We start from the raw sequence: 130,128 nt of genomic DNA, 5'->3' as shown, positions 1-130,128 counted from the left end.
CCTTGATCACAATATTCTAATTTTCTGAGACAGTCCTGTACGTCCGCGGAGATTTCCGTTTTCACAAAGTGTCATTGAACGCAGCAGCAGCCTCTCTCTCCATCCTCTCATCCTTTTGTGTCCGCGGTCCAATCAGCATCCAGACAGGCCTGGCTCGCTGCTCATTGGTCGCGAAGGAGGAAGATGCGACAGCAGATTGAGGACTTCCCAAATCGTAGCACAAATGTGAGCGATAAACACAAATGTCATGCTTTGACACGTCGCGTTGTGTCGCGTTAGCGGTCCGTTTCCTGCGGCGGGTTTGATGTCAGCATCACTCCCTCCATCACACTCACCTGGCCTGCTCTGCTCTCTGTTTTCCTCTCGTTTGAGCCGTCACATCGCCTGATGTTCCGTCGGCCCTTCTCGCGGCCGTAGGTCAAGTGACTCCATAGGAAAATGTAGCTTTGGGTTGTTACCCCACAAAATCCATACATCCAGATACAGGTGAGTAAATGTTACAAGCTGGGTTTAAATGCAATACAATGTATTCATGGTTCCATAGGAATTACATATAGGACTGTCTCAGAAAATTAGAATGTTGTGATTTTCTGAAATGCAATTACAAAAACAAAAATGTCATACATTCTGGATTCATTACAAATCAACTGAAATATTGCAAGCCTTTTATTATTTTAATATTGCTGATCATGGCTTACAGCTTAAGAAAACTCAAATATCCTATCTCAAAAAATTTGAATATTCTGGGAATCTTAATCTTAAACTGTAAGCCATAATCAGCAATATTAAAATAATAAAAGGCTTGCAATATTTCAGTTGATTTGTAATGAATCCAGAATTTTAGTTTTTTTAATTGCATTACAGAAAATAAAGAACTTTATCACAATATTCTAATTTTCTGAGACAGTCCTGTATATATATTGTATCCCTGCTTTATTCCTGATGATCCATTAACTTGTGGGCTTGTTATGGCTATACACATGATCAACTAACTGTTAACTGTTAATGTAATCTTGTCACAGCCTTCTTGTGTTGTTTTTTCTAAACCAGATGAATTGTTTGTAGAGTAAGGTGATAACACCCTGGTGAATATGACAGGCCAGCTCAGCCCAATAGTGTAGAAGGTGCTACACAGATTCATCAGACATTTAAACATCTTAGAGTTTATGATTTAATCATAACTTTCCCAATTTCACGTGGAAACAAAGCACATGAATAAATGATGAAGGAACATAAAATTATAAAATGAACCATAATGACATGTTGTCTGGCAGCACAACCTTATCTCAAACCCATACAGAGTTGAAAAGCCAACTGATTATTTACAGGACTGAATATTTTCCTGTGTTTAAGTCAAGATTGTGAAGTACTGACGCTAAAAGTGAAGTCTAATGTGCAAAAGGAATGAAGGGAACAGCTGATCTCCTTACAGGTGTTGCTTTGTGAACAATGCACGAGTGATGTCTGATGTCGAGGCCACGTATGCAGACTTCATCGCCTCTGGCAGGTCGGGACGCAGGAACGCCCTGCACGACATCCTGCAGAGTCCCAGCGACCCGGACGGGCGAGAGCTGTCCCTCACCCTCTCTCTGTCCCAGCTTCACATCAACACGGGAGGGGGAGGTGAGACGCAACACTCGGCCCATGGCAATACATCCTGGAGTTAATGTTTGTGTACGCTAAAGGTTTGACTCCTTTGACTTTAATGAGGTATGCTATTCCGCATGAGTGAAACATCATCCGTCTAGTATTTACAGAACCTTTGAGCCGCAAAAGTTGTTGAACCTGTAGGTTTAGCTAGGGCTGGGCGATATGGACTAAAAGTCATATCTCGATATTTTCTAGCTAAATGACGATACTCGATATATATCGATATTTTTTCTGTGCCATAATTGTCAGTTTTAATACAAAGCCAAGTGCCAAATGTCACACAGGTACCTTTATTAACAGAGGTCTGCACAATATCAAAATGTATAAAACAAATGAAATAAAAATAAACTGCCTGCATATATAGAATAAAAATGCTTCTTGAATAAAATAAAACAAATATCTCTTTCCTGCATAACAATTAAATTAAAATACACTGTGCAATTAATACAATGTAGACAGTAACAGGCAGACTTTTCCACTGAGGTTGACAGTTGTGCAAATAACAAAACATTTGTGCAAATCTCAAATAAAACATGTAAACAAATATTGCATCTCTTTGAGCAAATCTCAAATAATAACAAGTCAACTACTGTACATTTTACTGATTTTGTGCCAGGAAAACTAACCTGTCAACACTGTCAGGTTTCAGCACACAAAGGTACTTTTTTGCCAGCACGAGGGGTCAGCGTTGATGTACAGTCAATTTGTCACAAAATAAGCTATATATAATATATAAAATATATCGATATATATTAAAATCTCGATATATCGCCCAGCCCTGCCTGATATTCATGATTGTCACCTGAAGTGATGCATTCAAGTGATGAAACCCACCAAAAAACCTGAAGCTGGAGCTGAAGCTGCTCTACGTAGAAGAATGACCTAAGATTTCCCTCAATAAATAAATAAATCTGATATGTCAAACTTTTATTCTGTGACTAATTTTGGTCTTCATATACAAGTATTCACATAAATGATGTAGAACCATTTATTTTGCACCCAGCCATAAGGCAAATACGCTCGCCAGCCCTTTTACTTATTACACCTGGTATAGGTTTGCTTTTAGGGATAGGAGAATTACAAGGCGCAGCTATGCTTTATTGTGAACTAAAGCATAGTTACCATCAACACCTTACATTTGATAAAATAATGGACACAGAAGCCGGCATAGGTCCTGCTCCTCCAGCCTGATCTTTCTCTAAATATATCCATGATAAATAATTTGTATGGTTGTTGAAGTTAGAGAAGTTGCTGACTTCAGAAGAAAGTAGAAGGCAAGTGTCACGAACAGAAGCCTGCCGCTCCCAGAGATGTTGAGAAAATGTAATCTGTGTTGGAAAAGTTAGGCATATAGATTTGCAACAGGAGGGAAAAACTATTTAGCTCCACTCCTTTTTTCTGCAGATGGAGACGATGCCGAGGACAGCCAGAGCTCCTCCGGCTCAGCCCAGAGGGAGGCGGCGCAGAGGAACAGCTAACTGGCCTCACGCTGCTGCCGGCAGACGCAGGGCTGCAGGACGGATCGCAGGCTCTGCCGTGATGGATGGATCCGTCCTAAGAGGACTGGCCGGTGGAGGGTAGAGGCGTTACTGCTGAAGGATTCCTAAAATGCACTGAAGAGGCGCTGCGACGCGATCACTCAGTGCTCCTTGTGGCTGTGCTGCACTCTGGCATCACTAGGGTGCTTCTCAGAACCGGTGCTACGCAGAATGACGAATTTTTATCTCTTCTCAAGCTGATTTTACTTTCAACTGTCTGTAACACACAGACCGACTGGGTGAAATAGAAAAAATAGTGAACTTTTGTAGCGATTTTTAGTAAAAACCACTGAGAGCTGATAGGATGGGTCACAGTAGAAGTAGCATGTATGTAGAAGTGGTGACGCTTGTTAAAGACTGTTGCCGGTTAATGGCTTGTGCTTCCTTTGAATTGACGCCACGGTGGAGGGATGTGGCAGAACCAAAGCACTGAGGCCTTATCTGTGCACGTGTGCTGAAGTGTGTTCGGTTTTGTATCGTAGAGAGCAGCAGGTCCCAGCAGTAGCGGGCTGGTAACATCATCAGCAATATCTCATTTGCTTGCTGGTTAATGAAGAGACGGTGGTTTACTATCCTTCCAAAAGGTTTCTACTTCTTTTTTTAAATTATTTTTAAAACTTTTCTAACAACGACATAATCATCAAAACCTTATCAGAAGTGTGTCGGGTTCATGCTGAGAGTTGGACGAGAGCTGGAGGTGTCAGAGGGGTGACCTGGTTGAAGAAGCAGTGAAGCACTTGGCTTTGCTGTAACAAAATCCACTTAAACATGGTTATGTTGTTATAAAAATTTGAAAAAAAAAGAAGTAAAAGTCATTATAATACAAATTTGAGCACACTCGGATGAAGAGCTAAACCATGCTGCTTTATTTCTAAGTCGAATAGTCTAGTTTGGTCTGAACAGTTCAGTCTTTCTGTTCTGCATTTACATGCCTCCCAACCTGCGATCACCGGCGCAGCAGTCAGATTAGATGTGATAGTTTATCAGATTCCAGGACACCTGTGATTTTATTTCCATCTGCTTTGGTGCACATAAAAATGATCCACGAACAAAGACGTCTCAGTTTGCAATCGTCTGCAATTCTCAGCATGTTTGTATTGAAAACATTCACCAGAGAAACTGTAAAAGAGGGTATCGGATAACTATTAGCTCTAACTTATACACAAGTAAAATGAAGTGGTATTAAAAAAAACTGTGCTCACTTTTGTTGCAGGATGTTTGGGCTGAACTGGTTCAAGCAGGAAGCAGCTTCCTGCCTGCCAGTTTATACTCCACGGATAAAGTAGGCGTGCACAGTAATCAAAGAACATAGTTAGACGAGTGTTAGTTTGTGAGCTTTGTAGGTGTTTGCACTGTTTTTTCCCCTCAGATTTGTCATTTAACTTATGCTCACTGCTGTCAGCTACTGTATATGGAAATGGGTTAAAAGTTTGACCAGCAGGTAAAAGTTGGAGGTAACCACTGTGACATCACTCACTGGTTTGTGGATTTTGAATACTCGTGTTTTGGATTTTGCTTTCCCATCCTCAGATTAAATGTGATTAGAGAGCAGTGGGTCTGAGGGGGAACGTTTGAAGCCCTTAAATCACTAGAAAGTTTAAAAGTTAAAAGGGACCAGTTCACCAACACAGGGCTGCACACGGAGACCCCAGGAGGGAAGTTTCCTCACCGACATTTGTGCATTCTGATCATTTTTTTCTATTTTTCTTTTGCAACCTTTAAAAATAGTGCCAACTCTTTTTTAATATATCAATTGTACTCGCCACGTAATAATTTATCAAAGCACCGTCTCACATATGCACTCACTGTGTTGCAATACATCAGTGATGTGTCGGTCACTCATGCTGAACATATCAGTGCAAGGATAGATATTATTACCGCAGACACTTAAAGATTAACAGTGACACGATTAGCCCTTAAACCAGGGGTGTCAAATGTGCGGCCCGTGGGCCGCATGCAGCCAGGGAGAGATTTTCATGCGGCCCGCGAGAAGTTTCCAACGCAAAAAAACTAAATGTTAATTTACTAAAAAGGAAGACATTAATAATTGCCATGAATCGCAGCATATCCGATAATATATTTCTTCTACAAATCCATCGTTATTCCACAAAGAGAGCAGTTTTCGACATTTTTTTCGTTTTCTAGAATGCATTTGCCAATTTTATTTCTTTGTAGACGGTCGTTTATTTTTATTAACTGACTACCATTATATATTTTCGCAGGAAAGATATCACTGCTAAAAAAGATGATAGAAGATATTTATTCGGAGAATTTCAGTTTTGAATACGAGGATAATGACAAAGTAAAACAGTTAAAAGACAAGTGCTGACTTTTTCGGCACACTGGCGTAAATATCCGCGCCAATTTTTAAAAATAAATACACTTAATTGTACTGGAAAAATCTCTAAATCACAAAGAATCACTCTCGGATGTAATAAGAAAGATTTTGCTTTTAATAAAATTTCCTATAAAAAAGCGAAATATAAAAAAAACACACTTGTTAAAAGTATCTTACATAATTTGAAAAAAAAACGAGAAATTTCAAGAAAATATATTAAAAGAAAGAAATATATTTTACATAATTAGAGTGTAAACAAAGTGATATTCCCTTTAAAATTAACTAAACTGATATTGGATTAGATAACAATAGTAAAAAAAAGAGAAAAAAAGATTTCGCACCGTTTTTGTTATTTTGAGCGTGCGGCCCGCGAGAAAAAAATTGGTCAAATCCGGCCCGCCAAGCAAAATGAGTTTGACACCCCTGCCTTAAACCTTATTTCCCTTTATTAACACACAGTTTTATCCAGTGATGTCAGAGGGAGTGCCATACTGGTGTGTAGATAGTAGGAAAAAGTCTCTTTTTCATCCTTGACACCCAACATTGCAAAGTCTGGAGTATCGCGTTAGGATGCTGTTGTCGCACACAGGGTCAACTGGAAACTGCTCAACTTTATTTACTTCTTGCCAAATCACAATAGTTGCCATCTTAACGGCAGTTTATGCGCCTATTTTGTCTCTCCACCTTCATGACCTTACATTACAGGAGTAGCGAGAGTCCTGCATATTTTCTTGCCACTTCTTAGATTAATTCTGCCTGATCGGTCTCTATGTGGCAACAAGTGTTACCATGGCCACCGATTCTGTGAACCTGTTACTGTAACGCTACACTCGCGGAGCCAGAAATGAAACCCTGACCACAACAGAAGAACCACCAGTGTCTCTTATTTGTCTTATTTCCTCTGATGTCTGGGTTCATCTGCAGCCTCCGTGTGGTTTCAAGTCTAGAAATGTGATGCATCACAAAAATCAGCAGCAATAATCTAAGCAAGAAAGTTGAAAATATCTGAGGAAAAATAAAAATGGAAGTTAGTGTAATGGATCTACAAACACGGGCCAAAAAGGGAAGAATTCAGACTCCCTCCTTGTTTTGGAAATCCACAAAATCAATGTGTCCCATGATTCCTTGTGACCTTTGGTACGTAGTCTTATTTATATCTCTGTTTGGGTAGATGTCCAGTTATGGCAGATTATTGGACTGTGATCCTGTTTTTCCTGTTGTGTCCACTGGATTCCCGGTGGAGGAGCAATACTGCCATTTTTATTGTTTTACTGCTTTACAGTCAGCCGGAGATGAGCTCCTGGAGCTCAGGTGGTGATTTGCTCTGTGGAACTACATATTTAACATATATGCATGAGAGGACTGTGACTATCTCCCAGCAGTAATACCGATAAGTGCATTTCCCAAAATGTCCCACTGCTCCTAATGTGGTTATGCAACAGTCAGCAAAGCCTCCAGGAACTGTAACATTTCTTTGACACTGAGGCTGAACTACATCCCCGACCAACAGCCCAAACACGATCTTCCCTTGTGCAGACTCTCACGTATGCAAACCGTGTCATTTCCCCCACTTTTCTCGAGTCGTCCCATTTACAACTCATTCCCACGACAACAATATAAAAGGATCTCTGTTTGTAACCTTTGTTCAGTCAGGTGCTGTTGTCGTACACCGACACGAGACTCTTTAGTGACTCACTCCTGCTTAAAGAAGTAAACCCAGCTGTTCATTGTTCAGCATGCAGACGTACGGCAGGTGCATGACTCTGCTGAATGTTGTTGTTTCTCCCACTGTCTGTAGCCACTTGTTTTGGGTTTATTTTTAACTCCTGCTGTCAAACCAATAAATACCAGATGAGAGAAAAAGGGGAAGTCTCTTTTGTCGTTGCACCTCTGGAGCTTGACCAGCAGCTGGCACTGTGGGGAACTAATGAAGCTGAACTGTAACATCAACCTGAAAAAGTTACATTTTATATGTTTGGAAAATATATAAATCAATAATTCAGCATTAATAAATCAAATAAATTATATAATATCCATTATATATATATATATATATATATATATATATATATATATATATATATATATATATATATATATATTTTAAGAGCAGAGGTGGGTAGTAATGAGTTACATTTACTCAGTTACATTTACTTGAGTAACTTTTGGGACATTTTTTACTTTTAGGAGTAGTTTTGAATCACTATACTTTTTGCTTTTACTTGAGTAGATTTGTGAAGAAGAAACTGTTACTCTTACTCGGCTACATTAGGCTACGTTGAGCTGTTACTTTTCTTTTATCCCTTTTATCCGCGTACGTGTCAATCTCATGACATCACTGGGGGATTCTTTGGGAAAAAATGTGTGTTTTTGCATGTTTTGTCACATTTACACAGACTCAAACACACAGAGTTTCTATGAGTTCATGGGCTTGTTCTAGTTCTGCCTGGTTAAAAATGAAAAGTACAAAGGCTTGAAATGCTACTTGTGCTTAATTATTTTTTTTATTCTATTATTTTATTTATTTTATTATTTATTAAAGTACTTGAATTTACTTTAAGATTATTTTAATTTAAGTTATTTTTTATTTTCTATTAATTTTAATTTATTTTATTGATTTAATTTGCCTGAAGATGATTATTTTGTACTTTTGTCTGTTTGAATGGTTGTGTTAAAAAAATAAATCAGACGTTACTCAACAGTTACTCAGTACTTGAGTAGTTTTTTCACCAAGTACTTTTTTACTTTTACTCAAGTAATTATTTGGATGACTACTTTTTACTTCTACTTGAGTCATATTATTCTGAAGTAACAGTACTTTTACTTGAGTACAATTTTTGGCTCCTCTACCCACCTCTGATTAAGAGTAACTGTTTTGGAAAAAAAAAAGAGATAAATTGAATCCACCACAATAAAAATAATATAAATACTGACAAAGGTTAATTGTGTAAACTTACTAACCTTAACAAATGTAGTATTGTAGTACTAGTAGTGTCCTGTGTGTGTGTGTGTGTGTGTGTGTGTGTGTGTGTGGGGGTGTGTGTGTCTGCGTGTGTGCGTGTGTGTGCGCGCGTGTGCGTGTTTGTGATTATGCAAATGATTAGACAATTGTACCAGGAAGTTTTGGTAAGAAAGGAGCAAAATCCCCGTCCAGATCCTCCAAGTTCCTCATTCTGGCGGGCGTGCGGGCCATAGTCAGGCCGATGAGTCCGTGCTGTCTGTTTGTGAACATATCTGAGGACCAGGGGACTGTTTCTACACTGGATTAACTGATCACTGGGTTCTACAGCCAGAGAGGTAAGAGCCCCTCCAGGGGCATCAAGGGACGGAAAACACGCACTTGCAGACTTAAAGCATTTTTCATTTTCCAACCACCTCGGGGAAATATAGTCTTTAGATGTTGAAGAGAGACTGATTTAAACTCAGTTTAACCCTCATAAAACTGGTCACGTTTACAGTTTTAAAGAGCGCTTTTAATTGTGCTTTCCGTATCTGTCATTTATTTGCATTTAAATTCCACAGCCGCTTATCTTGTCTTCCCTACTTCCTTTTGTCGCTGCTCCCGGAGGGGGAAGTGTGAGCTGGTCGGGTCGCGGCCCCCGAGGCTGCGCGGACTCCTAAAGGCTGATTTATGGTTCCGCGTCACAGCCTACGGCGTAGGGTGCGCGGCGACGCACACCGCAGAACCATAATTCAATTATTCACCTAATTTTTATTTTTTTATTTTTTATTTTTATTTAACATTTGCAAAAAGTACAACATATAAAGAGTATAACTCAAATAAAAAAACAAAACAAAGAGCACAACACATTATAACCAGCCAGGGGGGATAAAATTGTAACAGAAAGCCAAAATATTTACATACATTTATGGTTTTGGTTGCTTTTGAATCAGTAAAAACACTTAATAGAGTCCAGATACTGATTTAATTAACAATGAAAAGTAAAAAAAGAGGATTTTTTGTGTAAGAATTTGGATTTGTGGATGTGGAATTTTGCAAGGATAATCAACAAATTAATAATAAATGTTTCTTTTGGCTTTGTTCTAATCAAAAACACCAAACAACACACCCTTCCAAAATAATTTGAAATCAGTTTCAATTCTTTCAGACACAAAACTACACATATCACTCCAAAAAGTTTGAACAATGTGACAAGTGAGTCATCGTTTCTGAATTTGCAGAACAAAAAGTGCATTTTGAGTCGATATTTCTTTTGAATCTTTTTACAATGTGATCATTTGTAGGATAGCTTTATTCACCTAATTCATCCACAGCCTCCATTTCCGTCCGTCTGCTAGCTGCCGGGTTCAAAACACAGCCATAAGCCCCAGGACCAGCCTGCGGATGGACAGACAGACTCCACCTGGACCCCCAGTCTTAGTTCACAAACTTGTATGGAGACAAGTAATTGTTAGTTTGTTGTTGGTTTGTTGTGTATCTCAAGTTTCAAGTTTCAAGTTTCAAGTTTAGTTTATTCATATAAGCCATTGCAAATTTCCCCTCTGTGGGACTACCGGTATTAAAGGATTATCTTATCTGATCTTATCTTAAAATAAACGTATAAAATTGAGAACAATCAGACATCTATAATAGTCCTTTGGCATGTATGAATGGGTTCCCCAAAGTAAGCTATTGAAAGCTTTTGGGAGGGAGCCCAAAGTTCATGAAGGAAAAATGAAATTTACAGTGTAATGTGGTACCGTTGGGAATATGAAAAACAGTAGACATTACAATACAGACAATCAAACATACAAATACATACAATCATTCATACAGTCGTCCCAATATCTCCGTCATGTAGCCAGGGTATTTTATAAATAGTTAGACAGTAAATTTACTTTTAGATTTCTTTTACAAATGGAGAGAGAACACAGCATCTTCAGATCGTCATCAAGTCTGTTCCAGATCTGAGGCTCTGCAGACAACACTCATACCAGTGCAATGTAAACGCAGTTGTTTGCCTGTTATGAGGTGTTTGTTCCTGGTTTGGTGTTGGTGCTGGGGGCGGCAGATAGGGAGCAGGCCCATCAGTCTGGGGTTTAGACCATTTACAACTTCAAACATTATGCAAGCATTATGGAAGAGATTGAATTCAGTAAGTCTTAGAAGACCGTGGGGATGGAAAAGTGGGTGAGTGGGAGTATCTATAGCAGTCCAAGACATGGCACGTATGACTTTCTTTTGTAGGTTCTCAAGTTTTAGAAGGTAACTGGGAAAAGTGTTTGACCATATGACATTACAGTAACTCAAATGAGGTTCAAAAAGAGTTTTGTACATAGTAATTAAAGCAGATAATGGAAGAGAATGTCTGAGCTTGTAGAATAGACCAACATATTTTGATAACTTCTTTGTCAGATGATTAGTTTGGCATTTAAAGTTGACAAATTCATCAATATGGACCCCCAGAAATTTAGTGGAGTTAACTCTTTTGATCTCCTGACCGTCAATATTGATATGTGTATGTGTGTGAGTATGATATTGATCCTGCTGAACACAGAGGACTAAAATGAGGAGAAACACCTTCAGTGGGGTCTGTGCTTGCATCAGCTGGTGCTTATGGAAGGAAAAAGTTTGAGTTTTAACTTCATTGTCCCACATATAATAACTTTGCGGTAGTGATGTTCGATACCACCGATTTCTTTTTCGATCTGATATTGAGTAAAATTCAGGCTGGTATCGGCGATATCGATACTGATACATTGGGTAAATACACCTAATGTGCCCGGTACGTCTAAAAAAAATTGGTGTATTTTAGCTTAAGAATACAAGACATCAGGGTCACTTATTTAGCTATTTAATTTAGAGTCAGAAGTATACTGAGGTGGCGGCCTCATTCATAATATAGCCGAGCTGTTACAACAACAGAAAAACCAGTGTTTGAAAAATGTGTTTCCATCACTAAAAATACATCTTAAGTATTAAGTAAAATAATAAAAACATAAAAATAAATAAGAGAATAATAAACCAAAATAACTACTATAAAAATGAAAATGAAAAAAAGTAGTTCCTACCAGCAGCAAAATCTGAATAGTTTAGTCACTTACCACCGTATTCCTGTTAATGTTATACATTACCACAGATGATGGAGTATCAAAAGTATTGATATTTTCATTTGAGAATCAATTTTAGAGCATACAGATCTGGTATCGGAAGTATCGATATTTCAGTATTGATCCGCACATCACTACTTTGCAGTATATTACTGGTTAACTGGTCAACTTCAGCATGTTCACACTATAGCTTGTTTCATTGTTCAGTTTGAAAAAAGTTTTAAAAAAAATGCACAGAAAGTAATTAAAAATAATCAAAGAAATATATCTTTTACATATTAAATAAATAAAACTACCTAAAGTAATCACAGAGATACTAAAACTATTAATTAGAAAACATTTAAAGAGAAAATTGAGCGTGCTTTAGATGTCAATATACCCTTTAAATACAACAAATGTATAATTTTCGGTGTATTTTTTCACATATTAAGCATTAAAGAGCAAATTATGATAGAGGTGTTTCTCCAGGGTGGTGCTGCATGATGTGTGTGCTATGTTTTCACACGAAACCTGTAAATATGCTGACGAAGAAACACTGCTCTATATCTATGTCTCACGGCAGCTGTGAAGGCTTTATTACCTATGATAAGACTGTTTCCCTGGTACTACTGGCCTGTCCTCTAGAGCAGAGCAGGGGGTCAAGAGTCTTACTCATACACATTAACATAGATGTGCATGGGCAAAAGCAGGACAATAAAATCAAATAAATAGTCTACAAGTTAATCTATCACTTGCTATTAACTGCTCCAATCACAGTTTCAGTTTCTTGACCCCTTCCAGTTCTTAAAGGGGACCTATTATGAAAAACACGTTTTATCTTGCTTTAACATATATAAAGTGGTCTCCCCTCAGCCTGCCAACTCAGAGAAGGAGGAAAGCAACCAAATTCTGCAGTGTCTGTACATCCGCCCGGATGAGCCGTCCAGTGTGATGTGGCTTCTACGAGCCGTTCAGATTCTGCTCCCGTCGTTACGTAACGATGGACACGATTTACATAGGTTGGCCTCCGATACGTGAAACCACGCCCACAACTAACTCCGCCGGCCGGAGCTTCCGCCATTTTTTCGTAGCGGTGTATCGTGTCATTCAGGCAGCCAATCAGCACAGAGCCTCATTATCATAGCCCCGCCCACTCAGAATCCTGCATAGATAATGAGGTAAAGATATAATAAAGATAAAGACATGGCTCAGAAGCTGAATTTCTAATTTATTTAGCAAAAACAATCAAAAGCTTGTTTTTAAGACATTCAAGGCCTGTTTAAAATATACATTAAATGCCATAATAGGTCCCCTTTAAGGGAATTCACCGACCTACAGAAAAAGCAGAATCTGTGTCCTTTTTCCTCGATGTTGAACAAATGCACGTATCCTTCCATGAGCAGCGCAGTGGGGGTTTTCCTGGTTTGATAAACTAATGTTGACTCTGTTTTATCCAGTGTGTATTGTTATACACATGTTATGTGTTTCAAATGTTTCAATCCATCCCAGACAGTCAGTGTTTGCACAGTCAAGAGCATTCCACATTTAGCACATAGAAACTGGTAGTGATAACAGTCTCCCTCAGCATCAGGAAAGATTCACCAGATAACAAGGACAAAACTTCTTATCACTAAAATAACATGCTACAGTATATACTTAAGTAACGTTTCACGCTAGTGCATTTCCTTGTTCATGAAACTGCACCATGGTACACGCATCCTTGTGGGCACATAGACTTGTGTGCATATATCCTGCATGCAAGGATTCATGCCAACACGTGAGTCTGTGCCTTCATCCTCTTTCGCGTTCTTTGCTTTAAAAGAAATCTGGTGGGACTTGACTGTGTCTGTGTCACGTCTGAATGACCCACTGGTGTTTTTCCTAAATGACGAAGTGACCAGGTCAGAACAACTCACACATGACAAGTCTGAACCGTTGCAGTGGCGTAATCAGAGAGATGGAAAACAGAGATGGGTGGATGAGGCTGATCAGCTGAGGTGAAGGGTTGTCCTCACCCGGAGGAAAAGATCACTTCTTTTCTTAAACTGATAACATCATTACAGAAGTCCAGTTAATCCTTCATGACTACAACTCTGACTGTTCAATAAGCTTGAAAATTAAGACATTTTCACCTGCTTCTGTACGCATAACTACGTTTAGATGCAGTCAAAATTCGGGTTATTGCTAATATTCTGGTTACTGAAACATTCGGAATATTCCGTTTACATGCGTCAGCAAACAGGGTTATCCCTGTATACAGTACATGGTGATTAATCATTTGGGATATCTCGATCAAACCAGCGACGCACGGAGAACGTGATGACGTAATTAGTGTCATTTCCGCTTCTTCTTCCTGTATCCAAATTCAAAACAAATTCTGCTTCGCGCAACATTTCGCTCACCTTCTTGTAAATCTGGCTATCCCGGTACTTTCTACCGTCTACAAATGCCAAAATGTTCATATCTTTCATTACATTTATGAAGTGATTAGTCTCCTCCTCACTCCAAAAGTGTGGCGTGGTCTTGTGTTTCTCCGTGTTTATAAGAACAACCTGGACTCAAAAGACCAGGATTCCTTGTGAACAGAGCATGCGCAGAAAACAAATTCATGTTCCGTTTGATCGGGATATTCCGTTTGGCGTTTATATGACCGAATATTCGGGTTTTTAAAAACCGGAATATGAGCAAATTCGGGTTATTCAAAGGGGTTATTGGTGTTTACATGGCCGTGCAAATTCGGGTTATTGCCAATATTCGGGTTTTAAAAGGGTTATTGACTGCATGTAAACGCAGTCAGAACTACACTAATATGACATGTTTTGAGACAACTTTGGTTTTATGAGAACTTACGTTGTATTAATGCACTCATCCAATCTCGTTCTGATAGCAAGAATCGGATCTGTCACGTCAGAGGTTCTCTGCTTCACTTTCATAGACTTGTCTGTAACATCGGGAACGATAAACCAGCGACGTCGGAGGCGAATACTGTAGTACACCAGTGGACATGACAGAGAAGCTAATCCAGCCATGAACAACCTTACAGATATCTATAGTCTGGATAAACATTCATTCGTATCCCAAACTTGGATTAGTTATATTTAAATACAGCCCATGCCTGCATTCATTACCAGCTGTATCTCTGTCTTTAGCACATTTCCTTCTGGTGTCCTTTTATTATTCTCAGTGTCACTCTTTTATCTTCACATGGCTGTGACTTGAGTCACATGGTGGTTTGAAAAATACAGATTTTTGACAGATTTTTACGACTTGCATTCTATGAGTCATAAAACAAATTAAATTTAATAGTTTTATATATAACTGAACTGAACTTGAACTGGCCTAGTTTACCTTCTCTGTATAGTGTATTAAGATGACCTTTGTTTGGAATTGATGTTGTAAAGTTAAACTCAATAGTACTGAACTATATACCATGTAAACTGATATAAAAAGTGATTAAATCATTAACCTGCATGACGCAGACACATTTGTTGGACTATGCCTTTATGTTTTGAACTTTTTACAAAGCTTCTGTGAGCATGCCACTCGTCTGGTTCTGTTATTTCTACATGTGAGTTGTCACAGGTGTTTGGTGCTATTTTTTTCCCTTGGCAGCTGTTAATGTGCTAAACTAAAGTTCACTCTTCCTTTTTTCTTCTCACTTCCTCCCGCAGACAAGATGGGCTGTCAGAAGTCCAAGCTGAGCGGAAGCCTGAGCAGTGGTGTGGAGGGGAAAGTCAACCCGCAGACTGTACGTACCGACCAAACCCATTATGTCAGAGACCCCACCTCCAATACAAAACACAACATAGTAAGTAGCAAAACAGCTTAACCATGCAAAAGCAGAATGTTACGCTGTGGATTTAGCACAAACTGGTAGATGACAGTTAAAAATCTGGGCGTGATTTTTGACTCTGAGCTCACTTTTATTCCACATATTAAAAACATAACAAAGATAGGTTTTTACCATCTTAAGAACATAGCCAGAGTCCGCCCGTTTCTCTCTCAGGCTAGTACGGAGGTGCTGATGCATGCTTTTATCTCATGTCGTTTAGATTATTGTAACGCCCTGCTCTCTGGTCTTCCCAAAAAGAACATGTACAATCTACAATTATTACAGAATTCAGCCGCACGCGTGCTGACGAGGACCAGAGGGCGGGAGCACATTACACCTGTTTTAAAATCGCTGCATTGGCTCCCCGTGCGCTTCAGGGTTGATTTTAAGGTTCTTTTACTGGTTTTTAAGTGTCTTAATGGTCTTGGGCCTTCTTATTTGTCTGCACTACTTTTACCCTATCAACCCTCACGGACCCTGAGGTCCTCCGGTGCTGGCCTTTTAACCATACCAAAAGTTAGAACCAGGACACACGGGGAGGCGGCATTCAGTTTTTATGGTCCCCGATTGTGGAACAGCCTCCCGGAGAACCTCAGGGCCGCAGAGACTGTTGATGTTTTTAAAAAGAGGCTCAAGACCCATCTCTTTAATAAGGCTTTTAACTGACTCATTTAACTCTTTTAAATTTCTTATGCTCACCCTTATTTTTATTGGATCTTACTGCTCTGTTTTATATTTAGTTTATCCTTTTTTATCATATTTTATTTTCATTGTTTTATCTTAATGTTCTATCTAAATATTTTAGTCATTATTTATGGTCTATTTTATACATTTTACTGTCTTATTCCTTTAGTTTTTAATGTCTTGCTTTTTAGACATACTTTTAGGATTTTATGTTATGTTATACTTTTTAAACTCTTTTAGTGTATCTTATCCTGTTTTCTTGTAGCTTTTAGCTCCAGTGTTTCCTCATGGGGAGCCTCCATGCTGGGAGTGACTCTGGCCTGCAGGGGGTCGTCCTGGGGGTGGTTCTGGCCTGGATGGTTGTAGAGCTCTGTACCACGGCTTCACCGCTGTGGTGTGGACTCCTCTATCCATCCGGGCCGGGATGGTCTCTGTGGGCCCCCCCCCTTGTAGCTGCGGGCTATGGGACCTCCTGGCCTGGACGGCTCCCTGTTACCGTTTCCTCACCTGGATCCTCTGTGCCTAGCCATGTCTGCACCGTGTGTCTGTGTGTGTGTCTGTGTGTGTGCGGGGAGGGGGGAGGGGGGAGGGGGAGGGGACGGGCATTAATACATTTTATGTTTATGTTTTATGGAAAGCACTTTGTGTTACATTTTTTTTTGTATGAAAGGTGCTTTATAAATAAAGTTTGATTTGATTTGATTTGATTTGACAGTAAAATGATTCTGTAGAAATCTAGCGTGTACTAGTTTATGAATCCCCAACTCCAAAGGCCGTGGTGAAAAATGCTCACAAGCGTTGAAAATGAAATTGTCGAGAAGTGTTGTCAGCTATTTTGTTGTTTTGAGTTTGGAAAATCGAACAAACCAAAAACCTTCCGTTCTCAAGGCAAAGCATTTTATAATCCTTCCTCCTAATTCTCATGAAACTATTTCCTAATAAGCGAAATACCCTTCCTGAAAAGATGACGATGTCCGTCTGGATGAAATGAGATGATTGTGAAAGTCTGTATCCTGAAAAGAAACTGATTCTATTTATTGGAATTAGAAACACTGTGTGACACATATTTTGTTTGCCTTTGCAGAATAGCAACCTGTTACCTGGTCAGGTGTTCCAAAAGATGGAGGGTATTTCATTTTATTCTATTTCCTTTAGTCTAATTTACATTTTTTTCTTTGTTTTGAACAAATATTCCACTGGGGGTCCAGGGGAGCATTTATGTGAAGCATTCAAGCCTTAAAATGAGGTCTTCATGTAGATATTTTACAATTCGGACCTGAAATCCAAGTTGGTGATCAATGGGAAGTGGATTGTTGCAGCAACATTTTCTATTGCGATTCGCCGTATAAACTAACTATAACAACATGCATGCGTTATATTACAATGGGGAACTTTAACCGAAGCTCTGCAGGCACCATTTGTTTGCCTCTTGCTAAGCATCACAGTAATGTAAAGAATGCTTGAAAAGGACGGTCAGTGTATTTTGTGACACTTTTTTTTTTTACATGTCAGCATTTTCTTTTTCTGTCCTAGAGCAAAGTAAAATAGTTATCACCCTCTACCCATATCAAGCCACGCATCCTGATGACTTGGGATTCAGGAAAGGAGAAAAGATGATGATCTTGGAGGAGTAAGTGACTGCATTTTTTAAATTATTTCTTTTAAGTTAAGTTCGGGAAGTTTTAGTCATCTCATTGACTTCTGTTGCAAAGGGCGAGAGCCATTTTTGAACACAAGTTATGAAACACAGACTAGATTTTCCAAAAGGAAAAACTAGTAGTTGTCTGAAAGACTCTTCAGTTCCTTTTGAACTTGACAAATTCATTGAAAAAAAAGAAAGAAAGAAAGAAAACTACCGTGTAATAGTGTTTCACTTCTTTGAATGTGAGCAATCCAATATGAGAAGAAGACTTGCAATAAAATGTGCTCATTTGCAGACATGGTGATTGGTGGAAAGCAAAGTCCCTGGAAACCGACAAAGAAGGATTCATCCCATCCAATTACGTCGCTCAAGTTGACACCATGGAAACAGAGGAGTGCGTAGCGACTTCCTAATGAATTATTACATCGCTCCCAAGTCACTGTTTAGTTTTCAGCTTTATCTTTTCTTAATCGCACACATTTGGCCAGGTAATGCGTTCATCATCGAAGTTACACATTGTGTTTCCAAATCCATCCAGGTGGTTTTTCAAAGACATCACGAGGAAGGATGCAGAGCGGCAGCTGTTAGCTCCGGCTAACAAAGCAGGCTCTTTTCTAATCAGAGAAAGTGAAACATCAAAAGGTACAAAATTCACAACACACCTATACCAAACAGAGATGCATTCACAAGTAGAACAGACAGCATGAACGTCACTCTGCATCATTTGACTATTTGAAATCACCAGTGAGTCTCTTTGACTATGATTTCCTCCCTCAGGAAGTTTCTCGTTGTCAATCAGAGATCTGGACGCCAAAGGCTTTGAGTTGGTGAAACATTATAAGATACGGATGCTGGACAATGGCGGCTGCTACGTCTCCCCTAAAATCTCCTTTAACGACATCGGCGCCATGATCAAACACTACCACAGTGAGTATGGTCGTAAAACAGAGGAGGCCGGCCTGTTTCACACTTGACAGGGACGTGATGACGGACAGGACTCAGAAAAGCAAAACGAAACTGTGCGGGGTCTTTCTAGAAAGTACCCTGAAAAACACTTTAGCCCACTTCAAATCCTACTAAATTAAGAACCTACAATCTTGGTAGCCAAATCATTTTGACTGTCTGAACTCATTAAGAATGAAAGTGGGTATTATAGCTTACATACATTTTCATTAACTGTCTTGCCCAGACCAGACTGCAGACACTCAAATGCCACATTTATAAATAAAGTGGGAGTTTGAAGTATTTGAGCAGCAGCCAGACATAGTCCGCATTTTTCTTAGAAACAATCATCTGACATGTTTAAAATGAAAGGAAACAGCTGAATGACTCGCTCGTTTGTGCTCTACGCTTAGATCACGGTATCAATCTTCTTTATTTAAAGTTTAATTATCTACAGTTGTAATCATCAGCAGAGAATTTCAAACACTCCAACCAAGGATTTGTCTTCCAGACAAAGCAGACGGTCTGTGTCGTAAACTGGACCGCCCATGCGTTAAACCAAAAGCTCAGAAGCCATGGGATAAAGATGCCTGGGAGATTTCCAAAAACTCCATTAAGATGGTGAAGAAGCTGGGGGCGGGACAGTTCGGTGAAGTTTGGATGGGTGAGTAAAACATATTGTTTTTTACAAAAGTAATCTTGTTGTTATATCACTTCGGTGGTTTTGCTTTCGCTTCGTTCTTCTGTGGAAAATGTGTTTTTCTCTCAACAAAACCAAGAAAGCGCTCTTGTACAAAACTTTGCACCGACTCTTCAATTCCTTTTCATTATTTTAAATTTGTATTTTGATCATAATGGGTCTCATTATAAAGTTACTGCAAATCCATATGACCAACAGCATATATTCATTTTCACTGGGCCATTATTCATTTCACAACAGGAAGCCATAATGAAAAAAAAACACACCCTGTGTGCAATACTTTGTTCCCCTTTATTGCTCCCAGGCTCCAAGAGGGTAAGTTCCATCCAAGACAGCTGCCAAACCTTCCTTGCAGCAAATTTACCTTTGGTCAGACTGTGTCATCCTCAGGAAAAAACAAACAAACCAAGAACTGAATTTCAAATTGACAAGTCTTATTCAATGACCATGTTCTGTTACATTTAACTTGTAAACAAAGACTATTGGAAATTTTCGCGTTTTCAAAAAGCGTGCTGATGTTCAATGAGAGCACAGAGTGGCTTCTCAGCAGGTACCGCTTCCCCAAAAACATTCTGATGGATCTATGCCGTGATTTACAACCTATGTTGGAGCGGGAATGTTCTTACGCACACATTACGCACACATATCTTTCCAATTTGTGTGCTGCAATTTCTCCAACACCTATCTGAATGTGCTTGGCCCATTTTAGATACTACTGTATCTCTGGTGTTCGAAAAAATCTTTTAATTAACTTCCATTTAAACTCCCTCCACATATTTGATTTGGTTACTAAGTGAGCTTCAATACATATTTCTTCCCATGTGTCCTCCGGTATAACTAGTTTCATTTCAGTTTCCCATCTCCCCTTCATTTGCAGTGTGTTGTTCGTGTCCAAGTCTAAAAATATCTGATATAGATAGATAGATAGTTCTTTATTGTCATTATAACTTATGTACAACGAAATTAAAAGTGCTCTCCAGTCAGCGCATCATATATAAAAAATAAAATAACTGAAAAATAATCCAATAAAATGTCATTTAAAATATAAACAAATAAAATAAATATGTATATCTCTAGACACATTCGCCCTTCCACATCAACACACGGACCCCACAAGAACCTTCATCAGCATACAATCATTTTTGTTATTGTTATTGCACATTAGCTTCTGTTTTTGTTAAGGGTGGTTATTGCTGTTGGATAAAAGCTGTGTTTGAGTCTGTTTGTCCTCGTTTTCACGAGTCTGTATCTCCTCCCAGATGGCAGCAGTTCAAACAGTGAGTGTCCGGGGTGTGAAGTGTCTTTTATTATATTTTGGGCCTTTTTCTGGCAACGGGAGTGGTGGAGGTGTTCCAGTGTGGGGAGAGGGCAGCCGGTGGTGATGACCCTCTGGAGGTCTTTCCTCTGAGCTGCTGTAGCAGATGCAGATACAGTAGGTCAGAATACTCTCGATGGAGGCTCGGTAGAAGGACACCAGCAGCCTCTGTGTGATGTTCTCCCTCCTGAGGATCCTGAGGAAGTACAGTCTCTGCTGGGCTGGGTCTGCGGTCAGAGAGGAAGCTGCTGATCCAGGTGCAGGTGTCGGCTGGAATCCCCAGGTCCCCCAGCTTGACCACCAGTTTGTGAGGTGTGATGGTGTTGAAGGCAGAGCTGTAATCCACAAAGAGCATCCGCACGTAGCTCCCCTGCTGCTCCAGGTGGTCTAGTGCAGCATGGAGTGCCGTGGCCACTGCATCCTCCGTGGATTGGTTCGGTCTGTAGGCAAACTGTTGGGGGTCAAGGGTGCGGGGCAGGGCTGCTGTGGTGTGACTGCGGACCAGCCTTTCAAAGCATTTCATCACCACTGGGGTGAGTGCAACTGGTCTGTAGTCGTTGAGGCTGGAGATGTGAGCCTTTTTGGGCAAGGGAAGTATAGTGGAGGACTTCAGGCAGGATGGGACAGTGGACTGTGCCAGGGATTGGTTGAAGATCTTAGTGAAGACTCCAGCCAGCTGGTCTGCACAATCTCTCAGCACCCGTCCCGGGACGCTGTCCGGACACATTGCTTTCCTTGGGTTGATGGACCGCAAGGTGCGCCTCACTTGATGTTTGTAGCAAGGGCTAGTGCTACGGGGGTCACCCGACAGGACAGAGGACACAGGGTTTAGTGCAGGAACTCCTTTATTTCCCCCAGACACACATGCACCAGCAGAACCTTCAGCAGAGCTCTCTCCCAGCAGCCCTCTTGCTGGTGTGCAGCTGCTCTTTATGAAGGCAGGCAGGGTGGAGAGGCTGATTGGGCACACATGTGCCCAATCAGCTGAGTGGCTGTTCCTCCACCCTGCCACAATGTTCCTCCAGGGTGAGGGTGGTGCTGCTGTGGGCCTGGTGTGAGTTGGCCCTATCAGGTGAAGTGACCTCAAAGCGGGCAAAGAAAATGTTGAGCTCCTCTGCCAGTGCAAGATCACCCACCGCAGCTCCCGGGCTGGTCCGGTAGTTGGTCAGGTGCTGGATACCCTGCCACACCTTCCGGCTGTTGTTGCTGTCCAGGTGGTCCTCAATCCTCCTCCTGTAGTACGCCTTTGCCTCTCTGATACCTCTCTTCAGGTTGGCTCGAGCTGTGCTGTAAAGTTCGCTGTCACCAGACCTGAAGGCGGTGTTTCTCTGCTGCAGCAGCTGCTGCACCTCCCGGTTCATCCAGGGTTTCTGGTTAGGGTAGATGCGGATGTTGGTCTTGTCAAAACAGTCCTGCAGCTGCTGGGAGGCATCCTCCGGCCATGTGGCAACAGTCTTAGACAGGATGGGAGCAGTTTTCCTGATGGCGCTGTATCGTGTAACCCGCTAGCTCGATAGCCGATCCGGGATGGATGGTTGAAGCTAAGGTCTCGGTGATGAGAAGAATGCATGTATCCTTAGCACAGTTCTTTGCCTTGATCTGTAGCCTCAGTTCATCCATCTTACTCGCGAGGGATCTGGCGTTAGAGAGGAAAAGGCTGGGAAGCGGTGGTTTGAATGGCTTCCTCCGTAGCCTTTTACTAGCGCCCCGGCTCTGCAGCCCCGCTTCTGCTTCCTCTCCCTCCGCCGCCTGCGCCTCTTCCCCACCGGGATGATAATCCACGGAGAGCCGGGGCTCCTCGCTACTTCCACCGGGATCTTGTGTGAGCTGAGAAACTCACGCGTTACTTTCCCTTCGGAAATGAATCCGATCCTCAGGATATCATGCCGGCTGAAGGTGATGTTCGCTCGGCAAAATGTGCACAAAACAAACAAATGTACACAAAACAATATCCAAAAAAAAATGCTCCGACTGGTGAACCACTGAGCTGCTGCAACTGTGTGCGCCGCCATCTTCCACACCTGATATAGGTTACTTATAATTTTCTTATCATTGTCTTTAATCCTATCATAAAATTCTCAATTGGAGTAGGTGCCACTACCTTATTCCAGTCCAGTGTTTAGTTTGAAGAGCAGTTTTGAAGCCAGTTTTTCTTCGTACGGAGCGCAGCCATGTTGCTTGAGAAGCCGTCGGGATCACGCCTACTACATGTTAATCAAAGATAGCTTGGCTCCCAGCTCTTTCAGCTGATCCCCGCCGAAACATCTGCAGGGCTGCCATTTACAGCAGAATAAACACTTTCAAATATTGACTAGACGGCAAAATCAACAATGACAGTTGCGTTTAGCCGATTATGGGTTAATACAAATGGGTTAATGCTTTATATAAACTCTCCTTGCTTGGTACAAAAAAAAACTCCCCCCTTAGAGTTTTCATGAGTGTGAAGTCAAACGATTGAGACCAAAACAGTTTTTTGAGTCATACTATAAATAGGTTTATTTCTGCTCTAAGGTTGGACATTTTAACATGGAAGTCAGTGGAGACTGACTCGCTTTTGCAGCCAGCCTCTAGCGGCCAGTCGAGGAACTGCAACTAATTTTAGCTCCGCATGAGCCTCGATACACAAGTTAGATGGTTGGCTTTGTGGTCGATGCAGCGCTACTTCCCTGCTAGCTAGTTTGCAAACTTTATTTTGAGTACTCATCAGAAATTAGGATATATTCTTGCCTGGCCATACTATTAGAGCTTTTACCTCTATTTTTTGATCCGCATCAGACTTTGACATTCACACACCTTCCTAGATAAGCCAGACGTTCTGAGCTCTTGGACTCTGGTCCAAACAGGGCTGGTGTGGATGCCCCATTAATACCCTACTATTGGCACTTGTACTCTGGTATCCTGTTCTCATTTACGATGATTCTAAAGCTGCCGGAGTGAACCGTACAGGGAAGTACAATTTCCCTATAATTAAAACACTTCCCATTTGAGGTGTTACTTCTATTCTGACTGCTTTCTATGATTAAAAGAGAAGCTCAAATGTGTCCACACCTGGCTTTGAGCTGACGATTGAATTCACGTGTAAATCTGTCAAAGTATAGAAGCATACAGTATGTAAGTGGGGGTCAGCACCCACACCTCACAGCGCTCACGATGCCTTGACTGGTGTGTGATTGGGTGTATGATAGAGGAAATCAATGTGTAGCTTTAAAATAAATCCCTGTAGGTCAGTTAAGATTTAGATAAATGTGTATTTGGACAGATGAATGTGGCTTGTTGTGTAAAAACTTATTGGCTTCTCAGCAAGACCAGAATACCACTAACCAATGTTGTCCATTTGGCATTTTAGCATATGATATCTAGTGTATACTTAAACTGAACAGTTTTTGATCAAATCTCTCTGTTTCTCCTGACGGCACCAAAAGCTGTTGCAGTTCTGTAAAGCAGTAGGGAAGTTCAGTTTGGTAGAGCATTGAATAGTTTGTTGTCAGGGGAAGTGGCTCCAGGTAGGAAGATTGACAATGAAATGGGCAAGAGGTTCACATTGTTTTGTCTTCATGGTGACAAAATGATTTAAATAGAATGGTGATTTACTTTGAGGATTGTGATGAGTAAGTGGTGCCATCAGGATGTGCACATCTCTTGAATGCAGCTCTTTAAGCTTCTCTGTTGGAGCTGAGTTCAAATGATTTTGTTAAATTTAGCGGTTAACAGTCAATGTATTGAGTGAGAATAACCATTAAAATTGTACTTACCACGTAAAATTTGTGTTCTCACATTTTCTGCTAACATTTGCTGCACTGCGGGTGTTGGCACCTCATATGGTGTGACATCCATAGTCGATGGAGGGGAAAAAGCACTGAGTGTTGTGAAGCGGTTGTTGTCGGACCCAGATGTAGGAGAGCAGGAGGCAGGAGTTCTCAAAAACAATGATTTATTTAACAAAAAGCACTGCTGAGCAGGAATACAAAAAGCCAGAACTCAAACAAGAACCAAAAAACTACAAAAACCTTGGAAGACTCAGAAAAACACGGAGGGAGGAAACAGTACGGACCAGCAGGGAGCAAGGGAAAGACAAGACCAGATACACAAGGGTTAACGAGACACAGGTGCAGACGATCAGGGCCGATGAGAAACAGGAAGGTCAAACCAGAACTTAAACACAAGGACACTTCAAAATAAAACAGGAAGGGTCAAACCCTGACACTGAGCCCAGAAAAAAGTCACGTTTATAAAAAGTCTGTGCAAAAATGTAATGAATCCAGGAAAAACAGGGTGAAGTCACAGCAACATTGCAGCTGTGTCTTTGTTGACCAAACAAGCATATTTTTAAAGTTAAAGTTTAACAAAGAATTGCTGGAAATCTTGCACGTGGGAACCATAGACATATACGTAGACGCCCCCTCGAGCGCTGAGCCAACATCAACGTCGCCATATTGGATGTGGCAAGACTGCGCTGTAAACTAATAAAAGTAAATGGACTTATTTTCATAAAGCGCCTTTTCATAAAGAAATGTATGTTTTACGTCTCATTTATTCATTCACACACGCACTAATATACTTGGGAACCTGTGTTATTTTGTTATTTGAAAAATTTGAAATATGCTTTGTTGATGAGAGAATATGTTTCTCTATTTTTCTTATTTTTGTAAGGGGGGATATATATTGTTTTTCGGCACTACCTTGTTCTCTATAGCTGATATAACATGAATTACTCCTATGTGGGATCAATAAAGTTCTTATTTTTGCCATCTGAGAAAATTAAATATATTATATTTGGTGCCTAACTGTTTCCCAAGTATATTAGTGCGTGTGTGAATGAATAAATGAGACGTAAAACGTACATTTCTTTGTAGAAAGGCGCTTTATGAAAATAAGTCAATTTACTTGTATTAGTTTACAGTGCAGTCTTGCCACATCCAATATGGCGGCGACTTTGACGTATCGCAGCAGCGGACAAAACCACTCGATGCGGCGTCTATGTCTATGCGTGGGAACTTGGAATTTGCATTTACAACCAGAAGAAAAACATTTATAAAATCAAATAAAACAACAGATAGAAGTCAGCTTGTATGCACTGGCATAAAATATCAGTCAATGTGCATAATACATCATATAAACAAGCATAATATCAGAGTTCTGGTTCTCCACCTGTGAAATATGTCAAAACCAAAATGAACGGCATCGGCTCTGCATTGATGTGTGTCGCAAGGGCACGTTGGCATGCTATACAGCACACGGCTGCCACTGGAGGACAGTCTGAGTGGAGCAAGGCTGTGGTTTATACATTTGTGTAATTTATTGCTGTCAGCCCAGACCCAACTCATGCTAACAGTGGGTTAACATGCAACCATCACTTGGCGTAATCTCTGAGATCTATGTGCCTTACCTTTTCAGAGGATGGTGCATAACCCCTTCTTTGTTAGTTAAATGCCCCAAATCTTTCATTCTGAGACTGACCAGACTGAGACGGCCCCCACATTACGTGCTACAGTTGTGTGTTTGAGTATGCACTTTTTTAAAAACAAAACTACTTGTCAAAGACTATTACTCAACTGGAAAACTTTGTGCAATATATTTCATGGAAGTGAGGTGAGGTTTCTAAAATTAAAATAAGCCGGATGAAGCCACTTGTGGTGAGACTTATGTCTGACTTATAAGACTTATGTCATAAACTTCTGAGCATTTACCAGACAGGATGAGAAGATACACGTACAGATAATACTGTGATAATATGGAGTTCCATGATGGGAAAATATTGTTATACACCTTTGTCTGGCTTGTGGTTGTTTATAGGCCCACTATGTTTAATCTCTCGACTCATGCACGGTTGATATTATGGGACATTTTTCTCATATTCATTTTAAGTTGAAGCATTGTATCCTGTTATTTGCATCTCCAGAAAACCTAACAAGAATAGCAACCAGGCAGCCACCCAGCATTGAGGAGCGTGCTGTGTCATGCTTTGATGGATATGAAGGTCACATTTACACAGGAATGATTCAATATTTCCTTGCAAGAGTGTCCTTTAAATGTCCCGCTACATTTTTCTGTGAAGCGACCTGTACCCAAAAATGTCGTAGCAGCCCGGAATCAGTACTTGCAGTCTTGAAAAGGCTTTGAGTGTGTCTTAAGTTAAGACGTCACTTTTTTTTGTTATCTACGAAAATGGCTCCTTTTATTGTAGACTGAGGCTGTGATACCCTAACGCGGGGTTTTTTTGTTGTTTGTTTGTTTTGTTTCGGCACAATCAGCGTACTACAACAACGCCACCAAGGTGGCAGTGAAGACCCTGAAGCCTGGCACCATGACGGTGCAGGCCTTCTTGGAGGAGGCCAACGTCATGAAGACGCTGCAGCACGAGAGGCTGGTGCGCCTGTACGCCGTCGTCACCAAGACAGACCCCATCTACATCATCACTGAATACATGGCCAATGGTAGCTACACTCTTTGTTATAGAGCTCACAATCCCAAAAGTATGTACTATTACTCACTCTGACACACATACAGAACCTGATGCAGTTTCTTATTCTGTTTGGTACTCAGGGAGTCTTTTGGACTTCTTAAAGACTGACATGGGATGCGATCAGCAAATACCCAAGCTCATTGATTTCTCTGCACAGGTGATTTTTATTTTTTTGACTGTATGCTTCCTCCTTTTCACTTCTCTATCCTCATACTTCTCACTCTCATTGTTGTTAAATAGAAATAATGCACCTGCTTCATTCAGCTGGAAAGTTAAATCCTTCTGTCAAGCATTTTCCTGCCTGTAACTTATGAAGGTTGAGTTAAATCATGATAAAATTATGGAAAATCTTTTTTTTTCCTGCTTTCCTGCTCTATCATGCAGTTTTTTTTCCTTCCTTGCTCATGTTAAAAGTAGTTATTATACGCAGCCCTCTGGTTTTCTGTTGTGTTTCAGATAGCAGAGGGCATGGCATACATAGAGAGGAAGAATTACATCCACAGGGATCTGAGGGCCGCTAACGTCCTGGTGTCCGAGAGTCTGCTGTGCAAAATAGCTGACTTTGGTTTGGCAAGAGTCATAGAGGATGACGAGTACTCCGCCAGAGAGGGTAAGTGTGTGTGTGTGTGTGTGTGTGTGTGTGTGTGTGTGTGTGTGTGTGTGTGTGTGTGTGTGTGTGTGTGTGTATGGGAATCATGAGTGTAGTTCAATCTTAAATTCCACCACAAATGAGCCACCTCCCTGAATGTGGGTAATACATTGCTGAATCTTTAAAAATCCCCTGTGATAGTTTGAAGTCTGCAGAGATACCACTGTGCTGGCTGAAACAGACACTTTTGGTTTCAAATGAAGTTGCACCACCTTCTTCTGATTCAGCACCACAGCAACCGATGCCCCCGAGGCACAAGTCGCACTTCCTTTTATTCTTACACGCGGCAAGCGTGTGAGGCGTTTTCTCACATTACCAAAGCGGAAGGTTCACATGAGAAAGTATTCAAATCTTTTCATGTTTTTTAAACTGAATTGTTTTCAAATTTAATCTGAAGAGGAAACATTAAAAAAAAAAACAACGACAAACAGCTTGATGCTTCCAACTATCTAACCTAAAAATGCAGCATCAATTTGACCACAATTAGGAATAACAAACATCTGAGTGTCAGATCAAAACATACCCACAGTAATTCAGGACAAAGCACAGATCGGGGCAACAGAATGAAGCTACTTCTAAAACCCTGAAGGGAGGGGCACAGTGACTTCAGTCACTGGACGGATGAATGGAAAAAGCTTGAAACCAGCTGGAATCTTCCTGGAACTATTTATCCGGGCAACTGTGAGTCGCTGTGTGAAAAAGGGATCCCTCCTCAGAGATTTAGAAGTGTAGCAAGGTGTAGCAGCAGGGATGAATGTCACAGCAGGACTCCACCAGTCAGGCAGCAGTTAGAGGAAAGTCACTCTGAGTGAAACATAACAGTTTTGCTGGAGACTGTAGAAAGGTGTTTTAAAGACCGCCCTGGCCTTGAGAAACGACCACCTAGTTGAGGGGTTGGGGTGCAGAGTGTACCGGTATAGTGTGTTCTGAAATTAAGATCTTCCTTCTGTTTGTGAGGACTTCCGTATACAGTATGTATTTCAACAAACTTACAAACGTTTTATAGAATATAGTTCAAATTTTCCATTGTGGATTTCTGGATGTACATAGAAAGCTGTGTTTTTATCATTTTATGTTAAATCTATGAAAAAAAATAGGCACAAAACTGTTAAAAATGGTATTTAAGCCTCTGTGTCACATGTATTCCTCCTCTGGACTCTGATCTGTAACAAGGATATACATAAAAGCAGAGGTGGTTAGAGTAGCCAAAAATTGTACTCAAGTAAAAGTAATGTTACTTCAGAATAATATGACTCAAGTAGAAGTAAAAAGTAGTCATCCAAATAATTACTTGAGTAAAAGTAAAAAAGTACTTGGTGAAAAAACTACTCAAGTACTGAGTAACTGTTGAGTAACGTCTGATTAATGTTTTTAACACAACCATTCAAACAGACAAAAGAACAAAATAATCATCTTCAGGAAAATTAAATCAATAAAATAATAAAATTAATTAAAATTAATAAAAAATAAAAAATAGCTTAAATTAAAATAATCTTAAAGTAAATTCAAGTACTTTAATAAATAATAAAATAAATAAAATAATAACAGAATAAAAAAATAAATTAAGCACAAGTAGCACAAAATTTCAAGCCTTGTACTTTTCTTTTTTAACCAGGCAGAACTAGAACAAACATGAACTCATAGAAACTCTGTGTGTGTGTGTGTGTGTGTGTGTGTGTGTGTGTGTGTGTGTGTGTGTAAATGTGACAAAACGTGCAAAAACAAACATTTTTCCCAAAGAATCACCCAGTGATGTCATGAGATTGACCCGTACGCGGATAAAAGGGATAAAAGAAAAGTAACAGCTCAATGTAGCCTAATGTAGCGGAGTAAGAGTAACAGTTTCTTCTTCACAAATCTACTCAAGTAAAAGTAAAAAGTATAGTGATTCAAAATTACTCTTAAAAGTACAAAATTTCCCAAAACGTACTCAAGTAAATGTAACGGAGTAAATGTAACTCGTTACTACCCACCTCTGCATAAAAGTAAATGTCAGCACATAGATGCATAAATAGAATTCTTGTAAAGCCTCCATGAAACACCGTGCATGTGAGATGTGTAGGTGAATGGACCATTTAAACCCTTGTTACAATTAATAGATCTTATTAATGGTGTGTGTGTGTGTGTGTGTGTGTGTGTGTGTGTGTGTGTGTGTGTGTGTGTGTGTGTGTGTGTGTGTGTGTGTGTGTGTGTGTGTGTGTGTGTGTGTGTGTGCACCCCCCCAGGAGCCAAATTCCCCATCAAGTGGACCGCCCCAGAGGCCATCAACTACGGCATCTTCACCATTAAATCAGACATGTGGTCGTTTGGCGTTCTGCTCTATGAGATCATCACCTACGGGAAGATTCCTTATCCAGGTAAATCTGTGGTGGGCTGTCAGTGACCAGGATGTGACATTATTCATGTCGCCACAAACGGTACTATTGATTATTTTATTCATTTAAAAGGGACAATGCACATTAATGAACATAACAATGGAAATATAGCAGATATACGGTACATTTTCATCTGTAGTCCCTAGCAGATCAAGAAAAGAAATTCGAAACACAATAGTAACAGACTATTACAAAGATCATCCACACAACATGGAAGTCAAAACAGAAAAATAAGTTAACAAACACTGTCAACAGTCAAAAAATATTAAAAACTGTCAACACAAGTTGGTACTTGAAACATAAGAAAGGAAGAATCGTCTGTGGTCACATGACTGGTTCCTCTTTAGCCAACATTTAAGTTACAACATTTCAGCCATGAAAGTGTCAGTCTCTAATATCTGCTGGCATGCTGTTCCAAAGAATTGTATGTTTTTCAAGTATTAGGCAGTGATGAAAAGAACATGGTTTTCTATCAAATACTTTTAACGATTTTTTATATAGGCTCTGTATTGGTTTTAAAATAGCCATGTTAGTCAGCGACCAATCAGTAATGCAATATTCAATATGTGAAAATATCATACAATGTAGAAACATCTTAGCAGCATTATCTGGAAGTGATGATCGAATTTGCCTGAAATTAACGCAATTAAAATTTACAATTTTGCACACCGGTTTTAGAAAATATAAAGTTGAGTCCAAGTTAACACCCAGGTATTTGAATTAATCTACCATATGTAGTTTTAGAAATTCATTTTGAATTTGACCTTAATGTAAGGCGTTTTGAAAACATCATGCAGACTGTTTTCTTAGTATTACTAAAAAAAAATACATTGACGTAACTATGCATTTTCTTACTTCAATGTATGAATAGTGGCATTTCAAGGGATAGCAGAGATGCATTAATGCACCCTCTTCCGTATATCATATAATTTAGTGCAGGGGTCGGCAACCGTAAATGTTGAAAGAGCCGTATTGGACCAAAAACACAAAAAACAAATATGTTTGGAGCCGCAAAAAATGAAAAGTCTTGTATAAGCCTTAGAATGAAGGCAAATGGCGAAAGGCGAAATGTCGAGAAAAAAAGTTGAAATGTCGAGAAAAAAGTCGAAATGTAAGATTAAAAAGGAAAGGAAAAAGGAAGAAAAAAAGAAAAAAGGAAGAAGAAAAAAAGAGAAAAAAAGAAGAAAAAAAGAAAAAAAAGGAAAAAAAAGGTCAAACATTTTTGAAAAAGCTCCAGGAGCCACTAGGGTGGCGCTAAAGAGCCGCATGCGGCTCTAGAGCCGCGGGTTGCCGATCCTTGATTTAGTGGATGTGGTAATGTTTTATTTGTCTTGGGCATGTACATTATCCACTTCACAACTATGGGGATGTTTTACTTATGAAACAGGTTCCTGAGTTTACAGTATCCTGATATATACCGCCCCCTGCTGGTCAATTTAATATACTACTCAACATTGACGCCCACTCTCACTTTTGCAGCGTTATTCACCTTTCTTTTCTACCCTCTGCTGCTCATTTGTTACTATGAAGTTGCTGTTCATTGCTCTATGTGCTTGTGTCATCTTCAGGTATGACTAAAGGAGAGGTGATGAGCTCCATCCAGCATGGCTACAGGATGCCGCGGCCTGACAGCTGTCCCCTTGAGCTTTATGATGTCATGATGTCCTGCTGGAAAGACAAGCCTGAGGACAGGCCCACCTTCGAGTACCTGCAGAGCGTCCTGGATGACTTCTGCACGGCCACAGAGGGCCAGTACGAGCACCAGCCGTAGCCACAACATCACACAGACTTTTAACACACAAAGACTTGACACGCTCACTCCACATTTCCCTGAAGGTACTTGTTGTGTTTTATATTTCATGCACATGTTGTGTGTGCTACAGTACACTGTAATTTCATTTGCTGTTCAGAAAAAAAATAGTAATTTTAAGTTTCTGTCATATTTTATTATTGCCACTTAAAGGGGACATATTTTTAGGGCTCTGGAGAGACTGAACTTTTTTACTTCATCCCATGTTTTGGGTATTTTGACCAAAACATGTCACAGATGTTTTTTTAAGATCTCAGGACGTAAATAATAAATGTAATAATATGTCTCCTTTAAAGTGTTGTTTGTGAATGTGAAAACTGTTGTGTTCATGCATATTCTGAGGTACGCAGGAGATGAATTATGCACAAAAAAAAAATCAAATGAAACTTTATTTTTCAATCATTTGACACTAGATCCTTGTAGATAAGGCTTTTTAATATTTGTACAGTCAAGGTTAAGCTTAGTTAGATGTTGTTATGTCAAAATGACCTTCGCACTCAGTGTGAGTGTGCATGGTTGTTTGTTCTCTGCGTGTTCTTGTGATGGATTGCAGTCCCGTCCTGAAGGATCCATCAGCCTCGCCCAGTGTCGGCTGAGTTAGGCTGCAGCCCCAGAAATATATGTATAATAGAATGAATGAATGAATGAATGAATGAATGAATGAATGAATGAATGAATGAATGAATGAACAGAGTATTTGATGCGTTTAATTGTTTGTGGAACTGACTGAACTAACAGTAAAGAGTATACAATGGTAGGAGAGGATCTCTGATCCATCCATCCATCCATCCATCCATCCATCCATCCATCCATCCATCCATCCATCCATCCATCCATCCATCCATCCATCCATCCATCCATCCATTCATCCATTCATCCATCCATCCATCCATCCATACATCCATACATCCATCCATACATCTGGAACCTATCCCAGCTCGGATCTCCGATCATTTACTGAAAATTAACAGATCAGATTGCTTTGTGTTATTTAAATGACTGAGTTCCTCTCTGATCATAAATGTACATAAATGTTCAACTTGAAATGTTAAATCTTCTGTCTATATATGATGTCATATGCATTTCCAGATACCTGAAATGAAGTGAAATTATCTTGTAATTACCTTGTATTATCTTGTAATTACCTGTTAAACATTTCACAAGTCAGTGTTTTATAATCTGCTTGAATAATGAGACCCTCACCTGCTGGTGCTGTAAGTTCTCTCAGTTTTCATCTTTTGCTTTTCTATTTCATCAGCCTGAAGCTTCAGTCACCTCTAAGCTCTAAGTCCACTTCATATTGAAGTGCGGTCATCTTGGTTTTTTTCTTTTGCTCATTTTACTCTCACGGATCGATATGGAAGCTTTTTTTTGTATCGTATTATCATTTCAAATTGTCTTTCACAATCAAAGCTGACGGCCCTTCGTCAGATGGCCAGGATTACCTTACATCCAGAAGGTATTTCATCATAATGGACACTTTATCATGTGTGTGTTACGTGGAACAAATACGTGTTTTTCATTCTATAATCATTTATGTTTGGTATATGAATGAGAAAATTTGTGTCAAGCAAAAAGTGAACGCAATAAATTTTACACTGTCTTGGATGACTTATGTTTACACACACAATATTTATGACATAAGTGGGAAGGACCAAACCATCTCTTGGACATCAGTTTACACCTGTTTCAGCAGCATCTCTGAGACGTTTCAGATCTATGGACAACAGATCTATGGATCTCATGACATGAGAACAAGAGACCTTTCTCTGGAATAAGCTTCCAGAAGACATCTAAAGAGACCCAATGCAGATGTAAGGCACATTGGTTTCCAGCTGCTCTTTACTCTTGCCTGATTTATCATTATTATCATCATTATCAGTTGTTGTGGTGGTAGTATTATAGTTATTATTATCAGTATGTGCATTATTCAATCTTCATCCTAAAGGAAATTGATTTTTAAAATTTCTAATGTCTGGTAATAAATTAATGTACTTTCTGCTGAAGTGATTAATGTGATTAATTATACATTTTTTATTTCATTATCACATCTTAAAGGAACATTCCAGAGTTAAAACAACCATACGTTTAATGTACAGGCCTAGTTTAGTTTAGCCAGTGATGCAACGTAGTTTCATACACATAAAAACAGGCCCGTCGAGGCATTTTTGCACACCTGACACCATAAGGCTCACACAAGCCTTATGATCCAGGTCCTGCTCAAGGTTTCTTCCCTCCTAAAGGGGAGTTTTTTTACTTGCCATTGTTTATGTTATGTTTATGTAATATAATTCAAACTGAATTGAATTATATATATATTATAAATATAATTTATATAATTATGAATATATATATATATATATATATATATATATATATATATATATATATATATATATATATATTATATATATATATATATATATATATATATATATATATATATATATATATATATATATATATATATAATATATATTTTATATTTAAAAATTTTATATGTATAATAAAATAATGTATGTATAATGTTATAATGTTATAATGTATATGGTGGTTCTGAAAACTACAGACACATAAACAGTCCTGAATGTTGTTAAACATATAAGTAATATTAGAAAACAGTTTTATTTTATGGTACAAAAAGCGAGAAGCTTTTATTTTGTTTTATTTTATTTTGAAGGGGCGCATTGTTCCTGTTGTGGTCACGTGATCTTCCAAGATGGCCTCGCCCCCTGGTCACGTGAGGACTGTCAGTGCGTGGTTTCAGGGGTCGAGGCTTCACGTATACAGGCTTACAGGCTTTCAGGTTTTCATCTGGAGAGTTTGGCGCTGCAGATTGTGACTGACATCCTAAGACAGAGCCGGAGGAGTTATAACGGCAGCCTGTGCCCTTTTCAAACCAGCCGATATGAGCAAGAATGATTTAATCATGTAAGTACTGGTGGACCGTATTACTGTTTAGGGTTCAGTTTGGCGGCTAACTGAACAAACAGAATGAGGTTATGAAAGCCAGCGTTGTCATTATTATAAAAGCCTTTTTTTCACGTAATACTTGAGTGCATATCCTTTGCACTCTAACATACAAACAAGGAAATCTACAAATGCAATTTCTCTGCAATGCAATGTGTTAATTGGCACAGCTTCCTCCTGCTCAGAACTACCGCTTGAAACACAGCAGTTTTATGATTATCATCCTCAAACTAAAGACGACCTATCTTGAGAACATATATTGTTAAATTAAAATGATCTCGAAGACCTCCTGATACATTCGGCATACACAGAAGAGTTTTGATCGTTTTGAAACTCTTAAATTAGTTTATATATGTTGACTCTTCAATGAGTATGTGAGACCTCTACCGAATGAAAGATGGTGATTATATAAATAACAATACAATGAATAAAACTAGACTAGTCTTACTTAAATCTTCTCAGGTAAAAAAAAGAAAAGAGACTGATAATTTATCAGTAGTTTATGCATGTACATATGTGAATATTGTGCCACATCTTGATTCACATTACTCTGAATATGACTTTTGAAGTTGAAACCAGTGTAATTATTTGACTGGAACATTTTTGGCCATCGAGCAATGACCTTTGCCGGATTTTGAGAAGGTTGTGATGCCCCAGTGACTGATCCGCACCATCCCTTGATTCAACCGTTGTCCTCCTGCTGGGAGATGATAAGAGAGGAGAGGAGTGTCATCTCTCATAATCACTGAGGGAAAGAGAGGGAGGGCCACGCCAGCATTTCAGATAACACAAGCCCATCTGTATTGTCTAGAGGTTACAGCACTTCCAGGAGAACAATTTTTACAATTTTGTAAAATATATTTTTTATAGTTTGGAGTTCACATAAGAATTTACAACTACAATCTGTATAATTTTGTATTAGCTTGTTTGAGGGTTAACTATTTAAAATCAAAGCAATGATTATAATTTACACACCAGAACAACTTTCACTACATGCAACACCTGCTTTTTGGTGCTGATTTTTATTATAGGAGAAATGTCTTTTACATGACATTATTTTTTTCGTGTGCATAGATAAAACACTGTTGCTCATCTGCAGTATTTTGCTATTCTTCTTCTTCTATCCAGCCCCAAGGACTTTCCTGAGCTAAAGAATGATGCATTCCTTCGAGCAGCACGAGGAGAAGAGACTGAGCATGTCCCAGTCTGGTGCATGAGGCAGGCAGGACGGTATCTACCAGGTACGGACCGGGGACTAGGGTTGTGCCACTGATTATACTTTAATCAATCATGATTCTAACTTTGGCCCCCAGTGATTTCATAAACACTGTAATGTGATCTGAATGACATGCACATTGGAGCGCAGACTCGGCTCATGCGCAAGTGGACTGTCCCATCCTGATTTGTGTGTGTAACATAAACGTATTCATTGAAGTTATGTCAAGGTCACGCTGGCGTTTGTGGTCAAAATGTTCAAGGGATTGTTTGAGCAACTCTAACAGTATTTACTTTGAATAATTTGAATGATTGTTTTGTTTTAAATTGTATTTATTATGAAATTTAGTTTTTTTTTCTGTGAATTTCCCCCTTTTTTTTCTTTTTTTCCTCTCCTTTTTGATGTAGACGATAACTGTGCAGCCACATCATTTAATTACTGCAAAAGAATTTTCACACAGTCGGATCTTATCGTGTTTGGACTTCATGGAGACTAAAAACAACGTCTCATTATTTAAAATACCAGCAGAAATGTTTAGTCTTTTTCTTAAATGTTGTCTTCAGAGTTCCGTAAGTCAAGAGAAGGGAAGGACTTCTTTGAAACGTGTCAGTCGCCAGCGGCCTGCTGTGAGCTCACCCTGCAGGTAAAGCCTCAGCAGAAAACCCTGCAAACCAGCAATTAATATGTAAAATCAATCTAAAGATTAATAATGTATCCATACAAGTCCCGTTATTGATTATTCTGTTTTTCTTCTCCATTTTCCTAAAACTCCTGTTTTTTTTTCTTCTCCACATTCAGCCTCTGAGACGTTTTCCTTTCGATGCCGCTATAATCTTCTCTGACATCCTCGTTGTCCCCCAGGTAAGGCCAACTAGGCTGGGCTCGGTCCCTGAGAAGCAAACCGCGTGGAAAGCCAGCGGCTGAAAATAACGAGGTGTGAGTCGCAAAGTAGATCCGCGGCAGTGCACAAATTCAATTGAGTCACTGCCTAAACTGAATCCATCCCAGAAGAAAATGTGGACGCAAGCGTCCCAGATAGAGTAATAGACTGTTTATTCTAACAATGTAATTTCTTTGGATGGAAAATACTTTATTTTTGGATTTTCTAGCAGCATATTTGTTATTTAAACTGTTTGTGTGCTTGTTTTTAGTTTCTCAGAGGGTCAATGCACCTTTTTGAAAAGAGAGTCAGAAAGGAAACTGTTCATGAAGCTCTTTACACAACAAAGACTACCGTATTTTCTGGACTATACGCCGCTACTTTTTTCATAGGTTTTGAACCATGCGGCTTATACAAAGGTGCGGCTATTCTGTGGATTTTTCTTCCACCACTCGGGGCGCTTTAACCGGAATTAGAATCAAAACTATGACAAAATAAATGCAAAGAAGAATACCCTACTTCTTCTTTAGCAGATAGAAGTAGGTAGAAGCAGATTTCAAACAGATAAATAGATAAATAAATACCGGTTATTTTCTCTTGGTTCTGTCCCGTTTTAATCAGCAAAGTTGCTGCCGTGTTAAAAGACACTGTTAGGAAAGGATCTATTTAGGTACAAACATGTACATCATTTACACTTCAAAATCCTTCTGTACATGTAGTAAATATCTAATCTAACAACATAAATATCTGCTGCTTGCATATCTTTTTTTTTTTTTTAAATAGAGCGGATGTGGCTTATAGTCCAGAAAATACGGTATATATGATTTTATTTGGCCTTACCTGAAAAATGTTGCCATCTTGCAAGCATTTATTATTTGTAATCAGATGTTTTAGTATCTCACATAAAAGAAATGAAATGAGCGAGCTTCTGCTCCAGGAACTTGGTGCCATGTGTTTGTTTCTTGTTGCAGGCGATGGGCATGGATGTCCAGATGGTGCCGGGTAAAGGTCCAACATTCCCGGAGCCCCTGAAGGAGCCGGAGGACCTGCAGCGCCTGCGGGCCAAAGTGGACGTTAAACAGGAGCTGGACTATGTTTTCAAAGCCATCACGCTGACCCGGCACAAGATAGAAGGCAAAGTGCCGCTCATAGGATTCACAGGAGCGCCGGTTAGAGATCCTCACACTCACTGTTTAATGATGTGTAGAAAAGCATTGTAGGTAGGGGTGTAACGATACACTAATCTCACGATACGGTACGATACACGATATTGAGGTCACGATAACGATACGATACGATATTATAGCAGTTTTTTTTTAACAACCTTGAATGAGGAACATATGACTGGAAAAAATGGTCTTTTATTTGAAAGACACAAAATACAAAACAATGCTGTGCGTTTGCCTTATTGTTACAGTTTGTAATGCTGTTTAAGTTTTTAAGAGAAAGCCAGGCCAACCATTTTCCACAAACTGAACTGAAAGTAAATGTCAGGTTTGCATTATGCATCTTCAGTTTCATACAAGTACAAATATTTTGCCACAAACTGAATAGTTTCTCTTTTTTCTTTTCCAGAAATTTAACAACTAAAATTAAATAAATAAATAAAAGTAAATAAAAACATACAATTTTACATCATAAAAAAGATTGATTCATGCTCACCTTATAAGTGTAAGAGGAGATTTATTTTTGTTAAGGTTATTTTGGTAATTCAGGGTTCATTATTTTATAAATATATTCTTTATATTCTGATGTAAATCAGGGACTATAATGACACTAGTCAGTTTATCTGTAGTGATTAGTCTGTTTTAGATTGGGCGGAGTGATACGCCACAGTACGGCACTAGGTGCTGTTGATGTTCTAAAAACCTACACTGTTGAGGGACATTAAAGTACACTCCAACTCAGCAGAAGTTGTCCCCGTGTTTATCCTACTCACGACCCCAAAAAGGTTTAATTTAATAAGGTAAGGCTTAACTCTACACCAGACTTAAAAGTTCAGAGCTCAAAACCCCCCCAGAGTCCCGTGATCGGGACCTCAAAACGGTACTAGTTTCTTCTGAGCGGAGTAAGATTTTGGTCCGCGGGTCGAGGCGCGGTCGGCACAAATACGCTGCGCGTTACTAGTCAACACAATGGATTAATATTAATAACCCAATATCGCGATACAGTTTGTCACCTCCACGACACGTATCGTGACGTTTTTGTATCGCGAAATTTTGTGGGACGATATATTGTTACACCCCTATATTGATGTGTAGAAATGCATTGTAGGTCGAAGTTGTACTGAATTATCTGAATGTTATTTTTCCTTTCACACTCCATAACGCGTCTGTCCACAGTGGACACTCATGTCCTACATGATCGAGGGCGGCGGCTCCCCCACCCACTCCAAAGCAAAGCGCTGGCTTTACCGGCACCCCGAGGCCAGTCACATCCTCCTGGGCCGGCTGACCGACGTGATCGTGGAGTATCTGCTGGGTCAGGTGGCAGCGGGAGCTCAGGTCAGACCCTCCGCCTGCAACTCTCATCTGCAACTCAAACTAATCTCTCAAGATAAACTCTTTTTTTCTGTAGCTTTTAGTTAAAGGGAAGAATATATCACTGACTTTTGTGAAAATTGCTGAAACAAAAACATAAATCAACTTCAGTCACACCACATGATACAATCCACTTGAGACTCGGACAGATTGTGGCAGTGACAGCGTGCACTATTTATGGAAACAAGGATTCTGCTTCTCGGCGTCATCACAAATTACAGCCGAGGCAGCGTTTTTGTTTTCCTCTCGTTTCCCAAAAATGTGCCACAGCCCGACAGCAAAAACCTGGTTTTGTGAGTTTCGTTTCTATTTCAGAGTAAATGTGACAGATAATACACGTAACAGAAAAATAATCAGTTTCTGGGAAAATGGACCCCTCATTTCAAGCACTGAAAGGAGTCAAATACTTTTAATTGTAACATTTTGTTTAGTTCTTCGGTAACGACATCCGTGGTGTCATCTGAGGAAGCTTTAGTTTGTGGAAACTGTTGGATGTAACTACATCCAGTTGTTAATATGCTACTAATATACAAACTCTTCTTCATTGTAATTTAACGGAGACATCAGATCTACAAACGTATTCTTTTCGGTCACTTTACATAAAAACTCCTGTATTCCATCAGCTGACACACACTGTGTAGTTGAAGGCACTAACAGGTATGCACCAAAAAAGACTGATATATAAAATAAGGAAGTCCTTAACTAGTGAGGAAGCTTGTGGAGTTAGAGCAGCAGGAAGTGGAGAGATCGTAGAAGGTAAAAGAAGCGAGGTTGGCTCAGTGGAAGAAGTATCAGATCAGATGTCTAGTGTTTGGTTAGTGGGCGTAATATAATGAGAAAATGTGGATGAATGTGTCAAAAATGAATCAGTTGGAGTTCAGGGAGGTGCAAATAAACACGATAAGTTCAGTAGTTAAAATACCTGAGTCATATTGGTGCACAACGTAAATAATAAACTCAATATGAGCTGATATTTACTCTGCAACATACTGGACATTGGACATTATTAGTGCTCATAAGTTGTGTGGTTGTTCATAAAGTTAATTAATTCTGTTATATTATAAAAGGATACACATTACAGAGTCAAAATATGACTTAAACACTAATTGGAGAATGTAAAATGAGCCTGCTTCACAGATGGTAAAGAGATGTATACCACTGTCGTGAGTCTAATGTTTCCTCGTGTGGCTGTGGGGAACTAAACCTCTTCATTTCCTCCTCTCCCGCGGGTCGTCCAGGCGCTGCAGGTGTTCGAGTCTCATGCCGGCATCCTGGGACCAACAGAGTTTAAGGACTTCTCTCTGCCGTACCTCCGAGACATCGCCCGCCGCGTCAAAGACAAACTCAAGGAGAACGGACAGGATGTTCCCATGGTGAGACAGACAGTCAGAAAGCATACAAGCATGTTTAAAACAACAATCAATCTTATCTGCGTCTCAGCTCCCAAGCTGATAGCAGGTTTATTTTCTGAATTATCTTTTGCATTATCTGGTTAATTTTCTGGTTTTTAGTACTTGCTGTAGATTAGGTTCTCCTGTCTGCTCTTATTAGAACAGTTTTTCCTTGAATACTTGAGTTGGTGCCAACTGGACTGTTGTTCTTGATTCTTAAAGACGGTCTACTTCTCATCTGAAACACTTATTAATGTCTGACCAAAGAAAAACATGTGCTTCCTGTCATTTAAAACTTAAGTGTTTGGGATGAGAGATGAAATACCTTTAAGAACCAACATGACTATGTATACTAGTAAAATGCAGTTCTCCTTAATGACCTGCAGATGGCAGCATTTCACCACAAAACATTCAGTGTGTACTTTATTTACATTTTACTGTCGTGTGTTTGTTTCAGATTGTCTTTGCTAAGGATGCTCACTACGGTCTGGAAGATCTTTCACGGTCTGGTTATGAGGTGGTCGGGCTGGACTGGACCTTAGACCCGCGATCAGCACGGTAATACTCACACACACACGCATGCTGTTTGATATTTGTCTTCATACTGAAGTGTGTTTGTGGTAAATGTCTGCCATCATCCCATACTGGTATGTATAACTGTATCTGTTAGTCTGTGAAATGGGAGGCAGCTGAAACTCTTTTTTTGATCCGGGTTAGGGCTGGGGATCGATTCAAATGTCAAGAATCGATTCGATTCTGATTCTTAAGATTCAGAATCGATTATCAAGATTCGATTCGATTCCGGTATTGATTTGGGTTAGTGTTATTAAAACAGTTTTTTCAGCTGTTGCATGAATTACATGACTGTACTTATGCAAAATATTACTACTAGTATTATATTGAGATTAAACAGCAAGTATTGCAGCTAATGATGCTGTAAGGACCAATCAGCTCCCAGAATGCTGATAGAACTGCTTTCAGAAACATCATGTGGGTCAGAATTACCAAACAGATCCAGGGAGGAAACAGAGACGGATGAAATCGGTTTTATTTTTTTCCCATATTCTGTTTTTATTTGTTCCTTTTTCGGTCTATTTTGGTTTTTAATTTTTGAGCATTTGGTTTTTAGCATTTTTTGCAAATGTAACCCCAAGACAGTATATAAAGTAATGAAATATAGACAATTTATGCAATTATAACCTAACACTTTAATGTTTTCATACCTTTAAACATATTTAAAGGCAAAAACATGACACCAGTTATTCTAGTGTCCAACAAAACATTCCTTTTTTGGGCATAAACAAACAGACATATGACATATGAATCGATTTTTAGGAATGAATATGAGAATCGATTTAGAATAGGGAAATTGATTTTTTTCAACACAGGCCTAATCCGGGTGTAGTTTCCGTGGCAGGACGGGCCGTTTTACCTTCCTGAGCAACAGGTTAACCATTGCTGACCCTGTTCTGGTGTGTCACTGGGTGCAGATTTAAATCTACAAACATCTGTGTTTCCTGCTTTACTCATCAAATACTTAACTGGCTGGTTAAAGGATTAACTGGTGTGTCCTGTTATGTGTGTGTGTGTGTGTGTGTGTGTGTGTGTGTGATTTGGTGTCCAGGGAGCGGACGGGAGGGAAGGTCAGCCTGCAAGGAAACATGGACCCTTGTGCTCTCTATGCTCCCAAGGTAACCTCTGCTCTTGCTTTTTTAGACTTGTTTTTGGACAGAAATTGATTATTTTTTCTTCCTTTGGTTTAACTTGTTTACTCAAAAAAACATACTCCACGTAGGTATTGTAGAGAGATTACCAACTTTTACTGAACAGAAGAGGTGCAGCTACAAAGGGAAAATAGTCTTTTAGTCTTTTATTTCCTCAGTAATAGGTTAAGATTTCTTGTTTGTTGCCATTTTGTCAGCAAGTTCATGAAGTCGCCACTTTCATAATTGTATGGAACTTGGTGCAGACATGGATCGTAGTTGCGTGTGCTGTAAATGCAAAGTTCTTCTTTCTGTTCCTCTGTTCGTTTCCTCTACCGCATTTTTCCGCAGCCCAACTTGTGACATGAATCCTTGAATTTCTCTTTTACGGCAAACAGCTCTGATGTTTGCTCACAGTTCAGAGATGTGTTTGTTTAATCTCGGACCGGTTTAACTCCGTGATCCTCTCTCCTCCTGATCCTCCTCCTCCTCCAGGAGCGCATTTCAGAAATCGTGAAGAAGATGTTGGAGGGTTTTGGAACCAAGGGCTACATCGCTAACCTGGGCCACGGCCTTTACCCCGACATGGACCCGGAGAGCGTCGGCGCCTTCGTCGACGCCGTGCACCAACACTCAAAACTTTTAAACAAACAAATATGAAGAGCCGTGCTCTGTTGGACGACACCAAAGAAGAAGTGTGCTTAATTTAATTATGAGAGAATTATGACTGAGTTGGAATTATTTGTTTTTTTGAATAGAGAATAACAGATGACTCGTCCTGCTTTGCTCACTGAATTCAATAAATCAACTTTCTATCATTTGTAGTTTTTTTTTTATTTAAATTCTTTTTGTTTTCTTATAGCCTGTGTGAGATGAAAAACAAGAAAACAATGTCCCGTGATTAAAAACATCCAGATCAGCATTTACAACATCATCAGTTCAGTACATTCCCATCTCGCGCAGCTTTTTAGGATAAACATGTTGCTTTTCTAAGATTAGATGTTTTTTTTTCATCCGACCAAGAGTGGATTATGTTTGAAATGAAAGGAGATGACATGATTTTTATCAAGCATGTGTTCATGGACGGCACATCATGTTAAGAGATCATACTTATGTTTACAATTGATCTATTGGAAAAAGCTCTTAACAGATAAAGTATTTTATTTTTTTTATTTTTATTGTTTGAAACCATCCAATCACAGCAATGTTACTCTGGTACTTTGAGAGGGGAAAAAAACCCAACACAAAGCAAAGCTTGTGAAGTTGTTTCTCTGTCACAGGCTGCTGAAGTGGGCGAAAAGATGAAAACAAAAGAGACACAAGAAGCTCCAAGTGCTTTGAAAAACAAAAGCTGGAAGTTTGTTTAAAAGGGTTGTATCAAGAGACACTCTGCCAGAGTCACAAAATCAACATTTTAAGAAAAAAATGTCAGCATGCAGCAGCTGAATCATTTTGTTGCCTAACAGCTGAATACATCCCAGATGGTGCTCCACATGAAGAGCTCTTTATGTCTCCGATAGAAAATGTTTCAAGAAATCAACAACGTACAGAATGATGCCTTACAATGTCGTCTCTTTCTTTTTTCCTCCCCCCACTTGTACACGGATTAAGGGCCAATCCCAATACACCCCCCACTTTCTACCACTAGCCCTAAAAAAGAAGCCACAGATTTTAGGGCACTTGAAATCTTCCCAGGGCCCTGTCCCAATACTCCCACTACCCCCACTTTTCAGCACCACCCTTAAATTTTGCGTGCTACGTCACTGCGTGGTTTACGTTCGGGTACGTAAGCGACTGCGTAGTTACGTTTGCACATACGTCACACCATATCAGGGAGCCGAAAGCCAAAAGCAAGTTTTAATTTCAGCTGTAGCGCTGTTAATATGCCACTTTATTAAGTTTTAATATTTTTTCAGGCGTAAAAGTAACCGTTAAGATCCCCAACCTGGGCTCAGTTTATCCAAATAAGCTCACAGATCACAGACGTGATCGCCAGGTCAACCTGCGCCGTCATCCCGGGGAGAAACCTGCAGCTCTGTGGAGAATTACCGCTGGCTGAAATAAATCATTTAGGAAGATAAATGTTGGTTTAATAGATGAAATCTAACAGTTGTAGCTATGCCTGTTAAGAAATTTGCTCCGAAAATTTCGGGATTTCTGCCTGCCGGCTCCGGAGCTGATTTATGGTTCCGCGTTAAATCGGCGTACGGCGCGCGTCGCCGCGTAACCTACGCCGTAGGCTCTGGTGTAACGCGGAACCATAAATCAGCCTTTATTCTGGCGAGGTTTGAAAAAGACTTCGCAACAACAGGCAAACAAGTGATTATTTACATTCACGGAGTGAATATTATGAAAGTAAAATATATATTTCTCGTTAGAAATGTAATCAAAACGCATTTTTATGCAGAAACTAACTCAAAATATTGATTTTATTCACTAAAAAATAAGAAATGTCCGCCATGTTTTTTTTTTATTCAGTCCGCAAATGACGACGAAAAGCATTCTGGGAAATTTTTCTGGCCCTAGTTCATCTAGGGTGCATTCGAAATCCCTCGCTCCGTAGGGCCAGATTCATATCCACTACCCCTCGTTTAAGCCACTACTACTAGGTGAAGAGAGGAATTGGGACACCACTACCCTCACGGGAACGCACAAAATTTAGGGGTAGGGCTGAAAAGTAGGGGTAGTGGGAGTATTGGGACAGGGCCTAAACCAAGACTTCAACAGCATTGTACTTGGGATGAAAAGTCTTGTCCACAGTCTCCTGCTGCAGGATGAAACGCTGGCAGAGATGCCACTGAAGCTTTGGCTCGGCCGTCTCACTTGCAGAAAAGAAAAAGAAAATATTGCTGACATCACTTCTGCATGGGCTCAAGATGAGACCAGCCATGAGGTCAATCCCGTCACTGTCCTGCTACTTTTATAAAAGTGAAGAATATCTGTAAAACCTCTCCAAGTACTTGTTATGATGGATGATCATAGTGGTTCAAGACTGAGGCCGGGTTAGGAAAATGGGGCAGAGATGTGACGGTGATTGGGGAAAAAACTGGGACAGGAGTGAGACGGTGTCCTGCCTAAAAAGTGCAGGGATCTGTTTTTATCAGCTAGTTTGAAGTCCTTTGGGTAATGCTTTATTCTGCCAGGGTTTATAAATAAATAAACAGCTTGTCCAGAACAGGGCCGAGTGCCCTCTGGATCAGGTGAGTGTTTCTGAATGACTCAGTTTACAAAAAAAGAGCCCAAAAGTTACACAGCATCTCTTAAAAAGCACACTGAACACATCACTGGTTTCTATCTGCATGGTCTTGTTATAAATCTGTACGAGTCAGCCTGTCTCTGCCTGTCTCTGCTGCCTGTACAGCTTTTGAGTGTGTGCAATATTCTGACATGTCCAGTGGGGCCCGTGGATGATTTAGACTTGATTTCAAAATAAATAAAAAAAGAGCTTCTGTCATTTGTGAAGTTAAATCCGAGGAATGGCCAACATCTGTTCATTCGTTTCTGTCTTTTCTTTGCTTTTCCTCCTCAATTTAGTGAAGAAAAGTTACATTTCAAATGGGACCAAAGTAGAAGAGGAGGATTTTAAGTTATTAAAAGCAAAAAAAAGAAAAACTATGTTCTTCTGAGATTAAAAAGAACAAACCGTAACTAGTTCATCACCAGAAATAAAAACTATAAATTCACGTGATCTGTTGTGGCTGAAAACTAGAGTGCCAATAAACATCACACCATCTAAGTTAGATGGCATTTATTGGTTTATTGTTAGATTGTTACATGCTGCCAGACTGTATTCAAAATATGTTCAATTTAAGACAAAGCCATTCCAACCTCAGAGGGGAGAGCATATACAGGAAATCAACAATCAGAACCAACACCAAACTGAGATGCTACAGTGGCAGCGGTAGATGTATGGAATAAATTAGATAGGGATTTGAAATTATGTAGAACCTTAACCTTATTTAAAAAACATTGGAAAGAAGAAAGATTTCTTTATATCAAATTAATGAGTGGTGATGCTGCTATGTTGAGTTGGGTATTTATTTAATTGGTGATTTTCTTTGAGTTTTTAAGGATGAAGGTAACATGTAGACTGCACCTTTATTTTAATTTTTTTTTATTTCTTGAGGAAATTTTGCTATCCCCATGGAGGCAATTTGTTTTACTGTCAGTCTTTTCTCTTACCTCTTGCTTTAATTCCATTACTTTAATTACTCTTTTTGAGGGTAGGCAAATAATAAGCTTTGCTTCAGCCTACACCTTTTTCGGTCTAGATGTTATTTGTATATTGGAAATTTTTTGTAATGTTTTCTTTGAACAGGGTATTCGTTTTTTTGTTGTCATTTTTATTCTTTTGACCGAAATAAACTAAACTAAACTAAACTAAAATGATCTAATGACCATGCCTAAAATGTAAAAAAAGAAAATAAAAGTAACTAACACTCAACATCTTGCGGCTGAAACTGTCTGATACATGTTTTCCAGGCAGGACAGACTCAGGTTAAAACTCAAGGCTGATTTATGGTTCCGCGTTACACCAACGCAGAGACTACGCCGTACGGTGCGCGCAGCAGCGTATCCTACGGCATAGGCACTGCGTCGATTTAACGCGGAACCATAAATCAGCCTTCACGCACTTCCAAGAACATCCCTGGGCGTGACGCAGAGCGCAGCAGCCAATTACAAGCCTCCTTTTGTCTCCACGTGGATTTGACAAATTAGTAAATGGATGGTATTTACAAAGCGACATGTTATTACATAGGAACGATCTGCATCATTACTGTAATCGTAATAGAGGCTCAAAGAAGAGATGAGTTAATCCCAAACTCTGTTTTTCTCCGCGAAGCAGCTCAGAACAGCAGATAAGCAGATTCGCGTAAATCCGTTTGTTGTTGCTGCTGATGCTGCTGATGCTGATGATGTTGTTGTTGTTGTCACTAGGAATCCAGCAAACATCACGTGACCAGGCTGCAGCAGGGCATGGACACCCAGCTGGTAACACTGCAAAAACTCAACATCTTAACAAGAATATTTGTCTTATTTCTAGTTAAAATGTCTCATTTTTAGTTAAATTTTTTTTTAATTACACTTAAAACAAGACTCATCACTGGAAAAAAACAACAATTTTCACCTGTTTCAAGTAGATCTTCACTTAAAATAAGTAGAAAAATCTGCCAGTGGAACAAGATTTTTTTACAAGATAAAGATAAATCTTGTCCCACTAGCAGATTTTTCTACTTATTTCAAGTGAAAATTTACTTGAAACAGGTGAAAATTGTCAAATAACAAGTTATTTTTCTGGTAATTACTTGTTTTAAGTGTAATGAGATTTTTTTTAACTAAAAATGAGACATTTTAACTAGAAATAAGACAAATATTCCTGGTAAGATTTTGAGTTTTTGCAGTGTAGAAGATCTACTAAAATCTACTTGCTGCAAAGAAACAAACAAACGAGAAAACGGAGACGGTCCAAGACCCTGGTCACATTCAGTCAGGGTTCCTACGGGTGCTTGACATCCTTGAAAGTGCTTGAATTTCAATGCTGTGTTTTCAACACTGCAAAAACTCACAATCTTAACAAGAATATTTGTCTTATTTCTAGTTAAAATGTCTCATTTTTAGTCAAAAAAAATTTCATTACACTTAAAACAAAACTCATCACTGGAAAAAACAACAATTTTCACCTGTTTCAAGTAGATTTTTACTTAAAATAAGTAGAAAAATCTGCCAGTGGAACAAGATTTTTTTTGCTTGTAATGAGAAGATAAATCATGTCCCCCTGCCAGATTTTTCTACTTATTTCAAGTGAAAATTTACTTGAAACAGGTGAAAATTGTCAAATAACAAGTTATTTTTCTGGTAATGACTCTTGTTTTAAGTGTAAGGAGATTTTTTTGACTAAAAAATTAGACATTTTAACTAGAAATAAGACAAATATTCCTGGTAAGATTTTGAGTTTATGGACCACAGTATTTCAAACTAAGTTTATTGTTTTTGTTTTTCTGATGATGATGTTGGCCTAACAAGGATTTTCCACAGAGCCTCAGTTCAGTTGATAAGTTATGATGATCATTTATGAAAGGTTTAGAGACTATTCTCAAATACAAAGATACTTTACAAAGATGTACTGTGGCCCGCTGGTTTGTAGGAGGCTCTACGTTATTATCTTTACAATGTTGATGCATGGGTCTTGTTTACTGCAGACGAAGGCTTTTACTGTATTTGCAATTACTTCAGTAAGTTTATTTACTTATTCATTCATTTATATCTCTACGAGTTAAACAAAATCACAGGATAAAGTTGTTTTTTGGGGGGTTTTATCCCAGTTTGTATCTCTTTTTATCCTCTAGCTGGACAGGGATGCGTGTGGGCCTGGATCAATCACGGCCACCCATGCAGGAGCACTGGGGATCCTTTGTTGGTTTGTTTGCTGAACACACTTCAGCTTTAAAATGGAAATGCGTTAAATCGAGTCTCCAAATAATAAAGACCGTACGACCGTGAGTGCTATTAATATTTACAAAAATACACACAGCTCAAAGCAGCCGATGAGGAGAAAAGAAATCAGCGGCTTTTATTCATCTCCGTCCCTTTGTGTTGCTGTCGTAGCATAAACACTCACAAACGCACACACACACACACACACACACACACACCAGAACACACAGCAAGCACACAGTCTTTTGTTGTGCCACACTCCCACCCATAAATAGTGAAGGCAAATGAACAAAAATGATTGCTGATTGGGGACAGGTAAGACTGAAGAGACGGGGACTGTGTGTGTCAGTGGGCCATCTGGGAATACAGTGATGTGTGTGTGTGTGTGTGTGTGTGTGTGTGTGTGTGTGTGTGTGTGTGTGTGTGTGTGTGTGTGTGTGTGTGTGTGTGTGTGTGTGTGTGTGTGTGTGTGTGTGTGTGTGTATGAAAGAGAGAGGGAGAGTGAGTGAAGGTTGTAACAATGAATCTGTGCTCTTTAGAAATGGAGATCAATTTCCACATGGCTGCCTTTAAAGGCTTTGGCAGGAGAATAATATTTAAGTGAGTGTGTGTGTGTGCGTGTGTGTGTGTGTGTGTGTGGTGTGTTGCTTGTTTATGTGCATGAATGTTTACATGTTCACAAATTATTCCATTGTGAGTACGAGTGTCTTTCTGTGAGCACTTTTATGTGCTTATTTTGCGGGCAGCGATTGAACAGGTGGATGTGTGCCCGTGTGAGTGTGTGTGTGTGTGTGTGTGTGTGAGTGTGTGTATGAGTGTGTGAGTGGGTGTCTTTGAAGGAGGTCCAGCCTCCATCTCTCAGCAAATCAGCAGGCCTGAAAATCCAATCTGCCTGCAGAGACAGCAAGCTGTACATCATCTGTCATGGATGGACACTATCAGCGGTTTATCAGTGACCGCCTCCCTCCAAACACACACGCACACACAAACACAGCACATCTCTCAGTGACCACATGCATGAACGAACACCCACAGCCCACTGTGACAGAGACTGATAGGCATTATTACCATGGTGGCTGTGTGGAGGGGGGGGCGGAGGAGGGAGGGAATGAAACTCTGGCTTCATTCTGAGGACCTTGAGATGCCTCACGCTAATGCAGACGCTGACAGCTGTGACGACTCTTGTTTGCTGATGACGCCGCCTTATCCCAGTCCGTCCTCCATGTTGCTGCAAACCTCATCGGCCACCTGCACGCTTGCAAATGGTTGCCGTCTTAAATAATGGATTCAAAGTCTCCTGCACGGGTTGTCGGGCAAAGCAGCTGGTGGAGGAAAAGCCCTCGATGTGGGAAAGACATCCTTCCATCCCTCTCTCCACGTCGCTCTAATACATACGTGATTAAGGTCAATGAAACCAAGCTCATTTTCCTGCTTGTTGCAGTTTGTTGTAAATAAAGTAATCACAATCTGATGTGCACCAAAACAACCAAACCGAAACCCCCCAAAAGAGCTGGTCTCGATCCAAAAGCACCGGCACCTTCCTGTTGGTGAGAGGGAAAACCAAGACAGGATCAAAAGCAGAGAATTGAATGATTTGGGTCATCGAATCAACCCAATACAAGACCTTTGTAATGTTCATATTTTTTGTTTTTTTGCGATCGACACATGTGGCTAATGAATGGTGAGGACGTTTACCGTATGTTTTGAAGAAACCTTTTGAAGAAAGCTTGGATTTATTCTCACATTTTGGTGCTTAGATCCTAACACAACAGAGACATGAAGGCTTTTTCCAACTTCGACTAAGCTTCGGCTCAGCCAAGTCAAAGGGTGAAACAGCATTTGTTGTGAGTGGACTGACAGCAAAGGTGACAGATACATGATACTTATATAAAATGATACAAAAAAAAACTAATTCATACAAAATTGGGGGTGTGATCTTGACGGAGCATGTAGGCGATGGCTTACTGTCCATCACTTTAGTATCATGAAGTATCATGACGTGTGAGCTGTGAAGGAACACCTAGCAGTGCATAGTCATTCTCATTTGAAAATAAACCTGTATTGTTGTGTTGTTATTTGTAACAGTCTGCTGTGACTGGGTGTGGGTCGGCCTGGGAGGGTCCAAAGATGACGTTTAGCGAAGCCTTGCAGTGGCTGAAGGATCACAGCCTCGCAGTCCCCCGGGGCTTCATCACAGTTGGGCCCCGGCTCCTCCGAGCCAGCAATTTATTTTATTCTCCTTTATTTCATAAACTCCAGATTCTTACTATTTATGATATCAATATTTTTCAGATATGCATTTTTATTTAAAAGCTAAATTCAAGTGAAGGGAATATTCCTTGACAGTTCAAGACTTACTTTAAATTAAATTCACAGGTTCATTCTTATTCAACTCGACAATCCTCAGATCTTCATCCTCCTAAATTTCTCACTTGCAGAGGTTAATTTTCGGTGAGATTTAGGGACTAAATTGTGAAATGATTTTTCCCACCTGGCAAAGAGCTCTTCCTCTTTGAAATGTTACAAAAGACATTTGAAGGACCACTTGACTGCTGTTTTGTAACTGTTTTCCCAATGTATTGTTGTACATGTATCCATGTTCTTTTTTTTTTGTGTGTGTTTCACTCATAGTGACATGTACCGTCTTATTTGCTCAGGAGTCAATATAAGTTATATAATATCTCATGCACACTCACACACACTTATTTTTTGTCTTTATTCTTTATTATTTATATATTGCATTATTAGTTTGCCATCACTTTTGTGTAGTTACCGGTATACATTTTGTTTTTGTATGTTAATCTTGTGTTCTTTATAACACATGAAATTCTAATATCTTCTGTGGAGGCTTCAAATAAACCCATTGGGTTTTTTGCCTCTTCCTGCACCTATAGTATTTATATTTGATATTTCCTGTATATTTTTAAAACTGTGCAAAACAATAAAATAAACTAAACCAAACTAATTTGCAGGGAGGCCACCCTTTTGGATTGATTGCCTGGACCACCACCATGCTGGGACAGCTGTGATGAAGTCTCAGTTCTGATGGTGCCCCTGAAACACTGGAAATGGTAGATGTGTTGGAGCTCTGCAGCTCCTCCATCGTGCCCTGGCCTGCAGGGCGGGGAAGCAACTGTGATGGAGCACGAGGCGACAGCAAGATTGCCGTGACTCAGCAGCTCAAGGGTCTGCTCAATCGGGCCAATCCTTCTCACTCCAACACCGGCCCTTTCAAATGTCACGTCGGTGGTGACACCAGAAATGAGGATGCATGCAATGATAATCAGGAACAAATGATTTTGAGGTCAGGAGTGATCAATCGATCGGGAATAGATGATGAACAACTTAGATTTAGTGCTTGGTCCACAAGTACTTACCAAGACAGCAATGAAGATTAAAGTATATATTTATCCTGCAGTTCTAGCTCTTCATCATCTTTCCACCAACGATGGGATTCCAACAAAGTATTTTATCACCATTTTCTTAGCACATTTGCATTAATGTTGCACATTTGCTTTTTTCTTATTTCTAGTTAAAATGTCTCCTTTTTTAGTCAAAAATTTTTTCATTACACTTAAAACAAGACTCATCACTGGAAAAAACAACAATTTTCACCTGTTTCAAGTAGATTTTCACTTGAAATAAGTAGAAAAATCTGCCAGTGGAACAAGATTTTTTTGCTTGTAATGAGAAGATAAATCTTGTCCCACTGGCAGATTTTTCTACTTATTTCAAGTGAAAATTTACTTGAAACAAGTGAAAATGGTCAAATAACAAGTTATTTTTCTGGTAATGACTCTTGTTTTAAGTGTAATGAGATTTTTTTGACTAAAAATGAGACATTTTCACTAGAAATAAGACACATATTCCTGGTAAGATTTTGATTTTTTAGACCCCTTTTTAGAAATGCAGACCTAACCTATAGTGTGTGTGACATGCATTGGTGATCACACCACAGGGATACGAGACAGAAGCTCCCCTTTTGCATCATGTCTTCACATGTCTGCTCAGGGCCACTGGCTTCAGGGCCTGGAGTTACACACTCCACTTCAACCCCGTCTTTGAGGATTTGTTTCTCTCTGAAAACTAAAGATGTGCTCTACCCTCTGAGGTAATACAAGTGCAGGATGATGTAAAGTTGAGTGGAGCTAGACACGGCAGGCTGAAATGATTCTGCTCTGAATTAGATCTGTGGCGTCACCGGACGCTGGATGACTGACCGAGACACTTTCAAACACTGGCCCAGACAAATGAGACAGGATCCGGCGATGTCAAGACTTTGTCAAAGTCGGGATTCAACTTAGAGACTCAAATATACCCCATCAGAGAGCAATGTACAGGACTGTCTCAGAAAATTAGAATATTGTGATAAAGTTCTTTATTTTCTGTAATGCAATTAAAAAAACAAAAATGTCATACATTCTGGATTCATTACAAATCAACTGAAATATTGCAAGCCTTTTATTATTTTAATATTGTTGATTATGGCTTACAGTTTAAGATTAAGATTCCCAGAATATTCACATTTTTTGAGATAGGATATTTGAGTTTTCTTAAGCTGTAAGCCATGATCAGCAATATTAAAATAATAAAAGGCTTGCAATATTTCAGTTGATTTGTAATTAATCCAGAATGTATGACATTTTTGCATTACAGAAAATAAAGGACTTTATCACAATATTCTATTTTTCTGAGACAGTCCTGTATATGTTCATAGTATCTCCTCTTTTATATCGGTTTGTGCGTCATTACATCGCAAATAAAATGTTGTATCAGTTTAAATAAGGACACAATCAACACAGTTTTTTGAGCTTTTGGATGTTACAAAATGTTTAAACTTTCAAATATTATTTTATTTCAGGCAGCAGAAACATCATACTGTCAATACCCTTATCCATCCATCCATCCATCCATACATCCATCATTCACAGTACACTTGTTTATTCCTATTCAGGGTCATGGGGACCTAAAAAAAGTAGTAGCTACATATGAGTACCGGGTATGCACAGAGAAGATATGCAAGATTGGCAGTGAATGTTGCATCTTCTGCAACAAAACAAATGACTCATAAATAACATGCTGGTTAAAAAGTTCTTTAGGGAAATGTCTCAGTCGGGGTTCTGCTGCACTTAAAACACAAAGAGCATTTCGTTTTGTCTTATGTTTTGGCAAAAGAGTGGTTGATGGAAGCGTCTCACGTCTTTGCTGGACCATGTGGTTTGCAGGTGTGTGTGTGTGTGTGTGTGTGTGTGTGTGTGTGTGAGAGCCTTAAGGGTTTTTGAGGGAGTTTAAGTGGGAGGGAGTTAGAGACATGCTGAGGGAGAAATAAAAAACCCCAGCATAGAGCAATCACTCCTCCATCTATCCGTCTGGGTAATTAATATAAATCTGCGCGTTTATCATCAGCCAATCAATCTAGATTTACAATCTCTCTCACACACACAGTTACAGACACACTCATCACTTCTTGATAGCCTGATTGTCTGGTTCTGTGGCGCTGCAGAAATCCGTAATGAATGAGAATGAGCTCGTGAAGGGGGGGATGGAGGAAAAAAATATTCTGATTAGAGACAAATGAGAGAAAGATTGATGGAGCTATATCGGCCTCTACTTGCTTCATTTATCTTTAATTCGGATTGGTTGGAAGGGTGAAAATGCAAGGATTGGACCACACCAGCTCAGTAGTGTTGCAGTCTTTTGTGTTTTTTTCCAAAGTCTTCTCAAAAGTTTTTGAAACCTTTGACTACTATTGTTTCAGACAGTCCTACTTCAGCGTTTGCAGACGACACAACTCTGCTTTATGATTATTTAAGCTTTAAATCACTGGTTACCAACTAACATTTCAATTCACTGAGACGTATCATTTTAATCAGTTAAAATTTGAGCAAAAGATTGTCACAATAAATATTTGGTATAAAAAATTTTTTTTTAATAACATAACCAGAAGAAGCTGAATGAAACCCTCACAAGGAGTTTTGTAAGATTTAGTGACATCAAGTGAAAAAGCTGCAGATTGCAACCAACCATTTTTTTTTACTTTTTAATCAAAAGTCATCTTTAAAGTTATCGTGTACTTTTTTTTTTCATCGTAAAATATCAATTTACTTTTAGTAAATGTTCTAGCTCGTGTAGTCTCCTGTTCCTTTGCGCTGCTTTAACTGTACCGTCCACAAACATTTAAAACGTGACATCTCTTTTAACGTGTTTCACACTTTATTCATAGAAAAGCACTGAGATTCCAACACAAATCAATATAAAATGGTAGTAGCGTTACATAAATAGTAATAAATTCTTGCTTTATAGACAGTAGCTCAAGAAGTTGCACAAAAAAAAGAAAGAAAATGAAAAAAAAAAAAAACTGTTGATGATAAGCTATGATACTTCTGTGGCAACAAATACTGGAAATATCTTTTTCATAATCAGTAGCACAAAGAGGCAACAAACACTTTTCATTTTCCCTTAAGTTAAGAAAAAATTCCAAACAAAAACAAAGAGGGAAACAGTAGGTGAACTACATCTCTACCAGCAAATAGTACTCTCCTACAAACAAAAGAAATACAGGGACGACCTCAGGGACTGGCTGATTTGGTCAACACAGAGGAAGAAGCTTCTGTGTTTTACTGCTGTCAGTGAACGCATCACATAAAGGCAGCAGACTGTAGGTTCTGAGTTAAGCAAACGGTAAAATTATGTTTTCTTTCCCGATATATTACACAAGGAAATCTATTTATTGTTGTTCATTCAAATGACGCAAAATTCTTGCAGCTTTTTAAAAAAAATGTCCTTTGTACATGTTGACTATGTAGATACAAGGCTGCTGCAGTGCACTTATGTCACTGTGCTTTAAGACAACGATGAAGCGGCTACACCTGAACACACCGTGATGCATCGCTTCAAATTCAGAGCTGTCCCTGTGTGAGAGTAACCGAGGCAACAAGTAACGTCAGACCGGGAAAGGAATCTATGGCAATGAGATATAAAAACGGAACATGAGGTAACAAAACAATTAAAAAAACAAAAGAAAGTGTAAAAGGAATGAACAGGCCGTCTGTTTTGTTCAAACATTTTTCTGACACTGGCATTTATGGATTCTGTTTCACTGCAGTGTAACAGCATAACACGACTCCTCTGAGAAGACACTAAAGGCTTGAGTCCTGTTTGGAAAAAAAGAAAAGAAAAAGACAGAAATAAAGCAGAAATAAACTTTGTACATTGGTTGGTCTGAAAGGCATTTTTTCCACCGTTTTAATTTTTCGTCTCCTCTAGAAGTTGCAGACGATGGAGGCTGACGACTGCACGTTGTCCAAATAGCGGCATGCAGGGTGGTTGTCTCCGTCTGCCCCTCCTTCTTATCTCTATAGTGGTTCAGCCCACCGCCTCCCGTCCTCCACACCTCTACGGTTTTTCTAAGTGGACAAGATCATCATCCAAGTGGTTCTGCATAGTCACGTTTAGTACAAATCCGTCCAGAAATGAATTCTTCCCTCATTTCCCTCAACTCTCAATAACATGCTTCCTCAAGAAAAAGAACATTTCTTTTCTTTGCAAATCGAAAAAAAACAAACAAAACGAGAAAAAAAAAAAATTGTACATGAGCACCTGAGAAATGCCTTGAAGTCTTTGCTCTTTCACAAAAAAAATGCTGTCAAAATTCCCCCTTCCAAAATAATTCAAGTACACCCCGCCAGAACACAAAAAAAAACAAACACATAACATACTTATCATAAATAATTATAACTTTACAATTTTCTGAATTGAAACTTTAATATTTACAATATCTTAAATGCTTAATGCTACTACTTTTTGTTTTGTTTCTTTAAGTGATGTCCCTGAGAACTGAGTTTAGCCTCTTTTCTCTCTCTTTTGCTCAGTTTTCCTTTTTTCCATTTGTCTGTCTGCATTTCCTCTGATCCAAAAAAGGCCCAGAGTTATGACTTACTACCCAGCCCGTGAGTAAAGTAGCTCTCGTGGAATGTAAAGCAGATAAGAAAAATGTTCCTCTGCTCAAAACCCCTTCTTTTCTTGTCTTTGCCTCTTGTTTTCAAATGCAGTCCTGTTTCTATCAGTGTGTGTCTGCGATTCCGAGTCAGTAACGCCAACAATCAAACAAACGCTGAAGCAGGGAGGAACGTACTGAGGAGGTATCTGTGTCAAGTGCTTGTACAATGACATTTAGTCTAATCAGTGATGATTTGAGCTCTTGTCGTACTGTGTACTGCCATTAACGACGACAATTTGCAACTGGGAAAGAAAAACAAGCCGGTGAGGAGAAGATAATAACCTCCAGTGCCGAGGCGTGTGGTCTCAAATACTTCGCATGAAGTCATCAAGTCAGAATGGTGTACAGTATTTTGTGTGCGCGCTGCGTGTGTTTGATAAAGACAAGGCCACTCTTCTTCACAGTCCGTTATGATAACAAACAGTAGCGTTCACAGATGACTTCACAACCTTTTCCATCACAAGACCAAAGAAACTGAGTTTAAAGCCAAGATGATGAAGATGAGGGCGACCGATGCTGTAGCTGTGAATATTTATTTCAATTATTGGCCTTTATCTTTTTTTTGTAACAGTATTTTATTAATTGATTTACTGCCAGTAGTGGGCAGCATAATTATTAACCCGTTAAGTTACTTTAACTTATGTTAGCCAATATATACTAATTTACATATCTTTCAAAAAGGCAGTTATTTTAAGCATAATATGATAAATAATTTTAATTTTGTCCTGTTTTGATCCCCAATGACTCCGCGGGAAAATATTTGGCTCCAAAGAAGCCAAGTTTTCCACCAGCGTCAACCTTTCTACTGAAAACCTGCAGTTAACAGAGAAAAAGCTGAAGGCTCTGAAAACCAAATATGTCTTCTCTTATTTTATCCTTTTGTCCACTTGGTGGCATTTTTAGCTAAAGAAAAAGGTCATTTCTCCAGCTGGCAGAGATGGAGCCACATCGGCACGTATTTGTAAATGTTTAATTGGCCCCCTAAAATAATTTGTCAAACGGAGTTAAAACCCTCATTATGTTTACAAGCAAACAGCTGTAATTTGGGAGGGGTGCATGCATGTTGCTTTCTGAAGCTAGATCAATCAGGAGAGGGCCATAAAAACAAATACAAATCCTTGCCCACAGGCACAAAGGTGGAGTCTGCTATGGAGTCGGTTTTGCTTTTAAAAGAGAGTTTCTCTTTCTCATAAAAGTTTCTTGTGAGAGAAAAGGGACTTATGTTTCAGGCAGAATTAAGAACCAGCAATTACGGGAAAGAGTTTCCAAAGCCACCTAACAGAAAAACACAAACGTGAACCTGATGTTGTGAGTGATAAAAAAACAAAATCACAGGGGGAGAAATATATTGCTTCTCGAGAGTAAATAAGTGATCGCTGAAGTTTTTTACGTGCGGGTTTTGGCCGTTAACAGCCGAGCAGCAGCGCAGCGGCATATCTGGACGTGGGAACGTTGTTTCCTCACCATCCCTGTCATTTTTAATTCTGTCACTTGTAATAATGAGCTACTAGGACATTAAAGATATACTGTATACACAAATATTCTGTATACATGTTTAAACTCAGCCACTATCCAGAGAATCCTGAATAATCCCTCTCTCTCTCTCTTTCTCTCTCAGGTTTTGAGATTTGAAAAATGCGCACTGTGAAGCAACATGGGTCCTTTTCTTCAGCTATTTCTCAGAAACCAGCAGCTTAAGGTTTTAGAATCTGCAGCGAGTGACATTTTGTGAAGCGAGAACACACACGAGCAGCTCTGTATTCTGCCTCGGCTCCTCTCAGGAGCCCTGAATGAAACAAATAGAGAAGTTAAAGCTGACATGTAACACAGTTGAGGTATGACAGTATATGTGTTTTTTAACTGCTGTGTGTTTTTATCTAATGATGTTGTTTTCTCCACATTGAAAACCACTTCCTTCTTATTTATCGCAGCTTAAAGCATCTTCTGGCTGAAAGTAAAAAAAACCCCGTCCAGCAAGATCATTTGGTTTTCATATCCTATCACGCTGCCCAAAAAACTTTGCTTTTGTCATCACATTCTTTCGATTTTTTCTTCCTAGATTTATCATCAGTCGAAGGGCGAGGGGGCTTTTTTTATTTTGTTGCTTCTTTGACGTTTGACTCAACCTTTTGCAGTGACAGTCAAGTAGAGCAATGTACTGCGAACACTTCCTAGTTCACATTCAAGAAAGAAAAAAAAACAGAACAAAATCTTGAGACTTAGTCAACAATTGGCTCGACATGAGTAAAAACACAAAAGACTCAAAACAAAATGAAACTTAAATAGAAACCACTGTGTTTAACTTCTTCCCAAGAAGAGAGTCTCTGTGAGGGGGGGGGGGGGGTTCGGTCAGCCGAAGCGCTCCCTGACCAACATCATCAGTTTCTTCTTGCCCTTATAGATCTGTTTCAGGTTGTCTATGAACTGAGCGAACTGAATGTGGCCGTCCTGCGCCAACAGGAAAGTCTCCCGCGCTTTGCTCAGGAACTCGATGAACTCGCCGTAGTGCCGTGGACTGATGTGCGTCAGTCGAGAGTGCGTGGTGTTGATGTACGCCGAGATCGTGGCGTCCAGGAGCTGCCGCAGCGGCGCCTTGTCCGTCGACATCAGCTTCCCAGAGTTCCGTCTCCCGGGGATCCCGGCGAGACCCGGCGCCGTCATGGTGCAGCGCCGCAGGATGTCGGACAGCACCGTGGCGCAGTGCACGCTCTTCACCACCAGGGGGATGATGGCCGCCAGCTCGTTCTTGCCCAGAGAGTGGCTGAGCGCGCAGGCCCACAGCACGTCGTTGATGGCCGGGTGCGTGTCCTGGTTGTAGGCCAGGTTGAGGTGCGTCATGGCCAGGGAGGCCAGCTTGAAGGAGCGCAGCGGGTATCCCCGGTGCTCCATGTACCTGGCGATGGTGAACAGCTGCGAGTAGGTCATGCCGGTCGACGCCGCGTCGATCACGATCTGGTACGCCGTCTCGAAGGCGATGTGGTCCTTCTCGCAGAGCGTCAGCGCCGACAGGGCGCAGTTCTGGGGGTCCTTCATGGCGCACTGCAGGGCCAGGGTCCGCGCGCAGCTCGCCAGCTCCTCCCGCTGGGCGTAGTCCAGGCTGAGGCGCAGGATGGTGTTGTGGGACATGACGGTGGCCGCCACGATGCTGGTGGCCTCGGTGGGGGTGAAGAGGGTGTACCAGCTCTGCAGGATGCTCACTAACGCCCGCAAACCTGCCCGGTGACAGAACGGAGAGTGATGGCGCGTTAGTGACAAAGACAACAGGAGAGGCGGACATGCACTCAGTTTCTGTGTGTAACTGCATGGAAAATCTAGTTTTAGCAGTTGTTTTTATCAGTTACTCTTAGGCCCAATCCCAATACTCCCCCTACTTTTCTTCACTCGCCCTTCTTTTCTTCACTACCCCCTAAAAAAGAAGGGGCAGATTTAGGGCACTTGAAATCTAGGGCACTTGGCCCAGGGGCCTGTCCCATTTCTCCCCCTACCCCCCTTTTTTATCCCTTCCCTGATCAGGAAGCTGAGAGCCAAAAGCTGTTTTAATTTCAGCTGTAGCGCTGTTAATATGGCACTTTATTAAGTTATAATATTTTTTCAGGCGTAAAAGTAACCGTTAAGATCCCCAACCTGGGCTCAGTTTATCCAAATAACGCCTGTTAAGAAATTTGCTCAGAAAATTTTGGGATTTCTGCCTGACTGCCGGCTCCGGGGCTGACGGCGTAGGTTACATAACCTAACAGCCTTTATTCTGGCGCGATCTTTGCGAACAACGGACAAACAAGTGATTATGTACATTCACTGAGTGAATATTATGAAAGTAAAATATATATTTCTCGCTAGAAATGTAATCAAAACGCATCTTTATGCAGAAATTAACTCAAAATATTGATTTTATTCACTAAAAAATAAGAAATGTCCGCCATGTTTTTTTTTTTTTTGGAGTCCGCAAATGACGACGAAAAGCATTCTGGGAAATTTTATGGTCCCTAGATCAGCTAGTGAGCATCTGAAATCCCTCGCTGTGAAGGGACAATTCATAGACACTACCCCTCGTTTTCTTCACTCCCCTTAGGTGAAAAGAGGAATTGGGACACCACTACCCTCACGGGAACGCGCAAAATTTAGGGGTAGTGATGAAAACGAGGGAGAGGGGGAGTATTGGGACAGGGCCTTAATCTAAAGAAGAAGTCCAACCGACTTGCCCTGTTTCATCCTGTTAGACAGCTTTCACACAACAGGATGATTGTGGTGTTCACACTATGTGACTGATGAACGGTGATGCACAGCATGATCTGATAGTGGCCTCATCACCCAACTGGTTTCCACATCAAATTTTGTCAGCAAAAAACATGCAAACATGTGCAAAGCAAGAGCTGTTGGTTCTGAAATGGTCCCTTCCTCAAGGGGACCTCACCTCATACTCTGGTCTCTTAACAGACGCAGCTTAAACGGGGAATCCCCCGACAGCTCCGGGTACTTGGTTGGCCCTATATCTGCCAGCTGTTGGTAATGGTTTGGGGACACGTGTGTGGGTGATGAGTCTTTGAGTTTTCACAAATAACAAACGAGTGTCTGCTCACAGGTTTGTCTCCATCCAGGCAGCAAGTCCAGTTGGACTTAAACTCATGTAGGGTAGGATGGACATTGAGGCCTAAAGCTCACTCAGAGATCATCAAATTCATAGTTTTTCTTCATCAACCGTGACTTGTCTACATATTTACAGGCAGGATTTCAGTGGGGTGTATTGGGGGGGGGGGGTCACGTACCGACTTCCGTGGCGCAGGTTACCAGCCAGCGAACCATCTCTCTCCTCCTCCAGTTCAGAGTGGACAGCGTCATCCTCATCACCTGCAAAACACACACAACTTGATCGTTTCTGATCCAGCTTTGTACAATGAAAAAACAAAAAAAAGTTTTGAGAGTTTCAAGAACTTCTTGGAAGCTTTGATCACGTGTTAGTTTGTGTAAAATGTGGCACAGCAGCGTTGTGTGATATTTTCAGGATTCATGTGTTTCCTCTGGTGGGGAAAGTGCTGCAAACCGCACAAATGATTCCCTGTGAACCTTCCCATTCTGAGCTGTTTACCAGTTTGTTCCTGATTTAGATTGTGTTGATATTCCCTATCACAGAGTCCAGAGGTGGGAAGGAGCCACAGCAGCTCTGCTGGTTTGGGTTTTTCTGGGCGGAAACCCTGATCCTTAATTATGTGGTTTCTTCTCATCAACAATAGTAAGACTGTGTGTGATGTTTTCTCTGTTAATTTGTAGTGGGGCTGTGGAGGCCTGCAGAAATTACATGTTAAAGGAAACTCGCGTGTTTTGACTGGTGACCAGCGCTGGTTTGGTTAACAAAAAAAAAGAAAAGACAAGACACAAGACACACAAACACACGGTACCTGAAGTCCCAACTCTAGTGCTACGTTGAGCAGGGTGATGTCAGGCGGGCTGTCTGCTGGTGTGGCTATCTTAAAGGCATCCTGGGCTAGTTTGAAGATGAGGGAAGAGGAGTGGATGTTTTTCTGGATGGCCTCCAGCACGGTTCGCAATCTCAACATGTCTCCTGAAGGCAACAAAAGAGGGCAAAAGTGAGGCCTTGAGGACATACATTCAGTGATATTGAAACAGTAAATGAAATCAGATTTCTTGGAGTAATAATGGATGATCAAATTAGCTGGAAATCTCATATTAAGTACCGGTATGTACAAAACAAAGTTTCAAAGAGCACTGCAGTACTTAACAGAGCAAAACAGGTTTTGGATAACAGGGCCCTTCATATTCTTTACTGCTCACTAGTTCTTTCATATTTCACTTACTGTGGAGAAATTTGGGGCAATAACTATAAAACCAGGTTACACTCATTACTCAAACTTCAAAAGAGAGAAATACGATACATTCATAAGGCTGGATATCGAGATCACACTAACTCACTATTCTTACAGTCTAAAGTATTAAAACTTATGGATTTAGTGACATTTCAATCTGCACAAGTAATGTTTAAAGTAAAAAATCATTCGCTACCGCATAACATTCAGAAATTATTTATTGGGAGGGAAGGGGGTTAGAATTTAAGGGGAAACCTAAACTTCAAATCTTTATTTGTGCGTACAACAAAAATAAGTTTTTGTGTATCAGTTTTTGGAATCAAACTGTGGAATGATTTGAATTTGGAGTTAAAAGAATGTACAAACATAAAACAATTTAAAAAGAAATATAAAGACATAGTTTATTTGAGGTATAAAAGTGAAGACTGTGTTTAAAGATCAGCAGCTGTGTGTGTTTTGCTATTTTGTCATGTTGTCTTTGTATGTTTGTATAGATATACGTATTATATTTATATCATAGTTATATTATATTTATATCATAGTTATATTATATTTATATCATAGTTATATTTATATCATAGTCATATTATATTTATATCATAGTTACTGTATATTATATTTATGATAGAGCTTACATTTTGTATTAAACAGGTTATTTTTGTAAAAATGATATATATTTATTTATTTATACAACTTAGTGTATAGTATAAAACATAAATACAGGCATATAATTTATGTTTAGTTGTGGAAAGGGGGTGGGATTAAATAAGTTTATACTTCTTCCCACTCCTTTTCGAACATGTAACTGAAATATGTTTTTTGATGTGGTTTTTTTTTTCTTTATGTGGTGGAATGCACACCTGTATTTGTTTCTCTCATCTTTTTTTCTTGTTTTTTTTTTTATACATGTTCGAAATAAATAAAAACGAACAAACAAATACAACCTCCTCTTGAACAACCTTTGCATATGAAACGAGTGGCTACCTTTAGCTGCAGTGAGCATGGTGGAGGCCAGCTCACACTGCTGCGACTCCAGGTGTCCCAGCGTGAACCAGCGGGGATATCTGCTCGGGACTATAGAGATGCCGTGATTAGGGTGGCTGATGTCCCCGGAGCCCGCCGACGACTCCAGCACCGGCAACCTAGAGGACACAGAGAGCAACGTCTCTGTTAAGCATTAGGTGGTAACATCATGATTCACTCAACACTCTCACACTTTTCACTTTCTGTCATTTGACATCGAAAATAAACCTAGTTCTTACCAGATGTTAAAAGTAGGCAAATACAACCTCAGATAAGCAACAGCACATGATGTGTTACAACATGCCCTCATTTATTGAGTAAAAGCAAAGCCAAAATGCAGAAGTGGCGTAAACAGCGTGTCATGAATGTTATAAGCAGCATTAATAATGGCAAGACATGAGAGAGCGGCTGTTATTTATGTTTACATGGGCCTTGTTTGTATAAAGTAATGTGTTTTCATGTTGTGGGGAGTGGGGGTCTGACCTCATGGCACGAAGAGCCACCTTGTAAGCCAGGTCTGCGTCGTGTGGCAGCAGAGCAGAGAAGAGGTACTTGGCAAAGGTGTGCATGGGAACACTCTCCCTGTGGATGACCTCCCCAAGACCGCTGAACGGACCGGCTGGACCAAGACAAAGACAGGATCATTACTGATTCATCTTTCCTTCTCATTCATTAACAAAATGGGCTGCATTTTAAAAACCGTGCTCTGGGCGATGGTTCTGGTCGTCATACCTTCTAGTAACTGCACAGCCTGTTTCCGAAGCGTCTGAACGAGGAGATCGTCCAGGTCCAGCTCTTGCAGCTTTGCAACAATCTGTTCTTCGTTACGACACACCTGCATCGCGTTGGAGACACAAAGGGCAATCCTTGTTACTACCATGTTACATTTTTCATTGAGGATTATACAAAACAAAACACAAAAGCAAAAGAGAAATATGCTCAGAAGAAGCTTGAGAAAAGGTTCACCGGACTGTGTGTGTGTGTGTGTGTGTGTGTGTGTGTGTGTGTGTGTGTGTGTGTGTGTGTGTGTGTGTGTGTGTGTGTGTGTGTGTGTGTGTGTGTGTGTGATGAAACGTTTGTGTCTTTTCAGAAAAGCTGACTTGATTTCATAAATATGTGTCATTTACACAACTTCAAACAGGAAATATTTATCTACATATAGATTTGTCACTTTCATTTGCTTTGTTTCGCTTATGTTTTTTTTTGTTTTTTCGGTATATACATTTTATGTATTCTGATTATTTTTTTGTTTTTGTTTTAACCTGTTAAACCTGAATAAATAATTAAATGAAATGAACTTGACTAAAACATGCAATCCTTTTTTCACAGAATATACATGCAACCTTCTTTATACATGAAATACAGGTAAAAAAAAAAGAAAAGAGAAAAAAAAACTTACATTTCAATAAATTTTTAAGAATGGATTTAATATTAGTTGCATCATTATATTAAAGGATGAACAATGTACTTTAACGGGGTTATACTATGAAAAGAAAATTATTTTGTGTGTCTGAAATATGAACCTAGTGAGGAGAGGAGAGGAGAGGAGAGGAGAGGAGAGGAGAGGAGAGGCTTCATCCTGTTAGACCAGCTGCTATAACCAGATGTGGAAAGAAATACTTAAAGCAGCTGATTCTGTATTGTGTCTCTGTGGTATTTCGATCAAAGCATACCATAAACATTTAATTAAAACCTCAGGAAATGGTGTGAACTTCTAAAAGACAAAGAAAAAGAAAGGCATACGTGTCTTCTAGCTCTCATCACTCCGGCATCGGTGTATAACTCTCGTAACAGTGCACATGACATTAATTGATTTCCTTCCAAAGATCGAGTACAAGGACCTTTCCCGCATGTGATTGGTCTTAAAAGAAATTCCTGCAATATTGTTGCTAATTTCGGTGACATTAAGAAAGGTCTGTGGCAGCCGTGCTAAGCTCTCTAAAGCAGATTAGCATTTACACAAAGAAACGCTCCGAGGATTTGTGTTTCTTCAGAGTGAGCTTAAGTATTGTGACTTTCTGCTTGTTTTTCAGGAAACAAAATTACTTTGACCTTTTTTCTGAGTTTGGCATTTACCTCCAACAAGTTCTAAATTGTTATGAGTTTTCCATCATGGCAAAACTGTCTCCAAAAGGTAGAATCAAACAACTGCAGTCGAGCAGCAACATATTTGAGTGAAGCATCACTACCAATGAGCAAAGAGAAGTAATCCCAACTCTACTCCGTTCTTCATGAGATCAGTTTACTTTCTGAGAAACTGACTATTACATTTGAAATTGAAAAACGTATTACCTTATCCTGTGCGTACAGTCCTTCAGGCATGATCCTCTGCTGGCCCATTCCCATCAGAGCCACCTCTAAGGCCAGAGTCAGGTAGGACTCTCCCCCTTCTGGACTCCCCCACACCGGCACGTGGTGGTAAACCGGAGGTCTGGGCTCACCCTCTGACAAGAAAAAGGAAAGAAAGTAAATAAATGAATAAAATATCAGTGGAAAACGCAGATTGCATTCACAAATGGAAGTACAAAAGAAAAGAAAGTGACGCTTCAGTTCAAACTCTTCCACTCGTGTCCTATTTATCTAACTTTCCACCAGGAAAGAATCTAAATTTAAAATGTCTTTTTTTTCCCATTGTGTTTTTATAAACTAAAATAACAGTAGCATTCATGGATCAAACAGAGCCGCGTCGAAGGCTTTAAACTTTTTCAAGCAGAAAAAATATGAAAGAAGAAACTGGAAAACAAATCCATAAAAAATACTCGATATAAACATTTTATCCCCAATATAAAAAAAGTATTTTGGCACCATTTATTCAATAAAATCGTTCCTTTCTGCTTTTTTATTTTACTTCATTTCTCTCATTGATTTCTTTATGCATGTATTTATCATCATATTTAATTCTCCAGTTTGTTGTTTCCTTGAGTACCAGGTCAATCTGACATAAACATTATCCTCTCACTGGTCACCAGAACCCTCTACAGCTGTCAGAGTACAGCCCAAAAAACTGCAACCATGCCCACTGAGTAATCTGATTACACTAGTGATGGATCAATCTCCCATTCACGGAAAATATACATAACAGACGAGAGAAGAAGAGGGGAAGAACAACATGAACGCTTGTTTTCAAGAGATTTTGAGGCAGAATCAGATGTTATTAAAACCTCTAAAAAGGGAAAACTTTATTAAGACCAGTGCTCACATGTGGAGGGCATAAAACCATCAGAAAAAAAAAAAAGTATTTGGAAAAATTTATAGTATAACATCCAATCCAATAATTAGACGTTACATGGAAACTATGTGTAACGTTAAATCAATGTGTCACTCATTTTGGCTTGTTTTCCTAAATCTGAGATGGATGAATACACAAGTATAAGTGGGAACAGATGCCAAGAGAGTCTCAGCTGTTGATTGGTGCCCATTTGCTCTCCTTTGGCCCCCCCTCCCATCATCATCATTCTTCTTAAATCCCCTCTGAGCTATAGATCCCTCCAAATCCTGTTTATCTCGGGGATATATGTGCAGTGGGTGAGTGTTTGCATGTGTTGAGGTCGAGGGAAAAGTGGAAATTCGCCTCACAGAATTAACCCCACCACCATCTAACCATCGCTCTCTCTCTTATCCTCTAAAGGAGGTCCAGAGATGTATTGATACGATGAGAACAAAGAGAAAGTAAGTGCATTTCGGTTGGATGAAGCCCAGCCCGATTCCACCCACATAACAGATTTTTCCAGCGGTTTCAACAAGGAAATATGTAAATAAATAAAAAAAAAGGTGACTAGTTTAAAAATGGGAAGAAAAAAATCATGCTAAGGTATAATTCCCCAATATATGTGCATAATTCACTCGCTCCGGCTCAGACAGACACACACACGGGTGACTTGTTAGTGGTCAGCATTGTTTAAACTGACAATCGTTCCTCTATGGCCTGGTGACGATGAGAAAACGCTATTCTGATCCGTCGCAGAGGGCACTGGTGCAAAAGAGATGGACAAGTGGAGATGCGCGCACACACACACACACACAACAGGAGTGTGTAAATGAGCAGGATGTTTCAGCCTGATCCATTCATCCCCTGGTAGTTTAAGGCCGAGCAGGCCTTGTGTGACAACACGAGCGTCTGCTGTGAGATGAGTCACTGCTGGTGAGGCTGGTTACCTCTGCTCTGCTTTTACACGGCACCGAGTGAGGATTTAAAACCTTTTGTTTTGTAAATAAGTCCTCATACTTGTGCAGGGTTGTGCAGGAGGCCTGCGAGCAGACTCATGACTGAGTATGAGCTGTTGCTGAGGTGCATGTTAAGACAATGATTTGCTGGGGGAAATTTATGAGACGCAGTAATAGTCTGGCAATGCTGCAGACGAGCCGTGTGTGCGCAGTAGGTGCATCATTTCAATTTCAATATATTCATTAGTCTGGCTACAGCTGAAGCTCATTTTCATTATGAAAGCCACATGCAAGCAAATCTTACGGGAAGAGAGATCCAGCAAATGTTTGAGTGTCTGCTCAGGTCTGTGTTTGCTACTAACCATCCAAGGCTACGTTTTACCATGCTGGACAATGTCAGGGTTAGTTTGTGGAGGTAACGAATAAAGCCCTGCCTCCTTTTTGTTATAAAAGGTTGTTTAAAAAAAAAAAAGAAAAAGAAGTATTTGATTCATAGCTTATTGTTTGGAGTACTAGACTTAACCCTTGTGCTGTCTTCGGGATCAAGGGAGGGTGAAGGGAGAAAAGATGGAAGGAAAGAAAGAAGGAAGTAAGGAAGAAAGGAGGAAAGAAGGAAGGAAGTAGGAAAGGGAGTAAGGAAGGGAGAAAAGATGGAAGGAAGGGAGAAAGGAGAAAAGAAGGAATGAAGTAGGAAAGGGACTAAGGAAGGGAGAAAAGATGGAAGGAAGGGAGAAAGGAAGGAAAGAAGGGAGAAAATGAAAGAAGGGAGGGAGGAAGGAATGGAGAGAAGGAAAAAAGAAGGGAGGGAAGAAGGAAGGAATGGAGAAAATAAGGAAAGAAGGAAGGAAAAGCAAAGAAGGTAATAAAGGAACGAATGACGAAAGGGAGGTAGGACGAAAAAGGAGTAAAGGAGGGTAAAAAAGGAGGAAAAGAGGAAAGGAAGAAGGACGGAGAGAGCATGGCAGGAGGAAAGAAGGATAGAAGAATTGGGTCATTTTGACCCAAAGACAGCACAAGGGTTAAACAGAGTTTTATTATTCCGGATTTGCATCAGAAATTAAATTTCGATGTAGCAGCAATGTGGCACAGCAGTGAATATGTTATATTTACTAGGAGACAATACTATGTTTTAACTGTCATACCTCCTGTGTCCATGCTGTTGTCGTCATCCATGCGGCACGCCTCTGTGAGCGTGACAAACAGACACCCGATGGGGTCTAAGGGGTGACCCACCCAGCCCTCCAGGTTGGTGGTGGAGGTGACGCCTCTCTGGAGAAGCTCTGCCAGGGGAAGAGGACAGAGAGCGGGCGATGTTAAAATGAGTGAGGTGCTACACTCCGTCCACAGCGCTAGCGCTGCAAACTCATCACGGTTTATGTTTCTATGAACATACCTTTCTTTTGGTGTTTGTAAATGTCCATCTGTCTCTGCTGTTGCAGGCGGAGCGTGTTGATGATGGCGACAGCCAATCGCAGGGCTTCCCTGGAGTAGCCGTGGGAACGCAGGGCGTCGACGCGGGCGCACGCTGTCGGGACGTGGTCTGTTTGGGGGAGAGGAAGGCGAGGTGAGATTACAGAAATGCTTTACTTGCTCAATCCCACGTGCGATGCTCTTCCTACTCGTGATTCGAGTCTTACTCTGACAGAAACAACACATGCATGCTTTTCTCGGAAGGGTGGGGGGGTTGACTATGCAGTGTGCAATGGTACACAGATTCCTACACACACACACACACACACACACGATGCAGCCTCAGCAGAAAGCCGGTGTGTGTCGGATAGCTGGCTTAAGTTGCAGAATCTGACAGATCTTAGCTGGAAGCTGCTTACTGCAGATGCACGCTTCAATATCAGCAGATTTACTGCATGTGTGCGAGTGTGTGTTGGGGCAGTTTCCACAGGAGACTGTGTGTGTGAAACTGTTGCAGAAACACCGTCATTCTTCTTGGAAATGAGTTCTAGTAAAGCAGAAAGTATGGGAAACTACCAGCACATGTTTGTAACTTAAATAAATATGCATGTTATAGAATTAAATACATTATAATAAATGTACACACTTAGGCCCTGTCCCAATACTCCCCCTACCCCTAGTTTTCATCCCTACCCCTAAATTTTGCGCGTTCCCGTGAGGGTAGTGGTGTCCCAATTCCTCTTTTCACCTAGGGGTAGTGGAGAAAACGAGTGTAGTGGCTATGAATTTCTCCCTACGGAGTGAGTGTTTTCGGATCCTCACTAGCTGATCTAGGGACAGAAAAATCTCCCAGAATGCTTTTCGTCGTCATTTGCGGACTGAATAAAAAAAAAACAAACATGGCGGACATTTCTTATTTTTTAGTGAATAAAATCAATATTTTGAGTTAGTTTCTGCATAAAAATGCGTTTTGATTACATTTCTAGCGAGAAATATATATTTTACTTTCATAATATTCACTCAGTGAATGTACATAATCACTTGCTTAACCGTTTGCCGAAGATCACGCCAGAATAAAGGCTGATTTATGGTTCCGCGTTACACCAACGCAGAGCCTACGCCGTTTATTTGGATAAACTGAGCCCAGGTTGGGGATCTTAACGGTTACTTTTACGCCTGAAAAAATATTAAAACTTAATAAAGTGGCATATTAACAGCGCTACAGCTGAAATTAAAACAGCTTTTGACTCTCAGCTTCCTGATTTTAGGGGTGGTGCTGAAAGTAGGAGTATTGGGACAGGCCCCTGGGAAGATTTCAAGTGCCCTGTGCCTTCTCTTTTAGGGGTAGTGGTAGTGAGGGAGGGCTAGTGGTAGAAAGTAGGGGGTGTATTGGGATTGGGCCTTAGTGTAAAAGGGAAAAAAGGCATTTTTGTGAAAGTAGGTGATAAAACTGATACCTAGCCACAGCGGCAGGCCCTGTGGGTTGAACAGCAGGCTCTCCCCCTCCCTCTGGTAGGACGGAGACATGTAGTAGTCGCTGCTGATGATCCTCTGCAGGTGGCTGTCCTGCCAGTGCAGGTCGCAGGCCTCGACGGCGCGGCTGAACACCGTCCTCTTCGGCCTGGACAGGGAGTCTGACGCCACACATAGATGCCGTTTAGTTCAGACACGTCCCCGTTTGCACTTGTAGCGTGTTCTAATCAAAATGTGGGTAACATTGTTTTACTGTGGGTTGTTTTTTGTTTGCTAACCTTGTGCGAGGTTACTCTGCGGCAGTGCGTTGGTGATGTTGGGCAGCTCGCTGCCGTAGTTGCCGTCCTCCAGCGGGCAGACGTCCGTGTCTCCCCACTTCTTCAGCTGCTTCAGCCAGCCGCTCTTCTCTTCGCTCTTGCAATGGGGATTCAGAACCACGCACACCCACAATGCACCTGGGGAGGATTGTAATTAGACATCAGCTTAGATCTCATTTGCTATCTCAAAAAGACACTGGTGACTTAGTTTTTATTTTTCCTGACAGAATCAGGAGCAGGTTCATGGATCAGTGTTTACTACAGAAAATAACACAAAACCATCCCTTTTTATCACAACCTTTTTTGTAATGGAACTTCTGTTAACCCCTTGATGCCTGATCGCATGTTTGATACATACAGTACCCCACTGAGACCTCTGCAACAACCCCCCAGATTAAAAACAAGAAGAAGAATAAAAGAAAATAAAGATTTATACCATTTAAAAATAAAATAAAAATTACAAAAAATAAAATTACCCACTGTATTTATAGATAAAAAAATAATATTACTCAGAAAACTGCTAAAGATAAAATTTGGGGTGCTTTTAATTTCAATATAAACACCTCAAATAATAATAATAATAAAAAAAAAAACATGTGTGTGTGTGTGTATATATATATATATATATATATATATATATACATACAATTTACTGTGCATCATTTCATACATCAGGCATCATAGTAGTATTATAGGATGTGTTTATTCTTGGTAAAATCATTCCAATAACACATTATTACTCAATCCTCTTTTTAATAAAAAAAAGTTTTATGGCCAAAGCATTTTCAGGGACACTTTAAAACCTCTAAAACCTTTTTTCTCTTTCTGTCTCTGTCACGTTGAAACTACGGCATCGATTTTTGTTGGAAATTGTAAAATGATTGCCATGACTCAACAAAAAAAGTGACAATTTATAACGATTCTTGAGACTGAATGCTTTTAATTTATCTCGTCTTTTGCCTCCACTTCACTCAAACTGAATGAAATATTATACATAACTAACCAGACAACCCATCCTAAGTCTTTTCCTTCTTGATACAAAGATTTACTCTGGTCTCTCTGACAGAACCAACAGATGCAGCACCAACGGAGCCAGAAAAAATGCCTGGATACAAGCGCTCAGAGACATGAAACATGTGACGTAGGTCCGGCAACAACTAGACAAGCATCAACAAATGGCATCTGAAGATAAGAGGAAACCTAAATATAATAACTATATGAAGCCGTACATCAGGGGAGGACAATCCCGGTCCTCTCGTGCCGCTGTCCTGCAGGTTTTAGATGTTTCCCTGCATCAACACACCCGACTTAAATTAAAGGAGCATCATAAACATGTCATCAAGTCTGTTAATGACACAGTCATTCGTACCAGGGTGTGTTGAAGCAGGGAAACATCTCAAACATGCAGGGCATTGGCATGCGAGGACCAGAACTGCCTACGCCTGCCCTACATTCATCTACTGACTTGGTGAAGTTTATTACATATGTATCCTGAAATACTAACTACTTTAAATCCAGTTTCTTTCTTGGGCTTATCTTTTATTTTTCTTTAATTCATTGATTATTAAATGAACAGATCTTCTGAAATATACTGAAAATCTCTCAAAAAGTGGCCTCATTTTCGGCCCGGTAGCTTCTAAAATCTCCTCGGCTATGTGCATAAACCTCCAACTGCAGCAGCTGTCAGACGTCTGCATCCCTGAGAAAAATGATCCGAGTGTCTGGCTGTTATTTCTGTCTGTGTCATGATCTCACCCGCTCACCCGGGAAGCATTCTTATTGACCTCCTAAATGCTGAGATTGATTGCAGAGAAGTTGAGCAGCCGTATTGATCGGCAGCCTTTATCATTCACTCCGTGCAGAGAGCGAGAGGCGAAGCAGGGGGAGGACGGGCGGCGGCTGACTGGATAACCTGAACATTTACTCAACCAGATGCCCGGATGCTTAATTGTGCAACTGACACCTTGGCGTTCTCTGCAGACCTCGCCTTCTCCCCTGAAGTGTATCTTTCCCCTGCATCTTTCAAGCTGACCGTCTATAATGGAAAATTACTACTCAAATACATCTTGACGGTAGCTTGATTTTTCAGAAACATTTCTTACCCAGCTCATCCCAAAGCTGCCGGCACTTGTCCGTCATGCCCGTGCCTTGCTGCCTCCACAGCGACAGCCGCGGGTCCGCCATGAACTGCTCTGTGATGAGCGTCAGCATTCTGGCACCGTTGGAGTCTCGCATTCGTAGCATCTCCCGCACCTGGAAATAGTGACAGGTTTAGTGACTGTGAGCAATCAGCAGAAGTATGACTTGTTTCTGTGTTGTCCTGGTTTCAAAAGACATAAAAAAAACCAACCTGATTGTGTTTTTAATATAATCAAAAAGTATGGTGAGAACTAATAATAAAAATATAACATTACAGTATTCCTAATTGACAGATTTTGTGAGTTTGGCTAAACCAACGCACTTCTTCCTCAATACTGTGGCTTCCCAGCACCATGTATGACATCTGATCACACGTCAACTGATGATTCACCCATCTTTGCAAGACCGAGGTGGGAGTACAGTGATCTTTTTTTTTTTTGATTAACTAAACTAAAAGTATTGGAGACTTTTTCTTGAAACATGGTTTTACTAAATAATAAATAAGACAGCTAAGCTTACTTTTAAGCAAAAGGTCCGCAAAAAAACATTTCCCAAAATTATGAGGTAAAGGATTTTTGGTCTTATCCAACCACAATGAAAGGAAAATATTGAACATCCCTTCTCTAAATACACTTTTCAAGCGATGTGAATAGAAAAGTTTGCATTTAAGAATGCTTAAAACCGTCTGAATGGCCCTTGAAGATAAAAAAGAAACGGCTGAGCATTGAGATGAAAAGCTCAGGTTTACTGGAATGATGAAGTTGTTTCACACAGATAAGAAGCACGGAGAAAGAGCATAGATAACCTCTGCAGTCCTAAAGGATTTGCAAAGCTTTATTCAACCATATTTTGCTTCTATTGATGCCTTAAGTTTGGAAAATCTGAGGTTTTTGAGATATTTGAGCTGTAGAGACGAGATGTCACCGTGGGTTCAAACTGATCATCGGTACGGTTCAATGGATCATTCTGGTATTTACTCAGTCTTCTTACGTGGGCGAGTGATCAGTAATGAATGACACAGGGAATCTCAAAGGTTGGAACTGATAAAAGCGAACCTTGGCAAACATGGAGTTGAGCTGCTTCCCGGAGCCGTAGTATCCTCCCTGGGATAAAAACTGTTTGACCTGCTCCCGGACTTGATCCTCGTCCAGATGCCAGCAGTTGTCATCGTCAATGCTGGCGCCCGCCGTCGGGTCTGGAGCACCTGAGAACACGCAAACACGCGCGGACGTTAAAGGACAGGCCACACTGCCTTTCTAGAAAATGTGTGCAGACTGCATCGCAGGAAGTCTGTATATTCACTTGGACGCTTCCTGTTTTCAATTCCAACCCCAAGGAAAAGAAAAGAAAAGAAAAAAAAAAAACACGACAATGGCCACAGGAAATGGAGCTCACTTATAGACAGCCTAATCCTCTAAAGTGCAACTCCTATTTCTTGAGGTCAATACTGACATTTCATCCGAGACATAATCTCTCGTTTCAGATGGATAGTTTGAAATCTCATCCAGAAAACAAACCTGACTTAAATTAAAAGCTCTGCTACATTGCTCCGAAACCCGCTTTACATTCAGCTAACTGTGCGCCCTCGTGACGCATTAGAGCGTCACGCAACTTGGGTTACTCATGCGCAGACAGGACAGCACTTTAGGCCGACAGTTTTTTTTGGACTTCGTGACTCCATGTGTGTCTGGCTGATACTGCTGAGAAATGTAGATATACTCTGGAGGGGGAAGCGGCTTTGATCTCGCAGGAAGCGAGCTGAGGAAAGCCCAGAGATGGGTTTCCAACTGGTTTGGAGAGCGCCACAGTAAACAGCAACATTCCTGCATCAAAGACAGCCTTGCTCCTGGCTTGATTGAACTTCAACCCCCATGATCCCTCTCTTGCAAACATCGACAGGAAGCACAGCACGGGGCTTCCTGAATGCAAGTGGTGAAATATGTCTACGTTGAGCAAGGAGGATGAAATAGGAAGGAATTGTTTGGTGAAAGGATAGTTTGTTTTTTCCCCTGATGCAGGGCTCTTCTGGTTCTCCTCCTCTTTTATCCTTCTCCTCCTCCTTCGGTACTTTCTCAGGTCTTTTCATCTCTTCGCCATCTCCATCTCCTGTCTCTCCCCCTTAGCATCCCCTCTTCACACATCTCTCCCTATGCCTACTCTTACATCCGTTTCATCAATCAACTCTTTTTTTTTCCCTCTCTCTTTGCTTTTTCCAACTCGCCCCTGTCAGTGGGAGGAGGTACTGGCTGTAGAGGGGAAACTAAGAAATCAAACGAGCCATTTGAAGCCCGGCTTGCAGCTTCGGCGGGGTAATCAGGAGCTGTAATGTGTGACAGACTGTGAGCTGGCGTGCAGCATGTTTCAAGTCTGACGGGTTTTAAGACTGGCCTGTTGCTGTGAAGATATCACTGCGGAGGGATGGATCGCACCTCTGCAGAGCATCAACTTCTCAAGAATTAAGAAAAGCTCTTTCCCCTCCCTGTTGACTGTTGTAAATGTATAGTATTAGGGGGAAAAAAATTATTACAGGTGGGATTTGGCGAATGAGCAAAATACTGAAGCTGGTATTTATTAAGTCTCAATCAGAGGATGAAATAAAAAGGTTGTGATCTCACCATGAACCTGGTTGATCTCGGAGTTGGAGGACAGGATCTCATCAGCCAGTTTCTGAGCAGTGGGAAGCACCTCAGTGTGGTGGGCTGTGATAAGATACTGGACCAGCTTCTGCAGCTGATCTCTATTCATCTGGAACAACGTCTCTGATATGGGCAGCCGTAGCTTCACCTGCACCAGACAGAAATGTTGGAGTTAGTTAGTTAGTTAATATTTATTTTGGTCAATCACAAACATAAAAATTAACAAACAGGATAACACAGGTTTTTCCCTGGTCAACATTGTGATTATTTTGACCAAAAAGGTCTGGGCTTGAAGCATAAAGCTTATCTTGCTCACCTTTTAACTGAATAGAATATACAAAAAGAACAAATAAAGTATCATAAGTCTACACAAAATAATAATAATAATAATAATAATAATAATAATGATAGCTCTGAAAACAGAAAGTGAAAAGATGCTAAAGAGAGCATCTTTAGCTATTGTTTTAGATAACTTTCTTTTTAAGGTATTAATATATGGCTTCCATATGAGTTTTTCATCAATAGTTATTCCTAAAAATTTAGTAGTGTTTGTTTGTTCTAGTTTTATGTTATTAATGATTAGGTTTATTGGAGCATTTATCATTTTGTTGCTTTGTTTGCTTGAGTTAGGCTTTTGGAAAGATTTTCAAATAGAAAACCATATTGCGCCGTAGATCTTTCGGATATTACCTGCTCAGGTTTTCGGATTCGATAAAGAGACAGCGCCACCACGTGTGCGCAGTAGAAGATGTCCCGGTTTCCGCAGCCGCAGGTGACGGAGGTGATCTTGCAGCGGTCGAAGCTGATGGCTACCTTGTGGGTTATCTCCGGTTCTGATGAGGTGGCCGGCTCCGTTACCGTACCGCTGAGATGAAATCCTGCAGAGAGGGAGACAAAGAAATGGCAGAGCCGTGAGATGAAAGTGATACTCTGATAGGATGACACTATGTGGATGGCAGCGGTTGAGAAGATAAAAAGCACCAGAGAAGAAGAAAAGAAAGCAAGAGCACAGGCTCCATGGTAATCTGAGCCTCTACAAACAGACCTGAGTAAACGCTGAGAACAAAACACACACATCTTAATGAGACTTCACCAACTGTGCCATCAGATATTCTCTGCTCCTATCTCTTCGTTTCACAATGCAGTTGTCTGTGTGCGGCAGGGAAGGGAGTTGCTAGGGAAGGGATCATTTCCTGCCACGCACTCACACAGACACGCATGCACTACCCCCCAGGATACTGAGGATAGGTGACTAAGTAAATAAACTTTAACTTTGTTTTGCACAGTTAATCTTTAGAGCACCAGCGCACACCACGCTGACCATTAACTGCTGCCCTTTAATGGAGTTGGAGCAGCAGTGGAAAACTATTTCCTGTACTTTTACGTAGTAAATCGAGTATAGTTGGTTGTACCTGGCCGAGCCGTTTGGCCGGTTTCACAAACGGTCCATTGGCTCGAGAGATTTTGAACATTGAGCTCCAAGTCGATGTTTTCTCTTAAGCTTATGCATGCTAATCATCATAATTGTAGTCTTTGCATATTTAACAACAATAATAATCACTTAAATTACTTTTAAAATCACTTTTAGTAAAATGATTCAGTCTGAGGTAGTGCTGTATCCCCTGTCCCCACTTGCGTGTCATTTACTAATGCAAAAAAAGCCAACAAAGGCTCCTGAGCAATAAACAGTAGTTGAAAAAACTGTTTAAATGAAGCAGATTAATTTATTTTGTTATGTATAATTCAAAAACTAGGTGATATGCATGGTGTATATAGTAATTGGTGACAATTGTGGAGTTCCTCAAGGCTCTGGCCAAGGTCCTCTTATTTTACCCTGAATCTTTTGAGTAATTGACATACTAAGACTAATACTAAGCTTATGCCAGATGTATGCAGATGCACCTGTAGCAGTGAAACATACCAGATAGGCGTAAATGACTAAATGATCACTGAGCGTGAGGTCAAATACTTACATTCAATGGACTTTTTTGTTTTTTTTTTCTCAAAGATTCAATGGACTTTAATAACAAGTGCAAAATCCTGTTGCCTCCCAACCTCCCAACCTGTCACTAAAATAAATAATATGCCTTGGTAAAATCAACTGAGAGAAAATCAGGTAAAGCTGGAGCAAGAAACTGGGCAGAGTACGGGTAAAAGAATGCTCAGTGAGGAATGAGAGGTTGAGGGGACGAGATGGGCAGAGAAATGTGAGAGCTGAAAAGAGAACTGAGGACGAGAGAGCCTATCTGGCATGTTGTGTCGTCTCACTGTGACAGGTGAATTATTTATGAGGTGAGGTGTGTGTGTACATAGTGGATAGCTGTATCTCTGCAAACCATAGCAAAACCCAGGACTGACTTTACAGCTGAAAAGACTGGAGGAGAGCCATTCACATTCACTAAAGGGAAGCCAAGCTAGCTAAAATAAGTACAAAGATGCAAGTATTTTAGACTAAAAAAAAAGGTGCGAATCCAAACCTTTGACCAACCAGCAAACTCCGGCCCAACACGCACTCACAAATGCTTTCACCGAGGGATGAGCCTGCACGGTAGACCAGTTTACTAAGCACGTTTTAAGCCGCTCACAGGCAAAATCCAACAACAGGCTTTCGCAGGCCAAATGCTGCGAGTACACACGCAAGGAAACACACAAACACAGCGAGATCCAATCAACTGCAAACTGCTTTCACTAAGACAAAGAAAGATAAAAGAAAAAAACTAAACAAACTAACGCCAACGGCATACAGATAAGTACGTGGATCGTCAAAGTCAGTGACCAAAGTAGGGAGGTGACGTACAAGCTAACTGTCCTTCCTTCAGGTCATCCAAACTGCTGCTGGGACATGCCTACTAAAACTGTGTTTATACAACATAAAGAGTTCATGAGGGGGGAAAAGAACACAAGACAAAAGCAAAACCATCAACCAGTACAGGGTTTTAGCAAACCAAGCTCATGGACTCACTTTCTCTGTAACTGCACCAACTCCACTGCGTACCCTAAAAACTGTCAGCATGAAAAGGCTGATAACTCAGTTTGGACGGAAGTAAGCACATTCAGACTCTGACATCTTGCCACAATAAATAGCTCCGCAATGTCACGGTGTCACAGAGTTCCTGAATCGTATTTCATTCTCACACTGGCACCTGCAGCAACACAAATGTGCCAAAGCAGCCCCGTTGGGTATTTGCTACATAGCTCAGTCTTCCCCTGCAACAAGAAAAACAGAAACATCGACCCACCAACACATAAACATATCTACTCGCCGCTGAAATATTAGTCATCCCATCTACATGTACAACATAGATTGAGAAAGGAATAAAACGAATCCAGCAAGAAACATGGTACAACTTTAACTCATCTTTCTTATGTCCAACATACAATTTTATTACAATGGATAAACGTGGCCATATGTCCATTGAGTCAACCGGATATCTGACCATGACAAGAAGAATGAGAGAGACACAGAGGAAGAGAGGCTGATGCATCTGCCAGTGAGAGACATAAAAGAGACTTCCAAATTGTTAAAATCTGTCCCTCCTACTGAGACCCTCCTGCTCAACCACTCTGTCCTGCAGTGCAGTACGATTGTAAATGTCAGAAACGGCTTCAAATTCCTCTCTTTTTGATAAACATATCTGCAAAGGACGTTGAATTTGATTTTTCAGAGTTGAAATGATCACAAAAGGCACCCGAAGATCAAGCAACAGTCAAGGGAGGACATTTCTTAAAAGCATCCGGGGAGCATTTGAGAGCAATCTTTCCTCCCGGCTGTCTGAACAATGTCTTTCGTGTGATCAGTCACCGCTGCTCTCGTCTCCAACGACTTGAGTCTAGCATTTCATATAGGGGTAGAAGTTTTCAAGGCAGATTATATTAAGCATTAAACTATTCCCACAGCTGGCAGTGCTGCTCTTTCTTAGCCTTGGACCTATCACCTCCTTTTCTTTCCTCCTGTGTCTGTTAGGTTAGAGCCCATTGTTGCTCGGGCCATTGGGATGAATGTGATGGTGACACCGCTGCTCTTTTCACTTTCAATCAAGTCTAAAAGGGCTCACGCACAGTTCACGGTCCCTCTGTCTGGCACCCCTCCTCTCAATCTTAGCCAGTTTTCCACATAAAAACATCCATCGCTACAGGGGCTTAATTATCTGGCTAAGTTAGCAGTTTTTGGCATTCACACCTCAGTAAAGTCAACATGGCCAATCCTGGCAGATTACATGACACTCGGTTAGACCTCTGTGTTTGCCGGACCATCCTTCAAGTGCCTTCTGATTGGCTCAAGTGATTCACATTTGGACGACAAGAAGCAGCTCACAGAAACGTCCGGCAACAAGGTTTTTTTTTTTTTTTAAAACAAGGTGAAAACAAGGGAGGGCAACTCAGGAAACGACGGGAGGGGTAACTGCCACAGGACATGTTAATCAGTGAGCTTCAGTTGGACTGCTATGGAGATTGTCGACTTTAGACAGGGGCGGGGACGTTTTTCACTGTTTTTAGTGTTCTATTGTATCCAGGCTACTTAGCCCTTTAATGTGCCATACAGCACAGATAGAGGAGGGATAACGACCTCGTCCTGTCCTCTGCTGGCCCACTTTAAAAGTCAAAATACATGCAAACTGAGATGATTGTGAAAAATCTTAATATTCAAAATCCATCAGGGAAAAAAAAACTAGACTAGGAGTACCGTGGCATAACCTGTCCAGTACATTTTCTTTTGTGCTCGTCTGTGTGTGTCAAAGTTGAGGTAGACGCTGCGTCTTCAGCCGATGCGGCTGCTCGGGGCACTTGATACTGAAAAAAGATGCTGCATCAGACGGCCCCGCAAGAACACACAAACACACTCAAACGCACAATCACGGCGAACAAAACAACCTTTTCACAACCCGTCTGCTTTTGTTCTTAATGCCACAGCGAGCATAAAAGAAGAAACGGTGAAAACTAGTCAGAGATATTCACAGTAGATATCGCTAATCTCTCACCCTCTCACACACATTTGAATCTGTAAAACAGATGAATTTCTAACAAAGATGATCAGAGTAAACTGGGAGTGTTGCCAAATACAATGAACGATCTGGCTTAATCCTTAGGGGGAGGGAAAAAAAGAAAAGAAAAAAGTCACATGACCCTGTGGTGTGTCTGTGTGTATATTTTGATGCAGGTAAGCAAGCCTGCCAGCCCTGAAAATACACACACTCAGTCCACCACTGACATCGATGCGAGTGTGCTATTTGCGGTTATTAACACTCTTCGTGATTAATATATTTATAGATAAACCAGTGTGCATTCAAATCCCAGATAAAATCCACATTTTGATGTGTGTAGTCAAACAGGAAACGCAGTGAACTGCTGCGTTTTTTTCATGTCACTTGTCAAGTAAGAGAATTAAAACTGCACATAGATTTGCTTTTAATCTTTGTTTTTGTGTGCGTGTGTTCACAATTCTGTAAACAGGGTGATAGATTTGAGTGAAACACCAGCGAGGATCTCGGACACACCGGAGAGATAACCGTTGTACATCTTTCTATTATAATTTACCCCCCCCAAACCTCCATTTGTGGCTGCCAAGTACATATACACATAATTCACCCTGCCTCCCTCCGCGTTGTACGCCATCTGTCACTCGGTGGCAACCCCGCCTACACACGGGACCAACAGCCAATCATGAAGTTTGGAGGTCCCCACACTCATAGGCCATTAACCTCTAATCAGGTGGGGAGAGGAGCGCCGGGCGGAGAGCCAGGGAGTGCATGCACACTCACGCGCACACCAACAAAGCAGTCTTGTTCAACCATGCGCAGCCAGAGAGGCAGACCCGCCTACCCCTCCCACGGGACTCTAAAGTTGTGGACGAGACCATCTTCGATTGCATCCATCCGCTTTCCTCACTACATTCTGTCTTCGCTACACTCAGTTAAAACCCACTCCTTCATTTATGTTCACACGCGAGACTGAGACTCAAACTATATAGATTTGGAGTAAGTCCGGAAAAACTAACGCGTCTTATTTATGTTTTCTACTTTTTGATCCAATGACCCGCTCAGGAGTTCAGTAGAACAGTCGAACGCCTTGTTTCAACTCGTTTCCCGCTACGTGAGTCTCCAATCTTAGCTAGCACAGCAAGACAAAGTAGCAGGCGTTTCACAAAGGAAATGATTTCAGCTGTTTGAATGTGCAGTGAAGTTAAACAGGCTAGAAATATTGTCCATTGAAAAATAGGGCAAGAGGAACATTAGCATAATTAGCATTAGCGGGGCTGTACTGTGATGAAGACCGGGGGGCATGTTTTGTATCTCACGCAGATTGATTAAGGGCAACAATGGAGTACTGAGCTTCTAATGTCTAATAAAACCAAAGTATACAAGAAAATGCATCTGTAGTTTCTTTCTTTCCATCCATACATCCCTACATCCATCATGCAGTTCAAACGTTGCAGGAGACTCAGCCAGCAGTCATCAGATTAGAGGTAGCGACATGTTGGCTTGTACAGCAACATCTACATCCCTACTCTGATTTAAATGACCAACAGACCGTTGTAGTTCCTCGGCTGAACGATTGAATCGGCCTCTATCTTCATTGACCTCCATGTTAAAATGTCCAACTTTAAAGCAGAGATAAACATATTTATAGCCTGAAAATGGGTTTCAAAACCAGCCTTTTCTCATTATTATATACAGTCTATGTAACAGACTAGTACAGGCCTGGCTGACAAGCGGCTGATGATCCATTCGTTTGAATAAGGTGTGTTGGAGCAGGGTAACGGTAACACCTCACACATGTAGGGCAGCAGCCCCCAAGTATCTGTACTCGGGAGCATTGGTCTATATTTGTAGAGGTACTTTATTCATGTATTTTCTGCCTCCGTCGAGTTGAAGGGTAAAGTAACATCTTTGGTCGACACCAACCAGGAGCTGCAGCTGCTGCACACGCCACCTTGACCTCAAGCTTTATGTTTATTGAGTGTTTCATCAAATCAGTGTAAATCTGCTGCGGCAGGAAAGAGGCCTCGAACTCTGCGACCATTTCTAATCATGGTTTTTCATGGTTGGGTTATTTGCAAAGAATTAGATTGAATAAAACCATTCATAATTTAGCAAGACCACCACATTAATGCATGCAGTATTGTTTAAAAAAAAAAGAAAAGAAAAGAAAAAAGGTACTAGTACTAGGCCACCCCAGCATATGAGCGGTCCATTGTGGTGTGAACACTTCTTATGTGTTTCTTCATTAGTTTTTGATGACACATTGCCATTTGTTCTTTTTCAAAATCAAAGAACTGCATCTCAGCAGAAACATGCCCTTCAGAAAACCCCCCAAAACAAACTTTCTGCCACCTTTTTCCCCCGAACTACTAATCTCACTTCCTCTTTTCCCGAAAGTAGTCGAAGATTCATCCTGCTCCAGCAGTCAGCACATCCCTCACAGCCTGTGGCCCTTCCCATCTCCCATCTGCTCTGACAGCTCCAAGGTTAACACAACACCCCCTTCTCTCTCCTCTCTCTCACACACACAGACAAATACCAACTTGGCCCTGTATTTAATCGGCTATCCATCTCTGCACAGCAGACATGAATATGCACACGCACACAAGTACAGCCACTCCTCTTCTTCATCCATCCGTCTATCCATGCTGATGTGATAACATCTGATTCATTCATTTGTAATTTCTCAGCCCTTTCCCCTGTCTCAAATATGCAACACACACACACACACACAAACACGCACACGCGCACGCGCACGCACACGCACACACACACACACACATACGCACACACACACACACAAAAGAAATCCTTTCCAGCCACGGGACTCATTTGTCATGATTACATTGAATTGATTCTCTGATTTGCTCCATTCTTTGGGAAAGGGGAAGGAGAGAGGGAGGAGACAGCAAAGAGAGAGGGGGGGGTGGGAGACAAAGTTTTAATCAACTTCTTTTCAGCTGATGTGTCACTGTGAAAACAACGCAAAGTGGGTATGGAAAAAAAGGAAAAACGCAAAACCCAGCCGATGTGACAGAGCTGACACAGGTGAAAATCAGCTGACGTTGTCTGCATCGAGTCCCCACTCTGATTGAGCAAAGGGCAACACAACAGAAAGGCCCAGCGAGTAATTCAGAGGAGAAGGGAGCACTTCGAGAAGAAGTGGATAACTGAAGGAAAAGTCTCATCAAAACAAGATAAAGATGCGCCAAGAGCTGCAAGAATATGGACAGACAGAAAGCACAAAGATCCAAATCCTGGTACAGATTCAATCTGAGGTAAAAGCCATATGGGTGTATAGATTTAGATAATATCCTTTATTTGACATGGCCAAAGCTTAGTGAAGGACTTACATATTTCAAATTTCCAAGAGAGCTTGGGAGGTCATATAGTCTGATCTTCTTGCAAAGTATTTTGGTCGACTGAAACCTTTGCGAGTGTGAAAACCACCAGAATGACAGACACTTAAAGGGAGGAAAAGCTGCAATTTTGTTTTCGGGTTTGCAAGAGAATATAGGATCAGAAGCCTAAGAATACCAAGAGTTGAAATATTCACACAGAAACACAAGAAATCCATTGTGAGAAACAGAAAGCAGGAGCTGTGTAGGGTTGAAGCGGGTTTAAAAGGGCCTTGCTACATGTGTGCTCCAGAGAGAAGCTGTCCTTCTCCGGACCGTGTGTGAACCCTCTTCACTCAGAGCTAAATTCAAGATAAGAAGGCTCCTTTTTTTTTGTTCGACCCTGTTCTTGCTGTGTTTTCAGTGTGGGTGCATTATTGTGCTGCAGCCTTGCAAAAGCTACACTTACAAAGAATCGTGGAAAAAGCAATTTATCATTCTGCAAACACAGAGAAAGACTAGCGTCACTCAAACTCCATGTGATAAAGCCCACATTCATTGGAAACACGGGCCTCAACTTTTGAGTTTTTGTGAAGCAAGGTAAAGCAAGCTGCGTAACGCTGCAGAAAAAACTACCGAAGGAAGTCACTCATTCATGTTCGAGGGAAAGTTTGCCACAAGTGCAAATGACAGTAGAGCAGCAGCAAACTATTTGAAGAGTTTGAAAACATAATGTCCTGAGAGACGATGCTGAATGGTTCAAACTAAAACAATTTAATTCCCACAAACAAATCAAGGTACGCAACTATCTCATCATCCAATCAGAGAGGAATGTCTCTCGAGACCAACATAAAGCTGAATTATGGCTAAAGGCTACAAGAAGCATTGTAACAGCCTCCCTCTCCTTATTTGTTGTATTAAAAGTTAATCGGCAAAAGCGGAGTACAATGTAAGCTCATGGTAGTGTGGCAGCTTCTAAGACGGCCTGGCGAGAATGTGCTACATCTCTCAAACAGAACCAGCTATTATTACTGCAAAACCACCAGATAGGTTCTGATGTAAAGAAAACGATGGAAGACCTATGCAAAGACTTAGCTCCCTTTGTTGCTACAAGCAAAAAGCTCTTAACTAGGTTTTAGCCTGTAATAATTGTATTTAATAATAGATTCATTTATAAAACTAATTTCTGTAGGCAACAATATATTTCAGACACAATCGTGTGGGTGAGATGGGTAGAAATCCTTAGTAGTAAGAAGTGTGAGCAGCTGATTGGAGAGGAACCACGAGTCCATCTGTGGCATGAGGAAACAAAAGTTTTAGATTTACCACCGTATACAACTGGAGTCAATCTGTGAAGAGGAGACGCAAATTCATTCTTGCCTTCGCACATAAATAAAAAAAACAACACAAAAGCCCTCCCATCAACTAATGCAGGCGGAACAAATGTTTATTGTATCTACAAAAAGAGATGTTCCCTATTTCTCCAGTTAGTATTGTACACATAATAGCTGATATGCATCTGCTGCATATGTCGATTGTTCCGTGAAATGAGCCATTCGTCTGGAGCGCATGTGTGCATGTTGTCCTGATCATCTTTGTGTTTATATGTTTATCCAGGACTCGTAAGGTTGATGAGTGTGCATGTGTGCGAGCTATGCCTGCAATGTTAATGTGGTTATGCATGCACTTATTTACGGCAAGCCTGACGTCTCTGCCTCTGTTCGTCTTTTGTCTCTTCTTTTTTGGTCCTTCTCGCACTTTGCCCTTTTCTTAAACCAGCTAGGGCCTTAGCCACGGTTTTTGTTTAATACGGGGGCATGCAATGCAAAAGGCACTACCATCTGCCATATGCATACAGCCGTCGTCTTAGGAACAAGGGCTGGCATCACAATGCCTCTCAAGTGTGTGTGTGTGCGTGCGTGCATCCATGCGTGTGTGTGCGCACGCGCGTTTGTTCTTCAAGCGCGGTCTGCAGGGCAAGATAAGTGTGCATTTAAGAGGCTTATATTTCATTTCAGGAACTGAAGGAGACAAAATGGCTCCATTCGGAGTTGGCAAACACAACAGAAGGAATGGCGAGGTAGCAACGAAAACAAAAAGGAAAGAAAATGCTTCCTGTGATGCCGTTTGTATGCACACAGAGAGGAAGGAGGCAGAGAGCCGAACATTTGTAGCTTGGGCACAAACACAACAGAGCACAAAGCTGAACATTGGAAACACAAATCCAGCGTTATTAATTAATGCTTCCTGTTTGGTGCACATCTGAAAGCCAGACACGCGATGAAAGTTACTGCAGTTCAGTGTGGAGGCAGAACTGAAGTAACTTTTAGAAGAAGAAGTGACCCAAGAGGTTCTGAGGAAAAGTGTTTAGCACAAGCACGTAAAATTAGCTTGAATAGACAGAGAATTGAGAGAAAAAAAAGAAACTTCTCGATTTCACAAGTGTGTCATGGCAGAAGCTAGCTATCACAGACGTATTTCTGGCAACTGAAGAAAAAGGGTGTTGAAACGCTTTCTGACTTGCCACTCATTTACAGGCCATAAACCGAGTTAATCTGAACGACTGAGTCACCCCTGAGAGCTCAGCCCTGGGAACAGACGGGATGTTGGTTTACTGGTTAATGTGGCTGCTCATTCACCACAGAAACGGCTCGTGCTGCCGAGGTTCGTATCGGACAAAGGACACTCCAGCCACGGGCTCGGCTCAATCCCCGCCGGCTCTGTCGGCTTCTGACAATCTGAAAATAAACACCGACTGTAGTTTTTAATGTGATGTTTTGGTTCTGCGTCTGCAAGATATTTTCTTGGGCTTTTTTTCTGGGAAAAGTTCTGTCTGAAGGTCATAACATTTGAGGTTTTCCTTGGACCGTCTGCGCATCTGAGTTTAGAAACCTTTCAACCCCCTGATTAGCCTCCGCCCCAACGAGAGCCGATTACTGCTCCTCTTGCACGATCATGCATGAAACATGAAGAATGAAATATAATGAAAACAGCTTGCAAGCCAATACACAAGCAGACGACTCACACATGCCCCTTCCCTTCAAATCTCACACACATACACAATGGCTGGGCAAGGGTGAAACTCTCATTTATCCATTAGTTGAAAAGCAATCACAGATTTGCACTGACACACACACACACACACACACACACACACACATGCACAGAGGAGTTTGGGAGGGGGGACTTCTGGTTGACTTCATAAAGCTCTCATCAAGCCAAGCCACCATATGGGGATGGGGCCCAAAACAGAGGGGGGATTGGATTGTGTGTGAGCATGTGTGTGTATTACAGAGTGCAGCCCCCCATTCCCAAATGCAAAACTAACACAAAGGAAGCATGCATCACCAAATCAGCTTTGTCTTGCATGCATTATGACGCTACTGCTGCCCCATTAAGAAGACCCCTGTAGCAAAAACTCCCCTGAGGTGTGTTAAGTGAGGCATACAAGAGGGACCCCGGTTACCAGAACCTCATTTTCCTATCAACGCAAGCACTCCTGCTCACTTAAGAACTGCATATCTCATCTGTCTCTTCGCCCACCACCTTAACTCCCAGCTCCCTGCAACTTCTTCCTGCACACGCTCTTTGCATGGAGGCCAGCTTGCTGACGTATGCAGACAGTCACATACGTTGAATTTTAATCTGGGCGTGACCTGCTTTTTCTTGGCTTCCCTCCCCTTCTGGTTGCCCCCTCATAGAGACCGCCTTCCAACAGCTAAACACACCCCTTCTCCCCAAGCACCGCCCTCGCCTGCCACCCCCTATAAGGCCAAGGCTGCAAGCCTTCAAGCTGGGGCCTTGCCTGCCATTGTTAGCCCACAATAGGTGAGAGGCGGCTGGCAAGCACGCAGCAGCCGGGAGGCCTTGTGGAGGAGGCCGGGGGAGAGAGATGAGCTGGGAGGAGAAAGGGCGGAGGGAAGAGGACCGGCTTCTCTGCAGGGGCAAATGTGTATAATAAAAGCTATATACTGAAATTAACAAAGAGGCTAGAAATAAAATTACATAAATTAGAAATAAGCATGGAACAATAAAATTCAATTCACTTTATGAGAAAAATAATATAACCGAAAACAGAGGAGCCAATTAACAAACTCAAAAGGACTGAGTGAATGACGCATGCACTGTTCACACAGCCCCTGCAGCTTTATACTGGACACAGGCTGTCTGCTCTATTGAATCTGCCATCTAAAGCTGGGATCAAATGTAACAAAGTGAGCTTTATTTGCCAGCAGAGGTCCATTTCATAAATTTCAAATAGAAGCATATGTTGGGCAGCAGTGCAGAGGTTTACGGTGAAGCTGTGTTTAGATGACACACACACACACACACAAGCTCTGAGCTGGAAACACAGAACTGCCCTCGCATTCATTTCAGTGAGTCCAGAAACTTTTTGTCTCATTAGGCGGATTTCCAATACACCTTTTCTGCTAAACAAAAAGCATTCATTCTGAAACTGTGACGAGGTACAGCTGTGGGGGGCCAGTGTTTCCACTGAACGGTGGTTTGCGAATGAGTGCAATTCTCATGAAATGTTATCCCGTGAGACCTCTTTCCTTAGCGCAACTCTTCAATACTCTCGTCCTGCGAGACTTCCCTTCAAAACCAGAGAAGATCTCAGCGTCGAAGACAACGGATGGAAACATAGTTCTGGACAAATGGCTGCTGCTACCGCTGTTGCGAAAATAGTCAACAGAAGATGAAGGCAGCAAATTATCATCAAATAGGCATTTGGTCTGATCATATGACCGATAAATGTGAAAAAAGGTAAAATACAATCATTTGTCCTAAATCTTTCACTGAAAAGCAAACAGTCAATCAGATGCAGTGATATTTGTGATTTTTAGGATGAGCAGCCCTTTTTTTTCCCACCTTTTCCCTCAAAATGGGGGTAAGTTGAAACTCTTTTTTTTGTATATACTAATTACAATACAATGGTTGTGCTTTTGAATCTCCAGACATAACAATATTATTCAAACTGGTTGGCATTTAATCTGTAAACATCCAAGCAAACCAGTTGGACAGATATGGAGAATGTTGGTGCTGCACACAGCGACTTTGTGCAGTCGAAAGACTAGTCGCACATAGCGACTAGTCTTTCTTAACCGTGTTTAAAATCATCTCCATATACAGTAAATACTTGATTACTAAACCCAAGATGTCTAATTCAAACACTTCCCAGTGGTTTTATCTTGGTGGGCTGGATATGTTTGTAAACTTGAGGATCTGCCCTTCAAAGTAACATTCAGCTGCATGAGTTAGCGTGAGGTTTGGCTGGGCTGCAGGAGTCTGTAATGAACGCAGCATAAGTTGACAAAAGCACAAATTGGATTAAGTAATGACAGTCAAACAATAACAACAACCACAATCAACAGAAGCCATCACTTAAGTTTCAACAGCAGCGTACGAAAACGAAAAACCCAATGACCTGCAGAGTGAGAGAGCCTGCCAACAAAGGTTTGTTTAACTCGGTCAATGACACGCTGTATGCAGACGTGACACACTAAGTAAGTCTTTCGTGCTTTACATCATCTTGTTTTTCATCCACAAGCCATGTTTGAATGGAAAATAAGCACATGTACACACACAATCATCCAATAATGTCAGCTGTCACACACACACACACACACACACACACACACACACACACGCAGCTGTACATGGACACAAACACACACACACACACACACAAACAATGATGGCAATCCAATAATGTCAGCTGTCATGTACATGACCCCACACAGCCATGTGTGTGCATGGACACACACAAAGACGAGTCTTGGGAGCAATCAACTGATAATGTCAACTGTCACACACAAAGCTGCACATGCTTACACACACGCACGCACATACACACATACGGAGGCAGAACAAAGCAGAAGAAGCTGGTAAACAATGCACCACAATGCTTTCTGGCAGAGACTTGGGTTTACAAAAGAAAAAGGTTTCCAGTCACTAGACATTCATTCATTCTCTCCCTCTCTCTCCCTCACACACGCACACATGGCCGGGGTGAGAGTAAGGGAGAGAGACCTTTACAGCATGCACCAGGGGGACACACAATGCCAAGCGGGCCATTCTCTCACCAGCTCTATTCAGTCATTTACTGCTCTTTTTCTCCTCGTCACTCGTCGTCATCAGCGCGCTGCAAAATGAGCCCTTGTCCCAGATGTATTTTCCCCCCATTCTGTCCTCTGCTTGCTTCATTATGAAGATATCGTTTTTTTTTTCCTCCCATAAAGTCATTAATTCAGGACAGATACGGCTGCACTTGCTGACCCAGCTCAGTGTGACACCATAAATACAGATCACCGGCCGTCACGATAGCAGAGTTCACACCGCTGAAGGCGGCTGAAGACTTCACGCCGTGATGCAAGTCCTCCAAGAGTCTCCGGACGGACAATGAGAGTCTAGTAACAGCGGTCCGTGTGCGTGCAGTTTGCACAGAGAGCACGTGCGCTTTCATTTAAACACCGAATGACCTGCATTCATTTCACTGAGCAGTATCATTACACCTACAAAGAAAATGAGGCGATAGAGGATGTCGGAGGCCTAACAGCCAACTCTCGAGGTCCTTTCACGTCTAAACAGCACAGAAGCTAAAAAAAAAAAAAAAAAAAAAAATCCTAAAGCTTGATCTGATCTGACCCCAAGCCAACATTCAGTAGTCAAAAGAATGATGCACCAGTATTTGTCAGCCCTTCTTTACTCGCTGGTATGTTCCCTCTGGCACTGAAAACTGCTATTGTGAAACCTCTTAAAGACGAGCAACCTGAACCTACATTCTTTTACGCCTCAGCGACTTCTTTCAGAAAATCCCTGAAAGACGACTAAAGCCGAGCTTAAATTTACCTGGGCTTTCTTAAAATTGAATGTACAAATAGCTTTATGCATCTTGGAACGCCCGACACAAAAACATCATAACTGAAGGATAAAGACTGCTTTGACTGCACCTTTCACTCTGAGCTTCTTTTTTTTTTGTCATTTGAAGTTTACAGCTCATGTTACACATCCTAGGGACTGGCACTGATTTAAATGACGGAGCTCTAAACTAAGCAACAAGAAGTGCTTTCTGATCCTGCCACAATTTCTCAGATAAGTGTTGCTGTCTCTCTATATTCTTCGTACATGTTTGTCCACATAAAATGTGCTTTAATGACAACATTCTATGTAATTACGCATGATGAATGGAGTCTGATGATCTTCATCTCCTCTAGAAGTTACCAGTGGAGCTGCTGAATGACCTCCATGCAGATACTTTCCACTGATTATACAGCCAAAAAAATAAAAAAACAACACAAATGAACCTCTGGTTCCATCACATCCTACCTGATCAGATAATCCATGGTCGGAAACTGGTTGTGTTGAGAAAATAGTTCAATCAAAAGGTGTTCAGTTTGAATGCCAAACCCGGAGTGTAGAGAAAAGACTTATGTCATGCTGGGTGGTACTTTAAGATTTGTGTCGGTGTTTCATTCATGGTTAATGGAAATGTTAAAGGCTATATTTATGGAAGTCATCCTGAAAATGTGTCCAAAGTCAGGCGTGGTTGACTGACAAAAGAAAGAAACCGAGATGGCAGGATAGACAGTAGATGAACTCCACCAAGCGAGGGTGGAGCTCTATTCTCCTGATCTCCTCCCGTCAAAGATAAAAAACTCAAGCACCATTAATTAGTGATTTCCGACACAAATCTGGTTTACTTGTTGGTTTGCAACACAGGAGGAAAGACAGAAATGTGGTCATTTACACAGCCCTTTATATCCTATTCAAACAAAGTTAACCAAAATTTAGACTCATCTTTACCAAACAGGATACCTCAGAACGAGAACGATCCCATATCCAAACCGCTCGCAATAGCTCCAGGACGTTCTTTTTTTCTGATTTAGTGCCTTGATTAAATTTGGTGCTCTTAATATGCCTGCAATGCGTCACACAAGGAATATAAGACCAACAAATGTAACGCCACCTGGATGCATTTTAATACACCGAACTGGCAGCTTTGAAAACAATGAGATCCAGTGTGCTTAATACTGTGGACGTGTAGAAATTGTCAAAGGATCTTGTTTTCCAAGAACCAATGTGACAGCATCATGTTGTGGTTGACCAACATCTCAGTATGCCAGCTGCTTTTGTTTTCTTTTTTTTTTTTCTAAACCCACAATGAGTGCAGCAAGACTCCTCTCTCTCATTTAGTTTATATGTCAGTCTCACAAACACTACCTCTTCTTTTTCTTCCTCAATAATTCTCTAAATCACCTGCATCTATTTTACAGTTCACTTCCCCCGGCAACCATCTATCCCATTTGACTGTCTCCATCACACACACACATAAACACGCATGCACACACACACGCTCACTCACACGCCCTCTCACACACAATGAGAGCCTGATTAATAAGTGTGTCTCTCCCTTGTTTCCAGAAAGTGTTACAACAGGGAAGGCCATCTGAATGGCACTTCAAACCCAAATTATGTAGATTTTAAAACAGCATTGGACACATGAGGCAGCAGGAGGGAGGGAGGGGGGTTCTGGGGTTGCACTCCTCTCATGAATATGGATGAAAAGACACTTCAAACATATCCTCTTCATGAATCGCCACATGGGGAGAACCAGCCAATCAACTCCTTTTGAGGCATTCTCTTTCTGCCATCCCAGTTTATGTCGCTCTCCTTTCTTGGTACCAGTGTTGAAACGGAGCAAATTTTTAAAACTTTCAAATGATGCCAGACACGCTGACGGGGAGGCACCAAGCAGCTACATCGTCTTTGCTATCGATGCCAGCGAGGCAGTGAGTTTAGTTGCAGTTCCTCGACTAACCACTAGGGTGCAGCTCCAAAAGCGAGTCAAGTCTCCATGGATGTTAAAATCACCAACCATGCAACAGAAATTTACATATTCACAACCTGGTCAAAAAGATTTCATTTTCTCTTTTTTTTTCTTGCACCATATGAGCTAAAATCAAATAGAGGGACAAATTCTTCTTAGGGATTTCTAATTAGGGATGTGGTCTTTTGATTGGTTTAGACTGTCTTGGCTTGACTTCTGACCAGTGAATAAAGATCTAACCATTTTATTATAAATATAAGGCTTGTTGTGCTGTTAAATGTAAGAAAACCACAGCACCCGGTTTTGGCATGACCTGGAGGAGCTCAGAGGCAAATCAAAGCAGCCTGAAACAGTCATCTCTGCTGCCGTTTGAAGGCTGCTTTGCTAATCAGAGGTGAAAAGCTGTACCATCTCCAGCTAGCTGGGTCCTCCGGTCAAGCAACTTTCACCTTGGATCATTTCAGGACTCTTCCAAGTTGACTAACCAGGCCACGGGCCAACAGCATAGAAACACACAGCAGTGAGCGCTGAATAATCACGTCAGTCAAGTCAAGTGTGCTAAATAGCAAAAATCTGCACTGCAGCTGGATAATAAAATTAAAAGAAAAAAAAAATTGCCACTAAGTCCGACTGTGAACTTTGCAGCCTGGAGCTACACAGTTGCGTGTTGCATTTCCAGTCTCATCAGCTCCACAGCTTTGTGTAACACTACCTTTTCATTACTGCACACACCTACATTGTATACTATCATGTGGCAGTCGTAAGTTCGTAATGAAAATGGCTCCTGGTATCCTTTGATCAACCACTACACCCAGTCAACTTCTGCAGTGTCTCTGAAACCGAGGTAAAGACGAAACAAAAAGTGATTTTTGATTTGATCTTCCTGCTTAAACTTCATCTTTTACTTTCCGGCCCAATGGTGACCGGGCCAGACGGTGACACCAAACACCACTGGCCCGCTGTGGGACTAATAAAGGAATATCTTATCTTAATATCTTATCTTACTGAACCAAACTTTTTTTTTTACCAAACCAGCAAAGTACAATTACATCAGATTATCTCTGAAAGGATCAAGACAAGGACGAGAAAATGAAAGAAAACCTGCACTGGTGAGAAGATCAACTTTTAGGCTTATTCCCTTTAAATGCATTCACTTAGTTGTATCCTATAATAATAGTAGAAAGAAGACATATTGTCCAACTGCAACAAAATTGTCAAAAATAACCTGCAACCACCTCAGGTCTGATGCTAGACTGGGCTTGAAATTAAGTACCTGCCAAAACTGCAATCATACCATACTTCTACAGTTTCAAACTAGAAGATCCAATTCAACATGGAAACTGAAATCTGATGACTGAAATTTAATTAGTTTTCTCCAGAGGAAAGGGATGCCAGCTAAAAAAAAAAAAAAGAAAATGAAAAAAGAGGATGAATCAGGAACTGGACATCCTTTTTTCAGTGTAACAAGACATGAAAACAAGTCCGGAGTCAAACACCAGTCACTATTAGCAGGTAATTACATGCAACAGCATTTCATTTATAATTCTTTCTACTGGCACAACTGTGTTTTTACTTTTTCTTGCGACATCAAGGTCATGGCCATAAAAGGCATGCACACATGCATAAACACACACACATGCACTGACACAAAGGGAGAGGGGGGGGGGTGAAAGACTCCTCACAACAATGTGTGTTGTAGGCTGAATACAGAGCGTAGCACAAAATAAAAGGCTGAGCGACAGCCAGCTGGCTTGGCACCACTTGGCACTGGACATCCTGCTTGTCCTTGGCATGACAATGAAACACATACAGCTACACACAAACACCACCCCCCCTCCTCTCTTCTCAGGTATAAAGAAACGTGTACCTAGAGAGAGACAGAGAGAGACAGATGAGAGAGAGAGAGAGAGAGAGAGAGAGAGAGAGAGAGACAGATGAGAGAGAGAGACTTGACACTTGAAATGAGTCGTGATCATCAGATCTTACTGAAAAGAAGCAGTGCTGGACTACGAAACACGACAGCATCCACTTTCATCTTGGAAACAAGAGTGGGATGAGACAGAGGAACTTGAATGAGACTGCTGGCGGCTGTAGAGGAGCTGGACCAATATTTGGGAAAAGCCTTCCACTTCAAGTGTGGTTCAGAAAGCTGATTTAAACATCTGAGTCGAGGCCTGGCGAGTTCAAAATGAAAACTTGGCTCCGTAAAAATGTTTTCTATTATTGCAGGCTACAGTCTTATAAGTCTTTGTCTGATGTGGCTTCCTGTGAAAATAGATTGACTAATGTGAGAGACATGCCACTTTCACTTGCCGCAACTTGCCGCAACTTACGCAGGATATAATGTTTCTAGTTTTACAAATAACCTGGAGCAGAACTCAAACTGCCACCTGCTGAGAAGCGGATTAAGCAACATCAGGGCGCGATCCCGAGGAGAAGAATATTTAGCAAGATCAACAGTGGATTTGAAATGTTGGCCACATGGATCAGAAGCCGAGGAGACGACTCGCCTGCAGACTAAACCTCTCAGAGGTTACGACGGGTTCACAGACGAGCTCAAGTTCTTTTCTAAACAGTCCTAAAGTCAAGTTTGGATGAATTTGACGGCACAGAAAATGCGTAAGACTCAAAAAATGCCATTATTAGCTCAGCCTACGGTACTTAAAGGCATCAGGACATGAATAAGCAGCGTGCAACCATATCAGTGTGTTCTTTCCCATAGTAAACCCAGAGCTACAGCTGAGTAACATCAGTGAGTAGAGGGGCGTGTTTCGTCCTGCCAGCCACCCACCACGCCTCTGACACCACCTCCACCGTCAGCTCACAGGCACATCAACTACAATTCCCTTTCTACCTCTAAACCTTAGAGACAAGACAGCAATGTGCATCAAAGGCACATCATTATTCTCACCAAGAGGCAGTTAACGGGGCTTCAAAGGCAGGTGGGAAGCATAACATTTAAATACAGCAATAAAAGTACAATGTTTCCTAAAGCGCATTAAAACCGTTGTAACATGAGAAGGCAGAGAAATTGTGTTGAAAAGTTGTGATTATACGTTACATTTATTAAATAAACCGTCTCAACAACAATCACAAGGATGCTGGATTTGTCTTTTTAGTATTTTGATAGAGAACTAAAAAAAAAAAATAATAATAATGGCTTGGTTTTATATAGCGCCCTTCAAGGCACCCAGAGCGTTTTATAGAGACCATTATTCATTCTTACACATTCTCACCGGTGGTGGTAAGCTACGTTTTGTAGCCACAGCTGCCCTGGGGCAGACTGAAAAAAGGGTTTAAATAAAATCCAGGTTCAGGTTGGTGTCCGTGCTGTTCTTGCCTTTATCTAGACGAGATCTCTATTCAGGAGAACAATAAAAAAAATACTAAGAAAAAATGCACACCGTCTTCCCCACTTTAAACCAGACCTAAATGCTGTTATCATCATCGTGACCTACAGACAATGTTCATTGTACACAAGAGGCAATGTACATAACTTTTATTTATGAATCTGGGTCTTTTCTTTATTTTTCTGGAAGCTTTGCTGCTGTTTTGGGGGCAGCTTAAGTCGATAATTCATATGTGAGTCACCGTGGAGGGATTGGGTTGCTGCCCATACAGCGGCTGCAGTTGTGAAACATCATCTTTAGCTTAAGGTGAAACGCAGCTGCATGACTTCGCAGATGCCCCGCCTCTAATTCTTATTTGTTGAGACATTACTGCCAGCAGGAGAATAAAGACATGACTAATGGCTAAAGTTAAAACGCGCACATCCAGTTAGGACGCGTCAATTCAGAGGCACGGAGTGGGGCTTAGCGGTGCTGCAACACAGCTTATGGTACCTTTTGAAGGATTTGACGGGATGGAGGCTGGCGTCAGGAATATGGGAGTGTCTCGGGTTTAGTCATTCTCTGTGGGCTCAGTGCTTGTTAAATGGGTTCAGGAGACAAAACTGAAACTCGTGCATGGACAAAGAACGAATAAATGAAGGCTGGTGTGAAAGGAGCAAGACGTACAAAAAAAAAATGAGAGAGGGAGGGAGAGACGGAGCAGGAGGGCTAGAAAGAGGGAGGGCTTCCTTACTCAGCAGGAGATGTCTGCCAAGGCAGAAGTCAAGCAGGGGGTGAGAGAGTGTGTGTGTGTGTGCGTCTATGTGTGTGTGTGTGTGTATAATGTTTGAGAAGATGGTGGCCACGTGCCAAATACAATGACCCGCAAAGCTGGCCGGGCACTGGGTGCTTGTGAGAATGTGTGTGTGCGTGCACAGGAATGTGATGCACGCTTGCATTCCTGGGACGCATGCTGCCAGTTTCTCCACAGTAACAGTGAGAGGAGCCGATAGAGTCTCTCTCAACAGAGACAGGGAGGGACGAGAGGGACGCAAGACGAGAACAGAAGGTTGAAAATGCTGCTGCAAAGAGGGAGACGACGTTTAAATGTAAAAGAGCAAACCAGAAGACGGTGTTAGCGGTGGTTTATCTGTACTACCTGCTCTTTGTACTTTGTTGTACCGTACATTCACCGTCATAGCAAAAATGAAACACAGAATCATAATGTCCTATATGTGTGTTTTGCAGCTTCTGATTGGATAAAAAACAAATAAGATGTGTGTTGATGGCGTTCAAATGTAGAAAAGTAAATGAACACAATAGAAGAACAGAATGCTGCTCTTCAAGATGAGATTAAAGTCCAACCATGTACCTACTTTGCATTGTCATCTTGTAAAAATTTGAGCTACCACTGATAAACCAGTTCTTCTCTTCAGTTATTACTTCCAGGAATAATGGCATTCAAGATAAACTACTGAAGGTACAAATACTCTTTAACAAAGACTGAGACGAGTCAGACACAAGTTACATTTAGATCACGTCCTAGACTGAATATGTAACACGTTCATACATCAGCTGTGTAATAAACCTTCACTTACACACACACTTTCTAATTTAACTATGCATACAAAACTGCTTCAAATTAGTGCCTGTGAAGACAATACATAAAAAAGGGAAAGTTATTCATGTCCATTCAGTATTAGAAAAAATTAATTATTTTATAACAACTGTTTGGGGGAAGATGGTTTCCAAGTCACATTTTTCACATGAGTTAATGTGTCTGGTTTAAAAAGCACATTGTGATAATTATAGTTGACGTTGGCTTTTATATACTACAAAAAAAAACCAAATCATAAATAGGAGGTTTATTAGGGATACATACAGTATGTAAAAAGTAAAAACATAACCGGTTTCAATCCAAGGTTTTATGTAAATATTCATATGGTCCATACCAGGTTCTAAAGATCGATCAGTTCAACCGCAGATGGCATGTTTCGCCATATCATTGCAGAACGAGATGGAAAGGAGCAGTTGCAGATATTTGAATATGAATGACACAAAAAGCAGAAGCTTCAGGTGCAGCTCAAACAATGTTGAGAAAGAGACAAAGTGCTGCAGCTAATTGTTGCAGATAAAGCCATGGAGTAGGAAAGTTCAGCAAAATAATCTATCCATCTATTCCACTGGACAGTTAAATCAACACTGCTGCTGTGCACGTCTGTCTTTTAAAGTAAGTGCAGCATTTCAAGTGTGTGCTGTGTTTAAAATGAAATGCACATTTCACCATGTCCGATGGCAGGACTCCCATCAAAAATGTAGTGGAAACAAACAGGACGCAAGTGTGTGTGTGTGTGTGTGTGTGTGTGTGTGTGTGTGTGTGTGTGTGTGTGTGTGTGTGTGTGTGTGTGTGTGTGGTCATTTAGTGGAGAATATCTAAAAGTGGCTGACGATCAAACGTACCCTGTTCACCACATCCACCATCAAATAAATATTGTTCTGACCTGAAGGGTTACTCATGCAAAGTTAAAGGAAATATAGCCGCAAGAGGATGTTACAAATTTTCTGCACTGAAATCAATCCCCAATTAACATAAAAGTGGTGGTTGATCAGAATCACTGTTATATTTGGCTTCGTCAACAGCCCTGCAGGAAGCCAGCAGACAATAGAGAAGTGGATGATTGGACCTAAACCAGAAGAAGAAAGATGAGTGCTGAAGAATGTGGTGGGTGTGTGTGTGTGTGTGTGTGTGTGTGTGTGTGTGTGTGTGTGTGTGTGTGTGTGTGTGTGTGTGTGTGTGTGTGTGTGTGTGTGTGTGTGTGTGTGTGTGTGTGTGTGTGTGTGTGTCAGAGAGAGACAGAGAGAGGCTGCTTTTCTTAGTCAGAAGAGGCACTGGTCCCATCTGGCAAGGACACCAACACACCCACACAATCACAAAGTCACACAATCATGCATGATCACGTGCACACACACAGCTATTGTCTGAAGAGGGGAGAGGGTTAAAGCCCCCCCGCCCCGCTGACTCCTGGATGCTCGCAGCACTAATCCTGTTATCTCTGTCCCAATAAGAAATGAATTAATGAATAGAGCTGGGAGAGACGGTGGAGAGAGACGGTGGAGAGAGACCGGCGATGGCTCTGATGGAGACCAGTAAGCTATTAGGTCCCTGCCTGTTTTAACTTCAATTAGTGAAAAAATACTGGTTTGGATTCTCCCGTGTAGTTTCATCTCCTCATTTCAAATACAAAGGGATATATATTTATATATATGTGGGATCTGAGCTTTCAGAAACTGAAAAAAAAAAAAAACTGATACTCCATTAAGCAATGATAAACTAGAAACTCTTAAATGTCTCCTTGGATAAAAGCCTCCAACTAATGCTGAGTTGAAGTCAAATCAGAGCCACTTTCTGATTTCCACCGGCTATTTTGGAGCGTTTGCAGAAGGGGGAAGTGCACCTAAAGAAGGGCCAAGTGTCTGTGTTGCATGAAGTTTTGTTGAAGTTTCATTCCTTCATCTATAATCCTTTATATACATTTGCGAATACCTCACATTTAACACTCAAATCTAGACTGTTCTTTAACTTACACAGGGTTGCGTGTTAAGCTAGCTCCGCCAACAACTCGCCTGCGAAGCTACACTAGGCCTAATGTTAACACATCCGACATGGGGTGGCGGTTCGTGGGTGGGATTTGTGCATGACAAGGATGTCTGCAAGCTCCTCATTTTCAGACCCTTGGACATCATAAATCACCATATTACAGAAACGTAATCTACAACCGGCTACTACAATGACAAGACCGCAGCTTTGCAAGACACGTCATTGACAAACCAATGAGCTTCAAGAAGTTATTTGTGGTCAACATAAACAACAGCAGGAGCGACAGAGGCAGACGGTGATGTTCAGGTAGTATTTGTTAAAAGGGATTTGGAAGTCGCTACACAAATCCAGCACGAATTCAGCCAGAGAGGCTGACCGAACAGACAGTGGGGCTAAATGTTAAGTAGTACCACTTAGTTGTCGTTCCTCCCTTCAACTCAGCTTCAGGCACCGGGGAGGCAATAACACCCCTCACATTTACACTGACCAACATACATTAAGCATGTGTTCCTCATCCAGGGATAGCTGGGTCTAGTCTAAACCCCCTAAACCCTAGTCTAAAATCTCTAACGCTTCAGTGTGAATGCTGGATTATTACAACAGGGCTGCTGGCACAGTATTGAAAAAAACACGGAGCGTCATCTGCATAAAAGTTGATCTTCCACTCTACATCGGTACACCGACACTAAAGAGCTTTCCATAGAGCGGAAACAAAACTGCCCCAACATTCCACACTGAGGTGGTTTCCATAAAAATGAGGCGAAAGTAGAAAAAAAAGGTCATGCTGTAAAAATGCCGTGTGTGGTGTTATACTGGAGGGCTGGTGTTTTAGAGAGCAATGTCCTTTCATATCGCCAGAGGAGGGGGTGACCTTTTACCTCCTATACTACAGGCACACTCACGTGGAGTACTCTCCACAATACAGCAATTACCATACAGGTGGAAAACCTGCAACTTCAGGTTAAGTGCAGGTTAGTGCAGTGGACACATTAACACGAGCGATGACTGACCAAATTATGGTCCCAGTGGGATTGTTGCATATTTCTTTCTGCACACGACAATCTCAGTTTGTGTCTGTATGAGTATAAATACCTTCCCCCTCAGCACAACTCACTTTAAAGCCACAGGACAACTGATACATGTCCAGAGTCCATACTTTGTGTTGTGTGTGTTTTTAAGTGTAAACTTAGCTCTGATAGCGGCTCAAGTATCTTTTGCTGTACTGATACAGAGGGTTCAGACATGAGATCTTACAGCTTTCTTGTGTCACCAACAGTGCTTTTGTTCGCCTTGAACCTAATAGAATGAAAGGCCTAAGAAGAGTGTTCTTGCAAATGCCCTCACACACACACACACACACACACACACACACACACACACCCTTAAAAACAACAAAAAAAAGAGGTCCTTTCAGTGTGAGGACCTCAGGGAGAAAAAGGAGATGAAGAAGGGTACTCCCCCAAAGTTTACCTGACAACCATGACACAATACTGCGGGGAACAGAGGCAGAAGTGATGACTAACATAGAAAAAGGCCACAAGGATGTAAACATATATTGGTCAGTGTATTACACAAATACAATTTACAAAGTTGCACTTTGGCCATGTTTCAACCACTTTAAGTCGATCATCTCACACTCTGGGACAAATCTAAACACTGTTGAGAGCTATGGTTTTATTCCCCATCAACTTTCCCACTGACCAGGAGATATGATATTACATAGAATGCTTTGCCTCAGTCCATCATAAACACCAATAATCAATCAATCTTGTATTCCTGTTCTGGCCTCCACCACCTCCTGAGAGATTGAATTCATTCTTAACTTGCGAAACGCTAAGCAGCTAGAAATTAGTCGCCAGTTTGCCGTTTCCACTGAGCAGGTCGCATGCAGTGGGTTTATCAGAGCTCGCACAGCTGCACTAAGAAATTAGGCTTTTGAGTGCACTGACCCAAAACAGAACAGAGGCAATCAGTCGCCAAACAAGGTGACCAGGAAAAAAAAGGGGGAAAAAATGCTCAGCTGAGCTGAGGGGAACCACATTATTGGGTCATTATTCTCTCTGGATTTCATCATCTCTTTCACAGAAAAAATTTCACAATTTCAAAAGATTAACTTATCAGTCAGTGGCTGTCATTTCATATTATGTCTTTAGAAAACTGTGCGATCAACTGATTTCAGCACAATACATCGTTCCTCAGTTTAAGCGTATAAGAGTGACGCTTTTGTCATGAAGTGATCATCAAAACTACACGTGTTTAGTAACTCTAAATAAATTAAATCAGACTTTTATGTTGAATTTTTTCCATCTCCGGTTGCAAGCACAAGCTATCAGCCCTGGATCTTCAGCCTGGAAGGCAGACGGGTTACACCTCTGGATTTCAAAAGATTATACCTCATTGGAGGGATTCACCTCTGTATCTTGTTGCCATGGGAAATGTAGAAGGAGCGCCCTTTAATAATAAAGTAGCAGCTTTCACAGAACTGGTTCTGTGTGGCCCTTGTGATCTTTTGGAAAATGACTCTTGCCTGGGTTCACGGTTTTTGATGTCAACAGCATTATTCTGCCTTCAGCTCATCACTGCCCTGCTGTCTATGGAGCCACAGTAAAAAAAACAAACAAAAAAACACTGTGCCTGGTTTCACCTCAGAGGTTCAACATATCATACTGCACCAATAGAACTCCTATTCAAAAACCGCACAGAAGGTTGCTTTCATTTTTATCTGTTGATTGAAAAAAAAAAACTTCTTTGGACAAAAGTACAACATTGGCTAATATGAAGTGGAGAAAACGTACAGAAAGTGAACGATTAAAACTCGAATTGTAGTATTTCAATCTGAGATGCAAAAACATACACCAAAAAGAAAGAAAGACATGGAGACTGAGAGGGAGAAAGAAAGAAAGAGAGAGAGCTCCAGGCCTCAGTAACCACAGGGAACCAGTGAAATGGTCTTTGTAAGTTAAAAGGTGTGCCAAACTAGGCTATAGACCCCTGCAACAAAAGCAGTGATTAAATAGCATGGGAACCCCCTCCCCAGGGGTGTAGGTCGGGGTCACCTGGTGTATGGTGTATGATGTGAGAGTGTATGATGTGTGTTAAATACTGTCAGCTTACGCTGTAAGAGAGTATATCGAATCTGCATGACGGTTTTACTTAGGAGCATAGCTGATGTCCTCAACATACGACTTGATAAGTGGAAAGCATTTAAGTACAAATGGTTAATACCAGGCATCTGTTACCGTGGGGCCCCTGCACTCGTCTCCCTCATGCGACACCTGCCCTCAAGACACATCACATTCTGAGAGAGATGACTGATAATCACCTTCTCTAATTTCACTTAAATCACGTCTTTTTTTTTACACTGCAAACATTTTCTTTAAAAATTCCCACAGTGCAATAAAACTGTACTAAATTTAAATTTGACATTCACATTGGACCAACTGAAACATGAAAGAGCCCAGTGATGGCGCTGGACCCACTGAGAGTTATCATTAGTCTCAACAGTCTTAAAACTTTACAGAGCCTTCTTTTTACTCATTAATTACATTTTCTAGCCTGTGACTTTAATGTTTTGGATCAGCGTCTGCTTCCTTGTGAGCCCTGTACGCCTCTGCAACACAGGCAAAAAGAAGATTAAAAAAATAATAATTGAAACCTTTCTGCAATAAGCAATAAAGAGCAGACAGATAAAATCAAGTAAACACTATTTTAGTGGCTAAGTTGCCACATATTTTTATTAAAAATAAGACGATACGATTCAATCGGATAGGAGAATGAATTTTGACTTCATCATTGTATACTATTGTACTTGTTTGTTTGCAGAGAAGGTGTACATAGTCTACTGCGAATATTTCCTCAAATAAAAAACAGGATTCGGTTATTAAATTGGCTAACTTTAAATTTTTATTATGGCCATGCCAGGGATGAAAGTCACTGTTTTTAATATTTTGTTGAAATGGACTGAATATTTGCTATAAATGACATCAATATTCTAAAATAATGTCGCCTGATCTACTCATCGGTCCTTATGTATCAGTTTACATGCTCATTTTTGATGATAAAAAGCCCTGATTACACTTCTATGCATTTAAATTAAGTCTGATATGATGGAAGTGTTATGCAGTGAACAGAGTAACTTTATTTCCGTGCTAGGAGCCTCATGTACAACAAGTGTTGTGTACAGAAAAAAAACGTGCATATGCCATTTTCCACCCTCATGGTGGGATGTTCAGAAAGTGAAATGAATGTGAAAAAGAGCAGTCCGTCATGCACATGTCTATGTTGGCGTAAGTACATTTCTATGTTTTTGTTCATTGGCAACACTCCATGGCGATGCAGTGAAGTTCAAAACATGAAGAAATGTGACATCAACAATATGTATACCCTACGTCATTTTACATTTTTGCGGTCAAGTCAATATCTTAAATGGTCAATTTCGCTGTAAACGTCTGGTGGCAGGTCTGCAGATATTTCTGCAGGCTTCAGTTGAAAGAGCTGTGAGCAAAGCTAACTGTGATTGACATATGGTCGGTGTTATTCCGTCGCCTTCCGAACCAACATGGCTGCACCCTGTTCGAAGGAAAATGGGCTTCAAAACCATTCTTCAGAAACCTATGGATCACGTGACCTAATGCTTGATCCATTGTTTTATACAGACTATAGTCTGTACTGAGCCGTGTAAAGTCAGCTGTAAGGGATGGGATCATCGGCAAGTACCCGAGGTACCTGGTTCCCATATGATGCCGTTGACCACGCAAACACCAAAAGGCAATTTGTAGCGACTGCCGATTTTCCTAATGTAATCAGAACGATCTACTACACACACACTGAAATAAAGGAGCCATCTGTGCATGAGTTTGTCCACACAAATCGGAAGAATTTTCATTTCATCAACATGCAAATCATGTGTGATGCACAAATTCGCCTGTCCAATGTTATGCCAAGGTGGCCGGACTCGACCCATGACTCGCACGTCCTCGGCCACAGCACGGTGGGGATGAGGCTCCAAGCTGCTAGGGTGCAGGATGGGTGGCTTCTTGGTAAGCGATGCGTTTCAAGTATGAAGCCATTTTACAGTTCAATAATGTGTCAATTCACAACCACCCGTCACCCACTGAAAAGGTGGCTGTTGACCCCCGTCACCAGTCCCCAGACTGCCTGAGAAGCGCATGTGCAAACCCATCCAGCTGCCATTCAGGCCTGACAATGTGTGACTGACACACAATAAATGGAAAATGTCTGATTTATGGTTGATGAGTACATCAGTGATGTGTTTTAAGTTTGTGTTGACTTCAGCAATGGACTGAATGATCTTTATTGCGACTCCATTACAGCCTGAGTCAACACGTGGCCGGTCAACCAGAGGTATCAGATGCACCGAGCTTGCACCAACTTACCCAAACTAGTTATAAAAATATGAATAAACACAACTTACAAACTGGGCTATCGCATCTTTCTTGTTCAGAAAATGAAAGAAGTCATCAAATAAACTAACATTTGAGACTGCCTCTCCAAGGCCTCATTTACATCAGGTCTCGATGGAAAAAGAAGAAAAAGGGAGTGAACAAGGAGGGATAATACAAAGAGGTCAAGTCAAGGCTAAGTAGCAGCTCTGGTGCTCGTCATGATCATCAGAAGAGTCGGAGAATTATCCTGACAAATCCTCTGCCATCACCCAACCATTACTCCACTCAGTGTTACATCTCTTCCCTATCCGCCATCCATCATCTTCTACCTCCTACAGCTCAGAGAGTCCAGACATGAGGGATGACTTAATGTGACAAATAAACCATGAACAAACCTTATTGGCTCCATTTTTACCTGACAGAAGATGAAATAACACGGCGAGGAGGTGGCGAGACTAACAACCCATTTCTTATGTCGCCATGAAAAATATGTCCTGTAATGGATGTCAATAGACGGACCAAAAAACATGAAGTAAAATCACGACATAATAATATTAATTCTTCAAGGTAACAGAGAAGAAGAAGAGGAGAAAACCTGAAAAACATAAAAGTGCTTTTTGGTGTTAAAGGCAGATGAGATAAGATATGATTTAATTGCTTCTTTCATGAGTGCAGCTTTAATCCTTTTGTTACAGTGGTGGCATTTCATCCTACTGATAACACAAAACACTTTGAACACTGGGTCACACACACACACACACACACACACACACACACACACACACACACACACACACACACACACACACACACACACACACACACACACACACACACACACACACACACACACACACACACACACACACACACACACACACACACACACACACACACACACACACACACACACACACACACACACACACACACACACACACACACACACACACACAGTATAGAGAAAGACAAAGATTCTCTTTCTGCTGCTGTGGCTGAAAAAGTGCTTAGTGTGCCACATGCTCCCTATTTTGAGGTTAAATTTAACTAGGTGAAAATTGGACATTAAAAAATAAAAAGAATGCAAAAAAAAATAAAGTGATGATTTTTATCACCGTGGGTGTGTGCATGCATGTGTTGAGAGGGACCGATTTAAAAGGAGACAGAATAAACCCTGTCTCTGACCTGTTTCTGCCAAAATACCACAGACAGTCCAACCGGTCCTCATTCAATCATCAATTCACCGCTTTTTCTTTCTTTTTTATTCCACAACAGTGACTAGTTTTATGGGTTAGAGTGAGCCACTAAACTTCATTTCTTCTCCACAGGTTGTGTTGTTTCAGAGATCTTACAGGTTCTGAACTTCTATCCAAATGTAAATTTCAACACAAGTTACTCTTAATAACCTTTGAAGCACGGCGGCCTGCTACCGTATGAGAGTAGCTCAACTGAGAGCTCTAAGTAGCACACACCAAACCAAAAGAAACATATTTAGCTGGCAGGTCCATGTTCAAATACTTTTTGTCTCATTGGCAGTCTGTCCATGAAAAGTTGGTGCCGATACCGATCCCCAATCTGCCGAACTGGCCTGAGTTGGGAAAAGACGACCCTTAAAAAAAGAAAGCTGAAGTGATATAACAGCGTGGGCATGCAATTACCAGATCTAAAGGGTTACAATGGACTGACTTGGCAAATCTTGGTCCTTAATATCGCTCCAATTCCTTTGTGTTTTCTGTACACGTTAGAGGTTGAAGTTAAAAATGGTTATGTGGGTAAGTTTTCAACAGCATTTGTAAACTGAACCAAACCAGTCACCTCAGCGCTGCTGGGGACTTTCTGCAATGACTTAAACAGTTGCATCCAACAACTACTATTCAAAAAACAAACATGATGGCTTCAGAATCTCTATAAACACTTTGGATCAACAAGTTTTTACTGCAAAACCAACAACAGTCATTCACCGGTGTTCCTACTCCACTGCACGCTGTTTTGGATGACTTTTGTTTTTCTGATTAACGCATCGCTTATACATTGTCTCTTTTACACCGGTTGGTACTGTCCCCTGAAAATCAAAGTTAAATAACAAAGCAAAAATAAATAAAAAATAAGAAAAGCAGAGTTTTGACTTTTTTATTCCAAGCTGAAGCAAAAAGAGTGCGACTTTTAAACTGAAGTACTGTGTACTAAGATGGTTATGCTGGATAATGCCGTGGGCTTTTATCTCTTTTATGTCCTTTGCTAACCAAGACAATGTACAAAGTACAAACAAAAACCAACAAATAAAAAGTAGTAGAACAAGAGCAGAACTTTCATGTCCCTACCAGTAAATGTTATCCAGAGACGTTAGAAGATAAACAACTGATTATACTGCCACAAAACTGTCACTTCATAGCCACTCTGAGCAGAGACTAAGCACACATGAATCCCTCTCCCCACATATACGGGGCAGCTAGACCAGACAAACCTCCACTGATGGACCCAAGCCCCAACAAACCCACACTTCACAATGGTGATGTGATGTAAAGCAGCGGCGGAGGCCCCTAATCCTGTCAAACCATGGCAGTTACTAGAAAACCTGCATTCACTGATAAATGCCCATGTTTGGACACACACACACACACACACGTAGCCTATATATAAGCAACAGCCATAAAATGAACAGTAACTGTTTTGTAAGCTCCTGGGCTTTTAAATGTTCTTGGTTTAATTACGTTACAATATTCTACAGATACTATTTAAAAAACACAAAGATAAAAGATAGAATACTGAATGCAACTTAACTTTGTTCGTGCGGTGCTCACCACAGTAGACCGTTGTTCAAAAGCTATTTTGTAATACGTTCCTGGAATTCAATGGTTTAATTGCACTTTAGCCACTTCAGATGACATCAGGGAGTCATCCCACTCCCATTAAATTGAAAATAAAATTGCCATTCAAAGATCTTTTTATTTTTTGCAGCTGAATACTTACATCCATGTTGAAAATACGGAACAATTCTTATATTTTGATTTCAATTAATTTTTTTTCTTCATTCTGTCAAAAACAAGAATATCTAAAAAATACAATTTGAGCTCTCATATTTTATCAGTTTAAAGGATTTCATAATGTTCAAGTCAGTGAACACATCAGTCACTTGTTCAAACATGTGAAGATGATAAAGAATAAAACATAACTTAAATGAAAATAATTGTACTTATTGCACTTATTGCTTAAATATTGCAACAAAGGGGATGAGACGAGCCATTTCTATCAGCTTAATTCCTCACTAATGGAGTTAAAATATTGAACACTTTGGCTTATAGAAGGAAACGCTGAAACCAAACTTTTCTTCCCCTGAACAGACTCTGGTATAATACCATCTTGACATCTAACCTGAAAGGACTCCAATGACAACTGGATATAATGATTTAACATGAGACAATCAAACAAAAATCTAAAAATAAATATCTATAGGCTGTGGCTGGCATGCCTTTTACTTCCATCTTTGTCTGGGAGCAAAGAGGCTACTAAAGATAGCTGGTCGGGGCGAGGAGGGATTGTCAGAAGAGGGCCTTTGTGTGTGTGTGTGTGTGTGTGTGTGTGTGTGTGTGTGTGTGTGTGTGTGTGTGTGTGTGTGTGTGTGTGTGTGTGTGTGTGTGTGTACATGCGTGTAAGAGGGTGAGAGGTCTCGACCAGACTGATCCTCATGGCTGTTGACCACATTAATCATGTTGCACAGAGAGAGAGAGATGACACATGTGTGTGTGTTGCTGCACTTGACTGCTCCTATCAATTCAATTTCATTTCTCCCCCTACTCCCCTCTTTTCTGCGGGCATCCCCATCCCCCATCCCCCATCCCAGAGCTCTGTAGGCTCTCTGCCAGTGTGTGATGGACTGCTGAGAGCCTAATGAGGTCCCTCCCTTCCCTTTGGCTTTTTTTGTGACTGTGAAGTGTGTGTTTGTGTGTGTGTGTGCGCAGAGGGAAGGGCGAGCCAGAGGTGACAGGTTGGGTATGTACTTTTTACATTTGCCTTTCAGCTCTCTTCTTCCTCCCTCCCATCACGTCTTCCTTGCTTCACACATCCCGTCACCCCACCCTTTCCTTCCATTTCTCCTCCTCTCACACCCTCTTCTCCATCTCTTCCTTCTCCTCTCTGCCTTTATCTCTTTTCTCAACATCCCATCTCCACACAGGCCCTTTTTTTATCCTCGCCTCCTGTTCTCCACCTCCTCCTCCTCCTCTCTCTGCAGTCATCTAACCATTCATTTGTCGGTGAGATGGCGGCCTAATGGGCCATAGCAGGCCTTCCACTAAAGAAACCAGACAGAGTGCTGTTATTAGCAGGCAGGGGAGAAAGAGTCGAGGGAGGCGAGGGGGACAGGCACAGAAAGAGAGCTGGAAATGCAGTAGAAAAACATACAGAAATAAAGTAAATGGAGTGATTCATTTCAAATTCCACTCCTCAACCGGGTATGATTGCGTATGTGTTCGCTCTAGCAGTCGTGCAGGCCGCCTGGTTAGTTTATAGAAGAAGAGGCCAACGATAGAGCAACATGACCTGACAGGCTTTTGCAGAACAGATAGCAGAGGAAGGATGAATGGCATTGACAAACGTAAGAATTTCCAAAGAACAGGGATGCACGTGTGGATTGAACTCCCATAATATTAAAAACCTTCGCGAGGCTTGAGTATTTAGCAGCCAAACACTCAGGCAGCTCCCCTCAGCAGCTGGGGGAGACCGAGACAGAGGAGAAACAGAGCAATGAACACTGGACTGTCACTGGGTAAATGGCAGCAGCAGATCATTTGCCATCTAGGATCATCAAATCAAGTTAATCAAGGCCATGTATCATTATAATGGAAGTGGATTCGTATTTTAGCTCTGTGTCATGATAGCTGATCGCTTGATGGCTCCATTTCCTTTAATGTGCCTCTCCAGGGTGATATCGTTAAGGATATGACCATATTCTTCAGGATTTATAGGCATTAAACATGTGGTTTGTGATTTATATAGAATTAAAAACAATCAGTTTTCTGACATAAAAAACCTACTTCAAGTACGTTAACGCAACTTGTTTCAGGTCAACATTTAATAATTTACTGCTTTCTTAATATAATGAGTCACACTTTATGTACAAACACATACAATCTCTCACTGAGCTTTCACTGGCAGTTAGCTGGACTCGAGCAGGTAAGGGCAGAACTGTCAGTCGTCAGCAGTGATGGAGGAAAGTTGCACTGGCAGAGCAAACAAGCTCTTTGGCTGAGAACTAGTGGTGCAACGACTGGCAACGGATTTCATTGTCGACCATGGTCAGCAAAAAGAAAATTTCAAAAGCGTGAGGCATCATCCTCCTTCCTATCTCTGCTGAGAACTGCATATGCGCAACAACGCTAAGCTGCTGTTGCAGATCTGCAATAGAGAACAGTGCCAGGTAAACAATATGGCGCCTGGCGGCAAAGTTCATTAAAAGATATATTCATAATTGAAGTCTCCATCTTTCTTGTCTTTTATCTTTAATTATCATGCAAGATTTAAAAGCTGAGAGCTAAATAAGAGCCTTTTAATAATTATGAGATTCATAATCCAATAAGTCGACTAATCCTTTCATTAGTCGTCGATGACTAATCGACTATCGGAGCCGTCATTACAGCGTATATGCAGCCATTCTTAAATTTAAAACCACTGAGGTTGAACCCATATAGCACACATTTATTTCATTTTGTGAATAAAAATAAGAGAAACTACATTAAATAAGTAATGAAGACAATGTTTCAGCACACTGGCTGGCATTGACGACAAGAACTCTTGACGCATTACAAACTGGCATCTGCTCTGTCTCTTAACTTTTGCTGATATAACTTCACAAACTGGCCTCCACTACATGAACTGGTGAGCTGCTATTATTTGATTTTGACGTAAACCTGTGCTATATTGCTAATATGAACTCATGAGCAAAAGAATCTTATGGAAAATGTCTTATTTCCATGGCCCACCCTTCTTTATGTCATCAACAGCTGTTTTTTTTTGAAGAATGATGCTAATCCAAATCTGATTATGTACCTGGATTTGTCCTTAACACACGTGAATGAATCCGCCATGTTAGTCGGGAAACATTTCTTTAAATAGCTCTCAAACGAACACTAAATATGACATCGGCATCCGAGGTAGCCTACAAAACTGGTATTTCAGACAAGGATCTGATTATGTGCCCAGATATGGTGAAGCCAACTAACACAAACTTTAGGGGATATAATAGGAAACCCTCATAGTCTGGAGAAAAAAAAAATTATACCAGTTTCTCAAAATATAATACCCCTAAAACCACATTTGACATTTTTAATGGCCTTAGATTTGACAATTTTGATTCATCAAAGCTTCATCAAAGCTTTTTAAAACCCTGTGGACACCCTGCATTAGTTGCGGCCCTACTGAGAACACTAAGAAAATTTGCCTGTTAAAAAACGACAATCTGAGGCAGCTACAGCCAAAAGGAAACTTGGTGATGCAAGAAGTAGAACAAAAGTCAGTATCATTGCGGTGTCTTCTAAATGGTGGAAACAAATGGATCAGAAGGGACTGGAGAGCAATGCCATAGTGGCCAGATCTTTGATGGATAGCTCAACAGATCTCTCGTCACTTGGACAAAAACATGAATAAAAGCCTCTTCATCTCTGGCCTGCACGTATCCGTCTATGTTATACTAACGTAGGCTAGTTTGCGTCACACTTGTGGCCTATGGTAGTTTGTCGGAGGTGTGCGTTCCTGTGTTTATGAGTTGTGGAAGCGTGATTCAATAGGTGCAATTTTTAAAAGACTTTTTTTGTTGTATATGTTCAACATTCAACTAATTCTTGCAATTCTTTTTACGCTTCATCTGTTCTACGTTTAACTGGATTACATGGCATTGGGTTACAGCTGAACTGGAGAGAACGCTATAAAACCACCAAGAAAGTGGTGATATCAGCGTCATATCTGACATTATCTGCTGGGAATTTTGTTCATATTTCATTAATATTCAAGAGCAAAAAGCGAAAAATGAACAGAAGTTTCAACCAACATACAGAATGTGATGTTTGGATTTCCTTCCTGAATAGGGTGAAATGGGGTACAGACAGTGTGTTGTACAGTCATGTCTTTTTTATATATTTGTACACTAATAAACTTTCTATTTAGACGTGAAGACAGCATCAGCCTCATTAAAACATCAAGAAAAAAAACTGCACAGTTCAGAAAATGCCAGATTCTTTGAAATATTATACCAATTTGTCAGCATAAGCCTTTCAGCAAAGTGCACTTTAGCTATAGCCACGAAAAATCTCTAGTAAATTTTATGAAATAAAGACAAATAATGTTGCTGGTCTCTGAGAAAAGGATTTTAAGAAGGCATGGCAACTTCTTTGTAGCAACTCGTTATGTTTCATGTTCTAATCTTGGGTAAAATTGCAAGACAACTCTTGTCTGCACTTCACTCGGGTGATGACAAAAGGGGTGAGGTTGGAAGATGTTCAAATACATCAACAAAAAGTCCACAAAAAGAATTTTATCCTGAACAAATAGGACTAAACCTGAGAGATTTTCCTTTTTTTTTAAAAAAAAAAAAACATTGCTACACTCCTCCAGGTTAGTCATCCTGGAGTTCCCCTCTTCTGTGCCGCTGAATCCCATGTGAGATGAGATTATATTACGTGGGGAAGTGATAAAGTAACATTTCTGGTGCAGAAGTGGTCTGATCATACGCTTGGAATTTCAAATTACCCCCTCCCTTTAGGATGGATCCATTTTTTTAGTTTTTCCAAACATTTGTTTGGCAATTACAACCGAACAAGGACATAACAATCCAGCGTGTAAGCCTAGGGCTTTCCTTTCCAGTCCGGCGTGTCTCTGAGACGTAGACATGGGCCAAATGTGCAAAACGACTACAGTAAACACACTGAATACATTGAAAAAGCTAATAAAAGACAGGTGTGGAGTGGCTCAATAACTGAACACAGCCGGATGTTAGCATCAAGAACTGAAAAAACAAGGCCACCATTGATCTCAGCTGATAACTGCACACCTACCACCCGAGCTAGAAGGGACTACACTCAGAACCGCGGAAAACACACCAAGCAGCATGCAAGATAAGGAGGAATGAGAACAATATAGGAGCAGCAAAACTGTGTTTGCTCTGTCTTTTATTTCATGCAAAAGTGTTGCACTTTTACACAACTGTATGAAAGAAGGTGTTGTGGAGGGATGGATCAGTGAAACCGGTGCAGACTGCAAACTATGCCTTTCTTCTTGCAAACAAGACTGCAAGCGAAACAGCAAAGTTACAAATCAGAGCAAAAGTGCTGCTGAAACACCTGAGGTGGCCATGTTTAGACAAATGTGCATCAAGGGAAAAAACTGTACAAAATAAAACAGAGGTGAACAGCAAGAAAGCTTCAACTCAAACCCTTTAAAACACAAACACACACAGAGAAAAAAAACAAGGAAGCAAGGAGAGCAAAACCACAACACAAGGTCAGTGACAATATAACAGTTTTGACAATAGAGCTATTATTTCCACTGCTGACTACAACAGCAGCCTTCCGGTGTAGTGTGTGGGGTGTAAAATCTGTGGCGCCCACCACAGCTTCAGCAAGGGTGAGGAGACTGAGCATGCACACGTCAACAGTTGCACAGAACACACATCCACCCGTGGACGTCTTGTTCATCTCTTGAAGCAGAGATGTGACTTCATGACTGTCAGTTGCGCCGGACTGTTTTGTTATTCACACTAGAAGTCGCGCTTTACCTTGCGATTGGGAGTTTTTACGTTATCCTCTCATTAATCTAGAGGTTGGATACGAGTAATTCCTGGTGAGGAGTTGGTAGCTTCTCTCTGTGGAGAGTGCTGTGATATTTCCACACTGAAAACATCAAGGATGCATTTAGGCCGTTTCCAAAATTCCGCTAAATGTTGCTAAATTTCCAAAAATACAACCAGATCCTACTTTGGTTGATTCGTGTTGGTTTTTTGCATTTAGTTTTCCATTTCCTCACGCTCCATTTCTTGCACTCTCGTCTGTCCCCCACTCATCAACTATTCAACATGAGACTCGTCCAAAATAGCTTGCTAGATATTTGGTTGGAGACTGCAATGGGTCAGTAAGCCTTGCATGCAACGACTGATGACAGTCAATCAATATGGGCTGTTTTTCTGCAGTAACCCAAATTTCATTAGCTTAAATTTGTGTGAATCATGTGACTTGGACTTAAGTAGACAGAAAATTGTAAAGCTTGTCACTATGAAGGCCACGTCCAGACAAGCGTTTCAACTGTGTATTGGAAACGACCCCCTTCCAAACCACACCACCATAAATGCATGACCATTGCCAAGACCCGTCTGTTTTTGTCATGTTCTGGTCATATGATTTGGGCTTGGTGAATCAAGGAGGCAGTGACCCAGACAAGCATATCTACGTGGCTATTTCTGAAGTCTTTTGATTTTCTCCATCCACTCTAGCTGCAACCTCAGTTTTTACAAATTGAAAAATGTCCTGGTCATTCAGTGTGGAGACCGGACATAACTGAGTAGAGGAGGAATGTTTTTAAAATGTTACCATGCTGGTTTAGATGTAACCAAAGTCCTATCTCCCCTCTGCAACACAGCCCCAAATCAGACCGGATTTTCTGTACTTCCCATATCTGAAGAAGTGGTTTGATGATGCATGAAATGTGAAAAGTGTTAATGGTTTGATTCTAAAAAAAAAAAAAAAAAAAAAAAAAAGATCAGAACTTCGAATGAATTCAACAGAACCTACAAAAATGATCCCACCGCAGGAGCCAGTGTTTAACAGACAGAGGAGAGTGTTTAGCAACAACAAAAGACAACAAAAACAGCGCATCTGCACTTTCCTATTCTTCTTCCATCATGCTTTTTATGTCTCAAATCAGTGCAGATTTGCAGCCTCGGACTAAAAACCTTTGATTAATTATTTTATTTAATCAGCCCTTGTGCACGCTTGCACGTGCAGGTGCAGCTCCCTTTGATGAGTGGAAAAAAAAAATGGAGCATCTTCCTAATGGCCTCATCTTTCACAAGCCTCTCCAAGAGCTAATAAGGGTATGGGGACGATTTGTTTTACCGTTCGTCTCTTTATGAGTCTGGTGGGCGTGGAATTACTTACACTGATTAAATATCGCCGGCTGTGAACTGGGTAAGAGCTGAAGATGGACCACGAGAGAAGGTCTGAGCAATAAATGGACACATTTCGGCAACAAAAATGCATTAAATATCACAAATAAATGCAAAGTTTCATATAACAAAATACAGTTAAGCTGTGCATTGTTGTAGTGTGTAAATAAATATATTGGGCTCGTATCAGGAAACATTGCATCTTTCACCATAACTTCAGTGTCACAGATATTAGAAGTAAGGCTAAAGGCTGAATTAAGGTTCTGCGTCACACCAACGCAGAGCACACGCCGCAGCCGTGACGCCGTCATGAACCCTTCGGACTTCTCCGTCACTCCATTTCGTCGCCGTGCAGTACCCCCCGCGGCCGCTAGTTAGCGATCTTTTTCTGAATGGTTTATCCGACTTTTTCCGGTCACAGTGAATCAAAGAGATAAGGACAACTATTGTGCAAAAAACCAAAACAAAAAAAAAAAAAAAAAATCACATATAAACGAAGAAAAGAGTCCTGAAAGTTCACTACAGCTTCAAACCGGAAACCGGAAATGCGTTGCTTCCAAGCGAACCAATCACAGCCCTCTCGGTCTGCGTGTGGTCTGCGTCGCCTCGACGCGTAGTTACAATTTTCGGGAGGTGCACGTCAGTGACGGCATGTGGTCTGCGTGGACGAAAACCACACGCCGTAGGCACGGTGTCGTTTTGACGCAGAACCATACCTCAGCCTTTAGATGTTATGATGATGATTTTTCTTTTTTTTTAAATTCCTGCAAGTGCATGAGATTGGTCTAAAAAAGAAAACTTGTTTCAAAGCCTCACGATGTGAAGAATGGATGATGCAAAGCTCTGAGTTTATGACCATAGCTGTGTTAAAAGATCGTGCCGGCTGTAGCCACGACTGACACTCATTTGCGATGCAGACTCAAACATACACACCGCTGGTTTGAAGATGGTGTGCGACGAAAAGACCAGTATCCTGCCAGTGTGGTTAGCACCCATGCTCTTCACAGACTTTTCCCCACCTGTATACATAATAAACTGAGCCGATAGACACGCCACTGTCTCAGGCATCTGCAGTGTTTTATGGGTTTCAACATGTATTTGCTCCCATATATAGGTGTACAATTGTAGTTAAACCCACCGACTTCTGTTTCCAGTTGCAACTGCTTGAGTTGCAGAAAGAAACTTCACAAGTTTGATTAAATGAGGGAATGGCGCTTTGACGCGGTCGTATAAATGCAAAGAAAAACAGCTGAAAAACGTCTTAAAGCTTGCAGCTGCTAAGTTCCACCGGGTCTGACCTCTGTGGAGCCACTCATCGTTACCAAGAAGAACATGAGTTAACATCCCGACAGTAAGGAAACACTGTCGGGATATTAACTCACCAAGTCGGACGCCCAGTGTCATCAGCAACCGTCTGACCTCAATAATGCAACGACTGACTCTAATGACTAATCTTTCCATCCCCCTCGTCCTGTCAAAATCACTTCCCCTTCCTCAACCTGCAACGGGTGGGGGGGTTGGCGGTTAAAAAAACATCAAAGATCTTATTCGACCCAACTTTACTACAAGGAATACAAGGAATCTCATAGGAAAACTGAGTATCTAAGTCCGAGCCATCTTTTACTGATGCAAGTTAAGGAAACGGGGAGGGAGGGAGACATAAAAGAGAGAGACAGTGCACCAAGTTACATATTTTGTCATCAGATGAAAAGAAAAAAGTAGACAAATAAAAAAAGAGTGACAGAATCAAAAAGCAAATGCAGATTGGAGAAAGAGACATGGGAGGAAAGTGATAGGAGATTCAGTCCCAGCACTGGTCAGAATAGAGAAGTGGGAGATGAGCTCACCATCTCCTTTTGTCTTTTATCACGAAACACACTTGAGAAACTAAAGAGTCGATTTCCAACCAGGGCTCTCAAGTTCTTCCACAACAAAGATACCCGCAGTCATCCTGCCAGGAAATTTCATCTAAGGGATACCACTAAGACCAGCCAACCTCAATGAACACACACGGCAACAAAAAGATCCAAAATATTAAGAGGTGAGCGCTACGGAAATATCAAAATTAAAACTGGTGTAAAAGAAAAGGAAACTGCTCCCAGTTGCTTCTCTTTTCAAACACCCAGTTGTGAAGTTTATCGCTGTTTTTATGGGTATTGTTAGGAGTTTATTGATACCGATACTTTTACGGATACATAACTCCATAATTTGCAACAGAAGTTATAAAGTATGAAAAAAAACTAAAATTTTCAAAAAGCCAGTTTTTATCAAATTTTGCTTCTCAGAAGCTAATGGAACAGGTTTTTAGAGGGGAAAAAAGAAGTGTAAGAAAAAATTGAATGTAATCTGTCGGTGCCTGGGAACTGGGACCAAATACAGGTCATTTTTGGTACCAGTACCTATTATGTCAGTACCGGAGAATCAATTAGATACGAGACTGACAAGACTGAGCCGAGTTGTAGGTGGGAGGCTGCGATGAAGATGTAGTGACAGCCCTGAAGCGGTTAAGGAAACACTGCTGTAGGTTGACACTGCGTCTGATTCGCAGGTGTCGTTGAATTCCTAAAGCGTAGTATTGATTTTTTCCCCCATACTTCCTATACCTTTTCTGGATCTGAGAGTTTAGTTACTAAACTTTGTTGCCTCACTTCGCCGAAGTCACCAGACCTTGAAAAGGCAGCAGGGACCCATAACAGCTTTATGCAACGTCTCGGAGAGACAGCGACGAGCACGTACACCCCGCGCCCCCCGCTCTCACTGTGAACAAGGGGTTTTTCTACAGCTGGGTAACAAAGCATGACCCGATAATCCCAACGCTTGACTCAAAGCTACAGGGCCCCCCCCTCCACCCCACCCTCCCCCCAGTTATATCCCTTCCTCCTGCTCTCTGAGGACTTTATAAAGGCTCTAGCGATGGGGCTTGTGGCTGAGCTTATGTGTGAGTGCCTGTGTGTGCGTACAAAGAAAGGGAGGGGGTGCATGTGACAAAAACAATCACACTTTGCTTTGATTATTCTAATTATGACTTGGGGCGAGGAGTAGATTATATTGAACACATGGGCTCATGAGTTGTTGATGAGCTCACGTCCCTTCAATCTGCCTGTATTACCGCTAAAAGAGGCTGACACACAAAGTCCTTTACCCCTAATGGACAGGGACAGGTTGACACATGCAAAGATGTCTTTCCCACTTCTATCATCTTATCTAAGGTACCAACTTTTAAATCAATAAAGATGAGCAGCTGGAGGCAATCACGCAGAGCCAGGGAAAAACCAAGTGGGACTCGGCAACTCGCTGTAGGCGAGCGAGTTCTGAGAAAACTGGACTGAAGCAAGTCAAAAGACGAGCATGAGTTTAGAGGAACAGAAGCCCTCACTCCACTTGTGAAAGCTGCAAGGTTTCAACAGAAAACAGTTAGAGCTCAGGAGAACCCATCTTGTGGGATCACTGCATCTGTTTCCCATGTTCCTGGTTCTGAGTGAGTTTTTATCATTTTTTCCACTTAATCCATCAATCAAAGGCAAACGGCTGGCTGTGCTCCGTATAAGTCACGTCACCACGGTACCACCCACTTCAGACCGGCACAGGCGGAGCACGACACTCTCCAGACCGCAAACACTGAACACGTATGTGTTCATACAAGTACTTTGTGTTGGTGATTACATTTAGGCCGGAGCCATATTTAGCACTATTATGTCTACTTTGACAGTTGAGTATCAAGACTTCCACGCAGCATTTTTTCCAACTGTGCACCCGTGCCATGCTTGTGTCAGCATGCAGCCAACTCATTCCTAATGACTCCCCAGCAACTTCCCATTACATAGCACATGAGGCATGACCATTTTCTCTTCTCCTCAAAACAAGTATTGCCTCTATTTTAAAAGGTGATTATATTATGCCACGTCAGGTGAAAGGAGCCTTAAGACTGCCGGTTACATGATGCTTAATGAGTGCGGTGTGTATTAGCGTGCTTGGCTGCCCCAGCCTATTTGAACTCAGCTGTGAAAAATAGAAAGAAAGGAAAAAAAAAACAACAACAAATAAAGCAATTGTTCTCCTGTTAAATAAGTCAGTAAACCTTCCGCACAGACTGGTTCCCATGCTCTGCAAAGTGAAGAGCCTGCCAAATCTTATCTGTAGTTATTTGTTGACAGAAAGAAAGAGCCATGCGCCTGCCTGCTGTGAGTGACCTTCAGGGAGAGTGGAATCCATTTACTGGTGAGGCAGGTAAGAAAGACTAGAAGTGTTTGCTTACAGGTGTGCACTTTATGTTCACCCAACCCCCCCAAAAAAAACTTTTTACTCAATGGGATGTGACTGCTTTAGTCACAAAATGCACTTTGGGCATCCTGGATCATTTTAAAAGAAAAATATTGTGCAATGGTAACCTCTTGGAGCAGCCAAAAACAGGGATAAGTATAAACCTACTTATCTCTCAACTCCTTCCAAAAGTCTCCAACTTGCAAAACTCATTAAGCCCAAAAGTCTGAAACAAATCTCTCCTGGAGCCAATCTCAAATTCATATTCATAAGTCTCAGATTTCCTCTAGTTATCGGCTCAGATCGATAAGCATTTATAAGATGGAATTAGATACAGCAGCCTGTGAGAACAGCAGCCGCCCCAGTTCAAAGCGTGCCCAGCCTTCATACCTCGGAGCAACACGAAACCCCACACAAGCCCCAGTGGCCCCTCGCACCATATGGCCGGACAAAAATCCTCCCGGTGCCATAAAAACACTGTTTTTCACTATCCGCCATTCTCGTCCCACCAATTTCCCTTCGGTTTGGGCTAATTTTGTGGTCGATGCCAGAGCTGGGAGAGGGGGGGAAGGAGCTGGAGATGGATCTCTGCGGAATGGCCCTTTGTTTGAGAGCAGTCTCTCCGCAGCGCTGCTGGAAACGCGAGACGCTTATCGATCATTTCAAATGGAAACCTTTTGTTGTTTTGTTTTTTTACAAGCAACTCAGAGGACTGTGGCCAGGGGCAGCAATAAAAAGGGAAATATCGCAGCTAAGAGATGGAGTAACTTTAATTGTCAAAACAACACTATTATATCCCCCAAACGTGCGTTTCCCACACTGGTGCGACTGCGCTCTTTGTCCGGCAGCAGATAAACACAACACTGCTGGGGATTTGTGTTTTTTTTCCTTCTTTTTCCCGGATTAACGATGGATTAATCATAACACGAGGCCCAAATAACCGCCTTTGTTTCTCGCCTGAGACACTTTGAAACCGAAGTTGAGCTCAGAAACATGACTTTGGGCGACATAAAACACGAATAAAAGCCCCGGCGCTGGTCCTCCTTGGACCCGCCGTCCGTCACCTCCTCCTCCCCGGCCGGGGTCCCGGAGCGCCCCGGAGACCCCGACATTCGCCGAAAAACACCCTTTTCCTGCCTAAAATAAAACCAATAACTGCGTGGTTTTAGGCACAAAGGGGAAACTGGGCAGAAACGCCACTAACGCGGAGCCCTTTAATGTTTAAACAGCAGCTGGTCGATTCAAGGCTGATTCATGGTCCCGCGTTAAATCGACGCAGAGCGTTACGGCGTACGGTACGCGGCGACGCGCTCCCCTACGGCGTAAGGTACGCGTCTCTCGCTCCAGTCTTCCCCTTTTCCAGCCCGCAGAGACTCGTATAATGTCTGAATTGGACAAACAAACGACTTCTTGTGAGTGTGGTGAAGTAAGAGCAGACGGAGGGGCGTGCGTGGGGGTTTAAGGCGCCCCCTCGCATACTTTTTCCGCCGGAGAAACTTCCCCCCGACCCCCGGCTCCAGCAGCCGTGCCGGGGGGATCACACTCAGCAGTCCGCCTAAAAAAAGGGGAAGAAAATGCAAAAAAAATGTCCAACTTACCGACTTGTAGGACGTTTTCCACACAGCCGGTCTCCAGCAGCCTGATGCCCCGGCGGAAGGGCAGCCCGTCCCCGGCCCCCGCCGCCCCGGCTGCCCCCGCGGAGGCGGCATTGGGACCGGCGGCGGACCCTGCTCCGCCGGCAGCCGCGCTGGAGGCTCCGGGACCCGGACCCGCCGCCGCCGGGGCGCCGGCCGCGGAGGAGGACGGTCCCTCCTCCCCGGCGACCCGGCACTGAAACGACGAGTACATGCATATCTCCTTCTCGTTGCGCGGAAAGGACCAGTAGACGATGCGGCGCTGCACGGGCTCCGGGATCCGCTCGAAGCGCTCCTCCACCCGCTCGAAGGCCCACTTCTCCGCGACCGCCTTGGCGGCGCAGTCCAGCAGGGACTCCGGGGAGCAGCGGCGCCGGGAGCCGGGGGAGCCGCTGCCCGAGCCGGAGCCGGAGCAGTGGCCGGGCCCCGGGCCGGGACCCCGGGGCGCGGGGCGCAGGCAGGGGCGCTTGCTGGCCGGGGGGAGCGAGAGCAGGGGATGGTGCGGGGCTGGTTCTCGACGTCCTTCCGCCATGGCGAGCAGATCGACACTGACGAGGAGGAGGACGGGGAGAGGAGCAGCAGGAAGCAGTGAAACACACACACACACACACACACACACACACACACACACACACACACACACACACACACACACACACACACACACACACACACACACACACACACACACACACACACACACACACACACACACACACACAGCTGTGTCAAAGACAGTAGCAGCTCGGGACAAACTTCCGACTGCTTTCACAATAAAACTAAAGTTTAAAAGTACACATTTTTATTATTAGAATTTTTTATTCTGTTTATTTATTTTTAATTTATTCTTGGCATTATCATGATGTATTGTTTTATACTGTATTATTATATTATGTTATGAGATCTCATGGGATGTTATATTATTGTATTATTATTGTTATATATTATAGTATGGTGATATAATTTTGTTATATGTTATAATATTATAAAGATTATTATGGTATATTAGGATATTATTAGATTATTATATGCTATTATAGTATTACATATACTACTTTATATGATATTGTGCTATATTATGTCACTATATGTTAATTATCTATTTATTTATTTATTTACACACACACACACACACACACACACACACACACACACACACACACCTAGATACATATCATTGTATCTCGATGTTGTCTTTTGTTGTTGTTTGTACTGTATGTTAATAAAAAAATAAATGAAAAAAAAATCCCCTTTTTTTATCCCATGAGGGATTCAATAATAATTTGGTCACAAGAATCAGATCTGTTGAAATGTTAATTAATATAATAAGAATAGATTATCTTACTTAAATTCACAAGTATTTATTCTTTATTCTTTAAGATATATTGGACAATAAATAACTTTGCATTTTTGTTCCCCTTTTATTTATTCTTTTTAACAAATCCTTCCCATCTGATTTATAGGAGAATTACCTTCCATTAAATCCATCATAATGTGAGATCTTTTTTTTATGAATTAATTTTATATGTTGGATCTTTCTTGATGTGTGAGAATTTTCTACATGTAGTTACCCAAAACAAATGCATTCAGGAGAGAAAAAAATACTTTTTAAAAATAAAGTTGTGCTTATTTTAATCTTCCGAGTCGTCATTGAATCTGAATGGTGAGATGTGGATAACTAGCTGATTTGGTTGGATTCATACTTTAATATGATAGAACAGACAAAATACTGTCTCTATGTCCAGAGTAAACATATCTAAAAAGAATACTAATCAGACGTGCATGTTGACAGCAGTGGCAAAGTTGTTTTTATCACATTAAAAGTCATCCATTCCTTGTACAGTAACTAAAGCAATGTGAGCCGCATCAATAACATTCTCTATGTATAACATGTCCCTAATGTCTCCTCTAATTTTCTTTAATGTCAACAACTCTTCATGCTCTTCTTACTCTCTGCTATGCTACAATTTTCCCAGAAATGGAATAAACTATTTGATCTACTTTATATTATGAAATTAAGAAAAAAAAATCCCACCCCTAGCACTTATCCACTTTGCATTGATTATTGTTTTCAGCTAATATTTCATTTTAATCGATTCATATTTGTTTCATAGTTATTATCTAAGTCATAATTTTATACTTAATATTAATTCACACTGATCACCAACATGTGACATGATAAAAAAATAAACTAGCCAGCTTCACCCCTTATTACTCACCTTGATCCGGGGCTCACACAGCAGGACACTTGTGGCAACACTTGACGGTGAGGGAATGGCTATAAACAACTGATCATATTTCTTTCTGGTTGCTACGGAAGTAAACCTTACTATGAAAAGTAACTTTTTAGTGACTTTAAAAAAAAACATTATTTTAAATGCTCCCATTAATGCCCCTCTAGCCTTCTTCACTTCCTGTGTCAATAACATTGGTCGCTTAGCAACAATGCTGAGAATGGCCATTGAGCTTCAGCAGCAGCTCAAGAACGGGAGCCTTTGATGAATCGTTCATTACAGTTCTCAGATATAATCCATCTTGGCATGTTGGTTTAAAATAATCTTTTTGCGCAGAAAAAAAATAGCGACAACAACAACCCATAACTATGTTCTTCTCTCTTTTTGGCCATAACCCCTGCGAAAAACGAGGGCTTACTATAATGGCAATATCTCCACATTGCGAAACTCGCCTTGCTCTCTTGGCTCGCCATGACCGGTCATGTTTTTGAATGCACACACACACGCCCACTACGTTTCCTCTGGTCTCCGTGTGGGGAAAAAAAGCTTCACTGTAGCCAGAAATAACGGAGTAACGCACCGTTTGGTAACGGTAATTGAGTTACTGAATTTAAAAAGTAATGCGTTAGAGTATTAGTTACCGCCAAAACTAACGGCGTTACTGTAACCCGTTACTAAATAACGCGTTAGTCCCAACACTGGTGATATCATAGCCTAACGCTAGCTGTATAGCTGCAATTTCAGTGGCTGACAGTCGGGTGAACCCGTGGGAAAGTGAAATTTGCCAGTGGTCACAGTGGCAGCTTATCTTCCACTGTGACACACAGAACCTGCAATTTAGTTTGGCAACACTTGACTTCACCATATTCAAAGTGAGTGGGCAGCTAAGCTGAGGATGCTACCAGTGTGAAGTGAATTGTGGGTTCCATGCATCGCAATAGTAACATTGCCGCCATCAAACACTGGTCATTTTTCAACTTGTCACGATTTTTCACATGAGTGTCAGCCTCTCAAATTGTGGGTACACAGCTATGGCTACATAATTAAGTTGTACAAAGAGGAAAGAGACTGTATTATAGCATGTGGTGCACCTCAGTAGCAACCAGGGACAAATGTAATTGGATGTTTACGGTATGACAAAGGCTCGAAGCATCAAGCATTGCTGTGAGCCCTTGGTTTTTGAGACTGTACCAGTCAACACCTTTGAAATTACCGTATTTTTTATCATTCCTGTTAACTTGAAGTCATTGTATTGCTTTGTCGCTAAGTGTTACTCTTGTTGCTTGGTTCACAGAGTTGAAAGGTGATGCTATTGAGCTCTCCAACTCTCATCTGTTACAACCTATTGTTTGTTGAGACCTATCTTTCTCGAACTACAGAAACCAGAGCTGCTGGACTTGACAGAGAATACCATGAATTCCCATTTGTTCCCTAATGTTGACAACAGGCTTATATTGTGGTGATGCTCAGATAAAGCTCCGGTGGTACCTAGAAGGACGGATAAATTAAAGTTTTTTTTTTTAAGGCCACAGTACTTTTCAAAAAGTGGACATTCTTTTTGACATTGTAAATGTCTCATCAGCACACGACGGCCACATTCTGTCTTTTATTTTAAAAGGTCCCGTATCTCCATTTCCTGTCCCTGTGCCTGTGACTTAATGCAGCTTTATTAGTCAGAGAAAGCAACATAGCAGCATGTAGAGAGAGAGAGAGAGAGAGAGGGGAGGAGGTCAGTGAACCCAGAGAAGGTTGAGAATGCTGCTTGACACCAACAGACACAATAACAACGCTCTCCAGTCTGCAGTCACAGTGTCATTACAGCCACGGCTGCATGATCAGCTCCCATGTGCACAAACATTCTTTATTACTTACAAGGACTGTTGACCATTGAGATCATGAGAAAGGCAATAAAACAACAAAACAAGCTATAATAATAATAATAATGAATAGCTTAAAACATGTTAAAAGTAGTAACTGCAACAAATCAACTGTATCCCATATGGGTCGTTCATGGTCTCTTCTTGAGCGTCTGCTGTAACCTGTCTGTAAACTTGTACCACTGGATCATTATCTCATCTTTAAAATCAATAAAGCAGCCCTCTCCCTTCACTCCTCATCTTGAGAAGACATCAAGGCCCTCAGCATGTTTGCATTTTACCCTCAAGTAGTAAACAGTCCCAGCTCCTCCTCATGAATAACAAAGTTATTGTTCTACTAATTAAATTCACACCATTATGTGTCCTATAAATATCAATTACCTCGGGTCACCAAATACACATTGACTTGAATGGCGGCAACATGCAGCTCTGAGTCTGTTTCCCACAGCAGGACACAGAGGTTTTAACTTATCCCAGGACTCAGGCTGCAGCTTATTTGCCATCAGAATGGAGCCTGCTGCTCATTTACCTGAGGCTAAAACCTCAATGTTGCTCACTTTCATTGTAATTAATGCAATTTTTTTTTCTGGAGAAAACTTCAAAGTGGGGCCGAACATGTATTGATAGAAAACAATGTGGCTGATATCTTACAATCATTTTCAATTCATCAAAGCTGACTAAATGCGTCTCAGTCTGCTTTTGTGGGTCTTGTTGTCTATGTGTCTAACTTGAGTGTTAAATAAAATGCATACAGTAATAGTACTGTTGGCTCTTACTGCTACATAGAGGCAGGCTTTGGCTCTGCATGGGGTCACGGGGGTCTGCCTAATCCAGCTCTCTTTGGGCAGAGCTCTGTAAGGGTTTCTAAATGTTGTCAGAAACGTATGGACAAGTATGCATGAAAGTGTTTCTTCAAATGGTGTTATGAGTCAACAGTATAACAGGATCATAAACAGGATCTGCATTTCTATAGAGCCAAATCAAGGCCAAAAGTTTTGCTAATTCGAAAATAAAATTTGAACCTGAAAATTCTTTTTTACAGTTTAAGTTTACAGTTAAAAATTTTTTTTTTCAGTATCAGATCTTTTTTCCAGTTTCAGAACTTTTTATTTCAGTTTCAGTTTTTTTTTTCAGTTTCAGACTTTTGGCCCCGATCTGGCGTAGGGGGCGTGGCATCAACTGAGAGGGGCGTGGCATCATGAGTGACAGCAGAACAGTCTAAAACAGCTTTTTAAACAGAAATATGTCAGTAGTATTCGTTTTTTCCACTGCCGATCACGTGAATATGGTGTATATACAGTGTTGAATCATACTTCTACTGATAACTTCTGCAACCTACGTTTCCTGAAGGCAACATGACTGAGGAACGTCCCCCGCCTTCTCTGTTCTGCTGTCACTCATGATGCCACGCCCCTCTCAGTTGATGCCACGCCCCCTACGCCAGATCGGGGCCAAAAAATCTGAAACTGAAAAAAAAGATCTGAAACTGAAAAAAAGATTTGAAACTGAAATAAAAAGTTCTGAAACTGAAAAAAAGATCTGATACTGAAAAAAAAAAATTGAAACTGTAAAAAAGAATTTTCAGGTTCAAATTTTATTTTCAAATTAGCAAACCTTCCATACATTTCAAGAGAATTTTAGGGAAGAGGCTCATCGCTCACAACTACTTTTCAAACCAATTTAAAAAAAAACCCACAACTATACAATTATTATTTGAAAGGAGTTTGTCTGGAGGCGTTGAAATAGGGGTGTAGAATGAAAGGCGTATTTCCAGGCATATAATGGATAAAAGTATGCAACAGCCCATTGCTAAATTCTAGTAAAACATTTCTTGACAGTACGTAGCTCCAGTAAGAGAGAAGAGCAGCTGCATCTCCAAAACATACATTCAAAATCAACCACAGCAGCATTTAAACATGACAACAGGACGAGGACAGACTATCCGAGTCCTGGCTGTGGTCCACGGTTACGGCTGGGAGACGTGAGCACTATGCTCCTATCATTGCACTGCAGCTCATCTGGCTTATCTCCAATTCTGTGTGGCTTTGACGTGCAGACGTTTATTAACTCCCAGGCAATGTTTTCAGTGACTACACTAAGAAACAGTGCTTCATTTATTTGCAGTCTCAACCTTCTTTGTATTCACTTTGGAACCAAACATAATAACAGTATGCCTCCAAGCGAAGTTAACAACTGTACATGCACCCTCACTCATGATGCAAAGAGAAACAGGGAAACTTGTGTGAACGATAGCAAAACAAGAGACCATGAAGTTCTTTTAATTCTTCTTTTAGCTTCTCCCTTTAGGGGTCGCCATAGCGAATCACCCTTTTCCATCTTATCCAGTGTTCTGCATCCTCCTCTGTCACAGCAACCAACTGTATATCTAGAGATCTCCTCTTTGGTCTTCCCCTGGCAGCTCCATCTCCAGCATCCGTCCACCAATATATTCCCTATCTATCTCTGTCTAGGCCTTCTGACTTCATCTCCAAGAGGTCTAACCCTGGCTGTTCCTCTGATGTGCTTGATTTTAATCCTGTCCATCCCTCTCATTCCCAAAGAAAAATCCTAACATGTCAATCATGCTTCTTCTAGCTCTGATTCTTGCCTCTTGTGAACAATTATTTAAAACTCAAATGAACAAACATGCAGTATAGCGCTTGGGATTGTCACCTTTACAACCACTTGTTGTTTTTCCAGCAAGAAATGAGTTCTCCTTCCATTCCTGGTTGACCCAAAGTAGCGTGGAAGTTACAAGTCTCCCTTTTCTTGATTTCAAAAAAACAAATCCTGCCACATTTACAAAATAGTAAGAAGACAAGCTGTGCTACTTTCCTCGTTGAGTAAACCTTGAGCATCCACAAAGGTGCAAACCAAGCTGAAAGAACTCAACAATCATTAAAAAAGCTTAATATATATATATTTTTGGGTCTAAAAAGATAGATGTAAGGCACTCATAGTGCGTTATTAACTTACAATGATAACTTGTTAAATAAAGACATCTTAATAGGATTTTAGAGAGCCGTGGCTCCCATTCACATCTGACAAATATATATATTTTTCTCTTCGCTGACCTTGCATGAGCAGTTATGCTCTCTCATTCAAACAATAATTGACACTTGCAAGGGCCATGAAGATGTTTCATCAGCTCGGGATAAAGCCAATCCACGTACAAATCGGTAATAAAATGTCTGATGAATGGGCGCCATGGTTTAAATTAAGCTCTGAAGTTGATCCTTTGGAAGCGTGGAAGAAACATTAGTCTCAGAGACAATATCCAGTTCTGTGCTTCTCTGTGCATCCCCTTCTCACTTCTGCAGACTGCTTTTTGGCTTGCAATTATATTGAACAATAGGCCAAAGCCAATGGAGGATGCAACCCGTTACCATGGAAATGATTATGATAGATTTGTGGATAGACAGAGCAGGTAATTGGAAAAAGATTGATGGGTGACAGGGTGAAAGAGAGAGGTATAAAGGGATAGATAGAAAAGGGAATAAATTACCAACACAGCAGTGGGAGGAGAAAAAAGTCCTATTAAACACTATCTTTGTGGGATTTACAATTATGTAATGACACATCCTCTCTCATCACGTCAATAGGCAATCACTCTTTCTTGCACTTGCAGTCATTCCTTCTCCTCTGTCTCTTTCGTGTCCGTGTATTAGCCCCTGTTCTCCCAGTTGTACCATCCTGACTTCAAAGAAGGGGGATTTATTTTGTGAAAGTCCTCTTACTATCAGTAAGAGGACTCTTACTATCAGTCTTTGCTGGAAATATCCCCATGCAAAGATGCCATACAGATACAAACACAAAAGTAATGTACAATGTAAGGCTTCAGCGTGTTTTAAATGATGTCTTTTCAGTTATTGTGGAGGAGCCTTGAGCTGGAGAGGCTTCTTGATGAATTGAAAGTCATCAGTGAGGATACAGATTAGAAACTGTAGTTGAAAGGATAAAAATAGGCTATAAACCTTTCTATGGTCAAAAAGCATACATTGTGCTTGTGCTGGGAACGGAAAAAAAAGATGTACTGGAGACAGTAATGTGTATATGTAAAAGGTAAGTATGTTGATTCCTGGGGTGAAATGTATACCTTTTGTGGACAGAATTTGCAGGTACAGAGGAGGGGGTCCGGTTTGGTGATCTCAGGGCTGCATCTCTGCTTTTTGCAGATGATGTGGTCCTGTTGGCTTCATCGATCAGCCTCTTCAACTTGCACAGGAGCGGTTTGCCGCCGAGGCTGAAGTGGCGAGGATGAGAATTGAAACCTTCAGGGGCGGGGTCTGCAGTAATGTGGACCATTTATCGGTCAGTGGAGAAAGAGTTGAGCCAAAAGGCAACTCTTTGCATTTATTGGTTGATACGTTAGGATCCTCACCTCAGATCATGAATGGAAGTCACAGCAAAGAAG

The 130,128-nt window shown here is 41.1% G+C and overlaps 4 protein-coding genes across 5 annotated transcripts; 3 read left to right on the top strand and 1 right to left on the bottom strand.

Annotated features, from left to right (window-relative positions):
- Positions 1–184: 184 nt before the first annotated feature.
- Positions 185–5,709, top strand: LOC133452061 (cAMP-dependent protein kinase inhibitor alpha-like). Its single transcript, XM_061731257.1, has 3 exons — positions 185–486; positions 1,433–1,623; positions 3,055–5,709. The coding sequence occupies exons 2-3, from the start codon at positions 1,461–1,463 to the stop codon at positions 3,126–3,128; spliced, it is 237 nt and encodes a 78-aa protein (XP_061587241.1). The 5' UTR covers positions 185–486; positions 1,433–1,460; the 3' UTR covers positions 3,129–5,709.
- A 2,952-nt stretch (positions 5,710–8,661) lies between these two features.
- On the top strand, positions 8,662–33,974 carry lyn (LYN proto-oncogene, Src family tyrosine kinase). Of its 2 annotated transcripts, none has more exons than XM_061732808.1 (13): positions 8,662–8,823; positions 15,228–15,304; positions 17,157–17,199; positions 17,606–17,702; positions 18,010–18,108; positions 18,253–18,356; positions 18,492–18,641; positions 19,168–19,320; positions 26,923–27,105; positions 27,215–27,291; positions 27,591–27,744; positions 30,009–30,140; positions 31,727–33,974. In XM_061732808.1, the coding sequence occupies exons 2-13, from the start codon at positions 15,233–15,235 to the stop codon at positions 31,927–31,929; spliced, it is 1,467 nt and encodes a 488-aa protein (XP_061588792.1). In that variant the 5' UTR covers positions 8,662–8,823; positions 15,228–15,232; the 3' UTR covers positions 31,930–33,974. The 2 variants fall into 2 exon arrangements, with proteins under 2 accessions (XP_061588792.1, XP_061588791.1); XM_061732807.1 differs by having other exon boundaries at positions 8,663–8,823; positions 15,228–15,364.
- A 733-nt stretch (positions 33,975–34,707) lies between these two features.
- Positions 34,708–43,492, top strand: urod (uroporphyrinogen decarboxylase). The gene is made up of 10 exons (XM_061732809.1): positions 34,708–34,899; positions 36,067–36,179; positions 36,718–36,797; positions 36,953–37,015; positions 38,006–38,203; positions 39,377–39,538; positions 40,813–40,947; positions 41,423–41,523; positions 42,590–42,656; positions 43,164–43,492. Exons 1-10 carry the CDS (start codon positions 34,877–34,879, stop codon positions 43,326–43,328), a joined length of 1,107 nt encoding a protein of 368 aa, XP_061588793.1. The 5' UTR covers positions 34,708–34,876; the 3' UTR covers positions 43,329–43,492.
- Positions 43,493–55,297: 11,805 nt separating this feature from the next.
- Positions 55,298–122,139, bottom strand: zswim5 (zinc finger, SWIM-type containing 5). The gene is made up of 16 exons (XM_061732806.1): positions 121,568–122,139; positions 76,774–76,961; positions 76,063–76,231; positions 74,503–74,651; positions 73,411–73,561; positions 71,270–71,446; positions 70,976–71,152; positions 69,502–69,648; positions 69,251–69,388; positions 66,237–66,388; positions 64,677–64,779; positions 64,428–64,563; positions 63,906–64,063; positions 62,496–62,659; positions 61,866–61,947; positions 55,298–60,314 (listed from the first exon to the last, which is right to left on the bottom strand). The coding sequence occupies exons 1-16, from the start codon at positions 122,133–122,135 to the stop codon at positions 59,452–59,454; spliced, it is 3,522 nt and encodes a 1,173-aa protein (XP_061588790.1). The 5' UTR covers positions 122,136–122,139; the 3' UTR covers positions 55,298–59,451.
- Between the last annotated feature and the right edge of the window lie 7,989 nt (positions 122,140–130,128).

Source organism: Cololabis saira, chromosome 10 (genome assembly GCF_033807715.1).
Source record: "Cololabis saira isolate AMF1-May2022 chromosome 10, fColSai1.1, whole genome shotgun sequence".
In the NCBI taxonomy this organism is placed as follows: domain Eukaryota; kingdom Metazoa; phylum Chordata; class Actinopteri; order Beloniformes; family Belonidae; genus Cololabis; species Cololabis saira.
Note: the sequence above shows the minus strand (reverse complement) of the source record. Positions and strands in the feature narration are given on the sequence as shown.

Bases quoted from the DNA above. Each gene is read 5' to 3' on its own strand.
- lyn (XM_061732807.1), top strand. From the start codon at position 15,233: ATGGGCTGTCAGAAGTCCAAGCTGAGCGGAAGCCTGAGCAGTGGTGTG. The intron at 15,365-17,156 runs GTAAGTAGCAAA...TTGCCTTTGCAG, and splicing joins CCAATACAAAACACAACATA to AATAGCAACCTGTTACCTGG. The intron at 27,292-27,590 runs GTGATTTTTATT...GTTGTGTTTCAG, and splicing joins TCATTGATTTCTCTGCACAG to ATAGCAGAGGGCATGGCATA.
- zswim5 (XM_061732806.1), bottom strand. From the start codon at position 122,135: ATGGCGGAAGGACGTCGAGAACCAGCCCCGCACCATCCCCTGCTCTCG. The intron at 69,649-70,975 runs GTATCAGTTTTA...TCCCCCAAACAG, and splicing joins GGGCCTGCCGCTGTGGCTAG to ACCACGTCCCGACAGCGTGC. The intron at 60,315-61,865 runs GTACGTGACCCC...GTCACCGGGCAG, and splicing joins AACCTGCGCCACGGAAGTCG to GTTTGCGGGCGTTAGTGAGC.
- LOC133452061 (XM_061731257.1), top strand. From the start codon at position 1,461: ATGTCTGATGTCGAGGCCACGTATGCAGACTTCATCGCCTCTGGCAGG. The intron at 1,624-3,054 runs GTGAGACGCAAC...TTTTTTCTGCAG, and splicing joins CATCAACACGGGAGGGGGAG to ATGGAGACGATGCCGAGGAC.
- urod (XM_061732809.1), top strand. From the start codon at position 34,877: ATGAGCAAGAATGATTTAATCAT. The intron at 36,180-36,717 runs GTACGGACCGGG...TGTTGTCTTCAG, and splicing joins GGCAGGACGGTATCTACCAG to AGTTCCGTAAGTCAAGAGAA. The intron at 40,948-41,422 runs GTGAGACAGACA...TGTTTGTTTCAG, and splicing joins ACGGACAGGATGTTCCCATG to ATTGTCTTTGCTAAGGATGC.